This window comes from Octopus bimaculoides, chromosome 2 (genome assembly GCF_046866305.1).
Source record: "Octopus bimaculoides isolate indiv1 chromosome 2, ASM4686630v1, whole genome shotgun sequence".
NCBI lineage: Eukaryota > Metazoa > Mollusca > Cephalopoda > Octopoda > Octopodidae > Octopus > Octopus bimaculoides.
The window spans coordinates 66,167,950-66,289,224 of NC_142929.1; the positions used below are offsets into that span (position 1 = coordinate 66,167,950).

The 121,275-nt window shown below is 36.2% G+C and overlaps 4 protein-coding genes across 31 annotated transcripts in view; 2 read left to right on the forward strand and 2 right to left on the reverse strand.

The window, feature by feature from the left end:
• The window catches only part of LOC106868682 (1-acyl-sn-glycerol-3-phosphate acyltransferase delta), a 75,822-nt gene extending 62,556 nt beyond the window's left edge, over positions 1 to 13,266 (forward strand). For all 24 annotated transcript variants that reach the window (XM_089346628.1, XM_089346645.1, XM_089346716.1 and 21 more), the window contains one exon: positions 12,650 to 13,266. In XM_089346628.1, coding sequence (XP_089202754.1) covers positions 12,650 to 12,726 — 77 coding nt within the window. In that variant the 3' untranslated portion in view covers positions 12,727 to 13,266. The remainder of the gene's footprint in view (positions 1 to 12,649) is intronic.
• A 9,977-nt stretch (positions 13,267 to 23,243) lies between these two features.
• Positions 23,244 to 62,099, reverse strand: LOC106868689 (sideroflexin-2). 2 transcript variants are annotated; one of them, XM_014914076.3, is made up of 11 exons: positions 61,972 to 62,099; positions 48,717 to 48,890; positions 47,911 to 48,081; positions 41,886 to 41,984; positions 38,933 to 39,011; positions 37,260 to 37,345; positions 34,826 to 34,886; positions 33,234 to 33,300; positions 31,723 to 31,822; positions 30,385 to 30,432; positions 23,244 to 27,286 (listed from the first exon to the last, which is right to left on the reverse strand). In XM_014914076.3, the coding sequence occupies exons 2-11, from the start codon at positions 48,866 to 48,868 to the stop codon at positions 27,172 to 27,174; spliced, it is 978 nt and encodes a 325-aa protein (XP_014769562.1). In that variant the 5' UTR covers positions 48,869 to 48,890; positions 61,972 to 62,099; the 3' UTR covers positions 23,244 to 27,171. The 2 variants fall into 2 exon arrangements, with proteins under 2 accessions (XP_014769562.1, XP_052833716.1); XM_052977756.2 differs by having other exon boundaries at positions 26,610 to 27,286; positions 60,698 to 61,975.
• A 14,456-nt stretch (positions 62,100 to 76,555) lies between these two features.
• On the forward strand, positions 76,556 to 92,999 carry LOC106868684 (ADP-ribosylation factor-like protein 3). Of its 4 annotated transcripts, XM_014914068.3 has the most exons (7): positions 77,380 to 77,536; positions 79,501 to 79,644; positions 82,885 to 83,001; positions 86,802 to 86,852; positions 88,758 to 88,943; positions 90,980 to 91,061; positions 92,859 to 92,999. In XM_014914068.3, exons 1-6 carry the CDS (start codon positions 77,513 to 77,515, stop codon positions 91,022 to 91,024), a joined length of 567 nt encoding a protein of 188 aa, XP_014769554.1. In that variant the 5' UTR covers positions 77,380 to 77,512; the 3' UTR covers positions 91,025 to 91,061; positions 92,859 to 92,999. The 4 variants fall into 4 exon arrangements, with proteins under 4 accessions (XP_014769555.1, XP_014769554.1, XP_052833730.1 ...); XM_014914069.3 differs by lacking the exons at positions 77,380 to 77,536; positions 92,859 to 92,999 and adding an exon at positions 76,556 to 76,595 and having other exon boundaries at positions 90,980 to 91,799; XM_052977770.2 differs by lacking the exon at positions 92,859 to 92,999 and having other exon boundaries at positions 90,980 to 91,799.
• On the reverse strand, positions 91,593 to 116,076 carry LOC106868683 (isocitrate dehydrogenase [NAD] subunit beta, mitochondrial). Its single transcript, XM_014914067.3, has 10 exons — positions 115,999 to 116,076; positions 112,898 to 112,957; positions 111,566 to 111,711; positions 105,320 to 105,460; positions 104,792 to 104,924; positions 102,481 to 102,614; positions 99,191 to 99,293; positions 97,518 to 97,664; positions 94,748 to 94,903; positions 91,593 to 94,006 (listed from the first exon to the last, which is right to left on the reverse strand). The coding sequence occupies exons 1-10, from the start codon at positions 116,059 to 116,061 to the stop codon at positions 93,929 to 93,931; spliced, it is 1,161 nt and encodes a 386-aa protein (XP_014769553.1). The 5' UTR covers positions 116,062 to 116,076; the 3' UTR covers positions 91,593 to 93,928.
• Positions 116,077 to 121,275: the final 5,199 nt, after the last annotated feature.

Here is a 121,275-nt window from a genome sequence, read left to right on the forward strand (position 1 = left end):
GCCCGGTGTGCTAACGTTTCTGCCAGCTCGCCGCCTTATTTTCTAATTTATGAAGAACTGAAAAAAGTTATGAGCAATGCCCCTCATCAAAGTAAAAATATAAAGTTTAATAACTAAATATTATTTTACAGTTTTGAGGGTGGTTGAAAATAAAGAGTATCAAACTAGATACATTATGAAACTAATTCTATTGTATATTATGGAGTATACTTGTTTGTTTTACATCTCTTTTTCAATACAAGTATAGGTTGAATGTGTACTTATTTGAGGCCATATTTTTATGGCCAAATGCATTCTAGATGGGTACTTATTTGAGGCAGTATTTTTTATAGCCAGCCACTCTTCTTGTTACCAATCCTTCCCTGCTGTTTTACAAGAGAGCTTTAATTTCGTGGGATCATAAAGTTATTGGATATAATGTTTATGGAGAATGAAAACACAACACTACTTCTTTTTGTTTTTGTTCAGACAGTCTTATGCAATAAGCAAAAACAACAACTTTCATGTACACACATGAGTATGCACACACAAACACACATGGTTGGCTTCCATGCATCTTCTGCCTACAAATTTCACTGATAAGGACTGGTCAGCTCAAAGCAACAGTAGAGGACGTTTGCCAAAGATGCTGCATCATCATGGATTAAATATACCATAGAATATATATTTATTTCTGATATAGAATTAGTTTTGAGTTATAAACCTTTGAGAAAACTTGGATTCCAAAAAAAAAAAGAAAAACCCATAAAAAAATCACAATTTCAGTTGTATACTTAAATTTTATATCATTGCTACCCTTTCTGACCTAGTCTACTTAATTTTAAATTAAGTTAGGTTCAGTTTATTATTTACAACAAATTTTGGTGGTTTTTATTTGGTACCAAATCATCTCTGAGCAGTCCCATGATGAAAGATGTTTAAGTGTGACCATGTTTAAAGCATAAAGGATAATGTAGCTAAGAATACTTTATTCTGAATATACATTTCCTTCTGTTTTTTGAGGTAATAGAGTGAGATTTGGTTGTTATTTCTAGCAAAATAATAGATACTGAAGAGCCCATCCTCTCTCAAAGCATTTCTCTCGTTAGCAGGGCTGAGGTCAAATTCTTGTATGGGCCATTTGGGAATAAACAAATACTGTTAGTAATGTAAAGTACAAGTCGGTTTTTGGTGAACAAACTTTGTGACCCATTTTCAATTCTTAGTTGTTTACTATTTCTTTACATATCACTAATGTCTACAGGATATTAGTAATTGTTGTAATACTTTCTAAAACTGAAGATGAACGTCCATCTGGATTCTCAATGGCAGACATCTCCTCTCCAATTTCAGCTATGCTGTTGATATTTCTGCTATATACAAATCTTGTTAGGGCTTACAATCTTTTGTTGACTCTCTTACTAAGCATGCTTCAGAGGTCAGACTTTCTATCTACAAATAGAATGCATGACAAGAGACAAATCTAATCTGGACCTCTACCATACAATATATGCCAAATCAGTAAAGAAAGTTTCTGAATTCACCTACCTCAGACACAAACAATGGAATGATAGCTGTGAACCATAGAATCAAATTTGATTGAGCAGCCTTTGATAAGAACAAAATTGCACTTACTTCAAAACGGATCCCATACCACATAAAACCAAGTATCTACAATACCTATGTTCTTCCTGTAGTTTTATATGGGCTTGAATGTGTCATCTTGACTTCTGTTGCACTATAGAAACTGAAGGTCTTTCAGAATCATGTAATGTGACTTCTTATGAACACTAAACTCTCAGACCATGTCAGAATTGGAGATCTAAGGCAAATAACCAAATTACCACAAATCACTCCTCTGTCATCAAACACAAAGTACTCAAACTGTTTAGCCACACTGAATGATTTGTGGTGTCAGTGAGATCTGTTTGGAAAACATGATTAAAAGAAAGAGAAACAGAGGTTGGCAACCTTAAAAATGGAAAGATAGGTCTTAACATAATCTCTCTGAACACTTGCCAAAGATTGAATTCTATGGCAGCAAGTATCTCATGTTAGTGTGATGCCTGCTGCAGATAGAGATAGTGGCAATTGATGAATGTCTATAGGAAGAGAATAAAAATATAGAAGTCCACAAAATTATCTGCCATTTTTCCAACAATTTTGGCCACCTTTTTGAATTCAATATCTTTATACCTATCAGATATGCTTATGAAATTTTTTTTTAAAAACAGCACGGTACCCATGATTTTAGAAACATTTTTGACACTCCCAGAAGCTTGAAATAAACCATCCACATCAATTGTTAGCTGAGGGGATACTACCTCCTTTAAAAAAATCCATACTTCTGTAAATTTGCTGGCAATGCTCCTGATGTGCCAATGCACCTTTTCCTCTCTGTGTTTCTTAGGATGTCTTCTGTTCTATCCTGTGTTCTATGTCATGTACCTTTAGCTCTCCTTACTTATTGCTGTTTTCTGTTACTTCTTTTATCATTTTCTGATGTGTTGTGATGCACTTGAGCACTGAATACAATAAGATCATATGTTAAACTTCATGCCTAGCCAAAGATAGTAACCAGGGGCAACCATTGTAGTGTATCTGCCTTTGGGCTCTGATTACATCACAGTAAAATACTTCTTAAACCAATGAGAGAGAGAATGAAAGTACAAGTGATACTGAACTAAGTGTTTCAAGATGAACAACTTCAGTTCCATTGTGGTAGTATCCGTTTAGCCATCTAATTACATACAAAACTGTTAGATTCATCCTCATCTTCATCATCATCATCAATTTACATGTTTTCTGTTCTGGCATGGGTTGGGCTGTTTGACAGGATTGGCAAGCCACAGGGCTGTATTGTGCTTCAATGTCAGCTTTGACAGAGTTTCTATGATAGATGCCCTTCCTAACACCAAACACTTTACAATGGGTACTGGGTGCTTTTTTTGTGCTACTGGCACAAGTGAGGTTGCCAAACAACTTACAAGACAGGAAAAACAAGGAAAAAGCTCTTTTGGCTAGGTGGTGGGAAGATTTGAGAGTGAGAAGAGATGTTTTTATGTCGAGTGTTGATAGCTTAAAGTATAATAAAGGGACAAGCACATGTGTCTTGTTATATTCAAGATATATGGCTACTCTGCATTGCATAAGGGTAAGAGTAGCTCAGAGGAAGATAAGATGATAGTGATGGGGTACCAGAGCAAGCCCTCAGGGAGTAATAGAAGATATGGACTGGTGCCAGAGCAAATCCTCAGGGAGCAAGGGAGGGAAAGGAGAGGTGGGAGTTATGAGTATGAAGGAAGAGTATGAGACGCTTAGATCTGGGGTAGAGATGACTGAAATAAGTGATAAACAGGGGTGGAGGTGCTGCTTGATGAGAAGTATCAGTATTGGGTGGGAGGGGATAGGGATGATAAATCAGTAAGTAGAGGATAATAAGCAAGATATAAGAGCATCTTGAGATCAGCCTTCACTACCTCATCCCATGTTTTTCACTTTAAATTTATTTTGTGAAGTGTTGAAATTTTTGTTCCACAATTGCTAATCTGGCCACTGACACAGTTTCAATGCAACATTTTTGTCACAGTCATATGATGAAAAATTTGACAGCTCATTATGTAAATTAAAGAGAATTCAACAGCTTTGTATGTTATTAAATTGCTAGTATGGCTGTATCAGTGTAATTACTTCAGTTGCAACACAGTCTCATATCAACTTACTTGCTTGACAAGTACAACTCCAAGCCTTCAGTTACACTCTGGTGAATTCATTTTATGTTATTCTGCAAAAATTAAAACTCTTTAACACTGTTAACATATTTAACCCTTTTTATCTATGAGTGAAGAACTTAGCTTGAGAGAAACAATTTCTGAAACAATCTTTATAAGTTTAGAATAACTAAAACAATTTTCTAGGAAATTTTTAATTACTAAGAAACCAAATTTATTGACTCTTTTTCTTTTTGTTTCAAATCCTGGAACCAGATGTAATATCAGGTGGATTGATACCAAAAATGTTAATCATTATTTCTTGCATTTACATAATAAGGTGAAGGAGAGGGATATGTCATTGAACTAATATTGATACATTTGTAGCAGTGGACCAATATGTCATCAGACGAGACACCTTTAATTTACATGGTAGAGCTGACACACCACCTGATTTAACATCATCACTTGTCTGGTGCCTTTGATTTGCATGCTAGACTTAACACACTACGTGGTTTTTCTATAATGAAGCAGCACCTCCACCCCTGTTCATCACTTATTTCATTCATCTCTACCCCAGATCTAAGCATCTCTTACTCTTCCTTCACATTCTTATAACTTTCCACCTCTCCTTTCCCTCTCTTGTTCCTGAGGATTTGCTCAGGCACCTGCCAATATCCTTTACTAGCAGAGATACCCGGCGTTGCCCGTGTTACATGCAATTGAAAAATGAGACTTTTCTGTTATATTTTCTGTAAGGAACTGGAATACATATGATTCGAATTTCATCAAAATTGCACATGAGGGTTCTTTCCCTCTTTACACACCCTAAAAAAATTCTAATCATGAGACATGTATCCCATACTATTGATCTTTATGCGCATATTCCAAAATTTCAGTCTTCTGGAACCTGTAAAAAAGATTTTGCTCCTGCAAAATGGAGCTCATGGAGCTCTAAAATGTGGGAATGAAGGCCCCTATTGGGGGTGGGGGTGTTAATGTCAACCAGAGAAGTTGAATTGTTGGGAATGTTTTTACTTGGGTCTTATAGTATGCCTGTATATATGTGAGAGTATAGTCTCACATTAATAGTTTCAGTATGAAATTGAAAATATTAAAGTGAAAATATTTGAAATTACAGTAGTGACATGTTATTGTTTCACTTTTGACAGGTAATACTGAAATAGTGGAATAGTTTCAGTGTTAGAGTGAAAGTATCTGACATTACAGTAGAGTGATGTTATTGTTTCATTTTTGACACATAATACTGAAATAGTGGAGGAGATAAGATATTGCTGTGGGCTTGAACTATGCAGGAAGTTAAAAATTTTTTTGGCCTAAGACACTACATGGACCTTAAAAGAATTTTGCTCCTGAAAAATGGAGCTCATGGAGCTGAAAATTGTGGGAGTTAAGGCCCCTATTGGTGATGGGTGTATTAATGTCAACCAGAGAAGTTTAATTGTTGGGAATCTTTTTAACTTGGGTCTTATATGTATTGTTTGAATTTCTTTAAAATAAGAAATATATGTATGTTCACTGGGTTTGTAAACGAGAGCAAGGCTACAGGAAAGCAAAAGACAAATGATCACGATAATCAGTCAGCTACCGTAGCCTAGTCATTACTACTCCCCAATGTAGGATTCCTCACCATACAGGTGACAGGTACAGCTTTAAGATGCATTATGGATCTATAGCAATTGGAAGGGCATGACTCAATAAAAACAACAACGTGTGACGTTTGGAGTAAAGGGAAATGAAAGTGTCGCCTCTGGAGTTTGCAAATGACCACTCTACCGATAGGTAACTGGGCAGAAAATATTTACAATCAATAAATATCTTAGAACAACCAGTCACTCATCTGGGAAGGCTTTGAAATCAATGTTACCAACTGGGGACTATATGTGTCGCAGTGGTAATAAAAAGACTCAAAGGAGGTCTGCAACGAAATAATTTTACTCATCACTTTGCAAGTGAATCAGTGGAGGCAAAGATGAATCTCATTTACTTGACAATTTATGCACCACATTGCAGAAATCACAATGTAAGTATATCTGAAAGGATAGTCTTACACTGTTGTACCGTTGAATTACAAATAATGCTCATCTGTTATGTTCGGGTGACCCTATAGCTACCAATGGTACAACTGTATTCGTCTTTGCTTAGGAAAAATGACTAAATTGTGGGTGTGAAGTGTCCATGAAGGGGTCTTTGTAACTTCTAAGAAGAAAAAATTTTAGAAATATTACTTTATTTGTGTGTAATCTGTATGGTTAATATTTCATCAACATCAAAAATATATGAATTTTCATGGGGGTTATGGCCATTATGCATAGAATATAATTTCCAAATTTCTTAAAGATCCATTCAATACTTTTGACATAGTTTTGGATAAGAAAACAAATGACTAATGTGTGTGTTTGTGTGCATATATATGTGTGTGTGTATGGGTGTATATATGTATAGATATCTGTATGCATTTATATATGTGTACATATTAGATGTACACCTATATATATACATCTACACATATGTATACATATACATGTAGGCATATAGATCTATATCTATATATATATCTATACATATACGTGTACATATACATGTATATGTATACATATACATCTCTCTCTTTCTCTCTCTCTCTCTTTCTCTCTGTGTATATATATATATATATATATATATATATATATATATATATATATATATACACACACACACCATTAAAGTGAAAGTATCTGTCATTACAGTATCGAAATGTGATTGTTTCAGTTAGTGGAATAGTTTCATTTTTAAAGTGAAAGTATTTGACATGAGTGTTTTTGTTTCACTTTTGACACGTAATACTTAAATAGTGGAGGAGATATGATGTTGCTGTGGGCTCGAACTATGCAAGAAGTTAAAAATTTTTTTTGACTAAAACACAACAGGAACGCTAAGTAAGACATGTGTAAAATTTGAATGAAATTGGTTGTGTAGTTCTCGAGTTTTAGGGAAACACACACACACACACACAGACAGACAGACAGACATACACACATTCTCATTTTTATATATATAGACTAGCAGAAACACCCGGCGTTGCCCGGGTTAAAGAGAATAATGAAATCTAAAAACGCCGTCTAGACTACGCAACCCTCAACTGTTAGTAGCTACGATACCATATTTCTACATTAGTAACTCTCCAATGCATGCCAGCATGGAACATAGACATTAAGTGGAATGCTAGAAGAAAGTTTTCAACTCATATGTATATAAAGTAAATACACGTAATTCAGAAACACGTTTTGTGTATTTTATTTCGTAACCAAACAAACAGGTACAGATTATAAATAATGAAAGGCCAATTTTGGTGATTCATTTGACAGAGGTAGTAGAGAGACAATGCGATGATAAATCTGAGGTTGGATCTTGAAAGTTTGGATGAATGCTGCCTCAGTTAAATCTCTTGTGGTTCCAAATGATGTCATCTGTAGTACAGCGTTGTATTGTCTAATTTTGTTTTGCAAATGTTAGGAATCTTGGTCAGTTGATGATAACAGTTTCTTCAATAGCTCTGGAGGTTGGGGATTGTGGAATTGTTGGGAATGTTTTTAACTTTGGTGTTATATGTATTGCTTGAATTTCTTTGACATATGAAATGTATGTATTTTCACTGGGTTTGTAAAAGAGAGTTGTGTAGCTCTCAAGTTTTAGGGATTCACACAGACACACAGACAGACAGACACACATTCTCATCTTTATATATAGAGATATATATATACACACACACACGCACCCAAACACACGTATATATATATGTATATCAATATAAATATATGAAAGTCAATGAAGTTTCATAAAAGAAGGTGATCATGTACATATTTTCTTGCTGTTGTGATTATAACACCTCGTTGTAAACAATGTTCCTTGTTTTCCCTTGTGGAGCATATGCAAATAGGTTCTTTTTTGCTGCCCACCCTTGAGCAGCCAACATACAGTTGTCCATGTGAGAAGTGGGGCTCTTCCAAGAGAAGACCAGCTACAGACAGTGCTCATCTGTTATGTTCGGGTTAAAATTTCATCAACATCAAAAATATATGAATTTTCATGGGAGTTATGGCCGTTATGCATAGAATATAATTTCCAAATTGCAGACAAAATTTACAATCGATAAATGTCTTAGAATAACCAGTCTCTCATCTGAGAAGGCCTTGAAATCAATGTTACCAACTGGGGACTATGTGTGTCGCAGTGATAATAAAAAGACTCAAAGGAGGTCTGCAACGAAATAATTTTACTCAATACTTTGCAAGTGAATCAGTGGAGGCAAAGATGCGTCTCATTTACTTGACAATTTATGCACCACATTGAAGAAATCACAACGTAAGTATATCTGAAAGGGTAGTCTTACACTGTTGTACCGTTGAATTACAAATAATGCTCATCTGTTATGTTCGGGTTAAAATTTCATCAACATAAAAAATATATGAATTTTCATGGGAGTTATGGCCGTTATGCATAGAATGTAATTTCCAAATTTCATAAAGATCCATTTAGTACTTTTGACGTAGTTTTGGATAAGAAAACAAATAACTATTGTGTGTGTTTGTGTCCATGTGTATGTGTGTGATGGGTGTATATATGTATAGATATCTGTATGTATGTATATATATGTATATATGTGTACATATTACATGTACATCTATATATATATATATATACATCTGCACATATGTATACATATACATGTATGCATATATATCTATACATATAAATGTACATATATATCTATATATATATATATATACATATACATCTCTCTATCTCTGAAAGTATCTGTCATTACAGTATCGAAATGTGATTGTTTCAGTTAGTGGAATAGTTTCATTTTTAAAGTGAAAGTATTTGACATGAGTGTTTTTGTTTCACTTTTGACACGTAATACTTAAATAATGGAGGAGATATTATGTTGCCGTGGGCTCGAACTCTGCAAGAAGTTAAAAAATTTTTTTGACTAAAACACAACTGGAACCCTAAGTAAGGTATGTGTAAAATTTGAATGAAATTGGTTGCGTAGTTCTCGAGTTTTAGGGATAGACACACACACACACACACACACACACACACACACACACACACACACACACACACACACACACACAGACAGACAGACACACATTCCCATTTTTATATATATAGATTACTCCTCACGAGCTTGCTCTGGTATCTTGTCACTATCATCTATCTTCCTCCTAGCTACTACAACTCATTCAAAAAGGGTAAAAGAGGGGACAAAATGTAACAATAAGTCAAGTGAAGGAAGACAGTAAAGCAAGCCAAAAATTGCATACACAGTATACAATATGTACAATTTAATATCATCACATGGTCTAATGACTTTAATTTGAATCATAGGTCTTAACACTTTCATGTCACATGGTTTGATGCCTTTAATTTGTGTGGTTGACTAAATATGCCTCCTATTTAACACCATTACCTTGGACATGCATGCCTTTAGTTAGTTCATTGTATTGCAAGCTTTCAGAGCAGAATCCTGCTTCCCTTCTAGTCCATATTTTTCCCTGCAGACTTTGACTGATCTGAGAGAGCCAGCAAAAGTCATAGGTACTGCCTCTTCTCTCCTAAATTACATAAAGTGAATAAATAAATAAAAATTAAATTAAAAAATTTTTTAAATAACATTACCAGTACTTATTCTATTGGCTCACCTCCTCAACCTCCACTTACCCACTCCTCCTTCCCATCAAGAGGGTTTGATCTCAGAATATCAAAAGATGAAAATAGATACTATTATTTACTGAGGTGCTAGCATAGCTATGTGATTAAGAAGGTTCTTTCCGACTACCTGGTTTTGGGTTCAGTTTCCCTATGTGGCACCATCAACAAGTGTCTTCTATAGCCTCAGGGTGACCAAAGCCTTCTCAGTGGATCTGATAAATGAAAACTGAAAAAAACGTGTGTGTGTGTGTAAGTAAATATATATATAAATATATATATATATGTATATATATGTATGTATATGTATGTATGTATATATATGTATATATATATATGTATATATATGTATGTATATATGTATATATATATGTATATATGTATGTATATATATATATATATATATATATATGTTTCTTTTTTTATACATACGTATATATATATATAGCAATAAGAAAATGGAGACACTGTACTATGTTAATTAACCTATTTATTTTTCAACCAAAAGGATAATAAAGACAACATACAAACACGTATGACACACTATGTAGACACTGTACTATGTTAATTAACCTATTTATTTTTCAACCAAAAGGACAATAAAGACAATATACAAACAAATATGACACACTATGTCATATCAACAATTAAAAATTCAAATTTCAAAAGGACATCTGGTAACCGTCCTTTTAAATTTTTAATTTCTAAGTGTTGATATGACATAGTGTGTCATATTTGTTTGTATATTGTCTTTATTGTCCTTTTGGTTGAAAAATAAATAGGTTAATTAACATAGTACACTGTCAGCAAGCTGATGAGTACCACATATTCCCCTCCATTATCTTATTGCTACATAAATTTAGGGTAAAACCTCCTTTTACCCACACCCACTTATTGCACTTGGTAAACACACTAGTGTAATAATAATTGGGTATATATATATGTGTATATATATATATATGTATCGTGGCCGTTGCCAGTACCGCCTGATTGGCTCCCGTAGGATTTTTGAGCGAGATCGTTGCCAGTGCCCCTGGACTGGCTTGTGCGGGTGGCACATAAAAGACACCATTTCGAGTGTGGCCGTTTTCGTGCGGGTGACACGTAAAAGCACCCACTACACTCTCTGAGTGGTTGGCGTTAGGAAGGGCATCCAGCTGTAGAAACTCTGCCAAATTAGATTGGAGCCTGGTGTAGCCATCCGGTTTCACCAGTCCTCAGTCAAATCATCCAACCCATGCTAGCATGGAAAGCGGACGTTAAACGATGATGATGATGATGATGATGATATATATGTATATATATGTATATGTATATATATATATGTATGTGTATATATATGTGTATATATATGTATATATATACATGTATATATATCTGTATATATATGTATATATATATGTATATGTATATACAGGTAACTTTTGCCTTATTTTTAACGGTTAGACCTACGTGTTTCGGATATATATATATATATATATATATACACACACACACACACACACACACACACACACACACACACACATACACACACACACACACACACACACACACATATATATATATATATATATGTATATATTATCCGAAGTGTACAGTATTACAAATCCTTTACAGCCAATCTTACCAATCGGTTTCACGCTAGGTACTCAATGGAGTGTTGAGTAACAATCTGATTATGTAACCTTGTGCTTATCAGAAGTAACTGTTATGAAATGAAATATGGTGACTTTTGGACTCTTACACAACTTACGCACACTCACACACACACATACATAAAACAAAACAGGAAATTGGAAATTTTTTCCTATTTCAAATTCTTCAGACAGAGAAAAATAAGAAATTCTAATAGGAAATTCCTTGCATGTCTATCTAAAACTTTGTAATTCCCGTTACCAAATGAAACATGTGTAATGGAGAATAAATAATACCCCAAAATTCCTTATTTCCAGTTTTGTCATACAATAACTTTGCAAATTATACTTCCATAATTTTCAATATGTCTTTTGACTAACATATAGTAGAAACTGAGACTACATATTGGATTGTAATAATGGAATAAGCAGATATGCTTCAAGATGAAACAGCAAGGTTGTTGTTGGCACTCCGTTGCTTACGATGTCGAGGGTTCCAGTTGATCCGATCAACGGAACAGCCTGCTCGTGAATTTAACGTGCAAGTGGCTGAGCACTCCACAGACACATGTACCCTTAACGTAGTTCTCAGGGATATTCAGCATGACACAGTGTGACAAGGCTGACCCTTTGAATTACAGGCACAACAGAAACAGGAAGTAAGAGTGAGAGAAAGTTGTGGTGAAAGAGTACAGCAGGGTTTGCGACCATCCTGCTGGAGCCTCGTGGAGCTTTATGTGTTTTCGCTCAATAAACACTCACAACGCCCGGTCTGGGAATCAAAACCGCGAGTCCGCTGCCCTAACCACTGGGCCATTGCGCCTCCACGAAACAGCAGGGATTACTCTAACAATCTACATTACATGTGTATGTTTGCTATGTGTACACATGTGTATGTTTGTATGTACCTTCTTGTCTTCATATAGCATGCTAGTTGTCAATGAGTGTCACTGTCATTTCCAATTTTCTGCCATGATGAAATAGTTTCTTTGCTTGAAACAGAAGATTGGCAACAGGTAGGGCATCTGATTATGATTAATCTCTCTTTACTCTTTTACTTGTTTCAGTCATTTTGACTGTGACCATGCTGGAGCACCTCCTTTTAGTCGAGCTAATTGACCCCAGGACTTATTCTTTGTAAGCCTAGTACTTATTCTATCGGACTCTTTAGCCGAACCGCTAAGTTATGGTGACGTAAACACACCAGCATCGGTTGTCAAGCGATGTTGGGGGGACAAACACAGACACACACAAACATATACACACACATACATATATATATACATATATACGACGGGCTTCTTTCAGCCTCCGTCCACCAAATCCACCCACAAGCCTTTGGTCGGCCCGAGGCTATAGTAGAAGACACTTGCCCAATGTGCCACGCAGTGGGACTGAACCCGGAACCATGTGGTTGATAAGCAAGCTACTTACCACATAGCCACTCCTACGCCTACAAATTAACCTCAATAAACTCCATCTAACCCATGGAAACATGGAAAAGTGGACGTTAAAATGATGATGATGATGTGTTTTATGATTTCTGTTATTTCACTGACTTTAACCCAAATGCTGTAAATAATGTTAATATCTTTCTTTCCACAGTGGCTCGGTTTTTCATGAAATGGAGTATTGGCTTGAGTGTTATCAAGAAAGGATCAGCCTATGGCAAAAAGAATTAAACTTCCCCACTTTATATAGACGTATAAAGCAAGATTTAGAGGGGCTTTTTTCTTCTTATGTTATAGGTTAGAGTGAGAAGAATATTTGTTATTCATACTTGTATTTGTTGTGATTGGTTAATTATATTATAAACATTTTAACATATGGCAGCATATCTCTGTGAAAATATTCATGTGGTTTTTTTTTTCTTGTTTTTTTTTTCTTACATAGTTATTTCTCACACCTTACACACCTTCCCCCCACTCCAAATTGCCAAATTACAATTTTGTCTTTCACAACTCTAAACTGGAACTTATTTAAAATGTAAAAAAAAAAATTAAAAGAAAAAAAAAACAGAACTAAAAATTATAAATAAAAAAATTAAAAAGTTGTTAAATTTTGTTGATTAGTTGACCCTGAAGTTTACATATTTGCAAATTTAAAAGCTGAAATTATAGCTAATGTTGCTATGGAAATTGCTTGCATAAAACTGCTATATTTTCGGTCTTCCTGCATCTGTTTCACAGACCTTTTAAACAATAAAAATACAATTACCACAACCAGTCTTGGGATTGTTTCATTTACTTCTCTCTTGCAATAAAATTATTTTCTCTTTCTTTGTCTCTGTTGACCTGTCTCTCTTTCTCTTTCTATCTGTCTCTCTCTCTCTCTCTCTATCTCAGTCAGTGTGTCTTTCTCTTTTCTGTCTCTTTTTCTCTTTCTTTCTCTCCCTGTCTGTCTTAGTCTGAGTGTATGCATATGTGTGTGTTTCTCTTTCTGTGTTGTCTGTCTGCTCTCTCCCTCTCATCTCTTTCAAGATATGGACTGGGCTATTGAACTTTATATAACTCAATACATATCTTGTAACAATACTTAGATGTTTTTACCTCCATTAAACCTACATCAGCTATGGATTTTATTTTGTGTGAAATGTTAAACTGTTACTGACAAGTTGAACAGCCTTCGACCAGAATGATAGGCAAGCAGCATATATCCAACGCTCCTTTTAAAACAGATATTGATGTTGTTTTAGCTCTGTCATCTTTGAAGCAGACTCATAATTTAAGCCATTCCAGCCATGACCATCCTTCTTATGAGTATCTTACTCTACATTATCTAATGTGCCCTTTCTTTAGATAAAACGATAGGATATGATTTGAGGGAGAATTGGCTGCTATTTCTTGCAACTATATAGAGATTTCCCTGCAGATTCTGATGTAAGGTTGACTGGTGCTGTCTAAACAATATCTTTGAGATTTACTGTCAAGCGCTACCACTATATATTCTATTATATATCTATCTCCACTTAAACATGGATATTCTGTTAGAATAAACTATACCGCGATAGATACCATGAGAGAAACTCTCTTATTATGATAACATCATCACACCATCCTGCAGATGGTGAGCAGCTTATAGCAACAGTTGGAAGTTTGTTTACACCAACACTTGGAGCATTGATTACACTTACATTTAAAGCGTGACTGCTGCTATTACATAATGCTTGGGAATTTGAATGGGTTAACAGAACCTGCATAACTGAACATTTCTCAGACTGTTTTTCTTCTGAAGATAGGCCTTTGTGTCTGAAATATAAAGGTTTCTGCATTGTCAGAAGCTTTCTATTTTCTCTCTTTTTACCTTCTTTGAAATTACAATGCTTCAAATGAACTACAATGCCCTTATCTCATATTGGCTTTTGGTGCAAAATGCACTCATTTATATTGCTACCAGGGAGATAACTCCTTCCACCTCCAGGGCCAAGACCACTAGATCACATGATTTCAACCTTCCTTAGTCTTGTCAATGATGGCTGCTCGACTGCTAGAGAAAACAGCAACTCTTCTCCCCACCAGTGATATATAGAATAATAGGGCCAGTACTGAGCCAGACATCTATTATATAAATTTGTAAATAAATTTGTTGTTTAACTCCTGAGAAAATAATGAGGATTCCATTCATGGAATGCTTAGGAGCTAGATTATTTTTTTTCATTTCGTTAGGTATAGACATGGCTGATGATTAAGATCAATGTTGTGCAAATGTCTTCTACTAAAGCAAAATGATGTTATGTTTGTAGTCCTTGTTGATATGATGGTCGCTCTGTGCTTTTGGAGACCTGTTCAATAAGAAATCCCTTACTTGCAAAACAGGTAAGGGTTAGCGATAATATAAACCAGCTATGTGTAAACTCTTGCCTGAAATATGTCCCTATCCAACCTGTGCTAGCAAAGAAAAGCAGATGTTAAATGAACAAATATACTGTACCTAAAGTCTATGTTATCCAATGTAGTTTTCATGTTCTCTTTTTAAAGAGGACAATGTATGATTTGAGGGTAACTTAGTTGTTTTTTGTAGCTAGTCAAGTAACTATTCATTGGCTCATTTTACTATGAGGTTCAGTGCAGATGACCTTTGCAGGCCTTTTTAGACATACGAGATTGATGTGGTTGATTTTCTGTGTAAACATCTGTAATTCAATGATTGCAAGATTGTTGTTGTTGTTGGCACTCCGTCGCACACGACGTCGAGGGTTCCAATTGATCCGATCAACGGAACAACCTGCTCGTGAAATTAACGTGCAAGTGGCTGAGCACTCCACAGACATGTGTACCCTTAACATAGTTCTTGGAGATATCCAGCGTGACACAGTGTGACAAGGCTGACCCTTTGAATTACAGGTGCAACAGAAACAGGAAGTAAGAGTGAGAGAAAGTTGTGGTGAAAGAGTACAGCAGGGTTCGCCACCAACCCCTGCCGGAGCCTCGTGGAGCTTTAGGTGTTTTCGCTCAATAAACACTCACAACGCCCGGTCTGGGAATCGAAACTGCGATCCTATGACCGCGAGTCCGCTGCCCTAACCACTGGGCCATTGCGCCTCCACAATTGCAAGATAAGCATGGACAGAAAGGGAATTCCAGAGGTTTAGAGTCCTGGGGTGGAAGGATTTGACAGTGTTTAGAATAGAATCTGAAAGATGAGACACAGTGAACATAATTGAAGGGGGAGAGATGAGTGGCCTGGGTATTGTCATCATTTTATGTCTGCTTTCCATGCTGGCATGGATTGGACATTTTAGCAGAATCTAATAGATTGAAGGGATTACATCTTGCCCCGGTTTCCCAGTTTTGTTATGGTTTAAGATTTTCCTTATTCTGTCTACATTACAGAGTGTACTGGATGCTTTTTTGTGGAACCAGCACTAATAAAGTGGCCTTGTAACTTGCAAGACCAAAGAGCACCCCCTCTACTGAGAACGAGGATAAGAGGGAGGGAGAGAAGCAAAGAGAAGAAACTGCACATCTGTGAACCAATAGTTGTAGTGTTTTGATGAGTGAATGGGATTTTTTAGATGCAGACTAGGATGTTTATGTGTAGCAATAGCACCATTCCAGGGACCTGAACAATACTCCAGTGTTAGTCTTATTTGAATCTTGTGCTAGGTTACCAACAGATCAGAACTGAAGTATTTTCAGGGTCTAAAAATTAATTCCAGTCTTTGTGGTACTCTTTTAGCAATATCACTAATATGTGTCTGTGTTTAGGCATGTGATGAAAAATCCTCAGATTTTATGAGGCCTAGTATTTGTAATAACTTAGAAGGTTATATTTGAGTATTACTCATACCTAGAGAGGGCAAAGTATAAGACTTATTTTCTTTATATGTAGTAATTGTATCAAGGCCTCATGGAAGAATGTTCTTAAGGAGGACATGCTAGCCATTATCATAATCATTTAGCATCCATATTTCGTCCTGACCATTCTTCTCATCTTATATGTCCTTCATCCCCACCTCACCTATATTCATTATACACCTTTTATTCTTCCTCACTTTTAGTGGCCACTTTAGGCTCATAGCCTTCCAAATTACAAAACAATCTTCAAAAGAACTGGTGCCATACAAAAAGCACCCAGTACACTCAGTAAAGTGGTTGGTGCTAACATCCAGAAAAGGCATCAAGCCATAGAAACCATGCTAAAGTAGACATGGGAGTGTGACTCAGTCCTCTGACTTATCAGATTTTGTCAAACCATTCTACCCATGTCAGCATTGAAGCTGGACATTAAATGATAAGGATGATATATGTTTAATCCATGACCATGAGTCTGACAATATATTTTGTTCTGTCTCAAGGCTCATCAAGAACTGAAGGCAGTAGAGATATGCCTGACTATGTTCCCATGAATATGTCACCATGCCCAAGAAGATATATTACAATTCCAGAAACTTTGTCAAACCATTGTATTGATAGTTATGGGCAGGTACATATTGACATCTTATCATCTTTTGGTCTCAATTGGAAGATGTGTTTTGTCCAAAATAGATATTCAGCCTCTTTGAGGACTCCTGAAAAGTTTGATAAAGCTTCTATAATTGTAATAAAAATATGAATTTATATTCATTATATTGAGTATTTTCATTTTTAACGTATGAGACTTGCTCAACATCTTTATGTATGCGTGTGTACATGCATGGTGATGTTAAGAAGTTTGCTTTCCAACCATACAATTTTGGATATAGTCCCACTGCACAGCATGTCTTCTACTATAGCTCTGGGCTGACCAGAGTCTTGTGAATAGATTTGGTTGACAGAAACTGAAAGGCACCCATTGTTGTTTGCATGTGTATGTGCACAGGTGGGTGTGTTGTGTCTTGTTTTGATATTGTACAATAGCTGTATTGCACAATATCACAGTATGAATGTTACTGTCATACAAGGATCTTAATCATGTCTAATCTTTTGTGAAAACATGTCCAACCATGGGGAAACATTCCTTTACTTGAAAACAGGTGAGTTGACGACAGGCAAGGCATCTGGCAAAAGGAAATCTGCCTCAGCATATTCCATCTGACACATGAGAGGATAGAAAAGTGTACGTTAAATGATGTTGATGATATATATACATATATATATGAAACTTGCTCAACATCTTTCTTTATATATGTATGTGTGTGTGAAAAGATGACAGAGCAAGTGACTCCTGCTAGCCTGCTTGAGGTTGAAAATTAGTTAAAATAGCTAATAGTGATTTTCTGTAATAAAATTTAAAAAAATTTAAAAAAAATAATCTCATATATGTCAAATTTAATTTAATAGTCCATACATTGTGTGCTGATTTCTGCAATAGCATTTAAGAAATGACATTTCTTGGCCTAAATAAATTGTATTTGTAAGAAATTTCTTTTAGAACAATTTTGAAGAATGAAAACCACAAAATGGCAAAAAGGAGGATTTACTTGCATTGCCAACAATCTCCATTTACTCCAAGACAAGCTTTAAATGGAGAAATTTAGGATACTTGCAACATACAGGATTGTTTACATTACATCATTGTAATGTTTAAAATTTGTGTTAAAAGTGAACTGTTGTCAAATGATCAAATATCTCCCTCATGATGTTGATGCTACTAGAGAATTGTTATGAGAGGAGTGGTCACTAACTGAAACAAATGGAATTTTCGTTTTCCTTTTTTTTTTTTGTAATGTTTTAAGCATTCTAATATTACAAATTGTTGTTTTTAACAATTAACAATTTTACTGTTTAAATAAGAAACTGTAGCTGAGACTAAAGATAGCACACCAGCCTATAACCTGAAGAGTGTCTGATTTCAAGCACAATACTATGTGGCACTCAAGACAAAGACACTTAAATACTCTCAAAAACTCAATTCAATAGGCAGTAGATAGATATAATGTGAAGGTACATGTGTCTCCTAGCAAATAGTTAATACAGTTTCACTGCTATAGACAGAGGCAGCTGATTATACTGAGCTTGGGTCCTCTTTTAAGGAACAAACAACTCCAGTTAACCTAAGTTAATGAAGTCCTGTAATGATGATTCTCACAGAACATCTAACAGTTTTTCTTTCCATTCCTAGTTCAATTTCATGATAAATTATGCAATGATATAATCTTATAGAGTCACAGAAAATCAACTTCAAAAATTTCTGTTAAACCCTCTTGATACCATAATGTTTGAGACCACTCCTGGTTTCATGATAAAAGCTTCCTAAATTAAACCAATCTGCATAAAAACCTTCCATCAAAATTTCATGGTTATTGCTCACTAAATCAGCTTATAAACAACGAAGTTATTCTAATCACTAATAATGAGGCAAAATTTTGTTGTGTTTAGAAAGTTATCATGCCATTATTATTAACATGCACTGGTTCAGTTCCATTCCTTTATTATTAGCCAATTGGTTAAATATCCAACTAAATAATCAATTGTTTGTTTAGTTTGGTTAAACAGCCTTGGACTAAAAAAAAAGTCACTGAAAAGGTTGTAAGTAATAACAAAAGGAATTTGACAAACAAAAACAAAATAAATGACTTGCTATTAAACCAAATTAACCAAGCATCTGATTAGTTAGTTGGCTATTTAAACAATTGACAAATAATAAAGGAGTGAAATTAAACCAGTGCATATGTTAATAATATTGGCATAATGACTCTCTAACCACAAAAAAATTTGTTTCAACACAAATTTACATAAAGAGTCTTGCAAACCAGATACAAAAACGAAGTTGAGTAGAAAATTTTGCAATATTTTGGTAACTTATTTGCTTTATTTCTCAAGTTACATCAAAGGCAGCTGAGCATTCAAAGTAGAGGCCATCATGTTGCACCATCTAAAGCCACCTTTCTGCCAGTTCTTTGATCCCATGCTGATACTAGTTCTTGTCCTTCGAGACAAAGAACTCCTTCACTAAAGCTTCCATGTCCTCTTGGTTGATGAAGTTTCATGAGTGCAGGAAGTAAGCCATGGTTCAAAACAAGTAATAATCAGTGGGAGTCACGTCCACACTATATGCTGGATATGGCATCAGTTTGATTCCTGCAAGTTCCTGAAGTTTATTCTGGGTTGTTCAAGCAGTATAAGGTCAAGCATTGTCTTGCTTTAGAAGAGTTCACTTTCTGTTAACAATTGCAACACAATGGCATTCATCCATGAGATACCAAGCTTACCTGATATTCTCCAAGTGCTATTTACCAGATTTACCTAAGGCTTGGAGCACAGGCTCAAAATCCATGGTTTTAGGCCTACCTGATCATTGAAGTTCTTGCAACCTGAGCAAATTTTCTTGAACCATCTGGTTACTGTACCATGATCAACAGCACTTTCACCTTTCACACAACAAATGTTTTTGATTGCTTCTGCAGCGTTATGGCTTTGTTCAAACTCATAAAGCATAAGTCCCCAAATTAGTCTATGTTGCATATTCGTTTGTATGGATTCTAAATCACTTACAGAATGAAGCAATGCACAATGTGTCAGCGCACCAACTACCATGATACTACCAACCTCAGTGGGTACTTTCCACAGCTTGAATTGCTTTGATTACATGATATACATACTACAAACTAAAATGTTTGCAAATATTGCAAAACTTTTGACTTGTCTCAATGAATTCTTCATTATTTTCAAATTTGTGAGCATGACAATGTATTTCAACTGAAATATGGTAACAAAAGGGTTAAAGGTGTTATTAATCATATTTTAAGCTGTTTGCTTTGATGGAAAACTTTATACATCATCATCGTTTAACATTCATCTTCCATTCTTTAAATGGAGAAATTTAGGATATTTGCAACATACAGGTAGAAAATCTACCCAAGGCTATTGTGTCTGTTATAAATTGATTAAAATGAGATGTAGATCTATCTCTAAAGTAGGTTTGAAAGCCAGTATCCAAAAGTTCTTTTATGATGTTTTGGAACCTATTTTCTTTAAATTCGTCAACTGAGAGTCAAAGAGACTAAAATGCAAAAGGTGACCTCAACAGTGTCAGTAGCAAGAAAAAAAGCTCCCAGTACACAATGTAAAGTGGTTGGCATTAGGAAGGGCATCTAAAGCAGACACTGGAGCATAATGTAGTCTTTTGACTCATTGGATCTTTGTCAAACCATCCAACCCATGCCAGCATAGTAAATGGACATTAAATGATGATGATAATGAAACACTACTCTATTGAATCTTTAGTAAGACATCAGAGTACTGAACATATCAAGCTAATTTATAGTTATAGCATTCTGTTTTTCATGTCAAAACAACAAAACGTAACAGTTAAATTAGTGAAGGAAACTGAAATTCACAGAAAGGCAAAGTTAATCTGATGAAAGAGAAGACAGACTACTTCATAATTTTCATATTTATTTCTCTAAAATGTATAACAAAGATATATTATAAATCAAAACATGCATATATATATATAAATATATGCATGTATATATACGCATATATATATATATATATATATATATATATATATATATACGCATATATATATATATATATATATATATATATACGCATATATATATATATATATATATATATATATATACGCATATATATATATATATATATACGCATATATATATATATATATATATATATATATATATATATATATGCATATATATATGCATATGCATATATATATGCATATATATATATATATATATATATAGATATGCATATATATATGCATATGCATATATGTGTATATATATATATATATATATATATATATATATACATATATGCATATGCATATATATATATATATACACACACACACACACATATATATATATATATATATATATATATATATACACACATTTTTATATAGATTGTAAATAGCAATTTTAATCTCAAACAACATTGACAATTAAGAGATAATCACAAAAATGAGACAAAGAATTTTTTCTGTAGCTTCAGATTTATTTGGAGTGAAAGTGGAAGAGGAGGGATTCATTCTGAATGGTGTTAGTAAATAACACAAAATAACATTGGAATTGATAACAAAACGGTGAATAAGCAGTTACTTCAAACAATTTGATAGACTGGTGTCTTAACAGATGGAAAAAGCTAAAGTAAACTTCAGTACACTTTCCTACAGTGATCATGGAAATAATAATAATAATAATAATAATAATAATAATAATAATAATAATAATGATGATGATGATGGTTTCAAATTTTGCCACAAGGGCAGCAATTTGGGGGGAAGGGATGAGTTGATTACATCAACCCCAGTGTTTAACTGTGCTTATTTTATCAACTTTGAAAGGATGAAAGGCAATTAATAATAATAATAATCCTTTCTGCTATAACTGGTACTTGTTTTATCGACCCTAAAAGAATGAAAGGCAAAGTTGACCCTGGTGAAATTTGAACTCAGAACATAAAGATGAATGAAATGCCACTAAGCATTTTGCCCAGGGTGTTAATATTTCTGCCTTGATAATAAATGGTAGATTTCAAGTTGATTACATTGACCCCAGTGCTCAACTGGTACTTATTTCATCAACTGACCTCAGCAGAATTTGAACTCAGAATGTAAGGATGGACAAAATAATAATGATAATTGTTTCAAATTTTGGCATAAGACCAGCAAGTTCAGAAAAGGGAGTGCATCGATTACATCAACTCCAGTATTCAACTGGTATTTATTTTATCAACTCCGAGAGGAGAAAAAGTAAAGTTGACCTCAGCGGAATTTGAACTCAGAACGTAAAGATGGACAAAATAACAATAATAATAATGATGAGGATGATTATTTAGTAAATAATATGTAATAGCTGCAACAAATTTTCCTGAATTATGATGATACTGTTTGATAGCTGCCTTATGATTTTGGAATCATCTGGATATACTAAAAATAAAGTACATCTTGATACACACTGTTGTCTAATGTGTGTGTGTGTGTGTGTGTGTGTGTGTGTGTGTGTAGACAACAGTGTCTCACCTGAAGTTGTCATGATTATAATTTTCATTAAAAAAATCAAGTCCTTCAACTTATGTTCCTTAGAAAAATAAGAATCTGAATACTTCTTTAAAATTAGATGTAAAATTTGTTTTTATAAAAATCATTTTAAAAAGAAATGGATTTTCACAAAGTCAGTCATGATTATAATGCTGATACAATATGCAATGATATTTCTCATAAAATAGTTCTTATGGTGAACATGAACCGAATATATTAAATTTAGAAAAGCCTATGTTTTGTTTTACAGTTTTCTTTTACCTAGCATATTTCCCTCCTCGGATCAAAATTACTACGAGAATAATTTGTATGGGTGTTAATCATTGAATAAATTCTTTTTATGAAAAAAAGAAAAAAATCAATAAAATTGTCACTGAATTTTAGCTTCTTAACAACATTAAAAAAATAATAACAGCAATTGTACATCAAACGGGTTTATAGGGATGTTTTGTAGAAACACAATCTCACATTTCCATAGCTGCCTTATGATTTGGAGTAAATTGGATATGTTAGAAAATACATTCTCATTAAGACTACAATTGTATATATATATATATATATATATATATATACACACATACAGAACATAGAGTTTTTCACAAATCTTATAGCTCAAGACAATCTTAAAAATATTTGTACCATAAAATTACTAAAATCAGGAATCAGTATTCAAGGAAGTTTGCTAAAATATTACAATGATTTAATTCTACCTTTTTTTTTTTTTTTCTTTTGAACAAACTTTGAACATACAATGTGAATATGAATAAACTGGAATTTATTTTAATTAAATCTATTCAGGCATATTTTTATGTATTCAACAAGCACTAAACTTCTATATGAACAGTATTTCCAAATATTAGTCAATATCTGTCAATTACAATATTTTTCTCATGTTTTAATTTACACTTATATTCATTTCAAACCAAATAACAATTATGATAGTACAGGTGGATGGTATAAATAATATATAAGAGAAAACAACTTTGATAAATAATGATGCTGTACAACCAATAACAGAGATGCTGTATTTAATGAACCAAACAGAAGAATTTTAAAAAAATAAACAAATTGACAGGTCCACTAGGCTATGGTGTTAGAAAATGCCCTGTGAGTTAGCAATAATTGAAGTATATTGACAGTTACTAGATAGTGACTTTTCCTGAATAAAGCATTGAAAATAGACTTCTTGGGTCAATTTTCTAGAGGTTAATTCAAGTGACTCCTCTGTAAAAAATTGACCTTATGCTTTGTTATAACAATACAGTAATGGAATTTTGATAATTTCTATGACATGATTTCTTAGTCTGTAAGACAAGACACTCATAAAGACTGTCTCACAGATATTAACAAAAGATCCAGAAACCATTAGCTTAGCAATTTCTTTTTGTGTAGTTATTTTATATGCTTCCAAACTAAATTTGGTGGTTTGGCAAGTTATTTATGGCAACAGAACAACTCTCTACTCTCTTCCATTGACAATTGTTGAAGTTAGAGCCAATACATAAAATTACAATAAATTCAGTGTTTAATATAACCATCCTGTTAATTGGAAGTGGTAAGCTTTTGCTAAAAAAGTGCTTTAGTAAATATTTGTAAAAGTTTTTTTGTTTGTTTCATATTACAATTATTTCAGAAATGGCACAGGATTTTAATAACACAGCTACACAAGTTGTTGATGGTTATTTTACTCTCATTAGTACTAAGCTCTGTATTGGAAAACACTTAACTCACAATGCCCCATTCTCCTGGAATACACAAGTGGTTGGTGATTAGTATATCTTCATTAATGCTAAGCTGCACATCCTGGCAAACACTTAACTCTTGATATCCCAATGCCTCTTTTTATAAAATAAGCATTATTGGAAAGAACAGCCCACTGCTGAAGAGTGTGACATTAGCAGAATTCAAGTCCTCTCATAACATACAGGCAAATAAATAAATATCTCCTGAAGAAATCACTCAACCATGAGTGACAACAGTGCAAATCTGAAGATGTCACTCAGTGAATCTTTACTGCTGTACTAACTAGTGCCAGAGGTATCAAAGAGTTTAGGAGTAAAAAAATATTGCTTTTTTCCATCCATAGAATTACCTCATATTTCATTAAAAAAAAATATAGCTGCATTGTGTATCTCTCTTAGAGAAAACAACTGAGAGAAACACAAACAAAAACTATGCTGTTTTTTCTTAAAAGAAATAAGAAATTTCTAAGGATTACCAATCTTGTTAATTTTGAAGACTAATCAGCAGCAACAAGAGGATTGATCTTCTGTTGCTAATATTGATTGCATGATTGCCTGCAAATTTAACATTTTTTTATGATACTAGAAAACAACTGGTTTCTAGCAGATCTCTAAGAAATGATCTCTCGAGAAAGTATCGTTTTCTCTTCTTGATTTAACAATTCATTCATTCAGTAGCCTTATATGATTATGTATAAACATTAACTGTGATATTAAGTTTCAATCTCAAGGCTCATTCAAACTATCTGTTTGAATAAGCTTCAAAAGCTGCAACTTGAAGTCACAGCCAACCCTTACATAATACATCAAGTCCTTTCATTAGTAAATGTTTGCTGTTATGTGTGCAATTTTACATTGTTTTCACATAGTTGGGATGGTTTTTAATGAAGCAAATGTTTTCTAACAGCAGGATACTCTTTCCACCACTAACAACTTATATGTAATGTAAAGTGGAATTTGTTTTCACCAGTGAAGCAAACAAGAAGAATCAGAATTATGTCCCCTACATGAAAGTACAACACAATGGCTTATTGAGTTTAATTCTTAGTATTGCTTGCATTCATGTTCTGCTCAGAAAACATTGTTAGCTCTACACAAAAGCTTGGATTTTTACATTGTTACAAGGACATCATTGGCCACTAAATGCTTATAAAGCAATTACTCAGAACACCATAAATGACACCTGAGTAAAAAAAAAAAAAATTCAGCTGTGAGTGACAACTGTAAATCTGAAGTTGTCACTAAGTGAATCTTTACAACTAAACAGTGTGAACCTCAAAACATCTTTCAATGAGGAAATAACTTTCAATAGCAATCCTCTCATTTCATTCTTTGTTTCTGCCACTCTCATTAACCCTTTAGAATTTCAACTAGCTATATCTGGCCCAAAATGTTCAAACTGGCCAAACCCAGCCTATCACACCTACTCTGTAATGTCATTTTAGAAATAAACAATCACATCATCAAAGTCTCAAAGCTACGAAATAATGATTTATTTGAAACAATGTGAATAAATATCTCATTTGACAGAGTAAAATGGATACTGAAGGCTGAATCTAGTTAATTCTTAGCTAGAGACAAGACCATTTTGTTAAGGAAGTGTCATAGGTGGTTAAATGTCTAAGTGTTCGAAATGAGTTATTACTATGATTATATCATAATGAAATTATTGTACATAGCGCTCAGGTGCACTACAACTCATCAAAGGTGCATGTATAGTACACAGAATTATGTACAAAAGTCAGGAAAGTGAACAGTGTATGAATCATGATATACATGTGTGCATGCATATGGAGTGGGGGATATCAGGTGTAGTATCGGCGAATTTCAGGAAGCATGGAAGTTTAAAGGATGCAATGTCTTGGTAACTAACCACTGATGCAGGTAGTTTGTTCCATGCTTCAGCAACTATGAGTGTGAAAAAATGTTTCAGAAAGTCATGGGAGCTGTGCTGTTTTCTGACTTTGTAGGTAGGCCCATGTGTGTTAGACACATGGAGCTCAAAAAAGTGCTCAAGTTGGTTCTTGGCACAGTGATTAATAATTTTGTGGGCGTTTAACAAGTCAGTTGCCAGATGTCGGAGCTTCAGGGAAGCAAGGCATTCAGATGAAGTTCATGAATTTTCTCATCTTTAAAGAAGAAACGTTTGTAATAGTTACATCTATACTACAATTCAACCAGTTTGATCTCTAATCATCATCAGGTTTCTTATTCCTACATATACAAACAGCACTTGACTAGATGTGCATTGAAAACACTTATTCTAAACTTAACAGTGATATAACACTCTTATTCATTAGGTTTCACATGCATTCTTCATATTCTGATGAAGCAAGGAATTCTAACTTTAGCACAAAGCAATACATTTTGGGGAGGATACTTCATTTTATTGATCCCTATTCTACAGGGTGTCCACAAATTCTGGGTACATGGGGATTAACACATACTTTAAGAAATTATTATTTCTTATATTTAATTGTTTATGTTATGATTTTATTTACTCCATAATTGATTGTTCCCCAATGGCACCAAAATGCGTGACCTTGTGCCTGTGTTAGAAATCAGTACCTAGCCTGAGAAGATGCTATCTACTTGTGACCTCTGTAGACTGGTCGAGTTCAGTTTCACCTTCTTGACATTGATATCTGTAAGGAAACTAAGATTAGGGAGGAAGTTACAGAGGGTTGAAGTTTTAGGCATCAAAGATTCATATAAAAACACTATATGTATAATATTAATTACATAATATAATTATTATTTAATTACTGATTTAATATTAATCTAAACTATGCCATACTAATGCATGACACAAATACCTAAACAATCAATATACATATTAACTATACCATTTACTTTCTATTATATTTTTTCTTCCTATAAATTTATATATATACAAGGTATTGATTAAATTATTCAATGGCAGTTACAGCTGGAATTTTCAATAATTTAAAGGCCTTTGTTGAAGTACACTCTCTCAGGAATGTTGTTGGCACCATATTTCTCTTTCAGTTCTTCAAGATTTTTCTTGTCAAGTAGAGACAACTTAGAAGTGTGTATAGAACTATAAAAATGAAATTGTTTTTATGTAAGATTATTATAAAAGCGAAACAAACAATTAAAACAATAAAAACTGCTATAAAAACAATCAAACATTATAAAATAGTTATAAAATCATTATGAAATTATCAAATGCCATTCACAAAACTATCAAATAATTAAAAATTTAAATTTTATTTATCATTAGAAATACATTTATGTATTTATTTTGCAAGATTCTTGATGTGAAAATATGTGATGTAACTTAAGGATAGTCATCTTTTGCGGAAGATGACCATCCCTAAGTATAACAATATTAGAAATACAATTTCCAGAAAACTATCAGTAACACACAATCACATAAACAAGATTCTAATATAATCTTCCTCTCTCACACATATACACAAATACCCACACACCCATTTACTGAATCACCTCTATCTCCATCTCTATCTATCAGACACTCTCCTTTCACACTTTTACAATCTTACCTACCCATCCAGCCTGTCCAGTCCTCTGGGTCATTTCTCTAATGTTCACTTTCCTGTAACTTAAGGGTACACCATGTCACATTTGCACCTTCTCTCCTTTTCTATGTAGGGTAACCATGTATCTCAACTGCAAGACATGTTTCTATCCTTCTTTCATTCTCTAGCTTTTCATCACTTGGCATAAAGCCACCTCCCTCAAAACTACACCCACTCAGATAAGGGATCTTGTCTTGTGAATTACTCAGTGACCTCACTTACACCAGCCCCACACAAAATAGCACCCAGTACACTCTGCAAAGTGCTTGATGTTAGGAAGGGCGACCGGCCAAAGAAACCATACCAAAGCTGACATTGGAGTTTGGTGCAGTCCTCTAGCTCAACAGCCCCTGTCAAACCATCCAACACATGCCAGCATAGAAGATGGACATTAAACAACAATGATGATATATGGTTGGCGTTAGGAAGGGCATCCAGCTGTAGAAACTCTGCCAAATCAGATTGGAGCCTGGTGTAGCCATCTGGTTTCACAAGTCCTCAGTCAAATCGTCCAACCCATGCTAGCATGGAAAGCTGACGTTAAACGACGATGATGATGATGATGATGATGATATATATATATATATATATATATATATATATATATATATCTCATTGTTGTTTAATGTCCATAAATATATTCAAGTAAAGTCATATTTAGCACCTCAAGTGTATTTGGACATGGTAAGACCTTTCAATGTGGGGATTATTCCATGAAAATATTCTCCCCTAAACCATGTGGGAAAACATGTTTTGGGCTGTGGATGATGTCATTGGATTGTAGAATGCATGAGTTTCTGTGTTGTCCTGCTTCATCAGTTATCGAAACTATATCTGTCAACCACAGCCTGAATAAGGAAGAATTTATTCCAAATAAAGTAGCAATATTCTATTGCTGATTTCAGTAGTTGGACTGTAACCATATTGGAGCAAACCATCAGAGGTTATAGTTAATTATATTGATCCTGGTACTCATTTTAACGATCACTATTTATTGTATGACTACATTTTGTCTTGAGTTACATCCTTTCTTACAGTTACCTACACTTAAGAAAAAAAAAATATACACTTATATGTTTACATATATATGTATATGCAAATACTTGCACACTATATATATATATATATATATATATATATATATATATATATATATATATATGTAAATACATGCACACTATACACACATACAAATATATATGTGTGTGTGTGTGTGTATATATATACATATACACATATATATACATACACACATGTACATGTACGTGTGCATGCACACACAGATTATAGGTGTCAAATCAGTATTCTAACAGCTTCGATAGAGTACATTGTATTCAGAGTTCAAATCTTGTCCAAGTCAACTCTGCCCTTCACCTTTTCAGGGTTGATAAATAAAATATCACTCCAGTAATGTATTCGATTTTTTTGTTTTTCCTTGTCTCTATCTTCACTCAATCTTTCTTCCTCTTTCTCCCTAGAAGAAATCAGCTATGATCGGGCCTGGAGAAGGATGGACTCTATCTGATTTAAATGTCCAAGACATTCCATATGTCACAATAGCATCCCAGTAACTGCATCAGGAACTTGAGAGCACAATGACAAATTGGATAATACACTGTCTGGTAAAAAGACTGGCTGGTCAAGGTTGGAATGCCCTTGATAATAGGTCAACTTAATCAGAGTAGACCTATGGCTAATCTATAACAGCAGTGCCGTCCACAAGCTGATAAAGAGCCTCTAAGCATTGGTTCGATCAGATAGTAATAGCAGCCAAATCTACTATAAATCAAGCCCTACTTTTGTAATCCTTTAGCATTTAATCTGGCCATATCAGGTCCAAGTATTCTACTTATTTTATGCTGATCACAGTCGAATCTGGCCTCTCACACTTACCCTACAATGTCATTCTGAAAATATACAATCACATCATTGAAATTTCAAAACTACAAGATAATACGTGATTAACTGAAAACAATGTGAATAAATAAGCATTACATTTGATAGAGTAATCTGAATGTTAAAGGGTTAAGAAAGAACACATTGGATAATGTAGCCCTAGATGGGATGGTCACGACTGGAATATCTTTGATTATAGATTTGTTCAATCAGGCCTGACCTGGACTAAATAACAACAACACTATAACTTGTACCTTGTTATTTTTAATTGTATTTGTTAGCACTCCGTCGCTTATGATGTCAAGGGTTCCAGTCGATCCGATCAATGGAACAGCCTGCTCGTGAAATTAACGTGCAAGTGGCTGAGCACTCCACAGACACGTGTACCCTTAACGTAGTTCTCGGGGATATTCAGCATGACACAGTGTGACAAGGCTGACCCTTTGAATTACAGGTACAAGAGAAACAAGAAGAAAGAGTGAGAGAAAGTTGTGGTGAAGGAGTACAGCAGGGTTCGCCACCATCCCCTGCCGGAGCCTCGTAGAGCTTTAGGTGTTTTCGCTCAATAAACACTCACAACACCCGGTCTGGGAATCGAAACCGCAATCCTATGACCGCGAGTCCGCTGCCCTAACCACTGGGCCATTGCACCTCCACTATTTTTAATAGTTAACCAATTACAAAAATATAAATGTCTTACCATCTCTGGGGAAAGAGTGCACAGGCTGTTGGTGTCATCACCAGTAATCTACAATGGAAACATTTTCAAACAATAATGATTTATTACAATAAGCATATATTCTTAAAAAACATTTTTTTCTAAGTGAAGGAAGGGTGTAGGCATGGCTGTGTGGTAAGAAGCTTGCTTACCAACATGGTCCAGGGTTCAGTCCCATAGCGTGGCACTTTGGGAAAGTGTCTTCCACTATAGCCTCGGGCTGACCAAAGCCTTGTAAGTAGATTTGGTAGACGGAAACTGAAAGAAGCCCGTCGTATACATCTATATATATTGTATATATTTATGTGTATGTGTCTTTGTTTTTCCGCCTACCATCAGTTGACAACCAATGTTGGTGTGTTTATGTCCCTGTAGCTTAGTAGTCCAGCTAAAGAGACCGATAGAATAAGTACCAGGCTTACAAAGAATAAGTCCTGGGGTTGAATTCTCTGACTAAAACCCTTTAAGGCAGTGCCCCAGCATGGCTGCGGTCAAATGACAGAAACATGTAAAAGAATAAAAGAATAAAAAGGGATGAGATACTGAGATGTTCAAAATTTTCCCAAGGGTACATACATGTGTGTGTGTGTGTATGTGCGTGTGTGTGTATGTGTGTGTGTGTGTCTGTGTGTGTGTGTATGTGTGTGTGTGTGTATGTGTGTGTGTGTGCATATGATAAGCGCCATGCACAAAACTCTGGGCCTTTGAGTCACTTTATAACTTCCATTAATAAAATATATATATATATACACCCATATTTTGAATTCTATTTACCCTGTTTGTACTATCAAACCTCTGGGTGCGTGTGTGTGTGAGTCTGCATGTGTATGTGTGTATGAGTGTGAGTGAGTGTATGTACATGCATGCTTACATACATCACATCTCACAAATACAATCTATATGTGGAACATTAAAACTATGCAAGACTTTTCTCAGGTTTAAAATGTGACATTGTTTTTGTTATTTACATTCCAAGATGGAGTTTTGTATCTTTGTTAGAAACCAGCTCCTTCTTCAGAGGAAGAATTTAAATGGTTAAATACACAACACAACCACACACACACACACGCACACACACACACACACACGCACACACACACATACACCTGGTCCCTTCAAACAATAAAAGAAGATATATTCTTTGTTGTAAACTGGTAAACTTGGGATTGGAAATTACAATATTCTTCATTTCTTCTTTTTAGTAAAATGAATTTTTTTATAAAGAATTTTGAGAGATTCTGGAAGGAAAACTAACTAAATTTTCTATACAGCAAAAAAATTTTTAAAAAGTAATGAAGAATTTACAAAAGAATTCCTTACAAGGCTCCAGAAGCCAAGACTTGGAGTGGAGCATTGAGTATTTTGAAACGCTGCATCCAACGGTATTTTTCCAGATGTTGGAATATTACTGGTAGGAGAACTGGAATAAAGTAAAAAGAGAAATATATTTTATCACAGGTTGAGTGCTTCAGCAAATTTATGCTATTAAACTAGGTTACTATAAAGTAACTAATCTGTTGTTTTCATTTAAGCAAACCTATGATCAAAAGCATTCAAGCTGTGACTATTCCATCATTTCTTTTTTAAATATTGTATATCTAGGATTACATGATCGAATGCCTTGTCACCACTGCTACCCCTGACATGCCTGTGCACCCTTTCCTCTTAATGCTTCTTTTACTGTTCACTTTTCTAACTATGCATGTACTTTTGGCTTTCATTGCTGTCCTTTTTTTACTGTTTAATTAGTATTGATCTGGAGCCAAACAACAACATTCATGCAATCTTGTGCACATCTTTGTATATGTATAAATATTTCTATCTACATTGATTTAGCAGACACATGAATGTTTATGTTTCACGAGGAAGTCTAATAAGTGTGAAACATATCCAGAGTTGTAACAATATCAACCACAAACTAGACTCTCCTTTCCTTCGCCATGTTACTTATTTTAGCTAGTTACTAATTTGGTAACAGGTACAATATAAATGTCAGGAAAAGAAAAAGTAATGAAGTCTGTTGAGATTTATATTAGTGCTTATGTATTGGCATAACCCCTCAGCCAAAAAGGAATTTTTATGCCTATTTTGAGTTGTCATCCTTGAAATCTGCATTGAGTAAAGTTAATGGGCCAAAAATTATCAATGTCATCCCCCTTATTTTGCCCCTTTCTCAGCAGTGCTACTGCTCTTCAGTTCACAGAACTGGAAAACTTCTGTGCTGCTGATAGTTGCAGTAGATATATGCCAAAAAAAGTGCCAACAAGTTTGGCATATACCACTTAAAAACTAGTTAATTAACACATGTTTTTGTCATGAATATGCAGTAGTATAGATGTCAGCCTATATATCACTGACTCTTCAACAGATAGACCAGTATCATACTAACTTTATCATTTGTAATTTTCAGTAACCTTAGGATTCATGAATGTTGATTTCAAATTTTGGTACAAGGCTAGCAATTTCGGGGGAAGGGTAAGTCAGTTACATCAACTCCAGTACTCAGCTGGTATTTATTTTATTGACCTTGAAAGGATGAAAGGCAAAGTCAACCTCGGCGGAATCTGAAATCAGAATGAAAAGACGGACGAAATACCACTAAGTATTTTGCCCAGCATGCTAACGATTTTACCAGCTTTCCTCCTTAAAGAATCCATGAATATTATTATTCCACATTAGATGGGCTTTAATACATTCTGATATATATATATATATATATATATATATATATATATATATATATTTTTTTTTAAAGTTAATATCCGGTGAATTATGAAGGAACTTCACTAAAGAACTTCTGTTCTGTGTTTATCTGTGAAACTAATACTTACGCATTGATGGGGCAGCCATTATAATTCTTGAGAATACCACTTGACTAATTCCTTTGACAGCAGCATACTGGTAATAAGGAGAAAAAATGATTAATTTTATAACAGATACAAAATAAATGTCAGGAAAAGAAAAAGTAATGAAGTCTGTTGAGATATATATTAGTGCTTATGTATTGGCATAACCCCTCAGCCAAATAGAAAGCCTGTATGAGTCACACAACTTGCTAGAAATGATAGTAATGTCCCTCTGAAATCACAATTTATTGTCTTAAAAAAGAAAGAAGAAATTAGACAATGTAAATTAAAGATATGAAGAAAATGGGATGGTCATATATGGAATACTTTTGATCTGGGCATAAATAACAACACCCTGAAAGGGTTAAGCTGAAGTTGACATCTGCACTGAACTTTATCAGTGTTTAATAAATTTCTTTCTCTCTACCCCTTTCAACCCCTCTCTCTATCTCCCTCTTTTTCTCTCTCAAGTCCTTTATTCTTTACTTGTTTCAGTCACTAGACTGCAGCCATGCTTGGGCATCACTGAAGGGTTTAATCAAACAAACTGACCCCAGCCTGGTACTCATTCTATTGATCTCTTTTCACAAGACCATTAAGTTACAGGAACCTAAACAAATCAACACTGGTTATTAAGCAGTGGGAGTGGGACAAACACAAAGATGTACATACACACATACATCTCTTCTACACTCTCCCTCAATCTCTTGCTCTCTCCCTCTGACTGGGTAACCATATATCTCCTCTACAGCAAGACACCTGTTTCTGTCCCTCTATCACACCTGGCACAAGGCCAGCTCCTCCAATGCACCTCGCCTCTCAAACGATCTTTGTCTTGTGAATAACTTGGTGACCCCCACCTGTGCTAGTGCCACATAAAAAGCATCCAGTCCACACTGTAAAGTAGTTGGTAGTTGGAAGGGCATTCAGCTGTAAAAAATCATACCTAAACAGGCCCTGCCAGTGCTGGTGCTATGTAAAAAGCACTGTCCACTCTGTAAGGTGGTTGGTGTTAGGAAAAGCATCCAGCCATAAAAACCATGCCAAAATAGACATTGAAGCCTAGTGCAGTCTTTTGGTATGTGTTGAAGGAGTCAACACATATATGCGCATGTGTTGAAGGAGTCAACATATATTCTTTCCAAGCCAAATCTTAAATGTTAAATTTTAGATTTAAATTTCAATCGACCTAAAGAAAATGTGTTTTTTCATGATGTAATTGATTTGTTCATTAATAAAAAATGCATCTGAAACAGCTGTAGTGAACCTCATTTCAAGGTGGTTCGTTTCCAGTTTTCTGTGAAAAACTTGTCTAGCCATGGAGAAATATTACCTTGCTTGGAAACAGGTGAGAGCTAACAACAGAAAGATGATCCAGCTGTAGAAAATCTGCCTCAACAAATTTCATCTGACCCATGTAAGTATGGAAAAGTGGATGTTAAATGATGATGATGATTATAATTATTATACATACTGATATCTTAATGTAAACCTATTTCAAATGTATATATTAATATAAAACATGATGCTAATGATTTGCCATACAATATTAAATTCAGTAATCATTGCCTAATTACCTTTGATGTTGTCACAGGATTCTTATTTTCATCATACACAATGATTCCATCAAGAAATTCACTAGAAAGAGAAATATGTATAGAATTAGAATTTGTCATAACTAGAACTGAAGTGTGCAACTTGCACAGATGCCATCTTTAACACACACATTCACTCATAATTTACACTAATTATGTCAGTTAAACCAACAAGGAAGACTCTCAGTAGTTACTCAGCCTACTAGAAATAACATTCAAATCACCCTATCATCTGAACAAAGGAAAGAGCATATGAGGTAATGTAATTATAGATACAATAAGGACAACATAGGACAAGATTGAAATATATTTCATCAAAGGTCTGCTTGATCAGCAATGACTTAGGACAAAACAGCAATAACTGATTCTCCTCTTCATCTTCTTCATAACCATAACCACCATTGTTGTTAACGTTTGTCTTCCAGGCTGGCATGGGTTGGACAGTTCAATAGAATCTGAGGATTTGGAGGATGACATTATGCTCCAATATCTATAATAGCACAGTTTCTGTTGCTGGGTGCCCTTCCTGATGCCAACCATTCTATAGAAGTATACAAGGTGGCTTTTTTTCATGGCACCAGCACAAGTGAAGATTGGCTCATAACTTACAAGACCAAGGGTCTAAAGTGGCCCCCCTATAGCTGAAGGAGAATAGAAGAGAGATTGTGTGACTATTTTAGGTGGGTGATAAGAGAGGATTAAGTAATATGTGAGGAACAGATTTGTTAGTTGTGATAGAGTGGTAGTGGAGAGAGTAACAGAGTAATAACATAGAAAGTGATTGGTGTGGTGATGGTGGTGAGGGGGAATATGGCAGGGAACTGGAAAAAGGAAAGGGATTAGTGTTGTGAATTACTGAGATAAGTGGGGTGGGGGAAACAAAGTAGAAAGGTGACTGTGTGATGGGTGAATATTTGAATATGAGTGTCTAGGGCTATCTTACAGCAACTGGTTGTTTCATCAGTGGCTTGTCTCAGAAACACATCTATAGCTATTTTTCACCCAGCTTATTTTACAATCATCGACAGCATTTGTTTGGGGTAACACTAGTTGAACTCATTAAGTCTACATATCTATGGTACTGAACCAATCAGTCCAACACTAGAAATATAAATAATATATCTGATTGACTGTTATGAACTGAAATAAACCAGCTTTCTAGACGTTGGCTATTCTACTCACTTATTAATGGCTGGTCTAGTTAACAACTTAATGAATTCTTTAGGGTCTTTAAAATGAAAATGCTAAGACATCATTTAACCCTTTAGCATTCAGATTACTTTGTCAAATGTAATGTTTATTTACTTAAATTGTTTTGTAGCTTCAAGATCTCAATGATGTGATTGTTCATTTTTAGAATGTCATTGAAGGTAGGTCTGAAAGGCTGGATCTGTTCAGTTTGAACAAGAAGCAGACAGAATATTTGGGTTGGATATGGCTAGTTTAAATGCTAAAGGGTTAAGGGAGATTTAGTATTGCGTTAAGTAGATAGTTTGAAGTTGTATTGCGAGTTAAAAACAGGTTAAAACAACCATGTAAATGCAATGTAAATTATGAGACAATGGCAATTTGAGCAAGAAACTAGAGAATCGGTAAAACACACACACACACACACACACAAGAAAATTATGTAACAAGTTTACAGACCGGGTGTAAGACACAAACAAGTTATGAGAAGTGCACACTAAATATATCGTTATGTACATGCGAAACAGACTGAACAGGTGTGTGGGAAACATAGCTTAGTGGTGTATGAAACAGACAAACCATGTTTGTATGAGTGAAATCAGGTTGTCACCATCATCATTTAATGTTTGTTTTCTATGTTGGCATAGGTTGGAAGGTTTGATAGAATCTAATGAATCACAGGAATGCACTGAACTCTAATGTCAGCTTTGGTATGGTTACTATGACAGGGTGCCCTTCCTAAAGCCAACCACTTTACAGCCTGTACTGGGTGCTTTTTTTTTATGCCACTAGCACTAGTGAGGTTCCTGAGTAACTTGCAAGGCTTGAAAAGAAATGAGTAAAAAAAGCTCCCTGAACTGAATGACAGTTGTATTTGGCTTTATGTCAGATGTTGAGAGGCTAAAGAATGACAGAGGGATGAGCACAGGTGTCTTACTATAAAGGAGATACATGATTACACCACATTAACACTGGTGAGTGAGAGTAGCTGGAAAGAAGATAGAGATAGTCATGATGAGGTGACAGAATGAACTCTCAAGGTACAATTTGCTCTGGTGTCCCAATACATCTTTCTTCTTTCCACTTACTACCATCCAGCCTTATATAATGCAAGGTAGCTATGTATTTCCTCTACAGGTGTAAGATAGATTAAAAATGAGGCCTAGATTACAATATCAGTAGTTAATACAGACAAAACAAAAGGACAAATAAATGACAAGCTTTTTACCTTTGTCTCATTAAAGGAATATTTACAATGTTAGCTGCTGCAACAGCAATGAAAGGAACAAAACGCTGCAATATGCCAGTTGTGCGCTACAGAAGATGAAAATAAAAAAAAAGACAAAGAGTTATAAACATAAAAACAAATAAAACAAAAAAGTAAAATAAAATTATTGAACAATAGATGTAGATATGGCTGAGTGGTCGCCTTCCTGGCACATGAAAAGACATTCGAGCGAGTTCGTTGCCAGTCCCGCTGGACTGGCTCCTGTGCGGGTGGCACGTAAAATACACCATTTCGAGTGTGGCCGTTGCCAGTACCCCCTGACTGGCCTTCGTGCTGGTGGCATGTAAAAGCACCCACTACACTCTCTGAGTGGTTGGCATTAGGAAGGGCATCCAGCTGTAGAAACTCTGCCAAATCAGATTGGAGCCTGGTGTAGCTATCTGGTTTCACCAGTCCTCAGTCAAATCGTCCAACCCATGCTAGCATGGAAAGCGGACGTTAAACGATGATGATGATGATGATGATACTTTGTGACTGCAGATCTACAGATCTTCCAGGACAAGGCTCATCTTGTAGGCTGTTGTTTCTGGCTTGGAATTTCTGGAACCACTGTTGACACTGGCTTACGCTTATTGTCCAAACCCCATATACTGCGTTAGTATCCCTTGCACTTTCCATTTTATTGAACTCATAAAGCAAAATATACTAAATATGCTCCTTTATTACTTCCATTATAGCTTTAAAAAATAACTATTAAAATCGAACTGCACTCTTCAAAACTTGCACTAAAAATAAGGACAAAGTAAAATTACTACCTGCTTTTATCGCAAGTTGATGCAGGTAGTTTATCCCATCCTGCTCTGGCTTTTTAGTTCATGCAATTGAAAAAACCACATTATTTATGGGATGACCCAATACATATACATACATACATATATATATATATATATATATATATATATATATATATATATATATATACTAGCAGCTAAACCTGGTTTCACCTGGTCTGTTTGGGTGATGTGGCTGTGATTGTTTTCGGTTAGGCATAATCTATAACACCGTTTCTCAACCTGATCATTTCGTGTCCAGCTTCGATTGGAGCCTCCAGCTGTATGAAGATTTCACCCCCTTCTGTCAGAAAATAGCTTCATGAATTGTGAAGAAAGAATTTGTACGTAGTCTGTTTGTGAGAGCTATTCTATTGGACGTCTGTCTAACCATTAAAAGATTTATGTAATTATGAACATAGAAAGAAATTATACATTAATCGCAATTTTGGTAAGCAGTTTTATCCGTAAAAATTTTATTTGCAGAGAGCAGAAATTGAAAGATATATGAAATGGACGTGTGTGTGTGTGTGAGAGAGAGAAAGAGGGTAAAAAAGAGAGATAGAGTGAGTGAGTGAAGTTGTGTATCATTGACTTATGTTGACTGGCACAGCAAGTACGAAACTTTTGATTTAGCAGGAGTTGGTTTGTGTTTTATCTCTCAATCAATGGCCGGACAAGTGAAAAGGGAAGGCGATCTTTTGAAGTGGCCGGCGAATGAAGAGATATGGACAGTTTTATGACTGAACTTCTTTTGAAGCTGTGGTGAGAGGGGAGAATTGATGTGCGTGCGTATGTCTGTGTGTAAAAAAAGAAAAAATTGCAGGAATGAATGAGACATACTTGAGATAAGATAGCCTTGAGTCCAAGAGCTGCAACTAAAGCTGATGTAGTTGAACTGACATAAGCAACAGCCAACTTCCTGTGTGAAGAAATATTTCAAAATAGTAAGAACACGCAAAAATCAAAGTCACAAACAACATAATTTTTTCTTTTTTCTTCAATCTGAGATGAAAAGAAAGACCTAAAATATTAAGTTCTTCACTCCTCACATCAAAAGAACTCACCAAACTCTTCTAAGCACTCTATTTACTAATTGTAGATGATGCAGACCATCATCAGTTTCTTCAGATTCTAGTATATAGGGGTGACCCTACCTTCTATGTTTAGGTCATGTTCCCCATCATTTAATGTTTATGTTCTATGCTGACATGGATGGGACAGTTTGGCTGGATCCAACGGTCCTAAGGATTGAAACATGCATATAACAATTGTCACATATATATGTACATCTTTTGGTGATGTGGTCATCAATAGGTAGACATCAGTGACAAAACAAGATAAAGTGGTGCTTTTGAACTATCAGGTCATCCCATAAGTTCTGTCTGAATTTTGAATAAAGAAAACAAGTGATCAAATGTTATATTTAATTGAAATTTAATCATCAATGTACTTTCCTTGATTATCTATGACTTCCTTCCATCTATTTACAAGCTTTTTAATCCCATCAATGTAAAACACTTTTGGTTTCAAAGCGAGGAACTCTGAAATGTCAGTTTTGACCTCCTGGTCTGCGAAAGTTATGTCCCCCAAATGATTCTGTAAGCTACAAAACAAATGGTAGTCTGAAGGAGCAAGGTCGGGAGAATAAAGTGGATGAGGAATTTTTTCCCAACCAAGCTCCTTGATCTTCTGTGATGTGATCTTTGCAGTGTGGGGTCGCGCATTGTCCTGATGAAACACCACTCCTTTTTGATTCACTAAAGCAGGCCTTTTTTTCTTCAAAGCTTGGTTCAAACGCTCTAATTGCTGACAGTAGGCTTGAGCATTGCTTGTTGCACTAAGTGGTAACAATTCAAAGTGAATTACTCCTTTGCAATCCGACCAGATAGAGAGAAGAACCTTTTTTCCATGAAGTTCCCTTCTTGGTTGTGGCTGAGCATTTTCCCATTTACCAAGCCACTGTTTACGATATTTAACATTTCGATAGAAGATCCATTTTCCGTTACCAGTCACAAGTCTATCCAAAAAAGGGTGAAACAAGTTCGCGAGAATGAAAAGAGCAGATGTCAACTCGGGATTTGTGGTTGCTTTCGGACAATTCATGAGGCACCCATTTTCCAAGTTTAGGAACCTTTCCAAGTTGTTGAAGATGATGATGAACAGTTGTATGGTTTGAACTAAGCTTTATTGCCAATTCTTCAAGTGGACGTCTTGTTCAATCTTCATCTTCAAGGCTGAAATCTCCACTTCTGAATTTGCAAACCATCTTCTGCAAGTTCTTTCATTCAAACATTCTTTCCCATAAACTGAGAGTATGTTTCAAGTCACTTTGGCTGCAGAGTTTCCTATTTTGTACTTATAAAGCATTATGTGCCTTAAATGCTCTTTGGATACTTCCATGTTAGAAAGGGCTTTAATCAGAGAAATTCTAAAATACTATTAAATTTCATTCAATTTTAAAAAAGGTAAAATCGGACAGAACTTATGGGATGACCTGATAAAAATCCTAGTTACTCTTTCTGTTGTAGATGAATTAGCACAGAGATTTGCCCATTGGAAACCTGCTACAAATGTCACTGCTGTTTATAAAATGCAATACAAAATAAATCAATAAAGTAAAGGTGTCCTGCACCTCAGGTAAATTCTTGACAAACTAAGTCAACAATCCAGTTTTAACTTTCAGTGAGGTCCAAGTGACACTAGTTTCTCTTCTATTTATTACCCACTGGGAACCTATATATATATTACTTTGTTTAATACTTCCTGTTTTGAACTGTAATTGAACTTCACCTCTGTCCATGTTTTTCATCTTCAAACAAAATATCAATGCCATCATGTTATCGCTAACCTTTGCCTAAAATTGGGTTATGGGTACTATTACTATACCTGTCCCTCTTATTCCAGTACTTCCTTTTTTACTTACTTAGTCAAGAGGAAAGGGTAGTGCTCATGGCCTCTGCAGACCCTCCTACACTAGTGGGATTCATACCATTAATGTTCCTCTTGAATCTGTGTAAGTCAATAGCTGCAGGAAAAAAATGAGCAGGTAGTGAATTCCTGAGGGCCCACTCTCTGGGAAGGAAGAACTGGATATAGTGATTAGTGTGGGGTCTGGCAGGTGATCAAAAGAGGAGAGATGTGTGGGACAGGAATGTCTGAGTGGAGGTAGCGTGAGCTCAGTCAGCCCCAAGCAGCAGAGACCATTACAGTAGATGTATAATAGGTAGAAAGAGAGCGAGGACAACACACTTATGGGCCAGATACTGGGAAATATCTTCTGTGTGACTTTATGCCAATCAGTGAGACAGTCCTTTTTTGGATTTCTCTATTGTGGACTTTACCCGAGTTTGTAGAGTATCAGTAATTTTGGAGGCTGAAGTATCTTCTAGCTATGAAGAAAAGGGCCAGTTGTTGGGGTGCAAGCCTAGCTATGTTAAGAATGTGCTTTTGCCAGATCTTCAGAGACAGTGAGACCCAACAATTGGAGTTATTTTGAGAGGTCTAGCTGAGTGCTGCTCATGATTAAAGTGGAGTACGGTGCAATGATATTTTCATGATATGAGTTGCGTATTGAAAGAGACAAGATTGGTATATCCCCTTTGGAGGATGCATTAATAATTAAAAAAACAAAAAAAGAGAGAAACAACAGAGTCATTGCTACTAATGTCCAAAAGAAAATTTTTGAAATCACACACTTTTATTCTCTCTTCTGATACATTTGTAGCCTTCTAACTATAAAAATATATAAGGGTAGATTCCTTTAAAATAATTTCAGAAATATGTAAATTCTTACTTTTGGGTTATGTCAGATCCTGCATTTCTGTTGGTGTAATTCACAAGTGCATTGAAAGACTGATTGGCCCATTGCCAAAAAATCACAGCAGAGTTTGTGCTGGAAAATGAAAACAAAACAAAATATTTTCAGTATTTCTATTTCCTTTTATGTTCTGGAAAAATAATGGATCTTTCTGATTTAGCGGGCGCCATTTTTTATTTAGTTTTTATTTAGTGTGTTTTCTACTGAAACACTTTAAAACTTCGTATTTTTGCCAAATTTGGTGAAAATCTGTTCAATACACAGCCACAAATTTTTCACTAAATTTGGCAAAAATACTCATAACCCTAACCCTAACCCTAAAACCCTAACTCTAAAACCCTAACCCTAACCCTAAAACCCTAACCCTAACCCTAAAACCCTAAAGCTAACACAAGTACAAGCGCACGAACGATGTCTTAAATAAAAGTACCGCCGACAGTTGTTGTTGACAAACAACAGCACTAATTTTATTCAAGAGAAAAGATCCCATTACACCGCCACAACGTCTTGTTGATGATCCACAGCAGTAATTGTTTTCACCTCAATAGACGTCAGTGATTGGTTGAAATTACTGAAATACCACAATTTTAACACGAAATAACTTTTAAAATATAAACTTTTCTCAACAACACTAAGAGTAAAAGATGTTTTATATGACACATTCTACCAGTGTCCCAAGTTTGAAAGTGTTTCGTTAAGAAAACAAGTGGTGTCTGCCAAATCAGAAAGATCCAAAATAATTTATGTGACGTTTTCCCTCTCCTTTTCCCCTTCTTCTAAATTATCCTCCACACACACACTGTTACCTCTGTTACTCTGACCACTTTACTATCTCCTCGCAATAAATTTATTTTTTCCATCATACTTTCTTCTATTCTTTCAGCTAAAGGAGCCTTTTTTCACTTTGTGAACTACAAGATGCCTCTACTAGTATTGGTGTCACAAAAACAAAGCACTCAGTAACTCAGTGGTTGGTAAATTGAATCAAGCAGCAATAATGCAAGGCTTAAGAAAACTCTTTTTGTCTTGCTGATGGTGAAGCAACCTCTTTTGTGCTGGTGCCATAGAAAATGCACCCTGAACACTTTGTAAAGCATTTAGTATTAGGATGAGCATCCAGCTGGAGGAACCATGCCAAAACTGAGACATTGGAGAAAGGTAGGGTTCTCTAACTGGGTGGATCCTGTTAAACAGTCTAACCCATATGATTATGGAAAATGGACATGATATGATAATAATGATATTTATATATATGTTTATATAAGTGTTTGAATAGGTATATCTATATAAAAGCAATCAAAAAGTAAATGAAGAGTAATTAAGTAGAGTATCACATTTATTTATACAAGTAAAAGGTTGATAAGGATTCCAAAGTTTCACTAGTCATTAGTCATGTCATGTCAGAATATCTGACAAAGTCAACAACCAGTGAAACTTTGAAGTCACTGTCCACTTTTTCCTTGTATTAGTAGTAGTAGTCATCATTCTCATCATCATCATCATCATCACTACAATTACCACTGTCACTGCCATCACTGTTGATCTCCTCCTTCACATCTTTACCAATTCTACCCCCCACCCACCCACCATCGCCACCACTATTGTAATCAATATCCCTATATAGACACCATCACATTCATATACAGATACTGTCTCTCATGCCCTAAAATCTTCTGGGAAGGTAATAGCAACAGGGTAGGTGGTGTGGGAATACTTCTTGCAGAGAAATGGGCAGATAAGGTCATAGAGGTAGTCAGAGTGTGCAATAGAGTACTTAAGCTCTGGCTAGTTTTGCAGAATAGTATAGCGACAATTATCTCTGAGCCTACCAAATGAACAGAAGGGCCACATTTATGATATTCTGCTGCAGGCTACCTCAAAGACAAATGACAATGATTTCATCTTTGTGGCTGGGAATTTCAATGGATATGTCAGACAACAGCCCAGTATCTTCCATGGTGTAAATGGGGGTCATGGAACTGGTTCCCAAAACAAAGAGGAAACAAGGATACTGGAATTCTGTGATATAAATAACCTACTGATCTCCACCACCAACTTCAGGAAGCCAGCCAGCCACCTGATAACCTATCAGTTAGGTGACTCTGCTAACCAGATCAATTTCATTCTCACCAGACAGTGGGATGGATGCATGGTTGCTCTTAAATACAAAGACTCTCCTTGGTGAAGAATGTACCCCACAGCATAGACTATTCATTAGTGACTTTAGACTCAAGGCCAGAAGGATGCCAAGAAGCAGGCCAATCTGGAAAAGAAGGATTTGGAAGCTAAAGGACCCTTCATATGGTCAGAGATTTAGGGACATCTTAATTGATGAGATGGAGGAGGAGCTACAGACTTGTGGCATAGAGGGCAACTGGAAATTCCTGTGGGACAGCTTGCTGAGTGCCACAGACCAAATCTGCAGTTGGTGCAAAGCCCCATCCAAACCTAGGGTGATTTAGTGATGGAATGATGCTGTAGACAGGGCCATTAGAGCAAAGAAACAGGCCTGGAAGAGTGGGGATAGCAGAAAACTGCATCAGATAGCCAGGTATATCTATCCAAGAGAGGAGCAAAAAAGAAGTTTGCCTATGTTCAGCGACATGAGGACCAAAGACTTGAAATGTTTTGGAGTGCAAGTGTGTGAGAGAAAATTGTGATGTCATAGGATGATGGCACACTTGCATTTAATGATTCTGCAAAGAAAGAGGCTTGGAAATGCATTATGAAAGACTGCTGAACATGGTGAATGAATGGGAGGAGAAGTGTCTGCCAAATGTCGAGCCAATTGAGGGACCAGCTATCTGAATTGACAGATAAAGCAATTAAGGATATGAAGACAAGAAAAGCCCCTGGCCCATCAGGAATCACTGTTGAGATGCTTAAAATATCTGATGGTGTGTGTTATGATCTAGTCACCTGTATTGTAAATCAGGTAGTTCACATAGGAGTCATATCCAATGACTGGTGTAGCAGTACCATAGTCAATTGCTACAAAGGTAATGGTGATACCTTAGATAGAAATAATTCAAAGGTATCAAATTGTTGGATCAGGTGAGGGAAGTTACAGAGAGGATCATAGCCCAACTAATTAGGAAGAGACTTAGTCTACATGAGATGCAGTTTGGTTTTGTGCCAGGGAAAAGCACCACTGATATATCTGGTAAGGCAGCTGCAGGAGAAATACATTGCCAAAGATAAACCTCTGTACTTGGCTTTTGTTAACCTGGAGAAAGCCTTTGACAGAGTCCCCAATCTCTAATCTGGTGGTCAATGCAGAAACTAGGGATAGTTTCCACATTGTAAAGTGGGGATTAGCAATGAGTACAGCAAAAAATACAGAGTACAAGTAGGAGTTCACCAAGGATCAGTCTTCAGCCCCCTCTTGTTAATCATAGTCCTCCAGGCAATAACAGAGGAATCTAATACAGGCTACCCCTGGGAGCTCCCCTAGACTAATGACCTTGTTCTTATAGCTGAATCACTACCAGAACTAGAGAAGAAGTTTCAAGTATGGAAGCAAGGTCTAGATTCAAAGAGCTTTAAAGTTAACCGAGCAAAAATCTAAGTCTTAGTATGTAGGAAGGCAGATAAATCACAAATCCCTTCAGGTAGATGGCTCAGCTCAATCCGTAGAAAAGGTGTAAATGGAAACTCCATAAGACGTACCCAGTGTAAGCTATGGACACATAAGAGATGTGGCAATCTCAGAGGAAGGTTATCAGGGAAAATAGCTTTTGTGTGTGGAAAATGCACAGGTACAATAAACACCAAAAATATACAGAAAATAGACTCCATTAACTGTCAGTGGGGTAAGCTAGAGGTAGTAAATAGTTTCCGTTATCTAGGTGACCAAGTTAGTAGCAGAGGTGGATGCTCTGAGAGCATAGCTGCGAGAATAAGATTACGCTGGGCAAAGTTCAGAGAGCTCCAACTCTTGCTGGCAACAAAGGACCTCACAGAGGTACTGACAAGTGACTGAAACCTTTGTCGATATGCTGTGCTTGAGAAGACCCATCAAGTCAAGTGAAATCATAGTCATGGCTGATACTGGTGTCATGTAACTGGCATCTGTGCTGGTGGCACATAAAAAGCACCTTTTGAGCATTGGGTCTCATGGAGGAAAAGTGGCTGATGCTGGTGGCACATGAAAAGCTCCTTTTGAATGTTGGACCTCACAGAGGCAATGACCAAGACCTTTGGCATTATGTCGAGCTTGAGAAGAAGACCCATCAAGCCAAGTAAAATTGCAGTCGTGGCAGATACTGGTGTCAAACAAATGACACCCAAGTCGTGGCACATAAAAGCACACATTACACTCTCAGAGTGGTTGGTGTTAGAAACCATGTCAAATCAGACTGGAATCTGATGCAAAATGGAATCTGATCCAGCTTGTCAGCCCTGGTCAAACTGTCCAACCCATGCCAGCATGGATAATGGACACTAAATGATGATGAAACATATATATATATATATATATATATATATATATATATATATATATATATATATATATATATATATATATATATATATATAATCATAAATATATAGGGATTGACAGTAACCTGCTTTTCCAACATACTGAGAATTCAGAAATAGCAGTCAAAGAACTAGATTTCAAAACTACAAATTATTACTCCAGATTGATAGCGATATTTTTGATACACACAGAACAAAAAACAGTAGAGAAGAGTAAAAAAACCACCTGCCTTTAGTTAATTTAGTACGATCGTTTCACAGTTAAGAGTAAAGAATACTCTATTCTGATATTCAGCTAAATATTCTAATAAATTTGTTAATGTCTAAATAACTCACGTTAATTTTGACTATGCGACATCAATACCACGTGAGGAAGACGTTAAGAAATTTATCGGCCAGTGAGTTCAAAATCTCTCGCCCTAATGAATTCAATTCAGTGTGCATCATAAATAGTCCCGTATAGAAAAGAGACCCATACGAACTTCTTGCGGTTTAACTATTCACCTTAGAGGTATTATTAAAATATAGATATGCAGGGCAGGGAATCGTCAATTAGTAATAAAATTAATAATTAACAATTTTGCCGGGTAGCTCAGTATGAAAAAACCTTTTCGGTAAAAATCATTTATAATCATAAATATATAGGGATTGACAGTAACCTGCTTCTCCAACATACTGAGAATTCAGAAATAGCAGTCAAAGAACTACTGATTTCAAAACTACAAATTATTACTCCAGATTGATAGCGATATTTTTGATACACACAGAACAAATGATGCACACTGAATTGAATTCATTAGGGCGAGAGATTTTGAACTCACTGGCCGACAAATTTCTTAACGTCTTCCTCACGTGGTATTGATGTCGCATGGTCAAAATTAACGTGAGTTATTTTGACATTAACAAATTTATTAGAATATTTAGCTGAAGATCAGAATAGAGTATTCTTTACTCTTAACTGTGAAACGATCGTACTAAATTAACTAAAGGCAGGTGGTTTTTTTACTCTTCTCTACTGTTTTTTGTTCTGTGTGTATCAAAAATATCGCTATCAATCTGGAGTAATAATTTGTAGTTTTGAAATCAGTAGTTCTTTGACTGGTATTTCTGAATTCTCAGTATGTTGGAGAAGCAGGTTACTGTCAATCCCTATATATTTATGATTATAAATGATTTTTACCGAAAAGGTTTTTTCATACTGAGCTACCAGGCAAAATTGTTAATTATTAATTTTATTACTAATTGACGATTCCCTGCCCTGCATATCCATATATATATATATATATATATATATATACACATACGCACACACACACACACATTGTCACCCATGCCACAAATAAACACCACCTACACTTGGTCATATATAGCCAGTCACACCTGCTCATGTATATCACTGTCACACCTGCTCATGTATAGCCACTGTCACAGCTGTTCATATTACTTTGAAACTTTGTCTAAGCTTAAAACACAGTCAATTTGATAGGATTCAGTCACATTCCAATGTGGAAGAACTTACCGGTAGAAACTAATCATACACCCAATGAGCAACATTCCACCAGGTACCTGAAAAGACATTCTGCCAATGAAGTTCTGTAACTCACCAGAGTCAGGATGGAAGGCAGATAAAACTAGACGATGGGCTTTCAAAACTTGTTCTCGTGTTGTATGTGGAGGTTCCTGTTGCAACCTACAAAAAAGAATTAATTAGGATATGGATGAGAAGAAAAAATGTGCAATGGTAAAGAAATATTAACTTCCAAGCCATATTGGTTTGGTAGAAAGAGCAAGGCATATGCAGCTGTGTGTGTATGTGTGTGATTGACTATGTGTGTGAGTGTGTCTGTGTCTGTGAAACTGCTGAAAAAAATAAATGAATATATTTAAACAGGCACAAGTGTGGTTGTTGGGTAAGAAGTTTGCTCTCCAATCACATGGTTCCAGGTTCAGTTCCAATGCATGGCACCTTGGGCAAATGTCTTCTACTATAGCCTTGGACTGACCAAAGTCTTGTGATTGAATTTGGTAGATGGAAACTGCAAGAAGCCCATCACGTGTGTGTATGTTTGTCCCCCACCACTGCTTAACAACTGGTGCTGATGTGTTTATGTCCCCGTAACTTAGCAATTCAGCAAAAGGGACCAACAGAAAAAGTACCAGGCTTTACAAAGAATAAGTACTGGGATCGATAAGTACAACTACAATTCTTTAAGGCAGTGATCCAGTATGGCCACAGTCTAATGACTGAAACAAGTAAAAGATAAAAGATAAAATTCATATATGTACCCATGCACATAACAAAAAAAGAAAAGAAATCTTACTTGCCTGTATTTATTTACAAGATCTCTAGCTTCAAAGAGTTTACTTGTTGGTGTTAAACACGTGGATGGGTTTGTAACCCAAGCAAAATACTTTAGACGGCCATAAAATGTGTCTTGGTTCCATAGAGGTTTGTCGAGGTCTATTCGGTCAGACATTCTTCTCTTTTGTTCCTGGCACCTAATTTTTATAGAAACATTAAATGCAATTAATTAATTTTTGTATTATTATTATTATTATTATTATTATTATTATTATTGGTGGTGGTGGTAGTAGTAGTAGTAGTAATATTTCTGAGTTCAAATTCTGCCAAGGTCAACTTTGCTAGCTTTTCAGGGTCAATAGAATAAGTACCAGGATTGATAAAGTACCAGGGTCAATGTAATTGACTTAACCCCTCCCCAAAGTTGCTGGCCTTGTGCCAAAATTTGAAATCATTATTATTATTATTATTGTTATTCAGTCTTATTTTTATCATGTGCACTATCAAGTGCAGCCCTGTGTGCCTTGGGTATGTGTTGTGGCTTGTTGTGATGCTTTTATTTTCACTGTATTGAAAGTGTTTTATGTAGAATGTTTGCGGTACCTAGCAGTGCTATTTTCTGTATGTTAGTCCTGGTGTTTTTGCTATGTATTTGAATATTCTTTTATCATATCTAATGCACCTACTATGATAGGAATTGTTTCTGTTTTTAGACTCCACATTCGAGTTACCTCTATTTCCAGATCTTTGTATTTTGAAAGTTTCTCAGTTTCCTTTAACAACAACAACATCATCGTCGTCGCCGTCGCTGCCATCATCATTATCATCATCATAATTATTATTATTATTGACTCTGCTCGTGGATTTCAAAGAGGAAGGATGTGTGTTCATGATGAGTGCAGAGTGATGAAACCATTCTGCATACACTCATACAGTGCCCAAGCATATCTGATATATGGGTTTATGTTGAACACCTGCTGTCATGTATAGGACGTGTCTGCTTGTCGGCTGATTCCATAATGAGGATTGCCCCACCACCTTCCTTTGGCTGGCAAGGAGAGGCAGTTTTCATGTCTCATGGCTGTAGCGAAAGAGGCTGTGTGGTGATCTAGACTGAAAGGGCTGAAGACAGATATTTTCCTCTTTGGCCTACCCCTCATCAACGTTTTCAGATACCATCTGAAAAGGAAAGTGAGGGTTGAGAGAGAAGTGCTAACTTCCAGAAAATTTGTTGAAAGGTGGGTGAATGTGGCAAAGATGGTCTGTGTCAACAGGCCTACTTTGAGCGTGTGCTTTTGAGTTTCCAAGGCTGTGAGAGAAAGAAAGATGGGGAGAGGGCTCTTGCTCTAGTGGTCGGAGTGCTTGTGGATTTTTTGTGGGGTCTCCATGAGTAACCCTGAGTTGCTTGTCTCTTTTAGGCTTTTTCTTTCTTATATTTTTCATTGTTATCAACTTTTTACATGACACTTTATGCAACCCCACTTTGTCCTTCAGATTTTGTAATGTCCAGTCTTATTTTTGTTGGACCTTGTGACTAATAAAGAAAGGATTATTATTATTATTATTATTATTATTATTATTAAGGTGGTGAGTTGGCAGAAATCATTAGCATGCTGGACAAAATGCTTAGTGGCATTGTGTTCATCATTACATTCAAATTCTTCTGAGATCAACTTTGCCTTTTGTAACAAGTAACAGTTGGGCACTAGAATTGATGTTATCAACTAGCCCCTTTACCCAAAATTTCAGGTTTTGCGTCTATAGTATAAAGGATTATTATTATTATTATTATTATTATTATCATTATCATTCTTTCAACTCTGATTTTGTTGGAACACCTGGAATCTTCCATAAGTAGTGATTTTGCTACCTGCAGCTCATGATACCATGCTATTTGTTCTCTTTAACTATCTAATAATTTCCCAACACTATTCCTATTTCCTTTATGTCTCTCTCGCTATCTTTTGATATTATTATCATTATTATTATTAAGGTGGCAAAATTGTTAGCACGCTGGAGGAAATGCTTAGCAGTATTTTACCCATGATTATGTTCCAAGTTCAAATCCTGCTGAGGTTGACTTTGCCTTTCATCCTCTCAGGGTTGATAAATTAAGTATCAGTGAAACACTGGGGTTGATATAATCGACTATACCCTCCCTCAAATTTCAGGCTTTGTGCCTATAGTAGAAAGGATTATTATTATTATTATTATTATTATTATTATTATTATTATTATTATTTTAAGCATCAGTTTTTTTGTTTTTTTTTACATTGTTGGCACAGCTTAGGGAATTTTTGCTGTAAATAATATTCTTACATTAGATAATGTAGTCTTACATGTGAGGGTTGGCTGAAAAGTGCATAGGCTGACCAAGATACTCTCATGGAATGTGACCGAATGAGGTTTATTTTGCAACATAGCACCCCTTGCGGTCAACACATTTCTTCCATTGGTAATGCAATGTTTGGATCCCATCGGTGAGGAAGCTTTCATCCTGTTGGGCAAAAATGTCATCAACAGCAGATATGACATCATCATCATCACTGCAATATTGGTTCCCAACGAAATGCTTTTTTTCATGTTGAGGAACAGATGATAGTCAGATGAGGGTCAAATCAGGAAAATAGGGAGGGTGATCAACCAGTTCAAAGCCAGTCATAAACACAGCAGTCATTGAAACCAAGGACTTGTGGCCGTTGCCAGTAAGACATTCGAGTGAGATCGTTGCCAGTGCCACTGAACTGGCTCTTGTGCAGGTGGCACACAAAATACACCATTTTGAGCATGGCCGTGCAGGTGGCACGTAAAAGCACCCACTACACTCTCGGAGTGGTTGGCATTAGAAAGGGCATCCAGCTGTAGAAACTCTGAGTGGACTGGAGAAACATGAAATGAAGTATTTTGCTCAAGAACACAATGCATTGCCCCGTCCAGGAACTGAAACCACAATCTTACGATCATGAGTCCAACACCCTAACCACTAAGCCACACGCCTCCACCATGGTCAAGAGTGGAATGTCTTTAAGTCAACTGGATCGTTGCAGACATGGGGCCAAACAATAACAACTACCACCACTACCACTACCATCATCCAACACCACAACCACTGCCGTTGCTGCTCCCACCACCATCACTACCTGAAAATAGGAGAGAAAATATGAATTGAAATAAAAATACAAAGTAGTTTATTTCATTTTTCTGTTACTTGTTATCTGCTTAACTAGAGTGTAAAATCAATGACAACTGAAGGTATTGTTTAGTGATAACAAGTCTGGGGTTACGGTGGTGCCAATTTTGTTGTTGTTGTTGTTGTCATTAATGCTGTTGTTGTTAATGATAAAATAATAACTATGAAGACAATAACAAAGATTCCAGTAGCTTTATTATCATCAGGGTTGCAATAACTAATCAGAATGATGATAGTGATGATGATGGTGATAATGATAGTGGTGATGGTGGTAGTGGTGGTGATGATAATGATGGTAAAGACAATGATGATAATTATGAGTGATAAAGATGATGATGATGATGATGAAGAGGACTGCTACGGAGTTAACACTGATGAAGGCGATGGGAAAATTTTCGTATAATTCACTGCAAAACTTCTTAAAAGAAATCCAGCTGTCCCCAATCAATACATTGATTTTTGTTCTTTCGTCTTTCACTCTTGGCATAGAGGCAGAAATGGAATTTATCCATCAAATGAGAGGAGATGCTTTGGTAAGAATGAGGAAAATCAGAGCATTTCTGTAAATCAGTTTAATGGACAAAGCAGACTGATTCAGAAATATTGGTGAAAATAACTAAAATAGTACAACACATACTTGGATGTTTCTGTTTTGTATGATAATGCAGTGCAGTGCAGCCATGATTATTATTATTGTTATTGTTATTATTGTTGTTGTTAATCTGCTGCTACTAACGATATGAGTAAAAACCAAATGTTGGTTAACTATGCTTTCTCTTCATGAAGATTATACTTACCTACCTACCTACCTATACATGCACACACACACACACACACACACACAGAGGCATGGCTGTGTGGCAAGAAACTTGCTTACCAGCCACATGGTTTCAGGTTCAGTTATACTGCATGCCACCTAGAATAAGTCCTGGGGTCGATTTGTTCAACTAAAGGCGGTGCTCACCAGTTGAAGTGAGAAAGACCAGTGGAGTGTACCTTACACAAAAAAAATACACAAAAACAAGGAAGAGTTGGCATCAAGAAGGCCATACAACTGTAGGATACTGGCTCAAGGAGTCTTGTATAAACCAAATTCAGCATGGAAAAAAGCAGGTGGTAATGAAACAATGATGATGATGATATATATGTATTTTAGGCTTAGAATTTCACTTCATAACCATGTAATTCAGGTTCAGTCCTACTGCATGACACCATTGGCAAGTGTCTTCTACTATAGCCCTGGGCTGACTAAAGCTTTGTGAGTGGGTCTGAAAGATAGAAACATTATATATATCATCATCATCATCATTTAATATCTACTTTTCTATGCTTCCATGGTCAGACAGAATTTGCTGAGGCAGGATTTTTACAACCTGATGCCCTTCTTGTTGCCAGCTTTTATCTGTTTCAGTATGGTAGTATTTCGAGAATATATTTCTATGGAAATTAAAAGTTTCTAATCTCAAATTGTAGTGATGTGAATCAGGGCAATTTTGAAGAAGAGAGATTTAAAGATGTCAATACTACAAGTCACTATAAGTATATAAATGAGCCAACACACCCCAGTAGTAACATATTACATTTAACCAGTTAGCATTTAAACAGGCCATAGCCAGCCCAAATATGCTACCTGTTTTATGTTCAAACCAGCCAGATCTGGCCTCCCACACTCACTCTACAATGTCATTCTAAAAATAAACAATCACATCATTAATATCTTGAAGCTATGAAACAATGCATGATTAATGTAAAACAATGTGAACAAATAAGTAGGACATTTGATAGAGTAATCTGAATACTAAACTGCTAATCTTTACAAATAACCCATTTCTTATCTCTAAAACTTGTAATGAGTGACACTAATAAAGTCTCTGATCGTTTTGGTATAATTTTTGAGATTATGAGAAAAAATAATTGTCATTAGTTCTACTTCCTAAAAATCATTATCTTCATTTTCTTAAAGCTTATTACCATTGTATTTCTTAAAAATTCACAAATATAAATTAGCCTCAATATTTTCCTTCTTGGAAATTTGTAAAAATTTTTGATAATATTATTTAATATTTGTTTTACTTTAAGGCAGTGAACTGGCAGAATCATAAGCATGTTGGGCGAAATGTTTAGCAGCATTTTGTCTGCCTTCACATTCTGAGTCCAAATTCCACCGATGTTGACTTTGCCTTTCATCCTTTTAGAGCTGATAAACTAGGTACCAGATGAGTACTGGAGTTGATGTAATCAAGTTACCCCTCCCCTGAAATTGTTAGCCTTGAGCCAAAATTTGAAATCCCTAAAACCATATTAAAAGGTTATCAGATACTGTAAAAGTGCAAAGAAAAAAAAACAGTAGCAACTTACCATTCATGAAACTCTATGCCCTTGAATCAGTTTATAATTTTTATTGAATAAAAATAACCTACTCAACCACACCTCCCTCCCTCTCACTCTCATCCTTCTCTTGCCTAGTGTATCAATATTACTATTCTGTTGCTCTTCACGCATATGCATCATCAGACACCATCCTCACCCCTTATCCACCATTCACTACATCCACCTCTCAACACTTGTTCTCCATTCACTGTATTCACACACCACTCATCTATTCCCATTTCTCACTCTCCAATACACATTTGCAACATCTACTCACCCTCACTCCTGGTTCATCTACCTTCACTTCTCTCACCTCCTACCTTGAAGGTTTCCTCAGAAACCTCATCACCACTATTTGTATCTATTCTCAGTTCTACATCAATCACTCCCAAACTCTTTTCTGAAATATAAGTAACCATGTAACTCCTCTAGCAAGAAACCTGTTTCACTCTAGCTCCTTCTCTCATATTTAAACTCTTCATCTTCTAAAATAAATTTGCTTCACCTAAAGTTTGTAGTCCTGAAAACTACACAGGTAACCTCACTAGTGCTGGTGGCAAGAAAAGCATCCAGTGTACATTGTTAGTGTTAGGAGGTGCATCCAACTGTAGAATCTAGTCCTGGCCCCATCATATCCTGTTGAACTGTCCAACTCATGCTAGCAAGGAACAGGAATGTTAAATGAAGATATACATACATATATATATGTATATATTTGGACAAAAAAGTTATCTTGAAATGGGGAAAGTGTGTATTATTTATGTGGTGTCCCTATGGGACACCATAAGGATGGGGTATGTGATATTGGGGGGGTGTATGTATATATATATGTGTGTGTGTGTGTGTGTGTGTGTGTGTGTGTGTGTATGTATGCATGCATATATACATACACATATATATATATAGATAGGTAGATAGATATAGGGTAAAAATTAATAATTAATTAATAATTGGTAATTTTACCAAGTAGTTTGGTGTGTTAAAAAACCATTATCGGTAAACTTATATAAGCATAATTAAAATTAGGGTTCATCAAGAATTGCTTCACCACACACCGAAAATTAGAAATAGCAGTCAAAACTATTATTTCTGTACCAAAATATAACTCCCAGACAGCAATACTTGCAATCACAAAGGCAAAAAAGGAAAAAATAACGAAATCACCCGACTTTGATTAACTGTATACGTGTTTCAGGATGACAAGAGGTGTAAATTATATTACCCGAACTAACCTTCCTTCATCAGTACAGTATTTCAAAATTATAAATCCAAGAATGCTAATAAAAGAATAATTAATTCGATCCGGCGACCTCAAATGATTATCCAGGAACAGCATTTCCAAATTCATATAGACGAGTAAGGAAATCGTATCATTCCTCAATTACCCACGTGCACTACGAGTAATCCCGCAGAAACTGCAGTTTACTAATTTTCGGTGTGTGGTGAAGTAATTCTTACTGAACTCTAATTTTAATTATGTTTATATAAGTTTACCGATAATGGTTTTTTAACACACTGAACTACTTGGTAAAATTACTAATTATTAATTAATTATTAATTTTTACCCTATATCTGTAAGAATTTATTTACTCCCTGATAGTAAACTGCAGTTTCTGCGGGATTACTCGTGTAATTATTTGGTGTCCAATGAAGTAAAGATACGAATAAGTGAGCTGGCTACACTTCTGGCAGAGGTCACAGATTATGCTCTCACTTGCCTTGCCGAGTCTTCTCACGTACAGCATATTTCCAAATGTCCCGGTCACTGGTCATTGACTCGGTGAGGCCTAAAGTTCGAAGGTCGTGCTTCACCACCTCATCCCAGGTCTTCCTGGGTCTACCTCTTCCACAGGTTCCCTCAACTGCTAGGGTGTGGCACTTTTTCACACAGCTATCCTCATCCATTCTTGCCACATGTCCATACCAGCGCAATCGTCTCTCCTGCACACCACAACTGATGCTTCATAGGTTTAACTTTTCTCTCAAGGTACTTACACTCTGTCGAGTATGCACACTGACATTACAAATCCATCAGAGCATACTGGCTTCGTTTCTTGCAAGCTTACGCATGTCCTCAGCAGTCATGGCCCATGTAGCATGCGTCATACAGTCTGCCTTTTACTCTGAGCGAGAGGCCCTTTGTCACCAACAGAGGTAAGAGCTCTCTGAACTTTGCCCAGGCTATTCTTATTCTAGCAGTTACACTTTCAGTGCACCTTCCCCCGCTACAAACTTGGTCACCTAGATAGCGGAAGCTATCAACTACTTCTAGTTTTTCTCCCTGGAGTGTGGCAAAGGTTGTTTTCTGCACATTTTCAGTGTTTATTGCTCCTGAGCATCTGCCACATACAAAAACTATCTTGCTAGTTAACCTTCCTTTGATATTGCTACACCTCTTATGTGTCCATAGCTTACACTGGGTACATCTTATGGAGTTTCTACCTACGTCTTTTCTACAGATCGAAAACTATTTTCATTTACATGTATTCTATGTAATCTCAACAACCAACTATAGTTATTTGAAAGACACTACTCTACAATGACCAGGTTTCATTAGAAACTGAAAATAGTTTCACACTTTCAATTTCAACCAAAATTACAGTGTTGCATTACAGGAGTGACGATGTTTCAATAATGAAAATAATGTTTTGCCAAATTAATCACATCTGTACTATAATAAAGAGAGTTGCTTATCATCTATAATGTGATAAGGCTATAATATTGTTTCACTTTCATTCTTTCACTTTTAATTCTAATGTGATAACATTAAGATCATCTTATTTCTATTATACTTGAAATAAATGAATAATTTACATCTTAATATGAACAACATTATACATCAGCAACTTTCCGGCCACCACAGCAGAATGGTGTGTCAGAGTATGTGTTCACTGACATAATGAATGGCTGGAGGTGAAACTCTTGACAAAAAATAATGAGGTGGCAGGTCCAAGGTATATAAAAATACACATTTACCATTTAATTACCAGTTAATAATTATTGCAGCAGTTGCAAGGTATTTACAGTTACATATTTATCCTTAAATTAACATTTAATACATGTGCTTAATATATATATATATTAAGAAATTTATCTATAATAATTATTGTGGTATTTACCGTTAAATTAGCAGTTCATACATGTGCTTGTATTTGGTTAATTTATACTGCATACAAAAATAAAAACATACTATATACAACTGCTTACAAAAATAGGGATTAATGTATAATTTCTTTCTATGTTCATAATTTTTTGTTTACAATATTGAAAAAAATATGCCACCAAAGAAAAAAACGTGATTTCTCCAGAAACAAGTATAAAGCAAGGAGGATTGTAGAAAACTGAAGGCAAGAGTCTGAAGAGAGAAGCAAGATGAGATTTTCTCAAGATCAACAAAGGCATGCTGCAGCATGTCGGATGGAGTCTCAAGAGAGAAGGGAGATGAGACTCCCAAGATCAGCAAATGCATGCTGCAGTACTTAATGCTGGATCATTGAATCAATGTTTTAATGATTAGATAAGAGGTCCAATAGAATAGCTCTCAGAAACTGACTATGTACAAATTTGTTCTTCACAACTCCTGAAGCTGTTTTTATATATGATCCATCCCATTCTTATCAAAATGATAACTCTGTCCAAATTGGTAAGCTAAACACAAATTGTCATTTCTGTAGAGGTTTAAAATTTTCAAATGAAACAAATGGTATGTGCTGTTCAGGCGGTCAAGTAACATTGCCAGTACTACCAGCTCTTTCTCCACCTCTTATACATCTTCTAGAAGGCACTTCCATCCAGTCAAAGGATTTTCTGAACAATATCAGACACTACAACTCTGCATTTCAAATGACATCGTTTACTGCATCTAAGAAGATAGTTAAACATGAATTCACACCAACGTCAAAGTTCAAGGGCAAGTCTATCACTTCATTGGTTCCCTGTTACCCACAAATAAACAACCACATTTCCTCCAAATTTACTTTATGAGTCTTGTAGAACAACAAACCCAAAGGAGGTGTCAAAATTTCAGATGATGGGTCGTGTTAGACACAGTGCCAACTGCTGCAAAAGAGAGTATATCCACTGACAGCTTTTTGGTATGTTCAAAAATCACATAACTCGCCACCCCACAATTTTCCATGACAGGTTAGGGCCTGAAATACTCCAAACAGACACATAGCATATTGCTTAGTCAAATTAGCCCATCATTTACTTCACTAATGTTTTGCTGTCAATGCTGCACTTTCCCATATCACCTGTTTCAACATACCCGTAACATATTATATACAAACTATACCATTTTAATCCCAAGCAATGCAGAGTATCTCTGCTAGTTATATATATATATATATAAATTATATGTATTTATTCTTACGTTTAAGATGATCCCCATACATTTCCCTGAGGAGAAGTTTACATTTTTAACATCGACGATTCCTATGGATCGCATAAATTGTAATTCTTCGAAACATATGTTGGAATAAAGTATGCAGTTATAACATGCGGTCACTCCATTCTATGTATGTATGTATGTATGTATGCATGCATGCATGCATGCATGCATGCATGTATGTATGTATGTATGTATGTATGTATGTATGTATGTATGTATGTATGTATGTATGTATGTAAATTCCTCTTAAAGGGATATAAGCATTCAAGTTCCCAAGTTATATCCAGTGTATCAGTGAAAAACCAAAAGATGTTAGTTTCGCATTGATGGATAGAGGTAAATTATCCTTTATGTATGAGAAAAAGAAAACGGAGAAATTGACATAGAGATATCAATTTATTAAAACAAATTCAATTCTGAACAATATCAAACTCATAGAACCTACAGTTGTTTGATATTGTTTTTCCGTAACCCTAAACACGCGGGTTAGGGATAGGGTTAGGGATAGGGTTAGGGTTAGGGACAGGGTTAGGGTTAGGGATAGGGATAGGGTTAGGATCGACCACTCAAGACTAGCTAGCGCGGACGCGCGACTGCGCGTTCGGGTCCGCGCTGCTTTAGTAGTAACCTAAATTTAAAGTACAGTTAACCTCTGTATAACAGATTTCGGATTTAACACATCGGATAATAATAACAATACATTGACAAATAATGATTTTAATTATATGAATGGTGAGCTGTAGGTATAAATTTGAGAGACGGAGAAAGAGGTGGGAGAGAAATGTTGCATAGAGCAATATGGAAAGGTGGGGGTGACGAAGCACAAAAACAATAAAAAGCAACTAACAGAAAAGAAAGACGGTAAAGAACGGCCAAGATAAAATGTTATGTATGAGCGAGAGATCGTAAAAGTAAGATCATGCAAACGTGTGTGTGAGTGAGAAATTGTAAAAGTAAGATTATGCAAACATATGTGTGTGAGTGAGAGAGAGAGAAGGGGGGGGGTCTCCTAGGTTACGGTTTCCTTCGATTTAATGAACTTTCGATATTATTTGACACGCTTTCTCTCCCATTGGGGTTTTTATTGTATTTTCTGTTTTATTTCTTTTAACGACGTTGAAATAAGAAATAACTCTAAAATTTTAATATAATTAGTCTTAATTAGTGACGAAACAATAAGCAGGACTTTCTTTAGTATCTATACATGATTGTGGATAGTTTGCACAAAACATCGAGATATCGTTTCGTGGTTGTCTGTATACAATTAAGAAGAAATAGATCACATTTGTTGCGTGCTTTCTATATTGTTATCTTCAAGTAAATCTCCTGCAAATTTTGGCTGACAGAATCAGTAAAGTAAATGTCTTGTGATATTATTTAGTTATGCCAGTGTCCGTTCTAAATTCAAATAATCCTGGTGTCGACTTTGCATTTCATTATTACGGTAGAAGTACAGGGTCGATGTCATCGCTTTTTATCTTCCCACCAAATCTATAGACTTATACCAATGCCAGGAATTATTAGTTTAGATGTTCTAAGTAGATTACAACCGTTATGTTTACACACACACCGCGCTTATGTCTATTGGATCCATGCGAATTGAACACCCCCCCCCACCAACCTATGACAGCGTGCGGGTACGTGTGGAAAATATGTGAATGCATGCTTAGCACTTTAAATAACTAGGTCTCTGAAACACGCATTATGACCATCTTAGAAAATAGACGAGATTATAACAGTGCATGTTGATCATTCACTTGTATTAGTATTTATAATTCCAATATACTAATAGTTAAAAACACACCGTTAGATTATTTAGAGCATACCGGTTATGTAAGGTTTCATCTCTGATAAATTACGATGTTCAAAAGTTGGTAAGCATTAATCAAAAGATAAAGTGTAACAGTGAAAGGGAACATAACTGAAATAAACATTATTCTACATAAAAGACATTAGGACACACGGACCAATTATGCTAATTGCATTACCGTGTCTTCAACATTGGACGTGATCATAAGTGTATCTATTTCAATTCAAACACGCAAAGTAGTTACCTTATATACACAGACACGTATGGGTACATTCGTGTGTGCGTGTGTGTGCGCGCGTGCATGCGTGGGTGGGTTGCGTCATACGAAATACTTTGCTGTATTTCTTCCGGCTCGTTACGTTCTGAGTTCAAAACCTGTTGACATTGCCTTTTATCTTTTTGGGGTCGATAAAATAAGTACTCCTCCGGTACTGGTTTCCTAAGTGACGATGTTATTCGCCTTCTTTTTTTTTTATCCTAGTGGTTGTGTTGGTGAATGACGTCGTCTAATACCAAAGGATTACCGACTTAGCCCTTCCGCTCAAAACTGCTAGCCTTGTGCCAAAATTTGAAATATTTCAATTTAATCACAAGATAATTTACATTATACACACACACGTGTGTGTGTGAGTGCATGTGAGTGTGAGTGCATGTGAGTGTGAGTGCATGTGAGTGCGTGCACGGTTTCATACAAATTGCGTTGCTATTAAAGTGCCAGCCAAATATTGGAGGCTAACCCTGCCACCAAATTTGCTAGCCGTGTGCCAAAATTTGAAACTATTATCATTAATACGCAGCGGACAAAATGCTTAGCGGCATTTCTTCCGGGGTTTATGTTCTGTGTTCAAATCGTACGGAGCTCAACTCGTCTTTCATCCTTTAGAGATCAATAAAATAAGGTACCAGTCAAGTACTTGAGGTACCGGCAAATCTCTCAAATTTGCTGGCCTTGTGCCAACATTCCAAACATTATTATCAGTAATAAATGTTCACAATGAAATTTTGCCGATTGCTGGTTTCTCAAGACACCACAATCATTGTATCGAGTTCTTTATCCAGTGACTGTACAAAGGTTTACGAACCTATACAATAAACAAATGTACGTATGTGTGAATATATATGTTCAGGTACGCATGAACAGGTATGTACATATATGTAGGTATGTACATATATGTAGGTATGTGTACGTTTGTACGTATGCGTGTTTCTGTGTGTAGAAGAAAGAAAGCCAGCAAAAGAGGGAACCTGAATGTGATTGCTTGACCAGCTATCCAAATCTCCCTCAAATCATACACCCTACTGTCTTTTATAAAGTGAACGGACATTGAACTAATAATGTGGTCCTTACTCCAACTGCTGTTCGATCTGAGCTGGACAACGATTAGCCGAAGGTTCCTATTGTCTTACAAAAAAAAAAAAAACCAATGACACGTTGGATTATGTCGTTTTAGATATATCGTATCTGAACACAAGTTGAATGGGCCAAAACAAGGTACAAGAAAGGAAAAGCCCACTTACCGTGTCTGAAGGTGACTGCTGACTGTTGAAAGTAACACTACAGTTATCTCCCTGCTACTATTGACTGATACATACGCACGCGTTTAGCATCATTTATCTAAAGTTGCTTCATGTCAATTAGACTGATTCACAACTTCATCCACTGCGCTGTGACAATTATGGAGAGAAATAGATAAATCGCGTTGTTATTTTCTTCTTGTAATAACCATCTTCTCCTTCTTCTACAATATTAGGAAATATTTAATTTATACTTACGCACATGAAGACAAACCTTTATGCATGGACAGAAAAATGCGTGTGTGTGTGTTCACAAGCCATGATATCAAAATCACTGAGGTCAACTTTGTCTTACATAATTTATATTCCAGTAATGAATCCTTGATGTGAATGGAATTAAAGTGGGTATCAAGACCAGGCATACATTGAAAACTACATTGCATTACATACATACATACATACATACATAGGCGTAGGAGTGGCTGTGTGGTAAGTAGCTTGCTTACCGACCACATGGTTCCGGGTTCAGTCCCACTGCGTGGCACCTTGGGCAAGTGTCTTCTACTATAGCCTCGGGCCGACCAAAGCCTTGTGAGTGGATTTGGTAGACGGAAACTGAAAGAAGCCCGTCGTATATATGTATATATAGGTATATATATGTTTGTGTGTCTGTGTTTGACAACCGATGCTGGTGTGTTTATGTCCCCGTAACTTAGCGGTTCGGCAAACGAGACCGAAAGAATAAGTACTAGGCTTACAAAGAATAAGTCCTGCTGTCGATTTGCTCGACTAAAGGCGGTGCTCCAGCATGGCCGCAGTCAATTGACTGAAACAAGTAAAAGAGTACATACATGCATACATGGTGGTTGTCTACTCCTTAAACAGAGTTTGACCACCTCCTGCACCTACACCTTAGCCCTTTCATGGCGTCTTATGTGGCTTTTTAAACCAGACAGTGTTTTGAAAAAACACCCACACAGATTGCACCTCTTATTTGCACTACCAATACCTGCAAGTAAGTTCTGCTTATTGTGGATCTTAACATGTCTTTTAAGACCCCCATTGGATTTGCAAACCCTCTGGCACACACCACATTCAAACGTGTGCACAGACATATAATCAGAATAGCTGGATGAGGTTTGTTTTCCATGGGTTCGCAGGTGAGATTTGAGGCCAGCCAAGGACATACATACATACATACATACATACATACATATACACACATGCATACATGCAAACACACACACGTACGTACATGCAAGCTACATACATAAATCCAGCTGGTCGTCTGTAATGTAGAGGAAAGCAGAAAGTTATGTATGGATACATATCCCGCAAGTTAGAGAATACCATCATCAGGAAATTGTAGCCACTCCTAGACCTGCGATAGCTACATCACATATGGAAAAGGAGAAAGCGACGATTTTACGGTATTAGTAACAAGACTGCCATTTATAAACTACGTGGGTTTGTTTACATTCCTGAAGAAGATCGTCGCTTTCCGTAAAAAATTTTAAAAAATTTTTTACATATAGGGTTGTGGGGAAAGGGGATCTTTTGTAGTCGGCGTAAAAGCGAAAGAGACAGAGAAAGCGCGATTGGATCAGGAAAGTTCTTTTGAAGTTGGCGTGACGTGTGTGTGTGATGGGGTGTGCGAGACCTTTTGTTAGTGTGTGTGAAGAGACAGAGAAAGCAATGGTGCTGGTGTGTGTGTGTGTGTGAGAGACAGAGAGAGAGAGAGAGAGAGAGAGAAAGAGAGAGAGAGAGAGAGAGAAAGAGAGAGAGAGAGAGAGAGCGGCAACTGAAATTTTTTTATTCACTTTTTGTAGTGAGTGAATGGCTGACTGATTGACAGAGAATAAGTGAGAGAGAGAGAGAGAGAGAGAGAGAGATAGGGTATGTGTGTATGTATGTATGGATGGCTTCAGTGACACACATATATAGATGTATATATATATATATATATATATATAATACATATATAATACAGATATAGATGTGTTTATATATTTATGTGTATGTATATATATATATATATATATATATATATATATATATATATATATATATATATATATATATATATATGTGTGTGTGTGTGTGTATATACACATATATAAATAAAAAATATATATATATACATGTATATATAGTGTTAATTTGCTTCAGCTTTATATTACATTAATCTTAATCTTATTTCGGCCAGAGTTCTTTCGTCACACTTCTGTGACCTCATCAGTGGTCCTTTGTTTCCTTCCTTCTTATGTGTGTCTCACCTTGCTAACTATCAGCCATTTTGTATTTTATCACATATATATGCATACATCTACGTTTATATACACCTATCTATCAATATATATATATATATACACACACATACATCTATGTATATGTATATATACATATATATATATACATATATATACATACATAACCTCTCTCTCTCACACACACACATACCAGCACCATTGCTCTCTCTCTCTCTCTCTCTGTCTCTGTCTCTTCACACACACTAATAAAAGAACTTCACATACACACCACACTTTCTGTCTCGCACACACACACGGCACGCCAACTTCAAAAGAACTTCCCTTATCCAATCGCGCTCTCTCTGTCTCTTTTGCTTTTTCGCCGACTTCAAAAGATCCCCTTTCCCCCACTCCACATATATTAAAAAAAAATAATAATTTTACGGAAAGCGACGATCTTCTTCAGAAACATAAACAAATACCATGTGCATTTTTTTTTTTTTTTTACAACTACGGTCCGGAGAAAGCTACTAAATACCTATCAACAGGAGAGATACGGATGCCTCTAGGCATCCATGTGATAGAAAATGTTGATTGTCCCATACAAGTGTTGACGATTTCATCAACAGCTATCTAAAAATATCCACAAAAAACTACCCTTCCTTGAGTCACGACATTGTTTACTGAGAGAAATTTGGCAAGGTGGTAGAAAAGTACTTTCGGGCTCTAGGATGCAAGGGAGGAGACGGGAGTCCTCTGAAACAACAGATTAGATTAGCTTGGAGAATATAAATATGGGTTCCTTTCTCACATATCGCCTAATGAGTAAGCTTCCACATCATCGGCATCCTGCTCTTTCTATTTCAAGAATAAATATAAAATGGCAGAAATCCATTGAAAAGTTATCAGACTTCGAGGGTAGTGACTGTATTACACTTTTTAAAGTCAATTAGAAAAAATTGTGATAATCGCATAAAAATCGTCTGTTGATGGTCGTTTGATTTCACGTATTCGAGATCAGACAAATACCTGGAAGAAAATGTTTGCAACATATATTGAATTTTGTTTGTTTAGTCTGTCGAGACTGAAAGTAAAATCCAGGGTGCGCCAGGTATCCGTAAGAGAAATTCTGTTCGCGGTCGACTGACAGCGCACTCTGAAGAGCAAATGCAGCACCTCGTGGACAAACTTTCAAGGGCCTGTCAGGAATTCAGTCTGACTATCAGTCTGAAGAAAACCCAAGTAATGAGCCAAAGTGTCAAGTACCCCCACCCCACCATCACCATCAACAACTACAAGTTAGACGTAGTCCATCAATTCACCTATCTCGGCTCTACCATTGCTGTTGACCTCTCCCTGGACCCTGAGACCAACTGGCGAATTGGACAAGCATTCTCCATATTTTCCAGGCTCACAAAAGAGAGTTTGGAAGAAAAAAAAAACTGGTGGCAAACACCAAGATTGCTATCTATAAGGCGTGCGTCCTAGTACGCTACTTTACGGCAGTGAGACGTGGTGCCTCCATTCCCGATAGGAGCGGCGTCTCAACGTCTTTCACCTTCGTAATTAGAGACGCATCTTGGATATCAAATGAACCGACCACGTCATCAACACTGAAGTCTTCAACCAACCCAGGATATCCAGTATACTCACCCTGCTCTAGCAGCGTCGTTTGTGCTGGCTCGATCATTTACATCGCATGCCGGGTGGAAGGATCCCAAAAGATCTGTATGGGGAATTGGCCACCGCACAAGAGCACGAGGACGTCATCTTTGTTTCAAGGATATGTAAGAGGGATATGAAGTCGATTGATCTGGACGTTTTGAGATGGGAGGAGGCTACAAATGATCGCCCACACTGGAGATAAATACTGCGAAAGGGGATGAAGAAGACGGAAGAAAAATAGGAACTCGTCACCAAAGAAAAGCGCACTCGATAGAAGGAAAAGTCAGTAGCGCCGACAGAGAGCTCTATCAAATGCAGTTGCTGTATGGCTGTATGCGTGACTTCCACTCCCGTGTGGGCTTGTGCAGCCACAACAAACGCTGCACCACCATCAGCAGCTGATACGATTTCTTCAGGCGCAGATTCATGGCCTCTCGAGACCGACGGATGCCTACGACTAATATATTGGATTTTATCATCTTTCTTGGAGAGTGAAGACTAACTTTTGGAGATAAAGGCCTTATTGTTGGTTTGACCTGACAGTGAACTATCTCTTCCAACCTGTGACGTTCGGAAGGACTTGGCCACTAACCACGAAGTTCTTGTCATCGGTGGCAGCTCGCCTCACCGAGGTGTCAGGTGATACCCGTGAGGGCACTTGGCTTTTCCAACGCCTTAGCATCTGCAGCATCTGTAATAATGCTGCGAGCGTGTTGGCTTGCTTCGGTAGATTTCGTTGAACCTTGTGGTGTGCGACCAACTGAAGCGCTTGGTGTTGGGTTGCTGATTCCGCACTCCATTTCTTCCCCTCAAATGATTTCAAACCAGTTTTAGCAGAAAGACTTGGAAGAATTAGAAAAAAGTTCTCCGGTAATTTTCTTTCATGTAAATAAATATTTATGTCAAGTTAAGAATTTGCCAGGAAAATCTTATAAAATGACAATGTTCTAGATGGAAATAAAATTTGGAAATTATGGCGCAAACTGATCATTACAGTAGTATTATGAACAATCATTTGATCAAAGTTAAGGCTTACCAAATTAAAAAGAAAGTATCTTGTATGCAGGCCCAGAGGTAGTCGGAGGAGCCAGTTGGCATGGCCTATATACATAGAAGCGATGGGGGGCTTTGGTGAATGAATAATTTTTTTAGAACTTGTTCTAATTCTTTTAGTCTGTTCTGTTACTTATAAGTACATCATGGTGCTTATAAGCACCACTCACACACACAGTCATAATCCATACCTAAATCATGTATTTAGTTTTGACTAGCAGAGATACCCGGCGTTGCCCGTCTTACATGCAATTGAAAAATGAAACTTTTCTGTTATATTTTCTGTAAGGAACTGGAATACATATGATTCGAATTTCATCAAAATTGCACATGAGGGTTCTTTCCCTCTTTACACACCCTAAAAAAATTCTAATCATGAGACATGTATCCCATACTATTGATCTTTATGCGCATATTCCAAAATTTCAGTCTTCTGGAACCTGTAAAAAAGATTTTGCTCCTGCAAAATGGAGCTCATGGAGCTCTAAAATGTGGGAATGAAGGCCCCTATTGGGGGTGGGGGTGTTAATGTCAACCAGAGAAGTTGAATTGTTGGGAATGTTTTTACTTGGGTCTTATAGTATGCCTGTATATATGTGAGAGTATAGTCTCACTTTAATAGTTTCAGTATGAAATTGAAAATATTAAAGTGAAAATATTTTAAATTACAGTAGTGACATGTTATTGTTTCACTTTTGACAGGTAATACTGAAATAGTGGAATAGTTTCAGTGTTAGAGTGAAAGTATCTGACATTACAGTAGAGTGATGTTATTGTTTCATTTTTGACACATAATACTGAAATAGTGGAGGAGATAAGATATTGCTGTGGGCTCGAACTATGCAGGAAGTTAAAAAAATTTTTGGCCTAAGACACTACATGGACCTTAAAAGAATTTTGCTCCTGAAAAATGGAGCTCATGGAGCTGAAAATTGTGGGAGTTAAGGCCCCTATTGGTGATGGGTGTATTAATGTCAACCAGAGAAGTTTAATTGTTGGGAATCTGTTTAACTTGTGTGTAATATGTATTGTTTGAATTTCTTTAAAATAGGAAATATATGTATGTTCACTGGGTTTGTAAAAGAGAGCAAAGCTACAGGAAAGCAAAAGACGAATGATCACGATAATCAGTCAGCTACCGTAGCCTAGTCGTTACTACTCCCCAATGTAGGATTCCTCACCATACAGGTGACAGGTACAGCTTTAAGATGCATTATGGATCTGTAGTGAAACTACCTCCCGCCATTAGATACAAACTACTATCGCCATTACATACAATCTTCTCATTTAAATATAAATAAATGCGAGCGTAGTAGAGAACCCATTCCTTGTTCATCACGTGACTGATCATTATTCGAATCGGCAACTTCTTCGAACCGTTCCCGCCAGAACGCAAACTGACCAATCACGGCCCCTAATAAGGTCACGTGATAGAGTATATTTCTACCATCTGGTGAGCCAATAGTTTGTTATAAATAGCTTTAACTCGGCAGCCAAATTCGTCTCGGTCCAGTTTCTCTTTGAGAACTGTTCCGTGTACCACACGACAGCAGCAGCAGTTCCAGCGACCACTTCAGCAGCTTCGTTCAGCCACGATGACCTCCGCCGTCGCCACAACGGTGTAGTGAAACTACCTCCCGCCATTAGATACAAACTACTATCGCCATTACATACAATCTTCTCATTTAAATATAAATAAATGCGAGCGTAGTAGAGAACCCATTCCTTGACATCACGTGACTGACCATTATTCGAATCGGCAACTTCTTCGAACCGTTCCCGCCAGAACGCAAACTGACCAATCACGGCCCCTGATAAGGTCACGTGATAGAGTAAAATTCTAAAAGCATTTGGAGCCCTCTTAACGCTATATATAGATCAACTCATACCCTACAAATTTGTCTCGGTCCAGTTTCTCTTTGAGAACTCTTCCGTGTACCACACGACAGCAGCAGCAGCTAGCGACCACTTCAGCAGCTTCGTCCAGCCACGATGATCTCCATCGTCGCCACATCAGCAACAAGAGTCTACTACTACTATCCAGCATCATCATCATGACCAACACGATTAATACCAAACAGCCTCTACACTACCAGCGTCAACACGAATTACTATGTACACCAAACCAAACCTCCGCGGCACATCTCTCTCTTCGATTCTGTTAGGTGACTCAGCTTCACCACGGTAAATAAACAGACAAGAGTTCTTAAACAGACAAGAAATTCTCAGCCAGCGATGAACATCTGTATAACAAGAATCAAGGCCCTGGCATCGAAGCCAAAACACAACTAGTGATAAGCTCTGCCACACTCATCCCCCTCACTTTCACATACAGAACTTTTCTTATAGTGTACTAACGAACTGGTATAATTGTCCACGTGTTATTGACTCTCTTTCTATCTGCTGTAATAATACACATACACATACATACTTTTCTTTGTACGACGGCCTGTCTTTGATTATGTTCTTATATGTCGCATTCACACTCTCACACAGACATACATCTTTAACACTACAATAAATATATCTGTTATTCATCTAATACGGTTGTGGTCTTTCATTACTGGTCATCTATGTTATCGTCGCATAACATATCATGTATATCATCCATTTGATATAATATTGTATGTTCGACCGTGTGACACGTTTAAATAAAAGGAGTCCTCTGTTTTTCCATTCGTCACCATTGCTCCTTTTATGAGTTCGCACGGTCGTCCCTTACAGATCTATAGCAATTGGAAGGGCATGACTCAATAGAAACAACAATGTGTGACGTTTGGAGTAAAGGGAAATGAAAGTGTCGCCTCTGGAGTTTGCAAATGACCACTCTACCGATAGGTAACTGGGCAGAAAATATTTACAATCAATAAATGTCTTAGAACAACCAGTCACTCATCTGGGAAGGCCTTGAAATCAATGTTACCAACTGGGGACTATATGTGTCGCAGTGGTAATAAAAAGACTCAAAGGAGGTCTGCAACGAAATAATTTTACTCATCACTTTGCAAGTGAATCAGTGGAGGCAAAGATGAGTCTCATTTACTTGACAATTTATGCACCACGTTGCAGAAATCACAATGTAAGTATATCTGAAAGGATAGTCTTACACTGTTGTACCGTTGAATTACAAATAATGCTCATCTGTTATGTTCGGGTGACCCTATAGCTACCAATGGTACAACTGTATTCGTCTTTGCTTAGGAAAAATGACTAAATTGTGGGTGTGAAGTGCCCATGAAGGGTTAAAATTTCATCAACATCAAAAATATATGAATTTTCATGGGAGTTATGGCCATTATGCATAGAATATAATTTCCAAATTTCTTAAAGATCCATTCAATACTTTTGACGTAGTTTTGGATAAGAAAACAAATGACTAATGTGTGTGTTTGTGTGCATATATATGTGTGTGTGTATGGGTGTATATATGTATAGATATCTGTATGCATTTATATATGTGTACATATTAGATGTACACCTATATATATACATCTACACATATGTATACATATACATGTAGGCATATAGATCTATATCTATATATATATCTATACATATACGTGTACATATACATGTATATGTATACATATACATCTCTATCTTTCTCTCTCTCTCTCTCTCTCTGTATATATATATATATATACACCATTAAAGTGAAAGTATCTGTCATTACAGTATCGAAATGTGATTGTTTCAGTTAGTGGAATAGTTTCATTTTAAAAGTGAAAGTATTTGACATGAGTGTTTTTGTTTCACTTTTAACACGTAATACTTAAATAGTGGAGGAGATATGATGTTGCTGTGGGCTCGAACTATGCAAGAAGTTTAAAAAAATTTTTGACTAAAACACAACCGGAACCCTAAGTAAGACATGTGTAAAATTTGAATGAAATTGGTTTTGTAGTTCTCGAGTCTTAGGGAAACAGACACACATTCTCATTTTTATATATATAGATTACTAAATACCTAGTTAAGCAACTCGGAATGAAATCTGCATTTCACATCTGGCCTGGTTTTTGTCCGGGCCTTCGCATGCAAGCTCATTCTTCATATGATAATGAAAAGGAATTTCTTAACGGTTATGCTAATCAAGTTAGAAAGACTATTCGACGTGAGCTTACAACATAATACAGCATAATTATGGGTACAACTCCAACTTCGTCACATACAGAACAAATTACATTGGTATTACAATGCGTTTATCTTGACAAGGTTACTTGCCAATATGAAACAAGAGAAAACTTGATTTTGTTGATTGTAACCAAAAGTAAGTCGTTGTTGTGGTCAAACTGATATTCGATTAGCTAAAAAAAGAAAAAAGAAATTTGCCTATCATAATGAAGACTGAACAACGAGAGTAAGACGTTTGGTTGCTATAATGGTTGTGAAGCAATTCTAGATAAGTCCAATCCCATTTACACCATACATTAGCAGTCGTTCTCGACGATAACGAATCCTAAAGAAAAAAGATTGTATTTTGGTTTCACTGTATGGTATATCTATTGCTCAGTAGTCAGCAAGAGATGCAAGCTAAGCTTTCTGCAATTCACATTCCTACTTTACAAAACAAAATTGTATCCCTGTTTACTCTGAATCTGATTCCAAATCCAATTTCAAACATAAGAAGCATCCAAACTTATGTAACAGACAATATGTAATATGTGGAAATGTAGCATGTAAGCTGTAACAAGTTAGTAATTTATGGATGTATTGAAATCAATAGACGAAAGATAATCCATACTTATAACAGACTTCATTCAATTGTTAAGTAAATTACAAAACAGGGTTCTTTTCTATGGATCTCTGGGATCTTTTGAAGTTTTAAAATTTAGTGAAAATTTTCAAATTTGGAAAATTGATGTAATTTTTCACGCTGAATCTGATGTTGTTACTCACTTGTTCCAGAAAAATTTTAGAAAAATGTTACTGCGGTTTGAAGTTTGTTTTCACTCAATCAGAAAACAGGATTTGGAAGCTAACAATTTCTGCATGATAACTTTTGTTAATCAAGATTTCAAAAACCACATTAAAATAAAAATCATTAATTGAAGAAAATACTAACATGAACGAAGAAAGAAAAAAACCCCCATCAATTCAGTACCAAGTGGCTCAATTAGTCTATAAGAATTGGATGAGATATGACGGCTCGGCCGTCTCTCCCCAGTTCTTATATTAATCATTATAATCCAGAAATACAACACGAGGGATAACGGTAACAACAGATCAATAATTTATTCTAGGTTGGTGTAGAGCCGTTTCGTTCCTAGGTGAACAGGCATGCCTCTAGAATACCAAAGGAAGCTTCGACCACATGTCGGGGTCGAGTTGGGACAGCCTGAAAGAACGTCCTGTCGCCACAGCTGCTGGATGGATAAGAGAGCGAACGCTATTTCTTTCTCTCCACCTGTTGCATTGCGCATGCGTGCTCGGGTACTTCCGCTGACGGCAAGTCCCTTGCACATGCGCAATGGCTCTTCCCAAGATGGCGACCACACGCGCCACTACAAGTTCACACCACAAATCGCTCATCCATCTAAGTACTAACTAGGCTTAACTTTGCTTACTTCGATGATCGGACAAGAACCATTGTTTTCAATGTGATATGGCCGTAAACTAAGTATGTTAATATCACAACACTACTGCTTATAGGTGTAAAACCGGCCAGTTACAAGAAAAAAAAAAAAAAAGAAGAACCACCATCTAAAACGGCGCACTTCAGCTTCTATATGGAAAACATTTGATATTTCAGCCTTTTATTACGCTGCACACGTAAGTAAAAGCAGGATATTGTAATCACCCGTCTTTGTCTGTGAGTTTTCAAAATTACTGTAAAACGGCTGAAGGGATTTTCACCAAATTTGGCAGAAATATTCATTGGGTGAGTGGCTCGAGATGATGAACATTTAGTTTGATTATCTTAGAAGAAACAAAAATCGAACTTCAAATTTGCCGATAAGCAGGTGGTCATATTTTGTTCACTTTCTTTTTTATATGAATCGACCCTTGCCTGCGTGTGTACAGATCATGGTGTACCCATGTGCGTAGACACGTGCGCGTACGTACATACATACATACATACATATGCGACTCTGTGTGTGTATGTGTATCTGAGAGTGTGTGTGTGTCTGCGTGTGTGTATGTGTACAGTGATGGATTCGAGGGTTTCGTTTATTTACGACTTGATTTTTTAATTTCACCGGAGTATAAAATACCTATGATGCTGATACTTAAAAAAAAAATCGAACTTACATATTTCCCAATGAGCAAGCGGTCATATTATTTGGTTCGCTTTTTTTTTTTTCTTCATAAGAATCGACCCTCGTCTGCGTGTCTATAGATCATGGTGTACCTATGCGCGTAGATACGTGTGCGTACATACATACATACATCCATACATACATAAATGTGTGTGTGTGTGTGCGTGTGTACACTGATGGATTCGAGGGTTTCATTTATTTACGAGTTGATTTCTTAATCTCACCGGAGTATAAATACATAGGATGGTGATACTCAAAAAAAAAAAAATGAATTCAGTTCAATTGAAAAGCATGGGTAAGCAACACATTGTAAGCCACACTATAATTTGTGAAAAAATTTATCTGCGCGCAGGGTATGCATCGCCCCTCCGATGCCTTTTTTTTTCTTTCATACGGTTTATAATCATAAAATAAAAGTAATAGGCATTAAAAAAATCGAATCACTGATCATGAAACACCGTCTTCGATGGTCAGGATAGTAGCAAGAAAGGAAGAATCAAAGTTCCCCTACCAACTCTAATTCAGCGAACACACTTCAAGAAAAGGACCACGAGGTTGCCCTCTTCGAAGATACAAGGACCAACTCAAAACAACACTGAAAGCTATTGGACTTGAGCCTAAATCTTTTGAAATACAGGCCCGAGACCGTACCACCTGCGGTGTTCCATCACCATCAGAACCAAAAATTTAGAAGTCACCAGAAGAGAAAAGGAAGAAATAAAACGACAAGAGAGAAATGTTCGACAAAATCAACCTCGCCCTCCAACAACATTACCTTGCACTCAATACCATTGACTCTTCCATGTAAGAATTGGTCTACAGAGTCATCAATGCCATCACCATAAAGAAAGTGTTCAGCAAAGGAAAAAACCAAAGTGCCGACAGTTTTATTTATGATAGAAAATGACATTACCAAAACAATGAGAGAAACCATTGATAAATATCAGCAGTCGACTCAATATATGTATATAGTGGATCTTGCATGCATGAAGTGGATTCGATCCACCATAGCCAAATTTAAATTAACACTGCAACAGAACTTTTCCTACAGTGGAGCAATGGTTTTTCTCTGACAGCAATTTTACATTTTCCAGATGCCTTTAGCTAGGCTGAAATAATGTCTTCACCACTTGACCCTTTCTAACCTCTTCTACTTCACCAAAAGCTAGAATAGAGATAACGAGATCACCAACTAAATCTATTGTTCTCAATGATATGTCTATCCTTCTGGATAGTTATAAAAGCAAGAACTCCCCAAGTAAAAATCAGTCGGTAACGACTCAACCTAACCTTTACATGCATATACACTGAATTGAAGCACTTGAAGAATCAGATACGACTGTAACGCCTCTGTTGAAAATAGGACATATGTGCGTATGTGTGTGTGTGTGTGTGTGTGTACACATACACATATATTCGTTGTTTGTGTGTGTGCGTATGTGGCGCGTGTGTGCGTGTTCTGCGTCTTTCTACAAATAGACAATGCAATACAGACTTTATTTTAAAACGTAAGATTCTAAAAAGGAAAAAAGTTCAAATAAAAAAAAGCTAGAAGCGTTGGTGGTGGGGAGTACTTCTCGTGGGTAAAATCGTAATCTCCGTTGTCGAAACGGAATTCCAAAGAAATTTTGAAATAAATAAATAAACAAATAAATAAATATGGTGGGGAAGCCTATTGGGCATGTCCACCTAGATGCGTTAATATTTCCACTTTCATTTTGTAATCAAAACCCAAGAGAATGCCCTAATGCCATTATCATACTATAGACAGAGCATCATTCACAATGCGTTTCCTCCTTTGTTGTTTTTGTTTTTGTTCCCCAATGAGTATGGAGGCGGGCTCTAGGACGTATTCTTCGAAGTAATGGAAGAGGTATATTCAAGGCTGATGATGCATGACCACAGTGAAAGCACGAGGTATAGTTGTTAGGGTGTTGTATTCATGATATCGATTCCCAGACGGATGCTTTGAGCTCTTGAGCAAAACTCATTTATCTCATATTCTAGTCCATTCAGCTGTAAATGCGTAACCCTACGACGACGAACTAGTGCCCTATTTAGGGGAAATATGATATCGGTTACTTAAACACCATGGAAACCGAGTAACCGAGAGACTTATGGAAGAGGATGATTTTGCTCTATCTGGGGGTACTGACAGGGATAATTAGCATAAAATTGGCAGATCTTCAATCAGTCAGCTGACTTAGAATGTCATAAGCCCCAGAAGCTGGTAAGAGCATAATGTAGTACGTAGGTGTATGGTGCGTAGTCATGACAAGGCAAGGGCCGGATGATAGGTACAGAAGAAACAGCTATGATTCAGTTGAGACTGGGCTAGGAGGTGGAAAAAAGATCAAAGGGATTTTTCGTATTCATGTATCGGTGATGGGAGCGTATCGGGAATGAAACTAGCTGATGTAAAGAGCTGAAGATTATAAAACATTTGAATTCTGCACCGGCGACATCAGTATGATGAGTTTAAGAGCCAAAAAGAATGGTGAGCTTTGAAGTGACTAAGAAAGATGATTCAGAGATGAGTGAAATAAGGTAGATTTGCTTCATACTGGATAAGATAATGGTTGAAAAGTTAATAATGGTTCAAGGAGCTCAAAGAGCGGTATATGAAATAAATGTGTTTGGAGAACAAGGGAAGATTTGAACAAGCGTAACGGTAAGTCGTCTTTGTGGATGCTGTCCAGGTGAAAGGGCTGAGTGGTAGAGAGAATGGTGGGTACGTATGTGCAGGCGTCAGGGAAGTTTAAGTAAAGACTACACTCTTTATTTAGGAGAGATGGACAATAGATAGTAATTGAACGATTTGTGTCTCAAAGGGGAATAGAATGTTTGGTTTGTGTATTAGAAAGAGAGGATGTGTAGGGTCGTTGTTGGATTTAAGGTCATGTAAATTAGAAAAGAGGAAAGAGAATTATCTTGTGGATTTAGTTTTAGATTCTGGTTCGTGGAAAGTATAGAAAGTATAGAAAGTACCAGTGTGTCGTGGGGTAAGCCCCTGTCGAGAGCCTAGTCCGAATACTTACAACAGAGAGAATTGCACAAAAGAGACCCATGGACCAGATTGTGGAATTAAAAGGGTTAGTGTGATGTGCCCATAGCTCAGAGAAGATCTATATACTTTCTGTTTTTGCCTCAATGATTAAAATATCAGTCATTGAGCTGATGCTGTCTAAACCTCACTGCATAAATATTTCTAATTAGATATTTAATTTTCGCTACATTAAATGTGTTAACTCTAGTTTAACTCTAAAATGTTAGTATATTTATATCTTTTCCGTTCAGATCGAAATTAATTCGTTTGAGATACTTTCGTACAGTGGATGAAGCGTCTGTCATAGAATGATTTCTGTGACGTCACATAGTAACCATCGCAGGCGAATACACAATGGTGAGTGACGCGTCTTTTGTGTATATTTGTCTATGATTTAGCACTTCTTCTAACTTGACTCTTCTAAGCTTTTATTATTTCTGATATATTTCATATATCAACGAATGTTACTATTGCTTTCTACATAGAACTGTTTTTACTAAAGCAATTTAAAAACATCGCTATAAGAATGCCGTTGCCATCTCACTGATGATGGCGACCGTTTGAATGAATTGAATGTCTTAATTCATATATCGCGTCTTTTCTGAAATAATTCCAGTATTTCAATAGATTATAATTATAGTATAATTATAATATAATATAACAAAGTATGGTAATTGTTCAGTTTACGTTCGTAAAATCTAAACGTATTGTTGACAATATTGATAACTTTGATTTTAGCTTTAGTCGTTTTTATTTATTTCTCAGTTCTTGCTTATTTTATATCTTTTCTGAGTCGTACTTTTAGCTGCAAGTCTGTTTTATGAAGGGAAAGAAGAAAGCAGCAAGAAATGGTAGCTAGATAACCAGTCAGAAATATAGATTTATGTGTGAGAGATACAGGTAGATAGTTTTAAAAGTCGAGTAAATAATCATTTTCTTCAAAGCGAAGCTAGAAATCAGTTGTAAATAGCAGAATAAGATGACGAAGGGTAACAAGGGTGAATAAAGTATTAGATAACATACTTTAGTGTATTTAGTTATGTTCCTTCGCTTTTTTTTACGAACGTAAACTAAACAATTACCCAAAGTATAAACAATTATACTTTGTAGATTTTATTCTGCTCTATCGCAGTTTTGTAATGAAATTTTTCCTGAACTAGGAGCAAGGCCAGATTTTATTGGTGATGAATCAGATTTATTGACTAAACTGTTGATTATTATTTATTGCATATAATAGAAGGAAAAGTGAAATTAATTGCAGCCAAAATTGAACTATGAGCACGGAAGCATGTAATCAGGTATAATTAAAGCATATTGTGTGAGGTTTTACTCTCTCGACCATCAATATTCTCCTTTCGAGGGTCTAGCTGGCGGACAACGTGTTACCTGTGGAAATATTTAGAATATTTTCACACACACACACACACACACACACACCATCACTACCACCTTCATCAACCTCATCCATCGAAATAGTAACATGCATTCTACACTCTACAGCAGATTAAATTTGTTAGATACACAAAATATAACTTTGACAACCAACACAAAATATAACTTTGACAACCAATCGAGGAAATTCTCTACGTGGTCTTTCTGTGTGCTAAAAATAACAGCCAAACCATACCCCATATTCTTAAAAATAGTCGGACACATTCGATAATGCAGTACTAGATACACATGTTTAAATACAAAAGACAGAATAGTTACGGCTGGAATGTTTTTAGTTATTGGTTTATTTAATCAGGGATTGTTGATCTAATGTTAAACGTCCACAATATAGCCTTGAAATTGTGCATGAGTATGCACCCATTCACACATACAAGTTGGTGGGTATGTATGTATGTATGCATGCATGCATGCATGAAACAAAAAGGTGTGTTATTATATTATTCTTGAATGCTTTCTGTATAATTTCATGATCAGCCCCCATCTCAAACCTGGATAAACTATACCTGTTTGAGAACGCCAGCATATCTATTGTGTTGTGAAGATTGGGTCAGTGGAATAGTATTCAATGGTAATTTTATATGTAGTTGTATTAATTTTAAAGTGTTAAGGTGTGATTTGAGGAAGATTTGGCTGCTGTTCCTTGTAAGTTGAGCTACTACAAAGAAGCCCACTTGTTGGCTTGTATTTTTGTTTTATTGTATTGATTAGCTTTTTGAGTGAAACTAGTGAGAATGAAGCATAACTCATTTAATCTGTGTGAATCTGATGTATCATTTGTATTCTGATATAATTAAACATCTAAACACCTTCCAAAACAGCAAAGAATTTTGGTTGGTCCATTGGCAGAGTATTCTATGAGATCTCTTCAAACACAGTCTGATTTAGCTTTCCAAACTTTGCTACAAACACCACCTAAAATCCAAACAAATTAAATCAACCAAATGGATGAAACATATCCAGACACTATGTTTACATATAACAAATTGTGCAGCCTAGACCTAGACGAGGCTGAGGTATGGTGTACTCAATGAAATGGACTTGTGGATTTCTTCCTGATCAACCGTTGTCATGCTACAAGATCCATTAGAAGAAGACTGAGAATACTCAATCACAATAACTTGTGCTAATAATTATGGACAGAAAATTCTGGAAATAATTGAAACTAATCATATTCAATTTTCCCAGTTTTGAGTTGTGGTTTGACTTTCTCAAGGGAGTAGCAAACTCTTCTTCAAATACACTTCCGACAATTTCAAAATAGTGATGTATTTTTAAGTCCTAAATCATAGGTTAATATATCCTCAAAAATTTGGAAAACCACAACCAATAATTTGATCAAGCACTGAAATAAATTCAGTCAGAGCCAACTTGCTGAACATCTTATATCAACATATCCAGAGTGCAAGCGCAATGAGTTACTTATTGGATTACCTGCCTCCATGCCATAGGTCTTTTGAAGCTGATAGTTCTTATGTAATACAACTACTATAGGTTATAAAGTGAAACCATTCCATTAGCTTTTTTTACTAATTCAGTTCTCTTTTCATTATGCTAAAGAATGACCTGCCAATGACAACACATTTCTCTGATCTCTTTAATTATTTTCTTTCTTTTATTTTCCCAAAATATCATAGGGTCATTAAACAAATTATGTATGTTAATTCAATAATTTTCTTTTTGTTTTCATTCATTGACATCACTTTACATACTTGCAATGCAAATATTTATCTCATTTTGCAAATGTTTATCTCCTTTTGCAAATGTTTATCTCATTTCAAATTAATTATTATTTTGATATTGTATTTGCCAGGGTTTATTAGCATTACTTCGTAAACTGAAATCTCAGCCTGACAAGGAAGTACGATTATTGTTATTAGGACTTGACAATGCTGGTAAAACTACACTTTTGAAAAAGCTTGCTTCAGAAGATATTAGCCACATAACACCAACTCAGGTAATTGTTTAGATATTCTGTTACTGTTACTTAACCTACTGTTTTTATAATCAGAAGTTTCACATTGATTGCATACTTGTTGTGACCATTCTGCCAGTTTAATTATTGCATATTTTTTAATGCTTCTGTTTTCTCTCTCATCAGTGCAGTAATTAGTAGCAAATATGAACTATGTTAATGATTATATTTGGTTAAATATAAGTTAAAACCTGGTGATCAGTGACAAGACCAGTTAATTGTATCAATCTATAGATACAGGCATGATTGTGTAGTAAGAAGTTTGCTCCATAACCACATGGTTTTGGGTTCAGTCCCTCTGCATGGCACCTTGGGCATTTATCTTCTACTATAGTCCCAGGCCAACTAAAGCCTTGTGAACAGATTTGATAGAAGAAAGCTGACAGGATAGGATGTTCTTGAGAAGACCCACCCACCTCAGCAAAACAGTTTTGGAAGCACTGTGTATTATGTGTCCTCTACATACACATTATATTAAGGCACCCCCATCAATGAACCACACTAATCTCATTGTACAATTTGCTTGTCTCTGCCACCACTGCCAACTGTATCATTGCTGTCCTACCCTATAAACCTGTGCTCACTACTCACTGCATTCCCCTTTTCCACCCCTCTCTCCCACTCTTCTTTTACACTCTTGTGAACTCCCTCCTCATTCATCTTGTTTGGTCCTATTGTACTACTCCACTTACATTCATCTCCTTGTACCTTGAGAGTATATCCTGGCACATCTTCACCACCATTCTCTCTCTCTCTCTCTCTCTCTCTCTCTGCTATGTATCTTCTCTAGAGCAAGACATCTATTTCTGTCTCTCTGTCATAGTTTCTCTCATCGCCTATATATACATAGAGAGAGACAGAGATACGCACACATATATACACAATTTTAATGTCCATTTTGCCATGCATGGGTGGGGAGGTAAGGCTTCTCCCACACAGCCTATTTCCACTCAGTGCAGTCTTTTGTCATCCCCTCATATGATGTAACAACTTTATCACTTTTTCAGAAAATCTTCCCCTTCCACAGGTTCCATTTACCTTGAGTGTGCACCACCTCTTTGTACAATTGTCTGTGTCCATTTGTATCACATGTTCATACCAATGCAATCTTCTCTCTTGCACACTACATCTGATTCCTCTTATATTTACTTTTCTCTCAGTTCATTTGTACAGTCTCATTATAGACTTTAGTATTACACATCTAGCAAAGCATGTCTGCTTCATTTTTTTTTCTAGTTTTCACAAATCCTCTGTGTTCAAGACAATGTCTCACTGCTCTACAACACCATGTTTCATACTTTATCATTATAAATCTATCCCTCATTATCAGTGAAAAACCCTTTGTTGCCAGCATAAATATTAGTACCTTGAATTTTCCAATCAGTTCTTATTCTGGCCACAATCTTCTCTGAACACTTGCCCCCACTGCAAGTTGGGTAAGTGTTCAGAGAACTAAATAACTGAAGATATCCACTTCTTCTAGAGACTTGTCTAGGCACAGGTGAGAGAGTCTGCTTTGGATGTGCTTTTAGCAATTATTTCTGCAGTACAACCACTGTGAGCAAAGGCTATTTATGTTTGTTATCCTGCTTGTGAACCCACTACACATCCTATGCATTTATAGTTTATTCTTGAAACACTACTTGGAATCTTGCATCCAGTTTTCCTTGCTTGCATGAAGTGGACAGAGATAGAATTTCTATGGCTTGATGCCCTTCTTGCTCCCAACCTTTACTTGTTTCCAAGCAAGGTAATATGCTTGAATGACAGTGACACTCTCAACTATCATATGAAATCCTCTCATTCAGTTATGTTTGCTCCCATTTCCTGGCAGCTTCTTGTTTCGGGTGCCACCAGAAGGGAATGAATATTATTGTAAAGTGTAAAATTGTGTTTGACCCTCTGGCTGATAACTGATGAGGAGTTGATGACCTGTGTTTGTTTTCCATTTGTTTGTGCATTTATTGTTTTTTTTAATATATATATATATATATATATATATATATATATATATATATATATATATATATATATTAGTAACAGAGGTGGATGCTCCAAGAGTGCAGCTGTGAGACTAAGAATAGGATGGGGAAAATTCAGAGAGCTCTTACCTCTGCTGATAACAAAGGGCCTCTCTTTCAGAGTGAAAGGCAGATTGTATGATACTTGTGTGCGAACAGCTATGCTACACAGCAGTGAAACATGGGCTGTGACAACCGAGGACATGCATAGGCTTAAAAGAAATGAAGCCAGTATGCTTCACTGCATGTACAATGTCAGTGTGCATGTTCAACATAGTGTAGGCATCTTGAGAGAAAAGTTGGGCATAAGAGGTATCAGATGCGGTATGTAAAAGAGACAACTGTGCTGGTATGATCATGTGATGCATATGGACATGGACAGCTGTGTAAAGAAGTGCCGATCTCTAACTGTGGAGGGAATCTTTGGTAGAGGTAGACCCAGGAAGACATGGGACAAAGTGGTGAAGCATGATCTTCAAACTTTGAGCCTCATAGAGGCAATGACTAGTGACTGAGACCTTTGGCAATGTGCTGTACTTGAGAAGACCTGTCAAACCAAGTGAAATCATAGTCATGGCTGATGCTGGTGTCACGTAACTGGAGCATAAAAAGCACCTTTTGAGCATTGGGCCACATGGAGGCAAAGTGGCTGATGCTGGTGGCATGTTGAAAAGCTCCTTTTGAGTGTTGGACCTCACAGAGGCAATGACTGAGACCTTTGGCATTATGTCATGTTTGCGAAGAAGACCCATCAAGCCAAGTAAAATTGCAGTTGTGGAAGATAACTGTCATGCAAATGGCACCCTTGCCAGAGGCATGTAAAAAGCACCCATTACACTCTTGGAGTGGTTGGTGTTAGGAAGGGCATCCAGCCATAGAAACCATGCCAAATCAGACTGGAGTCTGGTGCAGCCTTTCAGCTTGCTACCCCTGTTCAAACCATCCAACCCATGCCAACATGGACAACAGACAGTAAATGATGATGATGATGATGATATATGTAAAACGAGATATATTTTATGGTTATCTTATGGCTGTATATTTTCTGTTGAAATATGTTTGCATAGTAGTGAGTGAAAAGTAAATGTTCTGCTATGTCTCTCTCATTTGAAATTTACCATAATTAATGTTGATGGTTTTTTTTTTTTTTTTTCATTCTTATGGTTTCTAATAAATCTTTGTTTTACTTATTTTCCTAAAGGGCTTTAATATAAAAACCGTGCAATCAGGAGGTTTCCGCTTGAATGTCTGGGACATTGGTGGGCAGCGAAAGATTCGTCCATACTGGAAGAACTATTTTGAAAATACAGATTTCTTGGTATTTTTTTATTTTTGTCTTATTTTCTTATATTTGTAAAATATTCATGGATGGGTAATGTCAGTGTGTATATATGACAGAGTGTAAGTGATTTGAGAGGAAAACTGGGTATACAAGGTATCAGATGTAGTGTGCAAGGGAGAAGACTGTGCTAGTCATGTAATGTGTTTGAATGAAGACAGTTGCATCAAGAGGTGCCTGTCTCTAATTGTAGAGAGAACATGTGGAAGGTGTGGACCCAGGAAGACATGGGATGAAGTGGTGAGAAAGGATCTACAGACATTTGGACTTACAGAGGGGATGACAGAAGACCTAGACTCCTGGCAGTTCACTGTGCTTGAGAAAATACACCAAGCCAAGTAAAAGCATGGTTGTCCTTGCATACAGGCTTGTCTCCTGCATCCCTCTCCAGCTGAATATTCCTAAGCTTATGGGTTTGTGTGTGCTGGTGCTATGTAAAAAGCACCTATACTGGTACCATGTAAGCACATCTGTGCCGGTGCTATGTAATAGCAGTCAGTACAATGGTTGGCATTAGGATGGGTATCTAACTGTAGAGACCATGCCAAAACAGACATGGATCCTGGGCAGCTCTTCAGCTGGTCAGCTCCTGTGAAACTATCCAACTCATGCCAACATGGAAAATGGACGTTAAATATTTAAAAAATATTTTTACCTTTTATCTTTTACTTGTTTCAGTCATTGGACTGGGGTAGTTTGGCAGTGAGGATGGGGGCCACACATACACAAATATATAGACTCAGGCATGCACAGCAGGCTTCCACGGAATTTGTTTACCAAATTCACTCAAACGGTTGTATTCAGCCTAGGGCTATTGTAGAAGATACTTGCCCAAGATGTCACATTGGGACTGAACCTGAAACCACAGGACTGCAAAGCAAGCTTCTTAACCTCACAGCCATAGTTGCACCTATTTGAATATTTAAAATGCTATCCTTTTCAAAGTTGATTAAAATCAGTGTTTTTATGTCTGCTTTTCCATAGTGGGATGAATTGGATCTTTTCTGAGGTCAACACTTGTATGCCTTTTCGATCACCAACCTTTCTAGTTACCTCTTATGACTTTTATTAAACATCAACCTTAATCTGAGTCTATCTCTGTGTTAATATTGGCCCCCATTTGTGTCCATCTTTTATAGAGTTATCTTGGTTACATTCTATAAGCATGTAAGGAAAAAGTGATTCTGTCTTAGAGTGAAGGTCAGATTTATGATATTTATGTACAAAGTGTAATATTGCTTGGTAGTGAAGCATGGGAATTTAATGTGAAAACTGGAAAGAAATGAAGGAAGCATTGTCTGCTGGTTATGTAATGATAATGTAGATAGTTGATTGAACACAAATGAGCTGAAAGAAAAATTGTGCATCCGAGGAATCTGATGCAGTGTGCATCAGGGGAGGCTGCACAGCTATGAATATATGATACATATGAATGGTGGTAGTTTGGTAAAGAAGTGCAAAGTAAAAGGATCCTGTGAAAGAGGAGGGATGAAGAAGGCATGGGAGGAAGTGGTGAAAACTAATTTTAGAATGTTGAAACTGAAGAAGGGATTACAACAAGTAGAAAGGCATTGTGTTAAAGATCCATCCAATTCATGGTGATAAAAATCAACCCAATGAAATTTGAACTCTGATTGTAAAAGTATATAAATACTGCCAAGTATTTACTTTTGGCTCTGTCGATTCTGCCATTTCTTGTGGAAGAAAATGGTTGTTGATTTATACCAAGTCAGTTCTTATCAAGCAAATGATCAAAAAGTATTGCAGCTATGATTAGCCTATCTCTTTTCCCAGATATATTGTATCTAAGAACACTATTGGTTTGAAGATGGTAGAGATATGGGGCATTTAGCTATCGTTTCTAGTTGGTTAAAATCCATGTAGAGGCACCTTCATTGGTACATAGAAATTGTGTTGTGTAGGTATGATGCTTGTAATTTTTAAGAGAAGAGTACATGGAGATGTATTGTTGATATCTCTGCTGAAGGCTTTTAATAATATGAAGTGTTACCAATTTATAACAACCTTTGAAAATTTAGTGTTGTAAGGAGTTTCCATCTCACCATGGGACCATCAAATAATTAGTAAAAGTAATGATTTCTAATATAGCACAAGCCCATAAATTTTAAGGGAGGGTACAGGTGATTAAATCAGTCACTAATGCCTAACATGTATTTATTTTATTGGGTTTAGAAGAAGGGAAAGGAAAGTTGCCTAGAACAGGTTTTGAATGCCTAGCATAAAGAGGCATAACTAAATATCACAAGATTTTAGCTATTTTGTCTGGCTTCCCTCTAATTCTACCATCTACTGCTTTTGTAAAGAATTTTCTTATAAGCCTATCCCACAGTCTCTCTTGCAGCCTATACCCACCTTTCCTGAACTTTCTTTCACCACACCACTCTCTTCTGTTCACCTTCTTGGACATGTTATTCCTAAATTTACATGATTCAATGCAAACTCATTAGTGCTGGTATCACAGTAAACTGCTCCTGATACACTTTGTAAGGTAGTTGACAAATAAGCAAAGATAAATGTAGAGTCAAGAGGACTGTGTGGTCTCACTCAGAGCATGACAACCTCTCTAGTGCTGGTGTTAAAATAAAATGCACCGAAAACACTCTGAAGTGATTTGTAATGGGAAGAGCACCCAGCTACAGAAACTATGCCAAAAATGAAATGTATGAGCAAGATGTCTTAGACGGTAGTAAATTCCAATAAGTGACTAGACCAAGATGACACTTCCAACCAATGCAGGCATGGGAAGTGGCTGTAAAACAATGAAGGTGGTAACAAAATTTTGTAAACAAACTTTGGAAGTATCGAATGTGTTTTGTATTTTACAGATGAAAAAGTAAATTTTGAACGCAGTATAGCTATGAAAACAGCAGAAAGATTGGGCATTTTACCCTTATAGCTATTATTGTTTAGCGTTTAATTTGACAGTGATTGTTGTCAGTGGGCTGTTTAGCTTAATGACAGAGTACTCAGCTGGTATCTGAGGGGGATGGGTTCGAATCCCATAACTGTATGCTGATAATTTTTTCTGTCTTATAAGAGTAAAATACCCAATCTTTCTGCTGTTTTCACAGCTATACTGCATTCAAAATTTACTTTCTTGTTTGTAAAATGAAGGTGGTGGTGGCAGCAGTAATGATAACAACAATAATAATTTAGACAGGAAGAAGGAACTATGTCCATGGCTTTTGCAGGTTGTCTGAAACTTATGAGATTGCTAGGGTTGATGTCACTTTGAACATCTGAAAGTTGATATCTGTGGGGAGAAATATGGATAAGAAAGGAATTCCCAAAGATGTTGTGGAAATGAAGAAATGAGCATAGTGAATAGTGACGGGTATGGTTAAGTGAAATACTATTGGTGATGAAATGAGAAGAAATAGGTGGGTCGGGTTGGAGTTAGCTAGTTCTAAGAAACAGAAGCAGTTGTATTCGTTGTATAAAAGACAGAGTCACAGACAACACACTCATTCAATCTGTACCAAGCGGTTTCACTCTGCGTACTTCATCTCTGTTACCATAGTAACAGTCCTGATACTTTTTGATCAGACCTTGGCGAAGAGCAATTCATTTTGACTGTTCCACTTTTGAGGAGAGGAGAAAAGTGAGCTTTTGAGAAGAAGCAAAAGGTGAGCTTTTTTTTTTGTCTATCAGTTAGATAGTTTAATCAGATTAAAGATTTGATATGCCAAGAAAAAATTTTTAATTTATTCACTCAACACTGTAACAAATAAATATTTCACACATTTTTTCTCTTTCAGATATATGTTATTGATAGTTCAGACAAAAAACGTTTTGAAGAAACTGGTGAGGTAAGTTAAAATATCAACAATACATTCACATCAATATTTTGACATCTTTCCATCATTGGCATTTCATCTTTTTATCAGGCATAGTGTATCCTTTATCTAGTCTAGAGTGTAAGTTGGAGAAATTTTTCTTCCATTTTTAACTAATCAAGTAATTTCATAGATGTAACGGTACAAATTACTGCACATAGTTGCAATAATTTGTGTTGTTTAGTCTCAAAGTCAGCTCTGATCTAGCAAACTTAATACCAAAGCCATTCCAATTGTGACCGTCTCTGGTGCATTTTCTAAATCTGAAGAAGAATCTGGTACTTATTTTATTAGTACCAGAAGAATCTTGTACTTATTCTATTTGCCAAACCACTCACTTATGAGGATGTAAACAAACCAACACTGGTTCTCAAGCATGATAGTAGGAACAAACGCAATTACAAAGACACACACACCTAACAACATACAATGGGCTTCCACACAGATTCCATCTATCAAATTCACTCAGAAAGTATTGGTCAGCCTGGGACTTGAGTAGAAGACACTTGTCCAAGTTGCCATGAAATGGGACTGAACTCAAAACCTCATGGTTGCAAAATGAGCTTAACCATAAAGGCATCTCTGTGCCTTCACCACATTGAAAATGCTTTAGTTTATTTTTCATGGAAAAACCTTAACCATGGCTGAATTATTTCTAGGCATAACTAATGTGATGTGTATGTTTGCAATTTTAAAAGCACACTAGTCTTTTAATGTTTATGTATATGTGTGAGTGTATGTATACGAGGTTTGATCAAAATGTATGAGGACTAGCACTATAAAAAGAGAACTACAGCACAATTCGGCATTTACTCTCCTTCCAAGTAATCCCCTTCTGAAGTCACACACTTTATCCAGAGTTGTATCCATTGATGAAAGCACTCTTAGAATTCCTTTTTTGGAACAGTGAGTAGCTGTATTGTTGTATTCTCTTTGATTTCCTTGAAGTCTTGAAATTTTGCTGAGAGTCTTCCACTGTGAAGACTGATCTTTGGTTTCAAGGTTATAGCCATAGACTTACGATTATGACTGTTTTCAAACACTTAACACTATCAAGGAGATTCTGCACAGGTGAAACCTGATCTTCTTTTTGAGACAACCACTCTCTACACACATTACTTCCAAGCACTGCTATAAAGAGTAGAAGTGAGTGAGAACATAATAACTTAGTGTGCATGCACAACAGAATTAAAGTTTAATCTGTGCCAAGTGGCTTCACTCTGCATACTTTAGCTCTGTTACCATAGTAACAGTCCTAATACTTTTTGATCAAACCATGGCGAAGAGCAAATCATTTCGACTGTTCCACTTTCGAGGAGAGTTGAAAGACTGAAGAAGCAGAAAGAATGTAACTCAAGACCCAGCAACTTCAGCCTAGACCACCACCTGCCCTGCCATGTGATAAATGCCTGGGGCTGTTCCATTTCCAACTTGACCTTCTGAGCCATATCAGGTTTAAGCATCATGGGGGCACCAGAAGAACCAAACTCAGACAGGAGTGGTGCTGCTGCCACCAATCATGTTAAACCATTAATCTGTATACATTTTTTTCATTCTCTCTTTTTTTTTTTCCTTCTTAATCCTTTCTGTGGAAGAGCATAGGCTCATGATATCAAAGACGTTTCCATTCTTCCCAAGCACCAAACTAATACACCTGCTTGTTTCTTCTTTGTCTTTTGTTTTCTGTAAATTTGAACTATATATGTGTGTGTGTGTAAACTTTAAAGTTAATGAAGTCATTTACATAACTTGTTTCATTTTCATTCAGTTATTCACATTATGCTCTGTACCTGCCTAATGCTTTACTCTAAAGCAGATGTATACTGAGTTCTAACAACAATACCTAAGTGAAATCATAAAATATTATATTTCTTACAGGAGCTGCTTGAATTAATGGAGGAGGAAAAGTTGAATGGTGTGCCACTGTTAGTGTTTGCCAACAAGCAAGATCTTATGTCTGCAGCAGATGCCTCACAAATAGCGGAAGGTCTCAATTTACATTCTCTTCGAGATCGCAAATGGCAAATCTGTCCTTGTTCTGCAATGATTGGAGAGGGAATTGATGTAAGTTCTAGTTACTTAGAAATACTGTGTTTGTTTAGGTGTTTTGGTTTGTCCCCAGTTAATTCAGAACCTGCAAAGATGTTCTAGTCATGACCTTCCCATCCTAATTTCAGATGTAATGTTTTTAGGGCTACAATATCCAATGTGTCCTTCCAGTTTTTTGTTTTTATTTTAGACAGTTGTGTAAGCCATAAATGTTATACTCTATTTTGTATAAATTTTAAGTCCCATGGCTACTGGAGATAATGTCAGACAATTATCATGCTGACAACAGCTGTTGATCTAGAAACGCGTCCACAACTGTCCTCTTATCCCCAAACAATAAAGCCTGTCTTCCTTAATGGCATGTTAGTTTTGAAGAATACTTGAATCTTGAGATTATATCCCCTTGTCAAGTGGCGTGGCCTGATCTCATTTGCCATTTATGATACATGCTCTAGAGGTGGAGATGATTTTAAGAAATCAAGAATTTATGTTGTATGGCCACTCATTTTTGTTTAAATTATTGAGTTGGTGCATAATTATTGCAGCTTTTTTTTCAACAAAAATAATAACAACATGTAACAAAAACATCTTTAAATGATTATTCCAGAGCATATTCACCATCTACTTCAATTACTGCTTCCCACTTGCTTGGCAGACGGTCAGACTGTCATTTAAAGAAGTTTTTTTTAAAATATTGTTATTGTTTTTGTTGGATAAAATTTGTTGAGAAAAAGCTGCAATAATTGTGCACCAACCCAATATGATCTAACAGTTTGAGTGATTATTTTGATGCTTCTTTATTTCTTATTTCATTCTTTAACACTTTAATATCATTGGTTTCCTAACCATTATATTTCTTTCTCTTACTGTTTTGTACTTATTTTTATGTTAATAACTTGGGTGAGATGATATATTTTCTTCATTATTATGCAAGCATGGAAAGACTTTAAAACAATAAAGACCTGCATGGGTCAGACAAGACTAAGTTGGAGCAGAATTTTCTATGGCTGGTTCCCTTCCGAACACTAATGCCCTTCAATCTGTCAAACAACTTGGATGTGGTTATGCAAAGATCTGGAAACAAATGACACCAGTTGAATGAGACCTTTCTTTTACAAAGATTATGTGCCATGTCAAGAAACCTGAGTGTGGTTCCACAGTAAACTGCAAGCAAATGATATTGTTTGCTTGGAAGGCCATTATTTACAACTGGCAAAAATGTGAAGATGAAGGTCAACATTAACTCACTTACACAAACATGGACTCCCCCACCTCCACTCCATTATATATATATATATATATATATATATGAAGCATTCAGTAGAAGGGAATATTCAACAAATTTTCAAAAATTGCTTTTTCGTCTTAACGATATATCTGAAACCTCATTTTTATCCATGCAAAAAAAAAAAAAAGTTAGAGCTTAATTCACACTCTTTCACATGGAAGGTTGGTAGTAAGCAAGCAAGAGATGGGCTCAAAGGATTCCAAGTGTTGTAGAGACAAAAGTTGTCTGATAATTAAATTTGTTTGGTATAGACATGTGATGGACATTTATACTGTTTTCTTTTCCTCTTTCTTTTCTTTGTTATGAAATTAATATCTCCAATATAACCAAAACATTTTACAGTCATATTTATAAGCTAGCTATGAATCAAAAAGATATAATAAAAAATTACAATTGTCTTCTTTCAATATATCAACGCTTATTAGACAACAATAGTTCACTTACATACATATTCCAATTAGTAACTTAACAAAAAAAACCTTGAAACAAACTTTAAACAGCTTTTATGACAGATTTGTAAAATGTTGACTATTCTCTTCCTTTACTGAACACATCATATCTACAATGCACTTTCAGGTTTTGTCAACAAAATCCACTCACAAGACTTTTAACTGGCCTGGGGCTATAATAGAAGACACTTCCCAAGGTGTCATGCAGTGGAACTGAACTCGAAAACATGTAGTTGGGAAGCGAACTTCTTAACCATTCATTTAGAAATTTAAGTTGACATTATATTCATGCTGTGATCTGTTTTCTTTTTCAGGTTGGTGTATCATGGATGTTGAAAAATTTACCGAAAAGGAAATAAAACCAAAGAGTGTATTATATATGTATTCACTAATCGAGTAAGTACACCAAACATGAGAAATATTGATGCTGTCTTTTTTTTTTTTTTTGTACCATTGTAAAATGTCAGTCATTTTACAGACCTCACAATCTATGGACTTGTAACCACGTACACATCATTAATGATAAAGTTTGTACAATATTGCCTTTTTTGCTCCGCAGATAATTGCCAACTATTATAGTTATTGTGATCTGTGGATTAGTTTGATTTGAATGAATAAAGTGCATTATCTTAAAATACCAAATCTGAAATTAGATTGCATGTACTTCAGTATTACAGTTGACATCTTGTGATACTAAATATGTGTTGAACTAACAGTGGACCACTAATAATATTTTGTCATACAAAATACCAAGCTCAGCTAAAAATAATTTGTCTTGGTTTTATTGAAATGTATAAGTTTCTGTTAGTCTCAGAATGCCTGTCTTCTAATAAAAATATCTTTGTTTTTTTATTGCAAAATAATTCATTTAGCTTAATATTTGAATTATAATTTAAAAAGAAAAAGAAGATACATGTAAAGCTGGGATTTGTTAATGCATTTATTTACAAACATTTCATATTGTATTAAATAAGAATTCAAATTTTATACATTGATTTCTAAATCTTTTGGGATCTTTTCATCATTTCACACATAAAAGATCTAGTTTCTATGAGAAAAAACATTGTTTAGTATGAAATAATCCTCTTGTTTTATTGTAAATAAATATTAAATAAAAAATCTTTTAACAAAAAACAGCAAGTCAAGACATTTATTTTTCATCTTTGTGAAAGTTTATATTTGAAATTATTTTAAGAAAAAAGAAAATATTCAACAGTGAGATATTGATATGATTCTCTAAATGACTCATATGGTTAAAACTGTTGAAGGAAAGATAATAATAGCTGACATTTATGTTGTTTACTATTCGTGTAGTTTCATTAATCAGGAAAGTCATGTGAAACTAACCACTAATAAAATTTGTACACTTTACTATATTAAAGTCATTGTTGTTAGATTTTTAAAATTGTTTTTACATAACTTAGTGACAAACCACAAAGACCATATGTTTTTTAGCACATCTGTATATAAATGCTTTAACATGGACTGAACTTTAAATTTGTAACAAAAAGCTTGTAATTCATTAGTTGAAGCAATTGTAGTTGTACTACATCTGCATGACTCTGGTGGAAGAATTATAAAAAGAAAAAATATGAAGATAATTTCTTAAACCAAATACATCTTTTATCATAAATTTCATATAAACCTGATCAAGTCTCTCATTTTCTTGTTTAGTTTTTAAAACTATATGGTCCCTCATTCTACATCAAATCTGACAATGACTGCAATAAAGGTAGAAATTGCCATCATGTAATTCCTGATAATTTTCTCAGTAATATGAGTTTTAAACCTAAATTTCTAAACGGCATGACTAAATGATATGTGTTGTATACCAAATGCATTCATTATTTGCTATAAGGTAACAACCAGAAAAGACAGTGATGGAGAATTGTCTGTTATGTTGCCAGATTGGTGTCTCAATAACTGTAGACATTCTATCATGTCAGCCTAAAAACATTCTACTCAATGAAATCCCTGAGTTGTTACTGAACAAACCAAACTTAATTTCCACTGAAAACTAGAGTGTATTTACAATAGACTGACACCAAGACATGAAATTATTACTAAGTTCTTTCTAAGCATTACAAGTTTTCAACAATGGAAAGGAAAAAAAAAAAATCTATGAATTCTAGTTTTAAATGTAAATATTCTGTTCGTTTATTAATTTTTCTCAAAGCATATTGTTTACCCTAGGTGTGTTAATCTAAGAGCAGTAAAGATGAATTTTAATTGAATCCCTTCCTGAAAATTGAACTTCATAATGAAACAGAAATAATAACAATTTCTACCTGACTATAAATGGAAATAATGGAGCAGTCTTTGCACACTGAGTATTTCTGACTGCTAGATCCTCTATTCCTGTGAAGAAAGCTATAGAATGAAATATACACACAACTGGTCCTTTAAATAGGATGGTAACTGAGGCACAAATCCAGTAGAATGAGGAGCTACAATTACTACAGATTTTGATTTGAAGTAACATCTTTTAAGACAATCCTGTTACAGTTTAATGATTTGTATACAATAAACAGAACATACTGGTATAAAACTGGAAGAGAATATTCTCATTCATCTTGTTCTTTAACACTTGCATGTATAAATTAAGCCTAATATTGGCACAAGGCCACACATTTTGATGGCATGTATGATCAATTATATTGACTCCAGTACTTGACTGGTGCTTTATTGTATCAGCCCCAAAATGATGAAAGGCATGTTGACTTCAACAGGATTTGAATTCTGAACACAAAGGGCTGTAACTAAATACCAACAGGCATTTTGCTCAGCCTCTAATGAATCTGTGAGCAAATCCACTACCCTTATTAAGTATATTGGTTTTAAATTTTGACACAAGGCTAGTCATTTTGGGGGAGGGGGTAAGTCAATTACATCGACCCCAGTGCTCAATTGGTACTTTATTTTATCAACCTTGAAAGGATGAAAGGCAAAGTCGACCTCGGCGGAATTTGAACTCAGAATGTAATGATGGATGAAATGCTGGTAAGCATTTTGCCCGGCATGTTAACGATTCTGCCAACTCACTGCTTTCTTCTTAAGCATAATATTAACAATTTAATGATTTAATGGTTCACAAATTATTTTGTAACAGAACATACTGGTATAAAACTGGAAGAGAATATTCTCATTCATCTTGTTCTTTAAAACTTGCATGTATAAATTAAGCCTAACATTGATTTCTAACATTGGCGCAAGGCCACACAATGAAACAGAAGCAAAGATGTTAGATACAGTAATACCTATTATCATAGATTTAAGTTGTCGATGACTGCCAATGTGAGATCAGTTGTTGAAGAGTAGCCACCCATGTCAGGAGTTCGAACCTGCAACAGAAAATATTGGACTAAGCAAGCATCCAAAAGAACAACAAAAAGTTCATATCATTACCTAATACATTAACAGCAAAAACTACTAACTTGACAAACTTTTTTTAGGAAGCATTAAAGCCTTTGCTGTATACTTAACCGAGTTACTTCTATAGAAATGACTCTAACAGTGAAATCTTCATATATGCATTCTTATAGTCACAAGCAATGAAACTTTTTTCATTCCATGTTACTGACAACAGCTGAACTGAAACATGATAAATGAGCTAATAAAGGGGACTATGTGGTTGCTTGGCCTGCCAAAAAAGCAGCCATAATTCACTCAAATGACACCACAATTTTCAATAAAGAAGAATTCATTGGATAATGTATTCTGACATACAAAAAGATGTCATTGTCTTGGCTAGAGTAACAATAAACATAAATATAAAATTCTACAGAAACAAGCAACAGACACATACACCCATATAAAGCCACTAAAGCCTAATACATATAAATTTATAATGCTCATTACATACACAACACTTGAATATTATTTCTACAATTATACCCAACCAGTGACCTAGATATCGTTGGTGAGAAAACTAGCTTTATCATTAGGTTGTAGAAAATAACAAAGACAGAAATTCCAGTATTTGTAAGGTAAGTGGATAGATTGATAAACGAATGACACAACATCACTCCTTTAGCACCTAAGCTCTACTTTCCCTTCCACAAAGAAGTTATAAAGAGACTGACCTTGCCCTCTTCAATGACTTTATAGAGAGCTTTTGATATCATATCAGCATGGTAATCCAGGTGTATATGTTGAAGCATCTTACAAGCAGCTCGTAAGATAGCAGTTGGGTTGGCTATATTCTTACCAAATGCCTCAGCATATGGATGACGAGCACCCTAGCAAATAAAAAAAAGTATTTATATTTACATAGTTATGGTAAACATATATTAAACAATAGGCACAGGGTTTCTGGTTCAGTCCCATTGCATGGCACCTTCCCAGGCCAACCAAAGCCTTATGAGTAGATTAGTAGGCTGATAGAATTTTGTCATATATACATATATATATATATATATATATATATATATAAACAAATAGTAAATGAGTATATGCATATATACGTACAGGTATGTGCATACCGACATCCACCTGTATGTATAGGTGCATATCTGGGTACAGGACATTGCAAACAAACGTAGACGAGAACACACGAGCCACATAGAGAACATTCTACTTCATCAGCTACCCACGTTTTAACACCGGCATATATATATATATACACACACACACACATATATATATATACACACATGTATACACACATATATACACACATATATACACACACATATATACACACATATATACACAATATATATATATATACACACATATGTATACACACATATATACACACACATATATACACACATATATACACAATATATATATATATACACACATATATATACAATATATATATATATACACACACACACACACACATATATATATACACACAATATATATATATACATACACATACACACACACACATATATATATACACACATATATATACACACACATACACACATGTATATGCATGCGTCTGAAAGTGTACGTTTGTGCCTCTTGACATCACATGATTGTTGTAAATGAATATCATTCACTTCTAATCATCCATGAAAAACATGTCTGGCCATGGGGAAATATCACCTTGTTTAGAAACATGTAAGGGCTGGTGACAGGAAGAGCATCCAGACAGAAAATCTGGCTCAATAAATTCCATCCAGTCCACGCAAGCATAGAAATGTGGATGCTAAAACAATGAATGATGGTGTGTGATCAGAATTCTTTTTATGATCGAATTTACACAACATTTAAATTGTACCCAGGTGTCATGTTTTTTATAGTTAAATTCAAAATACACATTTAAATTGTACCCAAGTGTCATGTTTTTTATAGTTAAATTCAAAATACACATTTAAATTGTACCCAGGTGTCATGTTTTTTTTTTTGTAGTTAAATTCAAAAAAAAGTTATTGAATGGGAAGAGTGAAGGAAAATAAGACAATATGAGAGGACAATGAGATCTGATAAATGCAATGGTTGACAAAGATGGCTGCAATATCAAAACTGCAGTTCCAATCTTGCAGGCAAACATTTTTTGTCATGAGGGAAATATTAACTTACTTGGAAGTAGGTGAGGATTGGTAACAGGAAGGGCATCTGGCCATAGAAAATTTACTTTCATAAATTCTGTCCAACCCATGAAAGCATGGAAAAGTGGACATTGAAACTGATGATGGTGATGATGATTACTGATTGTACAGTTATTCTTGTTAATAACAGAGATTGATAACTAACCCTGTCTGACAGCAAAACAGATCTCACATTAAGTGGCCTTACAAATTATTTAAGACTAATTAAACTAGAGTCAAACAAAGCTGATGAGATTGTACACATGTTACATGTACAGCCTCCTTTACTTTGTAAAATATCTTCCAATGTAATTTTAGATTTACAAAGAAAACAGTAGCCGAACAGTAGTCCCATGATTTAACCCACATCTGCTGTTCCAGTTGTGGTTGGTTATCATGTGTCAAGTATTCAGCTGGTTTCTTTAGAGTAAATAGTAGTTTCCTTTTTAGTTCTTCTACTTAACAGCAGATTCATTAAAAGAAGTGATCCTGTTAAAATAAAAGATTCCTTCTTTTAAGTGTTGATGCTTCAGACACAGTAAAATGTCTGTTGCTGAGATTTGTAATAGATTTCATGCTGCAACTGTTTTCTTCATATACATGTCAGGAGGGCTTGTTATGCCTTGATATTTTTCGTTTTTCTTTTTTTTGTTTCCACTAGGAGTGACACAAGATACTTGTAGTCCTCAACAGTTGTGACTTAAATCTTCAATCTAAAAAGATTTGCTAATCAATTTATTGGATGTAAAAAAAAAGAACATTAAACAATTTTGAGCTGTTTGCTGATAGAATCTATTACTAAGACCATATAAAGTGGCTGTTTTATTTTTCAGCTTCGTCAGTGTCTGATGATCAGGTATGAAAAGTTTATACACGAAGGGATTATAGAATTCACATTAATATTTCTTTAAACCTTCAGTAAATAGATTTGTTTCAAACTTACTGTATTTGATGGCATATAAGACGTAGATTTTTTTTCAAAAAAATGTCTCAAGAAGGAAAAAAAAGGTCCTATATGCAAAGTTAGGCCTCCCATAAGATTTAATGCACTAAAACGTTTTTCTTACCAAATATGTACTGCTGAGATTGGCTGCATCTGATATGCTTGTGCATGTTTTATGCCATCAAATACAGTAATCATGTAATACTTACTCCCGCCTCTCCTCCCACTATCTCTTACACATGCTGTAAACCATATCCTTTTATCTACCTTTTGATGAACTTAACCAAATACTTGTCATCTTCATAACTAAGATCAGAGTAAGAAAGGCAGTTATAAGAAAGTGTAAAAGTAATAAACACTTACTGGCTCAAAAACAGCAACTTCATGGCTATAACTGCCACCAGGTACAACACCTGCACCTCCAATAAGACCAGCAGCTAAATTGTCCACAATATTGCCATAGAGGTTGGGAAGTACCATAACATCAAATTGATGAGGGTTAGACACCAACTGTATATATAGGTAAAGACAATATATGAAAAGTATAAAACAAATGAAATAAAAACTGATTAATTCTCTTTCAAATGAAAGATAATGGTTGCTGCTTAACCTCAAATCATATTGTAATCAAACAGAACTATGATTGAAGCTGTTCCAGCTGTGAACTCTTTCAGGTACAGTACTGTGTATAGGGTTGAATTGTGGAGGCGCAATGGCCCAGTGGATAGGGCAGCAGACTCGTGGTCGTAGGATCGTGGTTTCGATTCCCAGACCGGGCGTTGTGAGTGTTTATTGAGCGAAAACACCTAAAGCTCCATGAGGCTCCGGCAAGGGATGGTGGCAAACCCTGCTGTACTCTTCCACCACAACTTTCCCTCACTCTTTCTTCCTGTTTCTGTTGTACCTGTAATTCAAAGAATCAGCCTTGTCACACTGTGTCATGCTGAATATCCCCGAGAACTACGTTAAGGGTACACGTGTTTGTGGAGTGCTCAGCCACTTGCACGTTAATTTCACGAGCAGGCTGTTCCGTTGATCGCATCAACTGGAACGCTCGACGTCGTAAGCGACGGAGTGCCAACAACATAGGGTTGAATTAGCCACATTTTCTTCCTCTTCTAAGATGGTAGGATGTGTTTAGAAGATTTAGCTGCTACTCCTAGAAAGTTGGCGCAGCCATATAGAGGCTCTCTTATCTTGAGATGTTAAAACTTTATTAAACAATATTGTTAACAAAGAGAATGAATATGCACACCATACAGGTGCACATATATAGCATTTATTTCTAAGGCATGAAAGTAACCAAGCATAAGTTATATAAGCAATGGGTTAAAATTACCTTTTCACTTTTGAACAACCTGACTGAATTTACTTTAATTATAGCAATTAACATTTATTTCGCTTTTGTATTTGGTTTCCAAGATTCTTGATGTGAACTCATGTGTTGAAACATATTTTGTTCCATCTATTAAATGTCACTATACTAATAATTAACACACACACTGGTACAATTTCGCTTCTTTATTTCTTATTTATCAATGGGTTAACTATTTAACCCATTAACTTATTGACTGTTTAATTAATTGCTCGGCCAATCAATCAATCAGCTAAGTTTATCAAAGTCCTTTTGTTGCCATTCATAACCTCATCAATAACATGCCCTCAGACTTGGAGTGAAGAAAGCACGTCATTGATGAGGTTGCGAATGACAAAGAAAGGAATTTGACAAACCTAACTGATTGATTGATTGACCAAATGATTAATTAATTGGTTTCACAAGGTCAGCAATTGCAGAGAAGGGGGTTAAGTTGATTACATCAACTCCAGTGCTTAACAGGTAGTTATTTTACCAACCCCGAAAGGATCAAAGGCACAATTAATTAACTGATTAGTTAATTGGTTAAGCAACTGACAAATAAAGAAATGAAACAGAATCAGTGCATATGTTTAGTGTTAGCATAATGCACTCTCTCCACCCCCACCCCCTTCCAAGACACAACAAAATTAACATTTAAATTAAGTTAACGAAAACTTACCTGCATGCAGCAGTTGTCAACAATCATTGTGTCTAATTCAATTCTGGGATACATTGCTGCTACCTCATGGCAACACTGCAGAAATAGACCATCACCAAGTTTCCTGAAAAATTCACAATTTATAGATTTATAGTTTTATTTTTAAGAAAAGAAACATTAATTCAAATAAGTATTAAGACAACTCACCAAATTAGCTCCCACTTTTGTAAAGTTAAGAATCTTCCTCTCTGATTATCAGCAGTTTTTTTAATCTCCCTACCACTCATTGCTACACAGCCTCAAGGCTTCGCCCAATCCTTCCTCCCCAGATCTCCAGTCATTCTGGAATTCCATTCCTGTACATATTCTCTTTGCAGACAATGATCTAGAGGTACTCAAGCTGAACAATGCCTGCAAAAATTGGGAATGCTGTCTCTCCATCTAAGAATAACTGCAAAAGTCATGAGCACTATCTCACCACCCCCTCTCTTGACTAAATTACAAAATAAAAAAAAAATTTAGAAATAAATTTGTTAGCTGCATTTGCTCCACCAATTTGGTGTATAATACTTTATCATTACCTGTAAGATAATGAGCAAGAGCAGAAGAGATATTTTTGACATTAGTTCTTCTGAAAAACAAATACTTTAAAATCAATAGATCAATAATCTAAAGTAAGAGAAATTAATTATTTCAACAGTAAATGAAAAACAATTCAGACAACATTTGTAACATCAATTTTACTATGTTGGCATGCAATTATTTATATTTTTTTTTTTTATTTTGGTAAAATCAAATATTTATTTAAAATATTGTTGCATCTATCTTCTGCTAATGCATACTGGCAAAAGATATAAGTATCTGAGAAAACATGCTTCTGAATAAAAATATCCTGCATTGTATGGTCCTCCAGTTGTGATATGAAATAAATAAATCAGTATACCTAATGTACTTGCTGGCATATAGGATACAGTTGTATTTCACAAATATATTTTGTGGAAAAAATAAATTTAGTAAGTTTCATCATACACTTATTGAATGATATTTTAAAGTATTTTTATAGGGGTCAAATGTATGACTCTGTGCATATAAATACATTACTATGACAGTATACTGGAATATGCCTCAAACACAGCTCCCCCATCAACTCCCATTTGAGGAGTTGGTCTCAGGCACCAAACCAGGCAGAGCTACCAAATTCCGTTTCCAAGACCAGCTAGAGGCCACTCTACTCCACTGCTCCATTGACCCAAATACCATGGAGACAATTGCCAAGGACTTCCCAAAGTGGCGGCATGTCATTGTTGAGAGAATGAACCAGATAGAAAATAACAGATGTCAAGATGCAGAGATCAAACATTGAAGACACAAAGAATGATTTGCACTTCCTTATCCCCTGCCAACCCTATTTTGTGATAAATGCCCCCATCTCTTCTATACTGATCTTGGCCTGAACCTCAGGCACCAGCACCCACCAGGACGAAGAGGCTCAGTCACTCACTATAGATTAACTACTTGGACACAAGTTAATGCTGCTGCCAACTGGAATAAAGTATGACACCATAAATTACGGGAACACTGTATTATTAATTGATGTCTGTTTTCCATGCTGGCATGGGCTGGGTGGTTTAACAGGAGCTGTCCAGGCTTTATGTTTGTTTTGGCATGATTTCTACAGCTGGATGCCCTTCCTAATACCAACCTCTTTACAGAGTGTACTGGGTGCTTTTACACAGCACCGGCATGGGTGCTTTTTACGTGGCACCAGCACTCACAAGTCTGCAAGATTAGGATAAGGCGGCGAGCTGGCAGAAACGTTAGCATGCCAGGCGAAACGCTTATTTTGTTTGCCGTTACGTTCTGAGTTCAAATTCTGCCGGGATCGACTTTGCTTTTCATCCTTTTGGGGTCAATAAATTAAGTACCACACTGGGGTCGATGTAATAAACTTAATTCCTTTGTCTGTCCTTGTTTGTCCCCTCTATATTTAGCCCCTTGTGGGCAATAAAGAAATAAGATTAGGATCCCTCTGCTGAAGAGGGATTCATAGGACATGCCTGTATGCAGGGGCAACCATGATTTTACTTAGCTTAATGTCTCTTTAATTACTCAACACCATATCATTTCTCTACTAAAATAAATAATATAAGGATTTTGATTAAATTTTCAATCTTGGACAAGATGCCCTGTATTGCATTTATCCGTTCAGATTCTGGTTCTGAAATCTTGTCACCCTTGGAGTGGTTGGTGTTAGAAAGGGCATCCAGCTATAGAAACTCTGCCAAATTAGATAGGAGCCTGGTGTAGCCATCTAGTTCACCAGTCCTTAGTCAAATCATCCTACCCATGCTAGCATGGAAGGCGGACGTTAAACGATGATGATGATCATCAAAAAAACAATCTATTCTTTCCAACACAATGCAACTTGACCTCATACTTTTCTTTTACATCTGTTTTTTCTTTCGTAATTTTCTTGTCACTAATCTCTTACTTGTTTTTAAAGTTCTGAAGCAAGAGATTTTTTTTATTCCAACAGTTTTCAGAAAAGCACAGTTGTAATGTCAATGGAGAATCTAACTCTGTTTCACTAAGGCAGTGACAAACACAAACTAGGACACTAAATCACAATATTTTTAGCTTGCTTTATCCACCTATCCATCCATTTTTTCCACTCACTATTCCCAGGAGGGATTTTGGGGTGGAATCCTCAGGTACCTCTTGAGAATCAAACATCATAACACTTTCTGGCTGGATTTCTAAGTACGACCAACTGAGACTATAGATATTATCCAAGCATCTCATTCTTGATCTACCCCTAGGTCTCTTGCTGGTTGGCTTGGCTTGTGGAATCATCTTGCAATTCTTTCCTGCAACATTCTAATTACACATTGCAGGTCCAATACAAATAGTTTGGTGCCTGGTGTGAATAAGACCACTAAAACTGCAATATGAAGCGGGGTTTGAAAGAATAACCATACTGCATCATCCATTGCACATGTTGATAAGGGATGTTTTTGTTTCTTAGGTAGAGGGGTCTGTTCAAAAAATATATTGCAGACTCTGCCCAATGCTGGTACAACCAGCAATAAACGTGCAACTTGTTCTGGGAGGTGTGGGTGGGAGCACAAAGGATGTGTCCCCCAGGACCTTGAGGTGCATCAAGGAAGGAACACTCACTAGCTTGCTTTAGATTAACTTTTATTAACTGGTTACCAATTAAAAATATATCAGTGGTAATTGTCACAAACAGAAACAAATTGTTATATCATCTGATTTTATGCTTGCAAATGGCTTGAGTAACATCAACTTACATGATATTTGCTTTATGGACTGCAGTGACCTTCTTCCTGTTATGTCGAATAGCATAATCAAATGCAAATTTAGCAATCCTCCGTGAATTATCACGAGTCATAATCTTCAAGCTCTCTACAACACCATGGGTACTCTACACAGGAAAAAAAAGGAGAGAATATTAAATGTAAACTCAAATTGCAGCAAACTTGGTCTGAGGTCATACCCTTAAAAGATTTGTTATTGTTAAATAATGCAATTTTTTTACTATTAATATATATATATATAAACAATAAATTAAACAGAGCGATTCAATTGACAATCTGATAATTTATTTATAACATTTTATACTATAAATATTAAATAATATAAGATAACATTAAAAAAATCATAAAAAAAACCAAAATGGCCAACAATTTGTTTTGACTTATTTACATTATTTGATTTATAAATAATACATATCCACTTATATAAGTCTATTCAGAGCTTTTGTTTATAGACAGACGAAATTCCGTGTCAAAGGACAGCTGGACTGTAAAAAAGTTAATTCAAATGCCTATGTATTATGAGCGTTAACTTTTCAACTATATATATATATATATAGCAATTCACTCAGCCAGAAATTTGGAAATGATATGCTGTACTGCTTGGCATTCACACTGGAAGCTCTAATACAAACATGTACTGAGAGTGATAAAAATCCAGTCAACATCATGGTGTTTTGAGTGATCACTAGTGATGGTGATGTTATGCCTCCATTCATTTTCTCACACGGCCTCAAACTCAACACAGAGACCAACATCAAGTGCCTGGAGGAGGTAGTGCTGCCCTGGGTCAAGATGGTGGCTGCTGATAACAGGACTCTGCACCATGCTACACAAGGAAGAGAACACAGTCATGGCTGTCAGACAATATCTGCGAACACCCCACCCCTAACATCTGCCCACCTAACTCCCCACACTACAACCTCCTTGATTATTGTGTGAGGCACAGTTGAGTGAGAGACCGACAAAACTCATTGTAACACCAAAAATGAACTGAAGGCAAGGATTATGGCAGCATTCACCAACTTAAACAAGGAGACCATCCAGAAGAGTTGTAGAAGATTCTGAAGTCGTCTGGAGGCCGTGATTGAAACCTATGGCAATTTTATTGAATAAATTTACTCTTTAGTATTTCAAGATATTTTTATGTAATTTTGGTAAATATATCGAGCGAGATCGTTGCCAGTGCCGATGGACTGGCTCCTGTGCAGGTGACACGTAATACACCATTTCGAGCATGGCCTTTGCCAGTAAGACATCTGAGCGAGATCATTGCCAGTGCCGATGGACTGGCTCCTGTGCAGGTGGCACGTAAAATACACCACTTCGAGCGTGGCCATTGCCAGTACCCGCCTGACTGGCCCTCGTGCCAGTGGCACGTAAAAGCACCCACTTCACTCTCAGAGTGGTTGGCGTTAGGAGGGGTATTCAGCTGTAGAAACTGCCAAATCAGATTGGAGCCTGGTGTCACCTCCTGTTCCACCAGTCCTCAGTCAAATCGTCCAACCCATGGAAAGTGGACGTTAAACGACGATGATGATGATATCTGTTAAAATGAGGTGTCAGTGTTATTTTCATTTTTGCATAATTTAGACAACAGTCTATTCATTGCATATATATATATATATATATATATATATATATATATATATATATACACACACATATGCAGTACAAGAATGGATTTAAAATAGATTTTCTTTCTAAACTAAGGTAACATTCTTATCAAGCAGGTCACTATTTCTAGTGTTGGATTCCTTCAAAAGCCTAAAATATATTTCTATCATAGGTATACACACTGGAGAAGGGTATAGTTGATGGCATAGTTGTAAATGATTGGACACTGTCATACTAGCAGTGTCATTACTTTCCAGTATTCTGTGACAACATATCTAGCCATGGGGTAAGACTACCTTGCTTGGAAATAAGTGGTGGTTGGTGAAAGAAAGAGCATCTGATCATAGAAAATCTCCCTCAATAAACTCTGTCCAACACATGCATGCATGGAAAAGGGGATGTTTGATGACAACGATGATTATGAAACAGGTGATTATATTATCTGCATGACTAGCCGATACATATTTTATTGATCATAAAAGGAAGAAATACAAAGTCAACCTTGGAAGGATTTCAAAGCTATAAAGAGATGTATCTAAATAAGACATTTAAGCTGTTGCTCTACCATTTTTACAGCTGTGACATGAAATGCTTAAAATTATAAGAAAAATATTGATTCCGAGTATTGACACTAATCTCAAAACTGCAGTGTTTTTCTTAATTTCTTTACCTCATGTTCAAGTCCACTGTATTCACCTTCTCTCTGTTCACGAATTACCACAAAATTCATATCCTTATGTCGGGTTTTGATGCCTGGCATGCTTTTAATCCAAACGACATTGGCAAACATATCAAGTTCACGTCTGGAAGAGAGTAACGTCTAAACAGTTGTATTTTTAATACTTTTATATTACAATTTTAATTACAAGAAAAAAAATCTCCAAAATTCCAGTTTAAATCAACAGCAGTCAGGTTTCATGGTATGAAGTGAATCAAATTATTCTCCCCATTGACAGAGGCCACTCTATCATAATATTCCCAGATGACCTGGTACCCCCTCCTGGAAGATAGATAAACTGAAACATTTTAGAATTAAGAGCTAGTCATAGAAATATATTAAAATGCCAGCAGTGGATTTGAACTTATAATCTGTGAGTTGGTATTATGGTGTTTGTGTGTGTGTGTGTGTTTACTTATTCCAGACTGTGTATGATTTAGTTCTTCTAGAAAACAACTTGTGTCAGGAAAAGCTACCAACCTTAACTTCATGTTTAAACTTTCCAACACGCCGCCTTTGGCATCAGCAGGAGTTGCAATGATGCCTTTGATGCCAACACCATTTCTTTTGAATGATTCAACAACAGTATCTAAACTTGCACTTTGACTTGGCTGTACTTCACTGAAAAAAAGATCATCAGCAATAAGCATTTCGTGTAATCAAAACTGTGACACTTTCAAATATATTTTGTACATCAAGATAATCATAATTTCACATACATACACACAAGTTATAGAATCCCAGGTAAACCCTAAAGGAACAGGGTCATGATTGATGGCATACCTACAGTGAAATAGTCTGATTGCTTCATGTGAATCTAGAACTGCATTACCTAATATATCATTCACTTTTTCAAGATGGTGTGTTGTGATTTAGCTGCTACTTTTTGTAGGTCAAATGATTATAAAAAGGCTTTTTCATTGGTTTGTCTACATGAGCAAAACATAGCCACCACACAATAGTAAGTATGGCTTAGTACTTAAAACAATTAACAAAAGCATGGTACATGGTACCATGCTTTTGTTAATTGCTTTAGGTTCCTATGAGAGCAGATAAAGATGCCCTTTTGACACACCTGACACAGCAGAATATCCAGGATGTGACAGCTGAAAAGAGAGAAGACTGAAGCAACTCCCTGCTGGTACTTATTTTTGGTTAGGTAGACATGTGAAATAAAGAGTCTTGCTCAAAGAGACAATGCACTGCCTGGTCCCAAAATAGAATCTATGACTTTATGTTCATATGCCCAACACTCTAACCACATGGCCTTAATCTTACTAGTGTTTTATTAGTATTGGTGACTATTGCTTTTTTAAGGGTTTAGTCAGAAGAGAAAGTGAAGCACCCATGTTTTTTATTCAGTCTTTAATAATGGTGGGAAGAATGGAAGAGGAAGTTATCCACTGATTGGATACCTGGTTTGAATGCTTACAGTAAAGCAGACTACACTGAATGAACCTGGCAACATAAGTCAATCACTCAAGAATAAGAACAGTCCCTCTAATGAGCTTCTACATAATTTCCAAGGCTTTTTTTTACCTGAAGATATGACAGAAGACACTTGCTGAAGGCACCGCACATTGAGATACTATACAGCCATGACTGAAGCTTAAACAGTAACAAACCCACATTTCTTTACCTGACCAGAAAGAGTGCAGTTATAAACTAATCTTAAGATAGAAGTTTTAATAAATCCAGAACTATATAATTGTTAAAGTGAACTTCTCAGTCACACAGCAATGCTTGCACCTTAACCCTTTAGTATTTCAACTGACCATATGTAGCCCGAATATACTGTTTTATGTTCAAACCTGCACCTCACATCTACTCTACAATGTCATTCTAAAAATAAACAATCACACCATCATCATCATTATTTAACTCTATTTTCCATGCTGGCACTGATTGGATGGTTCGACAGGAGCTGGGCAGCTGAAAAGCTGCCTGGGTTTCATGTCTGTTTGGGCATGGTTTCTATGACTGGATGCCCTTCTTAATATAAACCACTTTACAGAGTGTACTGGGTGCTTTTACATGGTACTGGCACAAGTGCCCTTTATGTGGCACCTGCACACATGAGCCCACAAGATTAGGGTGGTTCAGCTGAAGAGGGATGCAGGGGACGTACCTGGATGCAAGGACAATCATGATTTTACTTAGTTTGACATGTCTTCTCAAGAATAACAAACTGCCAGAAGTCTAAGTCCCAAGGAACCCATGTTCCATTACCTGATCATCAAGAATGCAATAATAAAATAATCTTAAGGTAGAAGTTTTAAAGTGTAAATCAGAGCTTTGGAAGGGGTAGAGGAGGAGGGTTTCAATAATCAGTTACAGTTTAACATGTGTAAGTTAAACTCAAGAAGTAAACAATAACATCTGACAAACCAATGAAAGAATTTAAATGTGGTTTCTAAATCTGTTAGAAATAGCAATCAAACTCCCCTCAATTTACACACTTCTGTCTTAAAAAAAGAGGACATACTTCGTAATATATGATTGAAAAAAGAATGGGATAGCCATAGCCTTTCATCACAGCTCTGCTCAATCATGGCTGGCATGGGATTAAACAATAATAATAATAATAATGAAAAAAGACAATACATTTACATCAAAATTTTATGCTAGTATGTCAATTCACTACAACTTGTACTAATACATAAGTCACACCTCTTACAGCTAATTAATCAAACGTACTAACAACATGACTAAAATTGCATCTAAAAAAGTAGGTTTTGTGGTCAAGACCAGAAAACAATTCAACCTTGATGTACTGAAGAATTTCAACAAATCTCATACATGAACCACATTACAATACAGCTTGATATAATGATTGGCTTGTTGGTGACTAAACTCATCCCTTTATTCTCTTTACTGGTCAAAAAAAAGGATGTGACCATCCAGCATAGTTAAAAGTAAATGTGTCAAAGGGCAGATGAGGTTTTCCCTCGATCTCTTTCCTTTTTCCACACTTGCCCTATCTGTCACTGGCATTTTTTTTCATTGTCCTCTTATCTTCTGTAGGATTCTTAAAGTAGATATCTAACATTAATTACTACAAATATACTTGTCTTCCACTGTCCCCTAAATATCATTAAATTGTAATAACTACTGCACACTTGCAGTCACTTTCCATTTATTGGCTTATAGTGATACTTTAACAATTCTTTCTATTATGAGCAAAAGGCCTGAAATTTTGGAGAAGTGGGCTAGTTGATTACATCAACCCCCAGTGCTCATCATCATCATTTACCCTCCATCTTCCATGTTGGCATGGGTTGACTGGTACCTATTTTATTGACCCCAAAAGGATGAAAGGCAGAATCAATCTCAGTGAAATATGCAACCGGCAGAAATAGCACAAACAATTCTGCTAGCTTGCCTGTAGTAGCAGCAGCAGTAACAACAATAACAATAGTTTCAAATTTTAGCACAAGGCCAGCAATTATGGGAGACGGGGTGGATAGACGATTAAACTGACCCTGGTGCTCAACTAGTACTTATTTTATTGACTCCAAAAGGATGAAAGGCAAAATCAACCTTGGTGAAATTTGAACTCAGTAGTAGTAGAACGTAGTAGTAGTAGTAATAACTTCAAATTTTTGGCACAAGGCCAGCAAGTTCAGGGGAAGGAGTAAGTCAATTACATCAATCACAGTGTTCAACTGGTACTTATTTTATTGACTTCAAAAGGATGAAAGGCAAAGTCAACTTCCATGGATTTGAACTCAAAATGTAGTAGTGGTGGACTCTTCCATTGAAGACAGCTGATTGTTCAGCTTTTGTCAAATGACCTGCACAAATGATTAGTTTATGGTGATCAAATGAATGCACTGTACAATTAGCTCACTCCCTCCATCAGATCAACATTGCCTGAACAGGTGCATGGTGTACCACATATCAGGTGTTGAAGTGATCGCAGAGCAATGTGAGATGAAGTGCTTTGCTCAAGAACACAACACACCACCTGGTCTAGGAACTGAAACTACGATCTAGCAATTGTGAATGCAATGCCCTAACCACTAAGCCATGCATCTTCACATAGTAGTAGTAGTAGTAGTAGTAGTAGTAGTAATAATAATAATAATCATGAAGTTTAACATCAGGAGAGGCATATTCCAGGGAAATAGTCTGTCACCATTGCTGTTTGTGATTTGCATGAAACCCCTCACACAGATATTACAGAAAGTCACACCTTGAAAAATGGCAGAAACTTAAATCAATTGCTATATATGGATGACTTAAAGATATTCTGTAAGAGTGAATATGAAGTAAATGGTCTTGTTTCAACACTGCAAACATTCAGTAAGGATGGAATTTGGATAAAAATGTGTGGTATGTTTACCATAAAAAGAGGCAAAGTAGTGACATCTGATGATGTAGATCTACCCAACAGTGAGAGAATCAAGGATATTGAGATGAATAGATGTAAGTATCTGGGTATTTTGGAGTATGACAAAATCAAGGAAAGTGAGATGAAGGAAAGCCTTAGGCAAGAATATCTCAGAAGAACCAAATTAATCATGGAGAGTAGGTTCAATGGAAAGAACAAGATCAGAGCAATGAATACATGGGCTGTTTCCTTAATGCAAAACGGTGCAGGTATTAGACAGACAAAAAATGAGCTTGAGGAATTGGATAGAAAAACCAGGTAAGTGATGACAATGAACAAGGAACTGCACCCTAAAAGAGATATCAGTAGACTATGTGTCTAAGTACAAGGGAGGAAGAGGCCTCATAGGACGCAAGATCTGTATTGTCAAATAAGGAAAACATTCCAGGATGGTACGTCAAACAGCAGACTGAACCCTTGCTTGCCTCTGTTAGAAACAACATGTTACCTACTAAAATTGTGGCACCCAAAAACATTTAAGAAACAAGACAGAGAACAAAAATTAAACAACTGGAAAATGAAAGCAATGTATGGGCAATACCTCAGAGAAATCGAAGGAAAGACAAGGTTAATACCTGGGGATCACTAAGGAGAAATGATCTGAAAGGATGCACTGAGACATTGGTATGCAGTGCCCATGAACAAGCTCAGAACTAATTACACCAAGTTCCAAATAAATAAGAACAATGAATTTCCCCTTTGTAGGATATGTGGCAGCAAAAACAAAATAATCTGTGAGTGTAGTAAATTGGCCCAAAAGGAATACAAAAGGAGGTATGATAAAATAGTTAAGTTTGTTCACTGAAGATTGTGTGAGAAGTATGGTCTTGAAAGAACACAGAAATAATACAAACATAAACTAGAAGGTGCCACTGAGAATAATGAATATAAAATCTTATGGGATTTCACAATTCAGTGTGACTCACTAATTGATGCTCAGAGACCAGACAATATTGTAGTGGATAAAAGGAAGAAAGAAGCTAAGATCATAGATCTTACCATACCTGGGGACACATGCATGGGAGACAAAGTGCTGCAAAAGATGGAAAAATACAAGTTACTAAAAAACAAAATTGCAAGAATGTGGGCAATGAAGAGATTAACTGTCATCCCAGAAGTTGTAGGGGGAATGGGAGCACAAATAACAGAGTTTGAGAAATATATCGGAGAAATTAGAATTGACATGAGGGTGGACCCTGCCAAAAAACTACTCTTCTGGGGACAGTGAGGATTTTGAGATTGATACTTGAATGTTAAGTATTGTGGAAAGAGACCCTGTGAGACTTTTGACGATAGGTTGCTGTTCACTCTCACAGAATTAACCAAAGCAAGTAAAATCAAGAGCTTTGAATAATAAAATGGAATAATAATAAACATGCACATGAGGTGGTATTGAAAATTTCCTGGACTAGTTATGTTTACTAATGAAATAACTTATTTACCTAAGTTTTAACATCATCACCTTTGATATAGTCCCCCTGCACAGCAATACACAGGTAATTTACTGCCACTTTTGGAGTCCAGTCTGGAAGTTGTTTCCTGTAAGTGAATCAAGGATCTTCCATGATTCACTCTTGATCTTGACAACAGTGTTAAAATGGCAACCTTTGAGCTGCATTTTCATCTTGGGGAACAGAGAGAAGTCTGCAGGCGCTAAATCTGGCTGATAGGGTGGTTGTGGAAGCAATATGATATTGTTTTTGGTGAGAAACCCATGAGTAAAGAGAGCTTGGTGAAGAATCGAATTCTTTGTGCTCCACAGATTTGGTCACTTCCAATGAATGTTTCCCCTCAAACACTTCGAAATGTTACAGTAACACTCTCAATTGATAGTCTAGCCCTGGGGGATGAATTCTCAATGCACAATACTGCAGATGTCAAAAAACTGATGAGCATGCTTTTGATTGAGCTGCAGCTTTGTTATGCCTTTTGAAGTGCCCATGCCACTCGAAACACTGCATACAACCCATTGCCTCGTCGCCGTAAACTTGCTGAAGCATGCTCAATGTCACTGTAGCAAAATTTCATGTTGGCTCTTTGTTCCAACTTCCTGTCCATGACAAAAATTGCAGACTACAGCATACACATGATCACAAAAAAAACCCCCATAAATTCCACAACCTGTGAGATAAACACAGCAATATCACTCAGTGCACTGCTTCATGAAGGTCACAGCAAGCTCTCACTGCACATGCAACCATGTGCAGCCATTTATTGGTATGCTACGGAACTAGCCTGGGAACTTTTTGATACCACCTCATATCGAAACATTTTGAAAGATCACCAACAGGAATTTACTGATCTTGTTGATAATATTTGTTCTTAATATATACCTAATGAAAATTTCCTCAAAGTCCACAGGTACACCAGCAGCTGTAAAGATATCTTGTACACTGGTCATTAGACTGGCACCAACACCGTCTCCAGGTACCATGGTAACAACATGTTTTTTCATAGATTTGGCAACAGGCTCATTTACCTGAAAGGAAACAAAACAGTCATTTAATTAATATATTATTTAACTTTTAGCATTATTATTATTATTATTATTATTATTATTATTATTACAACAGCTCATGGTATTCAGCTATGTTCCTAGCTATGTTCTAAGTTCAGCTCCCATCCAGATCAACTTTGCATTTCTTTCTCTTGGGGGCCAATAAAATAAGTAACAGTTAAGTATCAGGATCAGTTTAATTAACTGTATCCTTCCACCACAATCTGCAGCTGTGTAAGAAAGTTAGTGTCAACGGTATTATTATCTTGCCATGGTTTTGTCTTTCATCCTTTCAGGATCAATAAAATAAGTACCAGTCAAGTACTGGGGTTGATGTAATTGACTTGTTCCTCCTCTCAAAATCAGAAAGACTTATTATTTCATGTCATCTTTGCTGCTTATTACCTCCCTAATCAGGCTCGTCACCAGACTTTGGCGCCTGAAGGTGCTTCAGAATATTCTAGGTGAGAACTAATTTGTATTGTGGGAAGACTTTTGTAAACTGTATTTTCTAGATCTGGGGGTGCACTATTTCTGATAGGATATTACAACATCATTTAACATCCACTTTTCCATGTTTGCAAAAGCCAGAGGGAATTCACTGAAACAGATTTTCTATGGTTAGATGTCCTTTCATGTTCCTGTCTCTCACTTGTTTTTAAGCAACGTGATATTTCCCCATGACTTGGCATGTTTTCATAGAAGATTAGGGATGTTGGACACCACTTGCATGATGATGACATTTGTTTCCAAATGTCATATGATGTCAAGACAAAGAGACACAAACACACACACATGACAGGATTCCTTCAGTTTCCCCTCTACCAAATCCACTCACAAAGCTTTGGTTGGCCTGAAGCTATAAAAAAGCCTTGTGAGTGATGCATCTACTGTAAACAGGTAAATAAATATTGTAAATACAGTAATCCCTCGTCCACTGCGGGTGTTACATTCCAAAACCTCCCAGAGAAATAAAATCTAAAAAAATATAAATACCTATCAGCCACAGAAACCTGCGATATACATTAGCCAGAAAAATCTACAATGTACTGAGTGCATGATAGGTGAACCACAATGTACTGAGTGTGTGATAGGTGAACCATGATATGGCAAGTGATTAATGTAGTAGGTATAGTAAATGAAATAAGAAATGATTTTAAATACTTACAGACAGTTGCAACAACCCTTGACTGGTTTGAACACCACGTTTCAAGCATTTGTAATTACTCTGAAATATAGAGGGAATAAATATATATATATGAATAAAATATACATAAAAGAATAAATAAGAAATGAAAATCTAACATTTCAAATTGAAAATTATTTGAATTTGTGAATGGAAATGCGTTGAACTAGAATATTAATACATATTGTATAAAATTTGAATCATAGAAAAGAGGTTTTGTCTATTCATTCATTTGTTTCTTTAATATCTGTTTTTTTATGTTAGCATGAGTTGGACAAAGCAGGATTTTACAGCTGGTGGCTCTTCCTGCCACTAATCCCTACTTGTTTTTCAAGTAAGAGATTTCTTATTATTTCATATGTTTTTAAAAGTATAAAACATTGGCCATTATTTCAACAACAAATCATAATCATTGTCATCGTTCAATGTCCATGTTCTACACTGGCATGGGTTGGGTGGTTTGACAGGATCTAATGGATCCAAGGACTGCATCATGTTCCAGTAACTGTTTTGACATGGTTTCTTTGGCTGGATGCCCTTCCTAATGCCAACCACTTTACTGCATGTACTGGGTGCTTTTTTCATGTCACTGGCATAATGAGGTCACCAAGCAGCATGCAAGACTATGAGACCTGAGAAGGAGACAGTGGCTTTATCACCACTTCACTCATGTTTTTGTCAAACAAGGCCATGGAATATCCATCTTCATGTACACACACACACACACACACACACACACACACACACACACACACATATTTTGAATATATACATGTAAGCTTAAACATAAAAGCATATCAAATTTACCTATTTCTCTGTAGATTGAAAAAAATTATGAACAGCTTTAATTTTCAACCCTCATTGGGGTCTCATCAGAGGTGTTTACTTCACAAGAAAAGATAGATGCAATGTAACGATCTATTAAAATAGAAATTTCCTGCAGAGGATGTATCTCTACAAGATATAATCTCCAGGTGGAAATTTATAAAAGTGATTATGTAGAAGGTCCCTTATTAGTGAAGATAAGTCAGTTACTAGTTGTTAAAGTTGTTTAACCTCCAGATAAGTTCTGATCCAGTAGACTTGATCAAAGCTTGAAATTTATGGGGAATGGGTAAGTCGATCATATTAACCCAGTGCACAATAAGTGAACCTCGGTGTACTGAGTCGTGATAGGTGAATTGCGATATGGCAAGGGATTACTGTAGTACGTATAGTAAATTAAATAAGAAATCATTTTGAATACTTACAGACAGTTGCAACAAACCTTGACTGGTTTGAACACCAGGTTTCAAGCATTTGCAATTACTCTGGTACTTAATTTATTGACCTCATAAAGATGAAAGGCAAAGTCAACTTTGGCTGAATTTGAACTCAGAATGTAGCAAGGAGTGAAATACTGCTAAGCATTTCACCAGGCGAAAATAAGCATCCCATATTTTATTTTATATATCTTATTTTTGCAGTATTACAGCAATAATGAGCTTATCGAATACATTGCTCAAGTACACTACAACTCATCAGAAAAGGGGAAAAGGTGATGAAAAGTAGCAATAAGTAAAGGAAAATAGCAATGATAGCAAACTGCATTGTATACAGTACTTTGTTTTTAATGACATGGTATATATATATATCCTTATATTCACACGCTATATATATATATATATCCTTATATTCACACGCTATATATATATATATATATATATACCATGTGAATATAAGGATTTACTTTTCATAAGAAAAAAAAGCCAAGGCTGTGTATAATATAGAACATTTATAAATATTTATACGACCTGAGTTGGACCCCCTATTCGCATAATAACCGAACCTAGAGCTTAACTTTGGTCTAATACATAGCACTTACTCAGCATTACCTGAAACCTCTGGGTCTAATTGACACCACTATCGCTCATAACCTATATATATATATATATATATATCAGGAAGAGAGCCACTCCATCAGATCGTGAAGAAGTTATAGAGAATATTTTATGCTGAGCTTTTGGATTTTGTCGAGTTTCCTTAATTTCATATCATGTGCCATTTTTCCATGAGCCTCTTTCATTTGACTGAGATATTTAAAATTTTTGTTGCATTTCTGATCTTTCTGATATCTAAATACAGATACTTATGTGCATGAATTACTTTTGTTTTGTTTTGTTTTTTGTTTTTTTTCAAATTTAATTCTGAAGAATTGAAGAAGTAAATTTACCCTATCGTGTCTTACTCATTTTGCCCCAGCTAATTAAGTCTTTTTTTCTACTCAAAGAGATCGGAGATAATTTCTTGAATTAGTGTTCTGAATATGTTATAGTGCTTTTAATGCATTCAGAGAAGGTCATTTGCTCAGTTGATATAGTTTTTGTAAGGTAGCGAACATTTGTAAAAAAATATTTTTGGGTCAAAATCAAAAATGCAGTAAATATTACTCATTGTGCTCCACCCCCTATTTAGACTAGCGGAGGGGGAAGAGATAATCATGTTTGAAACGCTTTTAAAAGATGAAATGATCACAATCGGGATGTTTTTAAAAGACGAAAGAGTCACGGTTGGAAACCTTTAGAAACACGCATGTTTTCAGGCGTCCGTATATTTCTGTGCATTAGTGCGCACACGAACGGATGCGCAAAGGAATCAACCAAGTTATTTTCAATTTGGGAAATATTCTATTTCGGAGTCTCGACTATGTGATACACTGAAGAGAGAGACATAAATTCAAGACAGATGAATTAATCATACGTATATTCATTCACAGCTGACCTAGTGTTAAATAACAAATACATTTCCACGGCGGTTGATAGTAAAATATAGTTTCTAATTCCATAGAACTGTACAGCCTTTCGATTAGCAAATTTCATTTCTTAATGAAATGTCATTCTGACTCGGCATATGACAATTTAATTTGAAGGTTGCGAGAGAAAGAAAATGCGAAAGTCCAACGTATAGGTTGGGAGTAAAGGTTAATAGATTTGGTGAAGATTACAGCGATTTAACATAAGCCAATATTATCCACAGTATGATATGAACTAAGATAAGATAAACCAATGAGGGAAAAAAACAGAAGAATTGTTTAATATACTTACAGAGTAACGTTGAGCTCCTTTAATAAGACCAGACCGAAAGGACGAGATGACAAGGGACGCCATGTTTGTAACAATGACAAACGGTGAAGGTCACATTAATATACCTTTTGCAGCAGACGATCGGATATTTCTGACTAGTAATATGTGTTTTTTTGTTTACTCTTTTACTTGTTTCAGTCATTTGACTGTGGCCATGCTGGAGCACCGCCTTTAGTCGAGCAAATCGACCCCAGCACTTATTCTTTGTAAGCCTAGTACTTATTCTATCGGTCTCTTTCGCCGAACCGCTGGATTACGGGGACGTAAACACACCAGCATCGGCTGTCAAGCGATGTTGGGGGGGTCAAACAGACATATACACACACATACATACATATATATATATATATATATATATATATATATATATATATATATGTACGACGGGCTTCTTTCAGTTTCCATCTACCAAATCCACTCATAAGGCTTTGGTCGGCCCGAGGCTATAGTAGAAGACACTTGCCCAAGGTGCCACGCAGAGAGACTGAACCCGGAACCATGTGGTTCGTAAGCAAGCTACTTACCACACAGCCACTCCTACGCCTATTTTTATATCGTTTTCTATACACAATAACGTCCTCACTTACAAGTTTCTATTTACAATGGTAAGAATGACAAAAGATTCTGTGTAACTCGGACGAAATAGATATGATAGAACATTTTTGTTCGAAGGCCTTGCTGTTTTGTGGGAGGTTTTCTTGCTATTTATAAATTTTGTCAATACACACTGGTGAAAGACACGTGTGCGCGCGCAAACAATAAACATGCCTCTAAGTTACGTATAAAGCTTATAGCCTTACAGCTACCAAATTTGCAAGCTATGGGTCCATGTACTTGCAAGGATACATACATACATACAATAAAAAACCAAATCTTTCTATAATGCTGTAGGAATATTGAGAGAGAATGCAGTGACTGTGCTGAGAGAGCTGAAAGAGACGTGGGAGACTGACAGAGTTAGAGAGAGGTGAGAGAGAGAGTGAGAGAGAGAGAGAGAGAGAGAGAAATATATTCAGTAAACAACACTGGTAGTCAGGTGAGCAGATAGTAAAATATAGGAATGAAAGTAAGAGTGAGTGAGAGAGGAGAAGAGAGAACATGAGTAAGAGATGAGAGATAGAAAGAAGAAAAATAGCTCTATACAATAAAGAGGATGAAATCAGAAAGGTAAGAATAAAATAACAGAGGACATGCATAAGATATCTCCATATGTATAAATTGCACACAGAGTATGCTTTTTCCTGGTCCTGAAAGTTATCTTCAATGCTATGAAGAACCAAATTCATCTCAACAACACTGAGAAAAAACCGTTGAAAGAACCATCTAGAAATTTTATTACCTTCGTGCGCTCAGGTCAGCGGATCCGTTTCAAGAAAAAGAACAAGAAACTTCCTATGAGAGATGAAAAGTGGAACGACTATTGGGAAGTGACTGCAGATTTACCTGGGTGCCAGGCATTCTTTCCCATCCCAGTTATGGAAAAACTGGACATTTTGATGTGGTGTGAAAGAAGGAAAGTTGTAAATCTAGTCGAGTTAATGGTTCCTCATGAAGATAATATGGACGCCACACGGGCTTGAAAGATTGACCATTATGTAAACCTCCTCGAGAATTGTGAAGACGCAGGCTGGAAAGTGGAGCATTTTCCAATCGAAGTTGGATGTAGAGTTTGTAGGACACAGTGTGAAACGACTGCTGTTATCGTTAGGCCTAACTCATCATAAGGTAAGTATCACCATGAGTGATATCCAAAATACAGAGTAGAAGGCTAGCCACTGGATTTGGTTAAAAAGAGACGATGAGCGATGGCTAGAGAAATATTGAGCTTTGTTTTTAATAACCAGTTGATCTAGCAAGCGGGGCCTCATATCAGTGAGGGGGGCCGGTGCGCATTGATGCCGTAGAGTGGTAGGCCCTGAAACAGCGCTCATTCTCTCCTGATGACCCCATACACTTGCTGGCTTCCGGTATGCAGAGTTCTCGACTGGTAGCACTTGCATGTGCAAGTTGTTTGCAAGACATATATGTAAGGTGGATGCATTCACATGTACACACCTGTATACGAGCAAATACACATATAGATAGTAATTGTCTTAAATTGTTCTGATGGTGGTGGTTTCCAGTTGCATAGTAAATGTTTGTTGACGTGTTTGCATACACTAAACATCTCTGATCTTGTGTCTAAATACAAGCAAGAGGTTCATGTATCCCAGAATATGACGCTCTTCTCAGCTATGTAGATGTCACATCATTTGGTTCTCTTTTTGAATGGTTTGAACTTTTTGATACTGTTGTGTTTGGGGAGAGTCATTCTGTTTTAATGCCTTATTAATTAACACACTCACTAGTTTGATTTCAACTCATTTACTTATTTATTTTTTTTTTCTCAAATTTTCATTGCTCCATGCAATCTCTTCAATAGTTGTTGATACTCCCCAGACACCACAAAATATGTTTCAACATATGTATTCACATAAAGAATCTTGCAAATCAAATACAAAAACTTTTTATTTCCTACTTAATGAATTTATTTGCTACTGTTTTAAGTTTCAGATCTAATTTGATAGTTTGGTAGAATTCCTATTTTTTATGTGTCTGAACACAGAGGGATGAGTATGTAACCATATAGCATAGTCCTCTATTATACACTGTACTGAATGCAGTTATCATGGTACCAGCACCAGTGAGGTTGCTTTGTATCTCACAAAACTTCTGACCACATTAATATTTGTTTATTTTCACAAGGCAAGAAACCAAGAAGGTGAATAAAAGAGAGAGCAATGGAGGAACCAGGATGGATGAATGAAGGTAGCAAGATTATTATGGTAAAAACAGAATGGAGTGAAAGGTTGGCAGAAAGTGATGGATAGAGATGAATGGCTTGGCACTGTTTTATACAGCCATCATCATCTATATATCATATCCCTATACTAACTCTTGCACACTACCTTTGATACTTCTTATAACCAATTTTTCTCTCAGCTCATATATATTCCTTTGTTTATGCACACTAGGGAGGCGCAATGGCCCAGTGGTTGGGGCAGCGGACTCGTGGTCATAGGATCGCGGTTTCGATTCCCAGACTGGGCGTTGTGAGTGTTTATTGAGCGAAAACACCTAAAGCTCCACGAGGCTCCGGCAGGGGATGGTGGCAAACCCTGCTGTACTCTTTCACCACAACTTTCTCTCACTCTTACTTCCTGTTTCTGTTGTGCCTGTAATTCAAAGGGTCAGCCTTGTCACACTGTGTCACGCTGAATATACCCGAGAACTTCGTTAAGGGTACACGTGTCTGTGGAGTGCTCAGCCACTTGCACGTTAATTTCCCGAGCAGGCTGTTCCGTTGATCGGATCAACTGGAACCCTCGAAGTTGTAAGCAACGGAGTGCCAACAACATATGCATACTAATCTTACACTGTGGAGGCACAATGGCCCGGTGGTTAGGGCAGCGGACTCGTGGTTGTAGGATTACGGTTTCAATTCCCAGACCAGGCATTGTGAGTGTTTATTGAGCGAAAAAACCTAAAGCTCCACAAGGCCCCAGCAGGGGCTGGTGACGAACCCTGCTGTACTCTTTCACCACAACTTTCTCTTCCTGTTTCTGTTGTACCTGTATTTCAAAGAGCCAACCTTGTCACACTATGTCATGCTGAATCTCCCCGAGAACTACGTTAAGAGGTACACGTGTCTGGAGTGTTCAGCCACTTGCATGTTAATTTCACAAGCAGGCTGTTCTGCTGATTGGATCAACTGGAAACCTCGTCGTCGGAACCGACAGAGTGCCACATGAAATCTTACACATCTAGGAGAGCATACTTGCTTAATTTCTTTTTAATCCTTGCTACTCTGCATTTTATGTCCATATTATGTGCAAGTGTGTGTTGAATTTACACATAAAAGAGATATCAGAGGATCAGTCTTCTCTTATATATCATGTAGGTCTTTTTAACACTATTTTTAACATATTGTTATTTAGATCTTGGTATGCTTCTGAGATCAGTATTCTGTTTGAGTCCATGCGACATTATAAAACTTGTTAACAACACACTGACAGAGATGTTTCCACTGTTGAAAACTCTGTCAAATGATGGAATACACTCAGATACACACTTACAGCCACCAATTGGCATTCGTATCTGCTGCTTGTTTGCTCAAGAATTTCGTTACCATTATTTTTTCCTGTAACACTTTTTACCTTTTATTACTTTTCTATTACAAGCATTATGATCTATAATAAACTTTATCATATTTTACATTCCAAACTGAACCTTATAATTCATTTGCTGAATTTTATTTCATTCAGTTTTTGAATTTCTGTTAGTTTTTTGTACATGATCACATTTTTGCTATTTGCACATTGCTTCAAACCTTTTTTAAATACAATTCTTGATCTGCTATGTATATTTTATTTCAGCATGCGCTATATTTCTTTTTGTGAAACAAAGTTTAATGTCTAAGTACTGATGTTTCTGCAAGCAATCTCACTAGTGCTGGTGTCATGAAAAAATACACCAGCACATATTGTCAAGTTGGTGGTGTTAGGAAGGGCATCCAGCCATAGAAGATATGCCAAAGCTGACACTGAATCTTGGCACAGCCGTGTGATTCACCAGATCCTGCCAAACTGTCCAAGCCATACCAGCATGAAAAAAAAAAATGGATGATAGATGGTGATGATGTTAAAATAACATCAAATGTGACCATTTATTAGAACTATTTTGAAAGAAATAGGTTACCATTTTGTAAATACATTGGAGTTCTCTTTCAAGTGGAATATAAAAGCACCACAAACAAAAATATATTTTAACTACATATATACTGAAATCAGTTTTTGTATGAATTTTGCAAGTATTCATTATTGTCATCATTTAATATCCGTTGTCCATGCTGGCATGGGTTGGATGGTTTGACCAGGGCTGGTAAGCTGAGGAGCCGCACCAGATTCTAGTCTGATTTGGCATGGCTTCTACGGCTGGATGCTCTTCCTAATGCCAACCACTCCAGGAGTGTACTAGGTGCTTTTACATGTCACTGGCACAGGTGTCAGTTTGCATGACACCAATATCTGCCACAACTATGATTTCACTTGGTTTGATGGGTCTTCTTTTCAAGCATGTCATTTGTCATTTCCTCTGCGAGGCCCAACATACAGAAGGTGCTTTTTATGTGCCACCGGCATGGGTGATAGTTATGTGACACCAGCATCAGCCACACTGCCTCCACGATATGGCAGATGC

Coding starts and splice junctions, on each gene's coding strand:
- LOC106868684 (XM_014914068.3), top strand. CDS start 77,513: ATGAGCACGGAAGCATGTAATCAG. Junction 83,002..86,801: donor TTGAAAATACAGATTTCTTG/GTATTTTTTTAT, acceptor TTTCTCTTTCAG/ATATATGTTATTGATAGTTC. Junction 88,944..90,979: donor TGATTGGAGAGGGAATTGAT/GTAAGTTCTAGT, acceptor TTTCTTTTTCAG/GTTGGTGTATCATGGATGTT.
- LOC106868683 (XM_014914067.3), bottom strand. CDS start 116,061: ATGGCGTCCCTTGTCATCTCGTCCTTTCGGTCTGGTCTTATTAAAGGA. Junction 97,665..99,190: donor TTGACAACTGCTGCATGCAG/GTAAGTTTTCGT, acceptor CTATATATACAG/TTGGTGTCTAACCCTCATCA. Junction 94,904..97,517: donor AAGTTGCTGTTTTTGAGCCA/GTAAGTGTTTAT, acceptor TTTATTTGCTAG/GGTGCTCGTCATCCATATGC.
- LOC106868689 (XM_052977756.2), bottom strand. CDS start 60,756: ATGCACGCGCGCACACACACGCACACACGAATGTACCCATACGTGTCT. Junction 48,082..48,716: donor GATCTTGTAAATAAATACAG/GCAAGTAAGATT, acceptor TCTTTTTTGTAG/GTTGCAACAGGAACCTCCAC. Junction 37,346..38,932: donor TCAAGGCTATCTTATCTCAA/GTATGTCTCATT, acceptor CATCTTCTGTAG/CGCACAACTGGCATATTGCA.